A 118,000-nucleotide genomic window follows, 5' to 3' on the forward strand; every position below is an offset into this window, starting at 1 on the left:
CCAAAAACCAAAAATGACAATATTATGATGGCGCTTGAGGAAAAGTTAAGAGATATGGGGCTCTAAGCGCACGACGTGATGCGCCTGGTGCAGGTGCATTTAGGGCGTGTACAAATCCACTTTTGCTAATTTAATGGCGGAAAAAAGGGTCAGTGCACCGGGCGCATGGTTCAAAAGGGTTGTACTTAGTTGTCTTAATTAATTCATAGGTGTGTTTCAGGCGTAACATGCAATAAAACAATCAGAGATCATCTCCCATTCCCTTTAAAAGCCAGGCGCGTTTGGACCTTGGAGCATTGCTGTTATGATGGAGGATTTGCTGAGCAGGAAGGAGAGATTTTCAGGAGACAAAACTGAACTGCTTGTGCGTGAAGTGAAAGTGCATGAGCAGATCAAATATGGCACGAGCACTATGCCACCAAAACTCCAGAATACTATTTCTTAGCTGCTGCGCATCCCTGTGTGTGTAACAAGCATAGTGTGTGCGCACATTTTACTAATATGCTGTTACAATAACAATGAATTGCTGCGTTATTGATTTTAGCACAGGTATTTGGTCAATAGTGCGATCACTTTCCGCTGCCTGAAGATAGCAATGCGCCAAGAATGCACCTGAACACACCTCCCTGTAAGACCAGCATGGCCATGGGCACACAGTGCATTTGTTATTTAAATGACTTGAGCGCTGGTCGGGAAATTGACAATTTTCAGTCCGGACTAAAGTAGTGGAGCAACCAACCAACTGACATTGCGATCCCTGGAGCCACACTGTTGGCATGGCTGATAATATAATCTATTCCATGCAGCTGACCAGTGAACATGGTCTTAATACACCAAAATGCTGATTTAACTGTCATAATCCTGTGTAACAGCTGTCCACACAACATGAGTTTGTAATGTTTGGCTTAGTGGAATTGGAGAGACTTAAGTGCATTACACAGAGCAAGTTTACTAAGTTATCTGGGTAAAACCTAGAATTTTGTTTTGGTTTTTCCTCCTCATCTAGAACATCAGAAAACCAACAGCTCAAGAAGTGCATTCTCTCTCTCTGAATATGTGTGCAATCGTCCAATCGATGCTGTGCAACTGCCCATTTTATTCTTGTAAGTAGTTTTAAGGTTATATCTGTATATTACAACTTGGATGAACGGAAGTATGGCAGTGTGTATGGATGTGACTATTGTGTAAGAGAGAGAGCACTTTCACAAAGAGTACAGGCTTCGTTCACACAATTGAAAGATTGAAAGGTGGCCTTAAAAAGTGAGTTTTCAATTGATCAAGTGATGCCAAAACTTATTTTTTGCTTTTTTTATTATATATCTTGGCAGCGCATACCTGTACTACACTCCTCCATAGCTGGGAATTTAAACCCACTCAATTAGCTGAGGCTGATAACAAACACTGTTGCATGGGATAGCAGGAAACATGGCTGATGCTGGTGAGACATTACAGTATCTTAGGAGTAAACACTTGCTTTGCAATGTCCCCTTCCATTATCTGCTGGTCATTTCTACACATAATCCTAGAAGTTTTGGTTAGATGTTAAATTTGAGCAGCTGCAGATTGCTTGCTCCAATAGTGAAGACAATAAGAAATGCTACAGTTCATTATATGAAATATTTTCTGCCCCACGTTTAGCATTTTTGTGTGTTCTCTCATCAGTAACTGGAAGTCTCCTTTGAAGTCGAGACCCAGATCAGTCCTAGCCATGACACCAACAAATGGCATGTTCTAAAAAATGTCAAGACCATTATTATATTAGATTAGATTCAACTTTATTGTCATTGTGCAGAGTACAAGTACAAAGACAGTGAAATCCAGTTTGCATCCAACCAGAAGTGCAAAAAAAAGCAGAAAAGTGCAATGTGATATACAAGTATAGACAGGTGGTGCATAGACTGGACAAGAATCATATTGCAGTGTTATAAGAGCACAATATTGAAAAGACACTTAACTTTTAAACTATTCCATTGACATTTGATGCAAATGCTGGTTTGGTTAGGCAGTAACTAGACAATGGTAACACTTTCCTTTGTTCTACATGTGAATCAAAACTTCTTTGTGAATGGCAAAAGGTAAGGTGTCAATATGCCTCAACCAATTGCTTGTTGGTTGGCCAGGCATCTGGCAGAAATCAGGGGGGGCTGCATCCGACAATTTCTGTAACTTTCCGAAACAGAGAATCCAAAAAGCTTGCCTACTTCACGCAGCTTTGGCCAGGTGTGCAAAGGTGAGAGGCAAATTAGGGTTTGAACTTCTCTCTCAAGCTCTCTTAATATTTCCCTCAACTACTTCTCTTTCGTTCTAAACAACCGAATGCAACACTACAGTATGAATGCCTCAGAGGAAACATTGGGCCAAGTTTTTTCTAAAAATAGTTTTTAAGAATGTTTGGTGAATGAAGCCCAATGTCCTAAAGGGTGTGCTGTTATCCCCATTTGAACATTGATTGTCGTATATCCCCTACTCTATGGCGCTAACGAGGGTGACTGTTTTGAACACTTTTGCCTTCACACACAGTCAGACGACACGTCGTGTTAAGTGGTTCGTTTCGGGCATACTGACACCTTTATGCAAATAGAATGATTTAGGGAGACAGGCACAGAATTATTACAATATAACATTAGATATTATAATTTATTAATAGCTACTATACTATGAAAAAGTTGGTTCTTGTAGCTTTTAATCAGTCTCCCTTTAGAATTTTACCATTATTCTGAATGCATCGAGTTGAATAAAAACAAGTCCTCCAACAACCTTTAAGCTTTTATCCCATTCTGAATATAAAGCTGTTCTACACTCATAAATAATGCAGGATGTGTAAAGCAGATGCATTACGTAGAGCTCTATTGTTCAGACACTCTGTTAAATGAATAGGCGTCGCTAAGAGCCATTACCTGAAAGCAAAGTCTTCTCTTCCCCTGTGCATTAGTTGTCCAGAGTTGTTGTGTTGGGAAGGCAGGGGCTCTGGCCTGGTTCTGACAGTCTAATGTTCATGCTCAGTAAATTGTGTTGGAATTGTTCCCCTGGGAGACATGAACGTGACAATGGTCTGTGGGTTATAAGTACTTGTTCATAGACAATATTGTGAGCCTGCTTGCCCTTTTCCTTTGAATACGGAATTAATTATTCATCCGCCAATAGGAAGTAAAGAGTGTGGAGGAGGAGGTGTTTTTGTACACAATACATTCAGAAATCTTTTAAGGTGTCAGTAAAGCTGAAATGAAGGAATCAGGATAAATGGGAACAGTGGAAACAGACAAAGGAGCATCTTTATTTTAAATGAAAATGTCATTGTATTACTGACTCCGGGAACCACATTAAAGCCAGCTACGGAAATTAAAAATGCAGACTGTAAGCATTCCTGCCATCATTTTCCCAATCTTCCTTCTGTAACACTAATCAGTATCAGATCAGTCACCTGTTGGCTGTGTACCCCATCATTTATTTTACCAGAAGCCACCAGCAGTCCTCACCCAGCAGATTTTTTTGTGTTTTTTTGCTATGGCACCATGGAGCCATGTAAGTCCAGGGGTCAGACTGTAAGACCATTTATCTCTATAAATCTGTTCACTATTAAAACACACAATCACCCTGTCCTGTGACGTCAATGCTCAGAGAGGCTTGAATCACATCTTAAATCCTAAACCATCACAGCTTAATTTAAAATGTTCTTTACTTATCAAAAACCAATTCAAATGCCTATCATATGGGGTTGTAATAAGTGTGTCGGGATGGAGGAGGCAAGATTTCATTGTTTACCCACTTTGTTTCCCAAAGCGAGATGTGAGATCATTTGAGTTTATAAATGTTACCTTATGTGAGATAAGGCATTGCATGCATTGTAATCAGAAACAACCTTTTCTTTTACTGGGACCTATTTTTTCACCTAGGGCGCATTGCAACAAGCTGTAAACACAACCTTGACATTGTATAATGTTGATATGATGAACATGTTAGCAAATAGCTGTTTATTTAAACATTGAGCTGACAAGAAGCAACATTAGCATTCATTTGGAGTTGTGTTTCAGTTAGCCTGACAAACGTAAATCCAATATTCTCTTTTAGCTCCGTTTTTGGTCTCCACCAACTCCTGAGGGTAATATCTGGCATTTTAGCGGCTCAACTTTGTTCAGCAGCTAGTTGCTAACCTTTTCCTTTAGTGACTAGCCGTTTGGTGCTAGGCTGGTCGTGTACAGTGGGTTTATTGGAGCATTTTTTAAATAAAAACCGCGGTATGGTGGCCTGCGGCTGAAAACAAGGCTGATGAATGCAGTAAGACTGAACCAAAACAGTAAAGTTGGTCTGTAATACCAAAACAATTAGCTGAAACACGCTAAAGCAGACTGCAGAGTGGGGTGATTATTCTGGGTGGTGACACCTTTCACATTACACGTAGAGATTTGTTCCGGCTTTAGAGGCAGTTAATCATGACTGGCGTCAACTAGTGCTGAGATCACATGAATAAACTGATCATTAATTAATGAAATGCTCAGCAATTGTCCGTCATGCCGCAAATTTGCCAGTTACAATCTTGACTTGTTTGTCTTGGACCCCCATGACTGCTCCTTCCCTTTCATGCTCTCACTTAGTCCACCAGCATGCCAACTGCAGCGCCATCCTGGAACACTGCGGACACCAGGAACCGGTTGTAGGAAAGGAGGGGCTGTAAGATCACTGAGACCAAGGGAGGTGAAAAAGGATAGAGAAGACGAGGAGGAGGAGGAGGAGGAGGAGGAGGAGGTGATGGTGCATGCATGCGTGTGTGCGTGCGTGTGTAATGGTGGTGGTAGGGTGGCAGAGAAATTGCACAGCGAGGTGCTGGAGAGGACTATAAATACAAACCTGCTGCCAGCACGGTGGGCAACCTCCAGCCAGGTCGGAGACGTTTCCATAGCAGTAAATGCCATTTATCTAATGTATTGGCCTATTACGACCTCTCCTTTATGTGTTCCTGCTGAGGGATCCCCTGCAGTCTCCTAGCAGGGCCACCGACACACAATTGATTGGGGAGTTGTTCTATTTCTGCAAGCAGACCCTCACTCATGCTTTTGCCTCGTTCTCTTCCTTTATCCCACCCCTCCCTCTATCTGCCTATTCTCTTCCCTCCCTCCCTATATCTGTCTTCCTCTGCCTTCTCCTCTTTATCTCCCTGCCTGCCTGCCTGCCTCCCTCTGTCCCTTCGCCTTTTTTTCAGCCTCTGTCTCTTTACTCTCTGAGGACTGGCTACAGGCACATTGTCAGGCCGCTCTTGCAGAAATCAATAATATCATTCTAATTCAAACTGATATTAAAAGGCACAAGGCCAGCAAACCATTTCTCTGTAGACATATCATGAGCCCATGTTTTTCCACGCCGTTTATTTTCTGTCGTTTGGTCCCTTCGATCTCCTCTTTAAAGGGCTCCTCTGGGCTTCACTCGCCCAGCAAGTCTGAACAGAGTTTAGATGTTACATTTGACGCTGACAAATTTGGCAGAGTAGCCATGAGTACGTGAGCACCCGTTCATGAGATATCCGGTTCTCTGATAAGTACCCCAGATATTGGCATACAAAAGCACTTCTGCAACAACAAAGGCAGAAGCCTGCCTTAAAAGTAATTTTAATCTTTCATAAGCTAGGCCAAGAATAAAACAAGCAATTATGAATTCTCAGAAGCCCAATTATTTAAGAACAATGCAAGGGGGATGGGAAGCATAATGTAGGGGTGCATTAAGCACTCATGTTTATTCCATTTTAAGTCAGCCAGTATCACTTTCTTAATGTAATTATTGCAAATAACCAATCTCTATCCCCCTCTGGCTTTACCAAACCACTAATCATATTCCGCACCCCCCACAAAAATGCATATCAGCATGTTTTGTCCAATCACAAAGTCATTTGTGAAGCTTAAATGCAGTATAATGCATATGAGGAGATGTTTAAGGCCTCAAGGTCCTGTTACAGTTCAATATTAATATGATAATTTGATCAAGTTAGCGCCATTGCAGACATTTTGTGGTTGAAAAATTCACAGTGCATATGGCTTGTAGTTGGTTTACAAGAAGCCTTTTGGAAATGCAGTAAGCTGCAACTTTGTAATGGGCAACGCAGCAAAAGAGCAGCCTTAACTACGTATGTATTATTGTGTCAGATGACAAACATTCTTTCTTATAAAAGCATTTAAAATAAAATAAAAATGTGCTAATGGAGTCAGACAGTTTCATATTCCTTTGAATTTTGCCTGTTTCTCAATGCAGTTTCAGGGTGAACTAGAGGCAAAGTTTTACTCAAACCACATTACTCAACCTGTTTCAAGATATTGTCCTTTATTTCTTGAAAAGCAGGTAGAGAGCGAGAAAACTTTAAAAGACAGGAGAGACTAGTCTACTTGTATAAAGTGATTTTGAAAAAAATAAGATTAGATTTTGGCACAGACTCCATCTGGGGATACTGACCACCAGTCTGATTGTTAATGCTTGACTTCTTAATGCTGGTGTTTGGATATCAACATCCAGAGTTTGCACAGGTGCAGCTAATTTGGTTAAGTAGAGAATTGCTGATTAATTATTGCTTGCTGCCAGGCTTACTTGATATAATGTGAACCAGACTGATATTATGTAATAATATTAATAAAGGGGTGTGGGATGATAAATAAATGGATGCCACAGAATGAATGAATTTAAAAAAGAAAGAAAATAGTAATATATTGGCATGCACACAGGAATAGGTTATGCAGTTAGCTGGTTACTTTAGATTTAAAATGTACAGTAATCATTACTCTTAAAAATACATTTATCATATTTCTTGGACTAAGGCTGTCTCATTTTAAGTGAATTAGTGATGAGTGATGAGACTGCAGCCTTTTTGTTGGAACATTTGGACTGACAGTGTGCAGTGAGAGGACAGACTGTGTAGTGTGAAGCACTGTTTTTTCTTACAGTATGCACATGTCTGGATTTTACAAATGCTCCACTCTTCAACCATAGAAAATGACTCATTTTGATCGATTTATTTTAGTTTTAGTCTGACTTTGAATTATTTGTTATAAAGGGGTTATTAACAGATGTGTACCCACTCTGTTGCTCTCTGGGACATGTTTTCATGCTAATCGAATGTGTTTGTAGCTTGAAAGAAGCTAGCGCGGACCGCTGATTAGCTTACAACCCTAGTATTCGGGGCACAGGGAAAGTAAAAATAAATTGCTATTTTGTACCACTAAAAAGGCTCAAAATATTACCAAACTTAAACGGTAGCATAATGAGGGTCCCTACATGTTAACCGAAGCATTGAGAACTTTGTAAGTGTACAGACAGTTTATTGAATGAAGAGCTGCGGGAGCTCCGTGAAAGGGCTACGAGAGAGAGAGAGAGAGAGCTCTGCCGCAACAGAGCCTCGTACTTCGGAAACCAGTCATGACTTACAGCTGGCGATGCCAACTAAAATCTAAAGCAATTTGCTCAATATATCTGAAATAATCGCACTGATGTAAACTTGTCTAGTGTACTTACTCAGTGGATAACTGTCCATCTGGTCCCTCCGGTCTGGGTCGCCATCCCCAATTTATTTTCGGGACATGGAAAAAAGTTTCATGTACAGCCTTGTTTATCAGAGAGGGGAAATCTTCAGACTACAAAACACTGCGTCTCTTGGGTGTTCCCACTCCGTGCAACACAGACACTCCTGTTTGGTGGCCATAGCTTCACAATGTCCACAGGTACACCACCAGTTTCCCCAAGTACGAGGCTGTGTTGATAGCTCTCTCTCTCTCGTAGCCCTTTCACGGAGCTCCCGCAGCTCTTCATTTAATAAACTGTCTGTACACTTACAACGTTCTCAATGCTTTGGTTAACATTTAGGGACCCTCATTATGCTACCGTTGAAGTTTGGTAATATTTTGAGCCTTTTTAGTGGTATAAATAGCGATTTGTTTTTACGTTCCCTGTGCCCCGAATACTAGCATTGTAAGCTAATCAGCGGTCCGCGCTAGCATCTTTCAAGCTACAAACACATTTGATTAGCATGAAAACATGTCCCAGAGAGCAACAGAATGGGTACACATCTGTTATTAACCCCTAGGTTCGTTTTGTGCCGGAATTGTCCTTTAAGATGAAGGTTTGGTCTTATTAGAACCAATACTATAACCTCTAAAATCATTTACGGTGTGTGGGTGTTGATATTCTCACAACTGAAAACTGAAGAAACGGTTTTATTTCCTACAGTATATACACATATATGAGGATCCTGTGAGGAGGGGGAATAATCAATGACTTGTTTACTGACTAAATGCTCCCTTGCCTCCTATTTAACCTTCATTTAGCTAAATTTAAATAAAAATCATGGAGCACTTTATCTTTAAAAAGGCCTGTCAGGGTTTATACTAATGTTCTAAGTTATGCATTGAGGTACTGTATTTAACAGTATCAGTGTCCAGTATGCTGTCAATGCAGGAATATTTCTGTGTGTGTTTTGGGTGCATGCACAAAGTAGCCCCGGTCACTAACCCCTTTGTGACAAACACTTAAGAAGTCCTTCAAACTAAATTAAAAAAATGCATAATTTGTCAAAACGAAACATATGACCATTTTGTGATCTGCTAAGGTCTGGCTAAGCGAGATTTTCCTCAAAAGAAAAACAGCAGCATCAGCTGTTTATGTTTACACAAACAATGAATTTGAATTTGGTAATGATTACAATAAACAATAAACACAGTGCAGTACAATAAATATGTACAATAGAATTTATAAAAATAAAAATGCCATGATGATGATTGTTCCCTAACCTTATTACTTACTTTTGTAACATGACAACAAAGGCCCTCTAACCTTAACCAAGTCATTTTAGTGCCTAATCTAATCAGTCCTTATAGCTTTGTCAGATCAGAAAACATTTTTATTTGTTTTTGCAACAGTAATTTGGGACACTGTTAGTTTAGTTAAAACTATGATCTCCTATATCAAAGTCACACATGACTAATCTAACTCATCTGTCAGGGAACTCAATTCATGGCCACATTATTACATACACATAATTAGTTGTTTTGCTCTCCAAACAGCCACCTGTTGGTTTATCTGCTCAGTCAGTACAGGAGAAGGTGAAGGGTGTGATATTACATGAGAAAATGATGCCAACACTCTACTCCCCATCCACATACATGTTGCCTGTTGGATTACTATGCCTGCAGCCACCTCACATCCCCCTTAATACTAAGTTAAGCAAATGCATATTTCTTCCACGCAATTCTCTCAAAACAGCATTAGTTTGTCAGCATGTTGATGCTCTCTTCAGGCTGGGATTAAATTGAGGGATTAGATGTTACATTCAATTGCTGTGACTTTAACTTTGATTTACCCTCAGGTTAAAATGAAGAGCTTCATCATGTGTTTCACCAGAGCCCTATTTTTTTCCAGCTTTCCCATCTATGCTTGTATGACATGTCGTATGACATGTTAGGTAACGACAGGAGTTACTAGTGTAGAAGCCCTGTGTTTCATGGCAAGCTTCTTGCACTGCATATGAAATATTAAATACGTTTTCATTTTTTAGCCACGGAGACGTACTTTTTGTCAGGCCAAGCCTTACAGTCAGCAGTCCCCTAAGCAGTTTGCAATATTTGAGTTTAACGTTCCAAATTTGATTCAGCCTAGAAAATCTGATAAGGAACAGGGTGCAGTGATGGATATCTGTCTCTCCCAGTACTTGAGTACCCTGCCACCCCTATCAGCAACATGAAGAGCATAAACATGATAAAAGACTTCCATCTGCACAACAAAGTGTGCTGCTGTGATACCACATTATGATCTACACATAATGTCATGTCAAATACCTCCAAAATGCACCCATTAGAGTGGAACTTGAAACAGATTTGGCCCATATGGGATTAAACTATTATTTAGTATTGATTGATAGAACTGTCCCGTCTCCTAACACGTTTCTTAACCCCCTGTCTAGATCAATCACACCTGTGCTGTAACCAGCTACAGGTGTTGCTCTGGGCCAGTGAGCTATGCAGTTGCCATCTGTTTGGTTTCTTCTTAACCTTCCTGCAATTTATTCAATGAAATAAGCCAGTGCCCTTTACAGTGACAGTGTAATAACCATCCATGCAGAACTCTGCTCATACGTACAGATTAACACAGATGGCTTCAAGCAGTAAACAAAAAAGAAACAGTCTTTTCCTTTCACACTGAATAAAAAGGATGCTGCTTTAAGAACCATCTGGCTGATTGGAGGCTGCTGATGATGACTAAGGAGTAAATTATAGTAACCAATCACCCATCATTGATTGTTCGCCTGATATCATGTTTGTCAATGGAAATTGAATCGAGTACAACTTTTAAATTGGCGTGATTTTAGCCAAAACAAAAATCATCCAGAAGCGGTTTGTCAACATTTTAGCCTTTCTAATGGCCACAAATGTTTGAGGCTATTGGCCTTCCCTGTCATCTGCACACATAAGGGAATGGGTATGACCCTGCAATGTATGTGCTGCTGATGAGCTTTCTTTAATGGTCCACTAACAGCCATTTGCTGGTTCATCTATCATCTGCAACTCTACCTGAGTGTCCTGACAGCCTCCAGAGTGACACTGCTGTTTAACCTGCAGACCTGCTGTTAAAAACCTCGAGCGAACGTAATTAGAAGCCCTGATTGACTCTTCTTCTACTTCACCTGTCTTCCTCCTGATTCACCTGCAAAACCTTTGCTTCCTCTAACCTCTATTAAAGGATAAAGCTGGCAGTATTCTATATTTTTGATATTGTCAACAAACCCCAGGAATAGACCAAGGATTATTTGGGATAATTGTCCCACGCCTGCTAATTTCCACATCCAAAACATGTGACACATTGCATTGTGGGATTGTTAGCAGAAAGGAGTGTCCATGTCCAGGCTGTTCTCATGAACCATTCGTACAGTATAGCTACGTAAAGAAAAGCACTGTAATTTGTATGTATTCCACGTATTAATTGCTGCATGCACTACATTGACTGCTGCTGTATAAGAGAGCTGTGGTCTGCATAGGGAGGACATTCTCGTGGATGGGTGGGTCATACAACATATTCAAGTAGGGGTGCGGAGTTTGTGTCCCGGGGAAAACTCAAGACTTTCACCTAGGAAATGTGTGTTTGTGTCCTGGGACTACTAAGGGAACCGGTGTTTTAATCCAAACCACAATCTTTTTTCTAATCTAAACAAGTCGTTTTGGTGCCTAAACCTAACTGTCCCCTCCGCATGACGCGCACCTTTGGTCGGCTAAACTTAACAGCAATGGCCTCTGAAACAACAGGGCCCCTCACGGTGCTCTGTAGTCGGCTCACAGTAACATTTTCTCTGCTAAATTTAACTGTACAGACCGCTCAACGTAACTGTCATGACCGGTGGTCACGTGACCAGCTGGCAGTCAGTGTAGTTTCGTAGGATATCATACAAATTGTGCATAAGTTTTAGTACAATATACAAAATTCATGAGAATGCATTGCCATGTCCCTCTCCGGGAACCATCACCTTATCGTGGTGGAGAGGTTTGTGTGTCCCTATGAACCTGAAGGCTGTGTTGTCTGGAGCTTTGTGCTCCTGGTAGGGTCTCCCAAGGCAAAGTGGTCTCAGGTGAGGGGCCAGACAAAGAATGGTTCAAAAACCCTATGAGTGACCGAGGAAGAGATGGAGTGACCCTGCCCGGAGGAAGCCCAGGGCCCCCGTCTGGAGCCAGGCCCAGATGGAGGGCTCGTCAGCGAGCGTCTGGTGGCCGGGTTTGCCACGGAGCCCGGCCGGGCATAGCCCGAAAAAGCTACGTGGCATACATCTCTCCATCCCATGGGCCCACCACCTGTGGGAGGAACCGCTGGGGTCGGGTGCGCTGCCACACGGGAGGCAGTGAAGGTCAGGGGCCTCGACGGACCAGACCCGGGCAGCAGACGCTGGCTCTGGGGACATGGAATGTCACCTCTCTGTGGGGGAAGGAGCCAGAACTTGTGCGGGAGGTGGAGCACTACCGGTTAGATCTGGTGGGGCTTACCTCTATGCACAGTCGCGTTTCTGGAACCATACTCCTGGATAGGGCTTGGACTCTTTTCTTCTCCGGAGTTGCCCAGGGTGTGAGGCGCCGGGCGGGTGTGGGGATACTCGCAAGCCCCCAGCTGAGCGCCACTATGTTGGAGTTTAACCCGGTGGACGAGAGGGTCGCCTCCCTACGCCTGCGGGTTGTGGGGTGGGAAACTCTGACTGTTGTTTGTGCATATGCACCAAACAAGAGTTCGGAGTATTCGGCCTTCTTGAAGACCTTGAGTGGAGTCCTGCATGGGGCTCCAGTGGGGGACTCCATAGTTCTGCTGGGGGACTTCAACGCGCACGTGGGCAATGATGGAGACACATGGAGAGGCGTGATTGGGAGGAATGTCCTCCCTGATCTAAAAACAGAGTAGTTGTTTGTTGTTGGACTTCTGTGCTAGTCATGGATTGTCTATAACGAACACCATGTTCGAACATAGGGATGCTCATAAGTGTACTTGGTACCAGAGCACCCTAGGCCAAAGGTCAATGGTCGATTTTATAATCATTTCATCTGATCTGAGGCCGTATGTTTTGGACACTCGGGTGAAGAGAGGGGCGGAGCTGTCAACCGATCACCATCTGGTGGTGAGTTGGGTCAGGGGGTGGGGGAAGACTCTGGACAGACCTGGTAAGCCCAAACGGGTAGTGTGGGTAAATTGGGAACGTCTGGAGGAGGCCCCTGTCCGACAGACTTTCAACTCACACCTCCGGCGGAGCTTTTCGTGCATCCCTGTGGAGGCTGGGGGCATTGAACCCGAGTGGACAATGTTCAAAGTTTCCATTGCTGAAGCTGCAGCGAGGAGCTGTGGTCTTAGGGTCTTAGGTGCCTCAAGGGGCGGTAACCCATGAACACCGTGGTGGACACCGGTGGGCAGGGAAGCTGAAGAAGGAGTCTTTCCGGGATATGTTATCCCAGAGGACTCCAGAGGCAGTTGCAAGGTACCGAAGTGCCCGAAGGGCTGAAGCCTCTGCCATGAAAGAGGCAGAGCAGCGGGTGTGGGAGAAGTTCGGAGAAGACATGGAGAAGGACTTTCGGTCGGCACCAAGGTGCTTCTGGAAAACCGTTCGCCACCTCAGGAGGGGGAACTGGGGAACCATCCAAGCTGTGTACAGTAAGGATGGGACACTGTTGACCTCAACTGAGGAGGTAATAGGGCAGTGGAAGGAGCACTTTGAGGAACTCCTAAATCCAACTAATACGCCCTCTATGGTAGAGGCAGAGCTGGAGGATGATGGGGGATTGTCATCAATTTCCCTGGTGGAAGTTGCTGAGGTAGTTAAACAACTCCACAGTGGCAAAGCCCCAGGGATTGATGAGATCCGTCCAGAAATGCTTAAAGCTCTGGGTGTGGAGGGGTTGTCTTGGTTGACACGCCTCTTCAACATTGCGTGGAAGTCTGGAACGGTGCCTAAGGAGTGGCAGACCGGGGTGGTGGTTCCCCTTTTTAAAAAGGGGGACCAGAGGGTGTGTGCCAATTACAGGGGTATCACACTTCTCAGCCTCCCCGGTAAAGTCTACTCCAAGGTGCTGGAAAGGAGGGTTCGTCGATTAGATGTATTTCATGCACAAAAGATAAAAATACTAAGCAACTGTCATGTTACTATAATATGTGTATTTTCAACTCCTCTCTGCTGCATATCGAGGTAAGGTAGTGGATTAGATAATTGTTAAGATTGTTATCCAATATAACATCACCTACAGAAACATATTAAAACAAAAATATAAGGGTAAATCACCGTAACACAGAGAAAATAACATTAAGCTTGTAAAAATGAAAGAAGAAAAGTAATCGACAAAGATCAAAATAAGCCATTTAGGAGGAACAATCAAGCAAATGAATCCCTGTCCTCTGGGCTGCACAGTGGCATCATGTCGCCCCTGCTAATTCATACAATCAATTACTTTGATCTAACACTTACGTTTGTCACTTTTGATACCCATAAATGCTGAATCACTGTCGCAGCGCTCAGTGACCATGAGCCCTGACCATCTTATTGTTACTTGCTTGTATTGTTCTGGATCCACCAGTTTATTCTACATTATTTAAGGGATGTTGCTTTGGATAAGGGCATTAGCTTAATGTGAATGTAAAAATTTGGGACTGCAGTTAAGTCTTGGCACGGTGGGGCCTGATACCAAAACAAGTGACATACTCAGTGGATTTAAATGCAAGCCCCAACTTAGTGTGCATGTAATTGCTGTGATTATGTGGTGATTAAGTTATGTAGATTACACACCTGTTTTGGGCCCCCCACAGGCAATTCATATTTGACTAAGGGACAGAAATGATTGACATTCATTCCGGTTTAGTTAAGCTTTCTTTGTAAAACCCTCACGGATTGGCATTCTGAGTCTGTAGGATGTTTGATAACTACAATAATAAAACCTTCAGAGGAGGGATCAGTCGGTGCTTTCTTATCCTGATTTAAAATATTACTATTAGAGACATGAGTTGGTATTTAGATTTTATGCATTTTGCTATTACCCAGCTTTAATTCCCGTGAGTGCAAAACAGAATAAGCTTCAATTTTAAGCTCACAAATATTACAAGAAGTAAGAAACGCAGGACATTAAGTAGCCTGACAATATTCCTGGGACAGATGTTCTATGAATATATAAAGAATCAGAGCAAAGGAGAAAAGGTAGTTAGGCTGTTTCTTCAGTGATTTAGAATAAGGAGGAAGATGTGGGTGGGGGTATATGAGATGCAGTGTGGTGATTCACTGGTTTGCTGACCCAGTTTGGAAGAACTTCAGCATGTGTTTCAACAATTCACCCTGACAACCAACAATATGACCAGCTCCAAACTGGTCATACTGTAGAGTTTGGCTGTCAGGGCTGCGAGTGTAATAATGTTCTCTGTCTCTGGGTTATGATGGATGGAGCAAGGCCTGGTTTTGGCACACAAACACACAGACAAGATTAACAAGTCCTGAAAACACCAGTTTCCAGGTAGTATCAGTGGTATCAGTCCAATAAGAATTATTTTTACAGTCAAGCTGTGTGTGCTGCGGCAGCAGCAACACAGCATAACAGCACAATGTTGCTGATGGTGTATTGCCTATACTGATTATCAACTCAACCATGTACAGCTGCACACAGCAGTTAGCTGGGCCTCTAGTCCACAGCTGCAACTTTCAAGGCTAAATGATGGGGAGTATGAAGCGCTGGTCAGGCCAGAGCTGCGAGATTCATTCGCATGTCCTCATTATAATAGGCTATGCTGGAATTACTGGAATTTTGATAACACAGTGGCAACTTGCAGGGCAAGCTCAGTCTCTAAACGAACAATAGGTTGCTAGAGATGTCTCAATCAACTTTTTTGGACCCAAATACGAGTCCTTTAATGTCCAATCCAATACTTATTTACATAAATGACACAGCAGCCCAGCGCACACTAAAGCTACAACCTGAAAGATACAACTCCATAAAGCCCATCCCTCTCTCCTCCCAAACCTGTGCCTACAACCTATTAATCAAATAAGTATTCATTTCTTACACTGCACTGTAACTTTGATTCTTGTATATGTAGGCTATCCCATTTTATTTTCATGACCGTTTATAATTGCTTTACATTTAATGTTTTATGTAAAGCACTTTAAATTGCCTTGTTCCTGAAAGGTGCTATAAAAATAAAGTTGCCGAGACAACTTATAACCTCAACGAGAAATACTGTCACGTTTTAAAATTGGCAGTGCTCGTGGGACGAGAACTCGTCACACCTCTAGTATACATTAAAATACAAACATAGAAGCAGCAGAACACATGCAGTGTTTAAATATGATCAAATATGTATCTGATACCAGTGTTGTAGTCAAGTCACCAACTGTCAAGTCCAAGTCCAGGTCACCAAAGAAGAGTCCAAGTCAGGTCACAATTCAGTTCAGACAATATCGACTTGAGTCGGACTCAAGTCTTAGTCCAGGACTCGAGTACTCTATCACCGCCTTTTACACATAAAAGTATCCTATGTCCTACTTCATGAATGCTTGAATCCAATTTAATAAATCCTCAAGTCCAAGTCATTAGTGGCGAGTCCAAGTTGAGTCACGAGTCAAGAGAAAAGCGACTCAACCTCATGTCCGAGTCCAAGACTCGAGTACTCCAGCCACTGTCTGACACATTGAAGGTGTTGGTCATGGTGTGTGACTTCATCAGCTGAAGAGAAAACACATCACTGTGTTGGAGTTGTTGCAATTACAAAAATACTTGGTCTATTTGCGATTGTACAGTCGTGCTACAGAGTGAAGTTTCTTCCCTCACACATGATCTTTGGCTGAGTACAGACACCAGTTTATGGCAAGAACCAAAACCCGACAACAGCCAAGTTTCATTTTGGCCCGTCGTCAAGCTACTCACAGAATTAACATTAATCAGCAACAGTTGATAGGCCTTAACGGTCATGATAGGCCTTACAGAAAATGAAGCTGCTGCCTGAATGTTTTTTACAGCACTTTTTGCTAGTAAGAGTGGAGCAGAAATAATAGATTCAGTAACAGATTTGTTTGTGTCAGAGCTCACAAAATACATGGATTCATGTATTTTGTTAAACCCAAACAAATTTTCACAAAAAGCTTGCACTATAGAGCCTGACTGTCTAAAAGAGAGCAGCTTTGCGACAGCAGTCTGAGGGGGACAAACACATTAGAGTGCAGTAAAATGATCAACATTCATTAGGTTTATTTTAGCCAATACCAATCTTCAGAAACATCTCAGAAGATCTCTAGTTAACACAGTTCATCAATGAATATTTATTTCATAGACCCTCCCACTTTGCCATTTGTCGACAGTGAGAATGTGTGCGTTAATTTCATTGAATTTAAACTTTGTCTTGTTTTACTGATGATGGCAATTCAACTAAAGTGCAAACATTTTGTTCAGAAGTGTCAGTGTTTTAAATGCAGGTGTGACCGAGCTTTTGGGGGCAGTCTCACCTTTGTCAATTTTCAAATGATGTGAGAGAGTAGAACTAGTAAATGCAAATGAGAGAAAAAGAGGGTTTAGTCAAAACCGTTAACCAAAAGTGGAAGGTCACAGATAAAAATAAATGATTCAGGGTTAACATGTCCTAGAAGTTGAGTATTTTTTATAGGACTAAGCATTAGCTAGCATAACATGTTAGCAAGCAAGCACAGGTCTTATTAGTTTGATGATAAGTCAGTCTGGGTAAGGGGAAGGAACCACGTCTTTGGTGAGTGAGTGAGAGGATTTAGCAGAAGCCCGGCTCATAAACAACCCATATAGTTCCATTGGGCAAGCAGCTCACAATGGCCAATATTTACGTTTGCTGTAAGCCGGCAACCTTTCGTGGCTGTAGTAATTATTGTGAGCGCAAACCAGAACTTAAGGTGTCAAAGTATAAGAGGAACAAATTCCCAGTAAGGAGGCAGGAACAAATACAGGACAGTTAGGTCCCTCATTTTATTAGTTCTACGTGACTCATTTTAAAGCTATAGTGTGTATTTTCTGTCTCCCCCATGAGGAATTCTAAGTAATGACAACAACACTGTCGGTGCGTCCACATGATACAAGCCTTATGTGTTCGCTCACAGAGACACAACACGAGCTACACACTGAACGCAACTCAGACTCGTTTATTCGCCTGGCTGCCCTTGGAGCGATCCACGGAGGGAGAGAGTTCGCCTTCGTTGCAGCCGCGGAGTTGGGTAATTTCTGGCTGGAATTGGAAGTGGAGGAAGGCGTGCCACACGTACGGCCCGCCTCGCGACGCGGACCGTTGCCAACAGAGGAAGCGGAGGGCGGCGGTGGGACTTTGTGTTCGGTGCCGCGACTGGAGGACTCAGCACCGGTGGACTAACGGTATTTGGGCTACTGTACCGAGTTTGAGTGGAGGACACTGTATCTAGGTTTTGGAACCAACCTTTGAAGGTTTAACCAGACTGTAAGAAATGATGAATGCTGGCTACTCAGTCTACAGTCTATGTTTTTGTGGACATTTAACAGGGCTTAAAAAAAAACATGATAAATCTTGAGGACACGGTATGTAAGTTTTGGAGCCAAGCTTTAAAGGGACACTTAACCAGACTGAAAATACATAATAAATACTGGCTGGTCAGTTTACAATCTATGTGTGTTAACATTTAGATAACTGAAAGAACATGAGGAATGCGGTCTGTTTAACTCATAGTCTGCTTGTTGCTCCAAACTGATTGGTGTGTTTGTCACACAGCTTATTCCAGAAATTGTTTTTGCACATAGCCTACTTCAGTAGTTAATAGCTGGTTGAGACCTACTTCTAAGGTGTTTATAACATTGCTCATGTTTAACATAAGAGTTCACTAGACCTGTTTCAATTAACCTGTGACTTAAGTCAGGAGGTGCAGTTTTGAGCTGGAGTTTTGCGCAAACTGTGTTTGATGTGGTCACGCATCTTACAGATAGGGGAGGGGGTCTGCGGTCTCAGAGGGTTAGGGGATTTATTTTACTTTTTATGTTTTTGTCACACCTTGCTCAGAGCTAATAGTTCACCCTTTGCCACAGAGTTGTCAGCAAAATCCGGTAGGGTACTTGAGACATGTATGCGTGTAAATTTTGAAGATGGCTGTGCTTTCAATCCTTTCAGTCAACATCAGGGGGCTGAACAGGCAGATCAAACGAGCTAAATTCCTGGACTATTTAAGAAGGAAAAACATAGACGTGGCGCTTATACAACAGTCACACTTACGTAAAAGAGATGTAAATCGTCTACAAAATAAATACTTCAAGGTTGCTGCCTCTTCTAGTGACGACACCAAAACCAAGGGCTCCATCGTGTTGCTGTCGCGGAAATGCTCACTCACCGTAGACAAAAGACTTATCAGGCAGGATATCTTATATATGTACCATGATAAGTAGTAGGAAAATAGCCTTTGTTTCAGTACATGCACCGGCTACATATGATGAAAGTTTTTTCCCACGCCTAACCAATAAATTGCTCTCTCTCAATGAATATTCACTAATTATAGGGGGAGACATGAATGCAGTACTAGATCTAAATCCGGATAGATCAGGGGTCAATCACACGAAAGCGCAAAGAAATATATCGGACATGTTTAAAGCAATTGTGGAATCCCACCATTTTACAGATATATAGAGGATGCATAATCCTACTAGCAAGGATTACACCTTCTTTTCCATACGTCACCTCATCCACTCCCGCATTGATTATGTGTTGCTCCAGTGAGCTTAAGGCAATGTTCCACATAGCAATAGAACCTGCAACTCTGTCTGATCACAACGCACTGATAACCACATTCAGTTGTGATATGTTAGGAGAAAGGTCTAGCAGATGGCAATTTAATAATTCCCTTCTCCAGAACACAGCTTTTGATACAGAATTTAGAACCAAATTGGCTGAATTTATATCAATTAATACCGACTCATTTTCTGACCCTGCATATACATGGCAGGCGACTAAAAGATATATTAGAGATTTTACATCCTCCTTCGCGGTCAATTTGAAGAGGAAAAGAGAGGCAAGGATAGCGGAGTTGGAAGAACGCTGTAAATCGTTAGAGTAATCTCTTCAGACTTGTTTTTCTAAATCTACACATACTATTCTAGTCACAAGTCAAACAGAGCTGAATGATTTGCTAAGAAGGAGAGCTGAGTTCATAATGCACAGAGAATGGCAAAATTACTATTTTAACGGCTGTAAACCAAGCAAATTGCTTGCTCTGAAATTAAAGCAACGTGAATCCAGAGCTACTATCAACAGCATCCGCACAGACAGAGGTATCTCAACAAATCCTAAGGATATCAGCGGCACTTTTCAATCCTTCTACTCAAAGTTGTATGAGTCCTCCTACAACCCAGATCAGATGCAGTGCCCAAAGTTCCTAAAAGAACTAAACCTACCGCTTCTTGACCCAGAGGAGGCAGAAGAACTGGGTCAACCTATAACGTTAGAGGAACTTAAATCAGCATTAAAAACAGTTAAAAAAGGGAAAATGCCAGGGTGGGATGGGATTCCATCGGAACGTCTTCTACAGTATTTTGACATATTAGGACCTACCATTTTACAAGCTTTAACTTCAGCCATAGAGAAGGGTACTTTCCACCAACAAACCAACACCGCGCTGATTTCCGTTATGCCAAAGAAGGGCAAAGATCCTACGGATTGTTCAAATTACAGGCCCATCAGTCTCATCGGGACTAATATTAAGCTTTATTCCAAAGTCCTGTCTCTCCGTTTAAAGCACTTTATCGAGATATCGAGCTAGTCCACCCCATCCAATCAGGTTTTATACCCAAGCAGCATGCTGCAGACAATGTACGCAGACTATTCCATGTACCAGAAGAAGCCAAAAACCTTCGAACAACAGCAGCAGTTTTATCAGTGGATGCGGAAAAGGCTTTTGACCACCTAGAATGGAACTACTTGTGGCAAGTAATGGAGAGGCTCGGTTTGGTAGCCAAATTCATTGACATGGTGTGTACTTTATATGCGAATCCCACGGCCATAGTCTCAACCAATGGCTTGCATTCTCAGCCGTTTCCCATTAAGCGGGGCTCACGACAGGGATGTCCGCTCTCCCCCATGCTATTTGCAATCTCTCTTGAACTGTTAGCCCTAGCCGTAAGGCAACATAAAATCTGTAATATCCAGATTAAATCCAGTAGCAGCTCAATATCATTATTTGCAGACAATATTTTGTTGTACATTGCTGATCTTGAGGACTCTATTCCAAAAATTCTTAAGATCTTCAACGAATTTGGCTCAATCTCCGGCTATAAAATTAACTGGAATAAATCTAATCTTTTATTGAATAACAGACATGTGGCATCAGCCATTAGAGTTACAATACCAACCCAAAGCAAAATTACATATTTGGGCATCACCATACATGCATTGCTACAGCATGAGTTATTATTACACAATACTTTTTCTGACCTTTTTTAATCCCCCAACAAATAACCCATATTACAAAAAAAGACTAAAACTAAGTCTAAAACTAATAAAAACTAAACTAAAACTAAGCATTTTCAAAAAAATTAAAATTAAACTAAACTAGCAAACCTAATAAACAAAACTAATTAAAACTAAACTGAATTTGAAAACAAAAAGTCAAAACGAAATAAAAATAAAAACTAATGAAAAATGCAAAACTATAATAACCTTGGGATGGACCCTTCATCTACAGTCCCATGGAGAGAAATAGAGCAAAACCTCACTGGAAGTCTAAGACTGCAAGACCTTGCCTTTGCAGGTGTGTGTACAAAAAGGTGTATGCTAGCCTATGGCCCTATTATCACCAACAGATTGACCAATTTTAAACAGGTGGAGGAGCAACTATGCTAAACCAACAAGTAGCATTTGGACACCCCAATTTGGCACAATACACACTTAATGTCTGGTAACAAACCCTTTGCTTGCAAGCAGGGGCGTGACAGAGACATTTATACTGTAAACCAGTTATTCAATGAGAAAGGTATGTTGAGTTTTGAAGACCTGAGAGTTAGCTTTGAGGTCCCCATGACATCGTTCTTCTTGTATCTGCGCTTAAGATCAGCCCTAAAATGTTATGGAGTACTATGGGGAAACAGTCTTGAGCCGCACCCAGTCATTAAATGGTTTGTTGATTTTCCCGTGAGAGGATTAGCGTCTAAGATCTATGCCAAACTGATGCAATCATCCATAACTCCCAATAGCAAGGAAATGGGAGTGAGAACTGAGCCCTGAGGGGAACGCAATTAATTGGGGGACAGTTTGGGACAACATTTTCCATTATTCCAAGAACCCAAATCACCAGCAGATCCACTTCAACATATGTCATAGGACATATTGGACTCCTCAGAAGAGCTACGTCTCGAAAGCCACTCCGAATCCCTATTGTACGTTCTGTCAACCTGAACAAACTGGAACTTTCCTGCATATGGTCTGGGAGTGTGAACAGGTGCATGAGTTCTGGAATCAAACAACATCAATAATATCTGATGTGATAGGATATTGAATTCCTACTGATCCGATTGTTTGGTTACTTAATGATGACTCTAAATTACACCTGCTTGAGAGACAGAGGAAAGTTTGGCTGATAGCTCAACACTGGCTCCCCCTCCCCACTCGCTTTGTATAAAACAGTGGTTGACGTATTTTCTAGACATAGTTATGCTTGAGCTCTCTACAGCAAATATTAACAAAGCCAAATCATCAACTATTAACCTATGGAAAAGCGCAGCAGCACAAGTATCAGTCCTAATGACCTCAGCATCACAAGAACTAGAGGAGAGTGACTAGGCAAGGTGGGATTTCTGTTTTTTTTTTTGTGCTTATTTGTTTGTTTTGTTTTCCTCGAGACCGCAGAGGGTGGGGAGTGGATGAGGTTTTTTGTTCTTGTTCAATTTTATTTGATTGTTCTGTATGTTCAAAAATATAAAAATAATAATAAAAAATGTATCTATTTACGCACTAAAGCTCTGTCCAATCCCTGATGATTTTCTAACCCTAAGTATTTTTGTTGCCTAAACATATCTAGTTCTATTTCACAATACTGTGCATGTTACGTTAAATAGAAAGGTCACATGATTAAAACGGCCACTGTGCAGCAGTAAATAAAAACGGTCATTTATGTCGTTTCGGGAATCATTGGAAATCAACCTAGTCTGTCGTTTAGTTTTGAGGGCGTTTTGCAACAAATACATGTTGAGGACCTTAAAGTTGAGGTTTCAAAATAAACAATTTATCAGATTTTAAACTTTGTATTTACTGGAAAATCTCCACTTTCCAAGGACCAAAGAAAGAATTAAAAGAAAGAAAGTAAGGAAAGAAAGAAAGAAAAAAGGACAATAGAGAGATTAGAATGGACCAAATTACAGATATGTTAGCATAGAAAAAGAGATTGGAGTTCAGGGGAATTGCAGAGCGCTGTTTACTCTCTCTCTGCCGTAAGGGCGGGATGAAATATTGAACCAGATATTTTGCATGGCCAACAGGCTTTCATCAGTGCAGAATCTGTTCCCTGTAATGAGGCCAGAGCTAGTCCTCTGTGGTGCCATGAAGACAGGAACACAAGAAGGATAGAACTGTAGTCTGCTGTTGCTCTTTGCAGGTGTGTTTTTGTTGCTGATTTTGTGGATGAGGGAAAAGCAAGTGAGAGATCTCACCACAATTGCCAAGTTCAGTTTCTTTTTGTTAGCATAATTTACTCCTGATTATGATCAAACCCCCTCACTAGCTTAATTCCTTTCGTTTGACATTTCCCCGCCACAACAAAAACACAACCAAATATGCAGCTATTGTAATGGGCTGTTTGATATACTACACCTGTCCATCCCCAGCCCTCACCTCTTCCCACTCTTGAATATGAGAATGGTCATTGTGATTTTATTTGCTGAAAAAGCGTTTGCGGCCAACAGTGCATAATCACGTCTGATTACAGGCAAAGAGCAGCCAGGGCTGCTAGCGAGGGGATAGGACATTTGCATAATGTCCCAAAGCATGTAGCACAGGTGAAGAGAAGTCATTTAAAATGGACAGAGCTGCAGTTCACGCCTTTGGAGTGCTGGATACTGTGGTTGCAGGCTGCATAGCAAAGAAGATGGATGAAGCCTCATTAAGAACTTGCCTGTTATATATGCTGGCTAACACAATAAATGAACCATTTTCTTTCATAATACAGACAATAATGCTTGTCCAAATTCTCCCCCTTAAACCCTCCCCCTTGTTTCTGAGTTGGCTTTTGTTTGGAGTATCCCTTTAGAAAAAATAATGGTTATAACTGGTGGTGGGGAAAAAACTCCACTATGCAATAAGACCTTATAAGCCAACAGCAAAACAGAAACCATGTTTGATAAAGAGTGTGTGGAGGGCCATATTTGTGTTGTGATTAGCCGCAATGCCAGGTGCAATGGTAGAGGGAGACACATTTTACATCCTATGTTTCAAGTGGTTTACATAATCATAAAAGACAACACAGATTATCAGTACTAGCACAAAATTAATACTCAAATAAAAAATAGAACTTTGAAAAAGAGGAGCCTTGGAGGATACAAACAGAATAAATACTAAAATAATACCAGAATAAAACAGAACACTTTATAAATGTAGAAATAAATGTAGTTCTTAAGCAGTCAGCTGCTGGAGAAAGTCTAAAACGGGAATATGCTCTCAATCTCTTTACAGCTTGTTAAAAGCATTTTACCTTCATTTTGGAGAAGCCGCAGCTCAGAAAGCAACCTTTGATTTAGCCCAGAGTGCAGTTTGTTGCAGTAGTTTAAACAACATGGGATAAAAGTGTGGATAACATTCTCGAGATCTGCAAAAGATAAAAAAGCTCAATGCTCTTTAGCTGCAGAAAACCAGACTGAACAGCCCTATTTACTTAAAACATCAGTTAGATGCGTTTTTATCAACCAGCTTAGAAAAAGGGTTTTACTAAAAGTGTCCATATACAGCAAACAAAACATGGCTTTTTGCGTTGATAGTTTTAAAAGGTGCTTGCTATAAGTCGACACACTTGCTACAATAAAAAGAAGTTGAGAGAAAAAAAGTGTTATAAGGTAGAGAAAGAAATGGCACCAATAATTATTTCTCAGGAAATTATTAGAAGCTAAAGATGAGTAGGAGGAACTAAAACAGCTATAGTGTATAACCAAAGAAATAAGGTAAATGTCATTTTCTACAAACCTTTGATGAAAGAAATATGGTAAAGCTACAGCCTCCAATTGCAAGGAAATCTAACATTTGCAAGTTTGACAGGATGAAGAAGGGTCTACAGCCATGCTCGCAGCTCTGAGAGGTTACACTTAGGCAGTGTTGCTGTGAGCTAATGTTATCGTCCTTAGTTTTGTTTGGACAAATTCAAATGATCTTCCACATTTTTGTTTGTCTTTAAAACATGATATATGAATGTGTATACAAATATTATTTTAATAGCATAGTATTGTAGGGCAGCGAAAAAAAGGTATGTGTATATACATGTTAGCCCCAGTTTATTATGCAACTCAATTTTATACAGTATATGCAGTAGGGGGTCCCTGTTCGTCTCTCTTTCATGTTAGAGGTCCTTAGCCTAAAAATCGTTGAAGACCCCTGCTCTAGAGAATCACCAAAGTCACTCAGATATATCAGCAGGGAATCATGAATGTCTGAATCATCTAGTAGATGTTGAGATATTTCACTAGATTAGTGAAAACTTAAAGTATATAGTATAGTCTTGCGAGAGAAAACTCAGATTGGACAGATAGTCTAACTAGCTGTCTGGATTTACCCTGCAGAGATCTGAGGAGCAGTTAACCATAGTCCTCATAACTTTAAAATTCCAACACAAAGAAAGTGGAAAGAAACGGAAAATACATGCATCCAGCGGAATTTCCTGCAGCACCGGAGGAATCCCGGAAGTGGAATGCGAAGGCTATAGATTAATGTTCACACCGACCACAAAGCGAATATTCATGTTGCGTTACTCGCGCAAGTTTGATCGTGGGATGATATTGGTATGATTTGTGTTTACCAGCGCTGGTATAGAGCTGTAGGCATCACCTATGTTTCTTTTCTTCATCAATATGGCCAAAATAACCACTATTTCTGCTTTGTACCTGTTGTGGAAGTCCCAGACACATTGGAAAATCAAAAACAGTGTCATGGTTGGATCCATAACATCAGGAGGACCATCAGGAGGTGGGTGGTGATCCACCATTCGATCCAGGTTCGATTCCCACTGCGATATATCAACCAATGTGTCCCTGAGCAAGACACTTAACCCCTAGTTGCTATGTATGTGTTGTCACATATAGCAATTGTAAGTCGCTTTGGATAAAAGCATCAGATAAATGACATGTAAAGGAGGAGCTCACAGCTCGGTGAACTTCACTGCCTTCTCCAGGAAGTATAGCGTTACGTCTGGATGACAGCTGCTTCCGGCGCTACTTGAGGTACTGATTTTGCTTTTAATTGAAAATTAATAAATGGATCAAAAGTAAGCTAAAATAACTACAGCACGATGCCCATTTGTAAAAAGTCCAAATGCATGGGGTACTTTGTCTGCTCTGTCCGCAAGACGACACGCAAACAACATTTGAAAATGCTTGTTTCCTGAATGGAGTTTGGATCGATCAGGGCTATGCTAACAGTGTAGCTGCTCCATCAATTATACCAGGTAGTCCAACTTCCTCGTTTACTTCTCCTTAACACTAAGAACGACATTGCTATCCCTAGAGCAATGTCACTATGGCTAAAACATACAGTGATGCTCATAATTTTATGAAGCCATGCTAAAGTTGACTAAAAAGAGAAATAAAAAAATCATCTTTTGGAAATTCATCTTAATGCCTTAATTAAAAAAATGAGGAGAAATCCAATCTTTAAGGACACCAATTGTCTTTGTGAATGAATAATGTATCGTAAATAAATTAATGTTCTTCCTTAAAATACAGGGGGGCATACAGTATGTATATGTATGTGTGTATATATATATATATATATATATATATATATATATATATATATATATTTTTAGATCAACTTTTTATTGTGTCTTGTTTTTTTTTTTAATGCAAACATACAGAACAGAGAAATACAAACTGCACAAGAACAAAAACCCAAAATGTTGTCCCAAACTCTCCCAATTAATTGTGTTCCCCTCAGGGTTCAGCTCTCACTCCCATTTTCCCACTATTGGAAGTTCTCCTATGGGCACTTGCATCAGTTTAGCATTAATCCTGGACACTAATCCTCTCACAGGAAAATCAACAAACTATTTAATGACTGGGTGTGCTGTTTCCCCATGGCACTCCATAACATTTTAGGGCTGATCTTAAGCGAAGATGAGAAGAAGGATGTCCTGGGGACCTCAAAACTTGCTCTCAGGTCTTCAAAACTCAACATACCTTTCTCATTGAATAGCTGGTCTAAAGTATAAATACCTCCACTCACTCCACTGGTTACAAGCAAAGGGCTTGTTACCAGACATTAAGTGTGCATTGTGCCATATTGGGGTATTCAAATGCCACTTATTGGTATAGCGTAGTTGCTCCTCCACCTGTTTAAAGTTGGTCAATGTGTTGGTGATAATAGAGCCATAGGCATACAACGTTGCAGGGTAGAGTATTTTAGCCTAGGTTGTTTATTATTCCAAATATACTGCCGAATGACGGTATCAAGTTTCTTCCAGAAATGTATTGGTGGGGGTAAGGGGATCGTTGTACTTAAGAAATTCACACGAGGAACTATGTTCATTTTAACAACAGCAATCCTGGACCGTAGCGATGCTGTCAGCACAGACCAATTGGCCAGTTCCCTTTGAACATTACTTAATATAGTTTCATCGTTGTCCTGGACAACTCGCTGTAGCGATGCGTTTATGGTGATGCCCAAATATGTAATTTTGCTTTGGGTTGGTATTGTACCACTAATAGCTGATGTCACCTGTCTGTTAATCAATAGAAGAAGATTAGATTTATTCCAATTAATTGTATAGCTGGAAATTGAGCCAAATTCATTGAAGATCTTAAGAAGTTTTGGAACAGAGTCCTCAACGTCAGAGATGTACAGCAAAATATCATCTGCAAATAACGATATTGAGCTGTTATTGGATTTAATCTGGACATTACATATTTTATTTTGCCTTATGGCTTGGGCTAACGGTTCAAGAAAGATCGCAAATAGCATAGGAGAGAGCGGGCTTTATACTATGGCCGTGGGATTCGCATATAAAGTATGCACCATGTCAATGAAGTTGGCCCCCAAACCGAGCCTCTCCATTACTTGCCACAAGTAGTTCCACTCTAGGCGGTCAAAAGCTTTTTCCACGTCCACTGATAAAACTGCTGCCGTTGTTGGAAGGTTTTTGGCTTCTTCTATTACATGGAATAATCTGCGTATATTGTCTACAGCGTGACGCTTTGGTATAAAACCTGATTGGTCGGAGTGGACTAGCTTCTCAATAAAGCGTTCTAGGTGGAGTGCCAAGACTTTGGAATAGAGCTTAATATCAGTCCCAATGAGGCTGATGGGCCTGTAGTTTGAGCACTCCGTAAGATCTTTGTCCTTTTTTGGTATGACACAATTTAGTGTGGTGTTGATTTGTTGATGAAAGGTGCCCCTCTCTATGGCCGAGGTTAAAGTTTGTAAAATGGTAGGTCCTAACATGTCAATGTATGGTAGAAGAAGTTCTGATGGAATTCCATCCAACCCTGGCGTTTTCCCTTTTTAACTGTTTTTAATGCTGATTTAAGTTCCTCTAACGTTATAGGTTGACCCAGTTTTTCTGCCTCCTCTGGGTCAAGAAGAGGCAGGTTTAGCTCGTTTAGGAACTTCTGGCACTGTGTCAGATCTGGGTTGCAGGAGGACTCACAACTTTGAATAAAAGGATTTAAAAGTGATGGTGATATCTTTGGGATTTGTTGAGATACCTCGGTCTGTGCGGATGCTGTTGATAACAGCTCTGGATTCACTTCCATTCAAAAAGTGAAATTTGTATATTATATTCATTCATCACACACAGAGTGATATATTTCAAATGTTAATTTCTTTTAATTGTGATGATTATAACTGACAACTAATGAAAATCCCAAATTCAGTATCTCAGTATTAGAATATTACTTAAGACCAATACAAAAAAGGATTTTTAGAAATGTTGGCCAACTGAAAAGTATGAACATGAAAAGTATGAGCATGTACAGCACTCAATACTTAGTTGGGGCTCCTTTTGCCTGAATGACTGCAGCAATGCGGCATGGCATGGAGTGGATCAGTCTGTGGCACTGCTCAGGTGTTAGGAGAGCCCAGGTTGCTCTGATAGTGGCCTTCAGCTCTTCTGCATTGTTGGGTCTGGCGCATCGCATCATCCTCTTCACAATACCCCATAGATTTTCTATAGGGTTAAGGTCAGGCGAGTTTGCTGGCCAATTAAGAACAGGGATACCATGGTCCTTAAATCAGGTACTGGTAGCTTTGGCACTGTGTGCAGGTGCCAAGTCCTGTGGAAAATGAAATCTGCATCTCCATAAAGTTGGTCAGCAGCAGGAAGCATGAAGTGCTCTAAAACTTCCTGGTAGACGGCTGCGTTGATCCTGGACCTCAGAAAACACAGGGGACCAACACCAGCAGATGACATAGCACCCCAAACCATCACTGACTGTGGAAACTTTACACTGGACTTCAAGCAACGTGGATTATGTGCCTCTCCTCTCTTCCTCCAGACTCTGGGACCTTGATTTCCAAAGGAAATGCAAAATTTACTTTCATCAGAAAACATGACTTTGGACCACTCAGCAGCAGTCCAGTCCTTTTTGTCTTTAGCCCAGGCGAGATGCTTCTGACGCTGTGTCTTGTTCAAGAGTAGCTTGACACAAGGAATGCGACAGCTGAAACCCATGTCTTGCATCCGTCTGTGCGTGGTGGTTCTTGAAGCACTGACTCCAGCTGCAGTCCACTCTTTGTGAATCTCCCCCACATTTTTGAATGGGTTTCACAATCCTCTCCAGGATGCAGTTATCCCTATTGCTTGTATACTTTTTTCTACCACATCTTTTCCTTCCCTTCACCTCTCTATTAATGTGCTTGGACACAGAGCTCTGTGAACAGCCAGCCTCTTTAGCAATGACCTTTTGTGTCTTGCCCTCCTTGGGCGAGGTATCAATGGTCGTCTTTTGGACAGCTGTCAAGTCAGCAGTCTTCCCCATGATTGTGTAGCCTACAGAACTAGACTGAGGGACCATTTAAAGGCCTTTGCAGGTGTTTTGAGTTAATTAGCTGATTAGAGTGTGGCACCAGGTGTCTTCAATATTGAACCTATCACAATATTCTAATTTTCTGAGATATTGAACTTGGGGTTTTCATTAGTTGTCAGTTATAATCATCAAAATTAAAAGAAATAAACACTTGAAATATATCAGTCTGTGTGGAATGAATGTATACATTATACAAGTTTAACATTTTGAATGGAATTACTGAAATAAATCAACTTTTTCATGATATTCTAATTATATGACCAGCACCTGTAAACTCAGCCAGTTTGGCTCTAAACTCTGCATCAAAAGCTGTTTTCTGGAGAAAGGAGTTATTGAATTGCCACCTTCTAGATCTTTCTCTTAACATATCTGGAGCACAACACATAATCAATGCAGGAGTGGGTGAGGCGACGTGTGGAAAAAAAGGTGTAACCCTTGCTAGTAGAGTTGTGCATCCTCCATATATCTGTAAGATGGTGGGATTCCACAACTGTTTTAAACATGTCCAATATATGTTGTTGGGCATTCGTGTGATTGACCCCTGATCTTTCCTGATTTAAATCTAGTACCGCATTCATGTCTCCCCCTATAATTAGTGAATATTCATTGAGAGAGAGCAATTCATTGGTTAGGCGCAGGAAAAAACTTTCATCATCTGTAGACGGTGCATGTACCGAAACAAAGGCTATCTTCCTACTCCTTATCGTGGTACATATACAAGATATCCTGCCTGATAAGTCTTTACTACTTTTGTCTACGGTGAGTGCGCATTTCCATGACAGTAACACAATGGAGCCCTTGGTTTTGGTGTCATCACTAGATGAAGCAGCAACCTTGAAATATTTATTTTGTGTAAATGTGACTCTTGAATAAGCGCCACGTCTATGTTCTTCCTTCTTAAATAGTCCAGGAATTTAGCTCGTTTGATCGGCCCATTCAGTCCCCTGATGTTAACTGAAAGGATTGAAAGCTCAGTGTAATTACACTGGTCCAATTAAATAAGGCCACGCATCATACAGATGTCCTTTGATCATTTATCCACCTTTTCGTTGTAAGAAACCGTTCGTTACAAGAAAAATAAATACATAAAATACAATGAGTCAAATATACTTCTTTCAGTCATTTTACAGTCTCTTAAGCACGTTTCCTTAAGTAGACAGGCCCCACAATGTTGCGTCACAACAGTACAGAAAGTGCATTAAATCCAAAGAAATTACAACAAATATTAAACACAAATATGACAAGGCTGAAATACAAAAGCACAATTACCGTAAATCTTTGTTTGACGCCGTACATTTTTTCTCTGCAGCCACGTTGGCTCTCTCTCTGTATTCCTCTAACCCACAATGCAACAGGTGAGGCCTTCGCTGAACTCTGGTCATTTGACCTTTGACCTCAACATCAAAAACGGCATTTGTAATAAAGAACAACAAATTTAAACAAAAAATATTTTTAAGTATTACAATTTTAAATCCAACATCCCTTTTTAAACCCTTATTTTTACATTTTTAATGTTTTTAATTACTGTATGAATTCAAACACTGATGAAATTAGCAAAATATAGACTAAACATGAAATTCCAGTAACACTGTCCCTCAGACAGTTACACAGTTATACAATCCTCAAAATTAATTAACACGTATACATGTCTCGAGTACCCTACCAGAATTGGCTGGTAAATCTGTAGCAAAGGGTGAACTGTTAGATCTAAGCAAAGTGTCGTAGAACCATAAAAAATAAAATAAAAAGTAAAATAAATCCCCTAACCCTCTGAGACCGCAGATCCCCTTCCCTCTCTGTAAGATATGTGGCTGCATCAAACGCAGCTCACGCAAAACTCCAGCTCAAAGCTGCACCTCCTGTCTAAAGTCATAGGTTAATTGAAACAGGTCTAGTGAACTCTTATGTTAAACATGAACAATGTTACAAAAACCTAGAACTAGGTCTCAACCATCTATTAAGTTCGGAAATAGGCTATGTGAAAAACAAACCAGCCATGTAAGAGAAGTAAACATAGATTATAGGATGAATGTTCATCATGTTTCAGTCTATTTAAATGTTTCTTTACAGCGTGGTTCCCAAACTCGCATACTATGTTTTAACCAGCTGTTAAGCTCTGAAATAGGCTATATAAAAAGCACACCAGCCTAGTGAGAGTAATAAACATAGATTATAAATTGAACAGTCTGCGGTCATCATGTTTTCCAGCCTAATTAAATGTTCCTTTAAAGCTTAGCTTCAAAACTTACATACAGTGTCCTCGAGTCAAACTTGACAGTATTCCAGACGCCGCTACTCCGCAGTGGCCGGGTCCGCCAGCCTTGACTCCAGCACCAGACAAGAGGTCCCCTCGCCGTCCTCTGGGTCCGATGACAGCGCCTGGTCCGGCTGCGAAGCATCTCGCGCGGACGTCATGTCATCCTCCATATCCAGCTCCCGACAGAACATGTCCGCATCCTTGGCTGTAGTGAATGTGAGCATTCTCCCTCCGTCACTCCCAGGGTGGCCGGCTAAAGAAGAAAGTTTGGGACGCCTTTAGCATGTAACTTACGCTGTACTACTATAAATTCCTGGCTCCGCTGAACGGTGAAAGCACTGTAGTCAGGCTTAAAGCACAGCGTTGCATTGGAATCACGAATCAGGTCTTTCCGCTGTGCTTCTCTCGCCCCCTGAAGGATTGCTTGGCGGTCCTGGTATCTCAGACACCTGAAAATCTGCGTACGTGTCATTGTACCCTTGCCGTAGATTCTGTGTGCCCTGTCAATTTCGACGGGAGCCCTGTTCTGAAAGGAGGGGATACACTCCGGTAGCTGATTATGCAGGAACCCAACTGGGACATCTTTTTCACTGCCCTCTTTCAGTCCAATGATGCGTACATTGTTGGGTCTCGATCTGTCGTCCATTTTGGCTAGCTTAAACTCAAATTTCTTATGATCATCAATACAGGCTTTCACCGTGTTTCTCATCTGCCTGTTGTCTACCTGCGTCTCGTCTAGTCGCTGCACCAGGTCCCGTACCATAGCTCCCTGCCTCTCAAGCTCTGTCCTGATTGCAGCGAGGTGTCAATTTCTGCTAACGCTTCCTTCACTGCGTAGCAGACCACTGATTGAAGCATATCCTGTTGCTTTTCCAGGACCTTGGCCATAACGTTCTCCATGTGTAGGTCCGCGTTAGCATCAGTAGCCATGCTAGTCATCGCCATGTTGGTAGAGTTATGTGCTCGGCTAAATGGTAGCGAGACCTGCTTTTTTGCACCTGCAGGCATTCCACTAAGTCACCGTGGTAACAAATAAAATGATTGACGTTGAATAAGAAAGAATAAACCTGTTTTTTAATAAAAATGTGGAGGTAGGCGCGGAGCCTCAGTTCTGAGCAACCATTGCGATCGTCGGTCACATGACGTCCCCCCTAACAGTGATATTTTGAATACATTGAATGGGAATGCTGTAATTCTTTGCGCTGCTTGGTTAAAAAGATGGTCATTCATTTCTTTACTGAGTTAAAATGCACTATGATCTGTAGATCAGTAATCCATTGCTCTGACCTTTTCATGTAAAAGAGGCTTAAAAGATAAAGAGGATAAAAAGACAATTTGTTTTTAAAATGCTGTCTAAGATACCTATACGATTTTTTGGGGAAAATGCACTTGAAATGACATTTTGCAGTATTTCTTTGTTTCCTTAAGTTTCTATTTGTTTCCTGTACTAGTTGAGTTGCTAATGTGTGTTCGATTACCAATACCTTGTTCGCACTGTGTAGGGATCGAACATTTCTTTTGCAGGATGGTAGGGGAAGACTCATAAATATTCATTAGGGAAGTCATCCCTGAATGGCTAGTACCCGTTGCCTGCTCTGGTTGGGTTGGTTAGGTGTAGGCAAGAGGAGTGGGATTGGTTATGGTGAGGGTAAGAATGTCAGGGCGAGCCAATCAGGGATGAGTCTTCCCCTATCACCCTACGAAAAAAAAAAAAATTGCGTGTAGGGGAATGTGTGGATCCGCTCGTCCATTACAACATTGGATGTGAGCGAAGCAACATCATGTCCGTGTGGTTAATTCTATTTTCCCCTTTTACAGGTAAGAACAAAGGTTGTGATATGTTTGATCAATGTATATATGTTTTAATTATGTAAGGAAGTAAGGGAGTAAAATATTAGTTACTGTGATAACTCAAGCATGTGAATTTAGCGGATTGAATGTAAACGTGTTGCTCTACTGTAGCCTGCAGGCTAACTGCATCACGCGAAGCTGGGTGAAGTGTGGTACTAACGTTAATGTTAATGTTAATGTTTTCCCCTTTTACAGGAGCACAACACATAGTATCCTGGATCCATGAAATAACTGGCCTTTAAAAATCAAAATCTGCCTGCCTCTATGGGAATTTAACATAAGGGTGTGTATACTTGTGCCCCCTGTATTTTAAGGAAGAAAATGTATTTATTAACGATACATTATTCATTTACAAAGAAAATTGGTGTCCTTAAAGGTTGAATTTTTCCGACTTTTTTTAATGAAGGCATTAAGATCAATTTCCAAAAGATGAATTTGTATTCCTCTTTTCAGTCAACTTTAGCATGGGTTCATAAACTTATGAGATAAGACAATATGGCAGTGGTCAAGGAGCTGCTTGTGATTTTTGATATGTATGGTCAACTGTATAGCCTCTTCCTCGAAATGAGGATTTTATGTGAAGGATGCTCTCTGTGAGCCACACACAAAAGCAATAGTTAGCTGAATGATGAAGATGAATGCCGGAGAAATTAAAGTAGAGGTACTGTGGGGTATGTACTGAAAATTCTGACTAGAATGCAGTGTCAGCCCAATGTCAAAAAAAGTGAAAAGAAAAGTAAGTAAAACGATAGCAGGGAAGAACTTCTGGCTTAATAATACTGCTCAACGATTGATGGTTTGATATCTCAACTGAATCAAAAAAGAAACACAGGCATCATGGGGCCATTAGTATACAATCTTCCCTTCTGTTCTTCAGCCCTGTGGCACTAACAACTTTCAGGATTTGTGAGTGCAATAAAGAGACCATAGATTCAAGGTAATTTGCTCCACAATGAGGTGAGACCCAGAGCGCTCGCGGAAGGCTTGCTACAATGCCATTGCAGTTAACCTGTTCATCGGTCAAAACAAACAAGCCTCACTGTCAACTTATATCAGCCCTTTATTTCATAACCTTGGCGCAGAAATGAGAACCTCTCTGAGTGGTATATAGGGGGGGCCGCGTTGAATGCTAGGAGATGCGGTAGCCCCCCTGAGCAGCAATCGCTCTGATCTACAGCAATCTATTGATCCAGCAAGCTTGTCCAATCAATACAAGGGACGAGAAAAGGGGAAACAACATTAGAGGAGAAAATAGCCTATTTAAGGAGTCTGAGGAGTGGGAGAGGGTGCATACACATTTTGATAGGACAAGTGCTGTATGTGGATTCTGCACGCACATATAGGGCTAGATGAAAGGAAATGCAATTTTCCACAGAGACCAATAGAAAAGCTCTGTATTATTTCCTTAGGAGTGTCAGGAATGTAATGAGAAAACTAGCAGAGGGAAAAAAAAAACAATGGAAGGGCTGGTTGGGATGAGATATGAGTTTAGGCAATGAAGCATTGCAGGCATGCTGCGATTGAGTCGTCTGAGTTAGGTGGACATTCCAAGATACGTTACTGCACCAACTAGAACAAATCTGGTCTTTCAGCTCTGTGTACAGATCTCTTCATATTGGGCAACAGGTTAACCAAGTACATAAAAAGATTATAATTGTAACATCACAAGTTTGACCCACGCAACAACCAGTGTTTCCATAAACAGTGTTCTGTCAGAGTAATCCTAGTCTATATCCACGACCTTCCACTTCCGGGATTGCCCCGTTGCTGCCGGAAATTATGCTATATGCTAACTATTATGCTATATGCTAACTATTTCGGCCAGATTTCCATCACCTAACGCTTCCTTTGTGTTGGATTTCTAACCTCCGGTGGATTTGTGAGGACTATGGTTAACTGCTCCTCAGATCTCTGCAGGGTAAATCCAGACAGCTAGCTAGACTATCTGTCCAATCTGAGTTTTCTGTTGCACGACTAAAACTACTTTTGAACGTAAACGATCATCTGTTTTCTCACCATTCCCCTGCTTTAAATGTGTTTTTCAATAGCCATGCAGCACAGTAGTACAAATAACAAGTCTCAAAAGAGTTGTCCCCTTTAAATCCTGAATAATTGAAGTAGATATATAATTAACACAGCAATGCTCAAATCAAAGCAAAGAATCCTCTCTACACGTCACACCAATGCTGTTCACCCGAGAATCTGTGAAACTGGCACACTAAGGCAATGCACTATAAAATCCAATCCAACATGCTTTCTATCTAGGAGGTCATTGTCAATTCCAATTTTTCTATGTTCCTTTCTCTGTAGCGAGCAGCAGCCTGTGTAGGAAAGCGTGTTTCTCTATCTGCATCACATAAAGGAGTCTAGATCTAAGTATCAAAGTCAGACGCTAGAGAGTTCAGGGCTAGGAAATAGTTTAAAGAGTTTATTTCAAAATGAATTACATAGAAAATAAATCAACCCTCATTCAATAACAGGAAATTAACTAAACTACTTTTCTGAAGGACAGTTACTTAAGTCCTTGGTAGGCAACATTATAATAATACTATGTTTATTAGACCAATATTAATTGAACAATTAACTTATGTTGATGCTTTTATGATGCATAGTATTTTGGAGAACTATTGGCATCACTGCTAGCTTGTAAGGACACAGATGTTTACAATTATAGATTATCATTAGGATTATCAGCATTAGTCAGGTAATGCACTTTAACATTTGTGCAGTTCATTTTACTTGCCATCCTGTTAGCACCACTGTGACACACACAATAATATTCCAATTTCACCCTGCCAACAGTGTTACTCATTTTTGATAATTCATTGAATGTTTCAACTCTCTAAAACCTTCTCTATTTGACATTTTTACCCTCTTACACAAAATAATACTGAGCCTGAAAATGTCTTCCATAAAAGCTTAAAATATTACATATGACTCTACAGCAATTAGCTCTCATTCTCTGATGAGGGCCTCTTTATTTTACATTGTCTGGGACAGAGGAGCTGTAAAGCAGGCCATTGTATGAGGAGCTCATTAAGCTATTAAGAGTTTCGCTCCATCTAAATCATGCGGCTGATGCGTCTAATAGGGTCCAAATAAAGTCAGCTCATTTATGAAGCAGTTAACGTGTTCAGCAGACCTCCAGTTGTAGGCCTGTGTTATGGCCATTATGCTATTGAAGACAGTGTTTCTCATATTTCTTTTTTTTTTAAACTGTATTTTTTATTGAGCACTGATAGTACAGCATATGTACATAGATACCACATTCACAAAAGAACCATGAACCATTGCTCACATCGTCATTTTGTATGAACTATTGCCCCCTCCCAGAACACATAGGACACCTATCCAGAAAGTAGAAAGGATAATAGTAACAATAATAATAAGAATAACAATAACAATAGTGATAATACTAAAAAAGGTAATAATAAAAAAAATAAAAAAAAACACACACATACAAACATAGGCTCACCATTGTTGAAGTTGTGTACTACACACTATAGTTCTCATGGATGAATAACACAACTGTAAATGCTAGAAGGCTGCTAAGTGGGCACAGTCTTAAGTTTACCCAAGTATTTCAGCACTGGATCCCAGACCGAAAATAATTTGTCCCTGGACCCCCTGAGAGTGTATTTTATTTTCTCTAACTGTATGAACTGCATTAGGTCGTTAAACCACAGAGACACACTAAGTGGATTTTTAGATTTCCAATGTAATAAAATTCTTCTGCGTGCAAGCAGTGTTGTAAAAGCAATGATGTTTTTATATCTTTTCCTTATTGTAGAATATCTTCTGTCTGTAGTACCAAATATGGCCATTACTGCGTTGGTCTGTAGGTCAATATTAAGAGCTTCTGACACTGTTTTAAAGATTGCAGACCAATAGTATACTAGGGCTGAGCCCGACCAAAACATATGGGTTAGGTCGGCAGGAGTGTTTCGACACCTGTCGCAGCTTGCATCTGTGTTAGGGTATATTCTAGCAAGTCTGGCTTTGGAGTAGTGAATGCGATGTAAGATCTTAAATTGTATTATATTTCATTTGGCACATGAAGTGCTGTCATTCACTCTTTGTAGAGCGCTGTCCCAAATGTCTTCTTCCAAGTCCTCTCCCATCTCGTCCACCCAGTCTGACTTGATCTTTGCAAGAGTTGTATTTTTAAAAGAAGATATGCAGTTGTTGATTCTTGAAATAAGTCCTTTAAGCATGAAAGTAGTTTCTAACAGAGCGTCTAAACCAGAAAGCGATGGTATATATGGAAAGTTGGGATCATGATGCTGAAGGAAGTGGCGGACTTGGAAATATTGGAACAAGCTAGACCGAGGGAGGCCAAATTTATGTGACAAGACATCAAAGCTAGCGAAAATACTGTTTATATACATATCTTTAAATTTATAAATGCCTTGTCTTTGCCAGAGAGTAGAGTAGAGAGTCTAATCTAGCTGGGAGGAAAAGATGATTATTGTGTATGGGACTTAGATGGAGAAGATTATTAAACCCGAAGCTACGTCTAAGTTGGAACCATATTTTGAGGGTATTTATGACTACAGGATTGTCGATGAATTGAGAGATAGAGATGGGAAAGCTGGAGGTGACCAGGGCTTTAAGAGAAGTTGAAGCGCAAGATGCAGCTTCAAAATGGCACCAGTCTGTATCAGGAGTGTGGAGCCAGTGCAAGATTTTTTGAACATTTGAGGCCCAATAATAATGACACAGATTTGGAAGAGCTAAGCCACCCTGCAGTTTAGGCCTCTGTAACAGTTTTAGTCGTATTCTAGGTTTCTTCCCACCCCATATAAATGAAATAAAGACCTTATCAATAGATTTGAAGAAAGATTTGGGGAGATAAAGTGGAATACACTGAAACAGATAGAGACATTTGGGGAGCACATTCATTTTTGTACAATTCACTTTTCCTGCTAAAGATAGGTGAAGTGTCTTCCATTTGTTCAGGTCTGATTTGACTTTCTCAAATAGCAGACAGAAGTTTTCCTGATAAAGCTTCTGCATGTCCCTTGTAATGTTAATGCCCAAATATTTAAAGCCATTCCTAGACATTTGGAATGGTAGGGCATTGTCTTGTATTTGAAGAGCCAGGTCATTAACAGGGTGACATTCACTTTTACTAAAATTCAGTTTGTACCCAGAAAAAGCACCAAATCTCCTTAAAGCATGGATCACATGGGGGGCGCTTGAAACAGGGTCCGATACATACATTAATAAATCATCTGCGTACAGAGATACTCTATGCTCTTGGATTCCACTTAATGAGGGTAATGATTTGAGTGTAATAGACAAGGGCTCTATGGCCAGGGCAAATAGCAGTGGACTGATAGGGCAGCCCTGACAGGTGCCTCTTGACAGTTGAAAATACTGAGAGCACCTACCATTTGTAATTACTGAGGCTTTGGGTGAGGTATATAAGATTTTAATCCATGAGATGAAATTAGGACCATAACCAAATTTCTTTAAACATGCAAATACATATCCCCATTTTACGCTATCAAAGGCTTTCTCTGCGTCAAGCGCAATAACCACCTCGGGGACCGCACTGGGCGCAGGAGAGTGAATAATATTTAATAGCCGGCGGATATTTGTAAATGAATGACACCCCAAAATAAAACCAGTCTGGTCAGCAGAGATCACGTCATGCATTGTGGCATCTAAGCGTAAGGCAAGAACCTTGGCCAAGATCTTCACGTCACAGTTTAAGAGGGAGATGGGTTGATATGAGCCGCATTCTGTGTTATCTTTACCTGGCTTAAGCAATAGGGTAATTGATGCTTCAGTCAGTGTCTGTGGAAGGGATCCATGTGATAAAGAGTCATTAAACATATCAAGTAGAATTGTAGCTAATTTACTAGAGAACTTTTTATAGAACTCTGTATGGTACCCATCAGGGCCAGGCGCCTTGCCATTCTGCATTGCCTTAATCGCATTAATGATTTCTATACGTTTTAGTGTGAGCTCAGTCTCAGCCCTATGTCTTGCTTTTATAGAAGGAGCTTGGAGATTATTGAAAAAGTGTTCCATGTCAGAGCTGTCATTTGTTATCTCTGACGTATACAGATTTGAGTAAAATGAGGTGAATGTTTCGTTAATTTCCTCTGGGTCAATAGTTAGTTCACCATCATCTTTACGAATTTGTGGAATCTGTTGAGACACAACATGGCACTTAAGTTGGTGTGCTAACAGCCGTCCAGGTTTGTCGCCATGCTCATAGACATAACCCCGTGATTTTAATAGGAGACATTCCATATTTTCAGTTGATGACAAATCATATTGTGTTTGGAGGTCCAGCTTCTTTTTATATAATTCAGGGGAGGGAGAGATGGAGTACTGAGAATCCACCATAGCTATTGCTTTGATGAGCTCCTCTTGTTTCATTCTTTTCATCTTATTTGTTTTAGCAGAATACGATATAAAACCCTTAAGTACTGCTTTACACAGAAGAGAGGGGGAGGTGTCATCTTTTTTGTTGGAATCTATAAAGTCATCTATTTTTTGGGATATCATTTCACAAAAAGTCAGCCAAAAGATTTCTGTCTAATTTCCAAGAGGGGCATTCTAATTTGTAAGAAGAAAATGCAAGGTCTAAAATTACAGGGGCGTGATCTGATTCAGCTATAGTTGAGTATTCAGTGTTTGTGACAAAGGGGAGAAGAGTATGGTCGATAAAAAAATCTATCCTGCTATATGAGTGATGTACAAAGGAAAAAAAAGAAAAGGACTTGCTTTGTGGAAATAAAAAACGCCAGGGGTCAACACTTCCTATCTGGTCCATAAAGGCTAATAATAGCTTGGCCTTTTTAGACAGGTTTGTAGATTTAGAATTGGAACGGTCTAATACTGGATTTGTTTCACAGTCTAAATCACCACCAAATATCAATTGATGTGAATTCAAATCTGGAATTAATGAAATTATTTTCCCCATAAATTTATCATTGTCCCAATTTGGGGCATAGCTATTAATCAATACCACAGGCTTATGGTAGAGAAGCCCAGAAACCATTACAAATTGTCCTTGTGGGTCTGAGGTGACAGTGGTCGCACTAAACTGGATTCTTTTATGAATCAATATGGCTGTTCCACAAGTTTTAGAGTTGAGATTGGAATGGAATACATTCCCCACCCAACCTTTTTTTAGTCTGACTTGATCTTTAACCAGTAGATGAGTTTCCTGTAGAAATGCAACATCACATTTTAAGTATTTTAGGTGATTAAATATTCTGGCTCATTTAAACCTTTTACATTCCAGCTAATGAATCGTATAGCAGCCCTCTTTGCATCAGCACCATCTATCATGTTTAACTATAAAAAAATAAAAATGAAAAGAATAGTATGGAGAGATAAGTTAGAGCAATGATTGTGATAAAGTACACAGTTGTGTTCGTTTCTTAAGTGAACAAAAATGAACATTTGTTGCAAAAATGTGGTGGTGTCCTTTTCCCTAACCCTATACCATATCCAGAACATAAACAAAACTAGAACTAAGCCTATACTTGTCCTTCTCCCCGAGGCAGGCTGCAGGCTAAACACTATTTCCAAAGACTTCTGACGATACATTCCTTTTGACACTTCTGCCCGGGAAGGCTCCCAGTGATTATGATGTGTTAAAATAAAAATAAAAATAAGATGATTGAGCAATACAATAACTGTAGAACAACCGAGCATATATGAAAATGTGTACATAACAACAATATATAACATAAATATTGAAAGGCAACATAAGCAGTCTGTACAGTAGAAGAGTTCCAGATATGTACTCGTATATAGCATAATACCGATACGGTTCATACCTTGATTCCTAAGACCAGTGGCTGACGTAATAGGTTGAAGAGGTGATCTTACATGTCTTAAAACTCAGGTGATTAACCATCTCCAGGCTGCACAGACCAAACCGCGACATATATAGTCTTACTCCTTACCGAACTTCTGATCGAGAAACTTCTGAGCTTCATCAGGTGAGTCGAAGGTGAGCACATCTTCCTCGCACATCACGCGCATTCGGGCCGGGTATAGCAGGTGGAATCTGACGTTCCTCCAGTACAAGGTTTGTTTAACGCCATTAAACGCAGCTCTCTTTTTAGCGAGCGTTGCGCTGACATCTTGGTAAACTCTTATAGTGGTACCTTGGTAGTTGAGCTCGTGATTCCTGGCCCAGCGCAACGCAGCTTCTCTCTGTTGAAATCTGGAGAAACAGACCAGGAACGTGCGGGGGGATGATCTCCGACCGGATCTGGAGGTCGGGGTCCGGTGGGCTCTCTCCAACTCAGGCAGCGCAGGGAAAACATCGGGGCCCATCGCTTGCATCAAAACCTCGGACATGAACTTCACGGGATCTTTGCCATCTTCGCTGCCTTCAGGGATGTTTAATATACGGAGGTTAGCTCTGCGCGACCGATTCTCGAGGTTGTCGATCCGATCCAGAAGTGACTGGTTATGGTTTTGGAGCGTTTTAATGGTAGCCTCAGCTACCGTTAATCTTTCAAAGTTGTCACCAGCCACAGACTCAACGGAGGTGAGACGGCCCTGGAAAGAGGTCATTGTTGATTGTAGTGAGTCCATTGAAGTCTGCAGCGGTTTAATAGCCTCTTGGATCAGGAAAGACAAATCCTCCTTTAGCGAGGTTCTCTGTTTGGCGAATTCTTCAGACAGTTGGTCCATAACAACAACCGCGGGTGCCTCGGGAGTTGCAGACGCCTTCGTTGATGTCGGAGAGCTGTTAGCTGCAAAAGATGCTAGCTTGTCCGCCGCACTCGTACCAGCACGTGTAGCCGGAGTTTCCACTTTGTTGGTTGATTTAGTACTCTTAGATTTGTTCATCTTATGCGTAGTTGACTAAACTAGGTCGAGCAGTGTTGGTTATATCGAAATGCTCAGAGAGACATTATTTTAAAAGGAAAGTAACAAAAAGCAATCTGGGAGCCTTCGCGTCGCAACCGGAAGTCGTATTTCTCATTTTTAACAGTCTACAGGGAAAATCCTCATCACTGCAGTTGGAGTCTGTGGAAGGAGGGGGAAATATTGGCGGCAACTATTTGTTTGGAGGATAAGGCATTAAACACATTTGCATAATCTGAGCAGTGCTGCAGCTGGCCCGCCACAACATCAACTCATACGGCCCTAATTTTACTCTTATCAATTCTCTGCTGAAAGAGGAGCAGCAAAAATCATCCATTCATCCCATTTACATTTATTAGCATGACTGCATCCACTGAGTCTCTGAGCTGCCGCTGTTCATGTAGAGAGTGTGTCTTCTGGGAGAGATATCATATGTTTTTTTATGAGTGTGTTAAAAACTAGTGGCCATGAAAAACCACAGACATACTGTTAAGACAACCTTTTAGATACGGTGAGACAAGGCCCTCAGGAGTGCTTGTGTTTTCACAGAGGTGTCCTTACGTCATAGAGACATAAAACAACATCGTCCAGATATGAGACACTTACTGATGCAAGGTGTTCAAGGGCTAAAGAGAAAGGGATCTTGGTGACCACAGGACTGCATATTTTATTTGTACAGTTGTCAGGATCAATGAAAACAGCAATGATCCTGCAAAAATGTGTTGTTTTTTGTCAGAGGCGGGAGAAGTACTCACATCTTTTACTTAAGTAAAAGTAGCAATACCACAGTGTAAAAATACCCAGTTACAAGTACAATATCTGCATTCAAAGTATTAGCATTAGTATTAGCAGACTATACCTAAAGTAAAAGGAATCATTATGCAGATCAGACAATTGTATTGGATAATAACTGGATTAATGTGTGTGAACATTAATTAATTGTTGCAGCTAGTAAAGGTGAGGTTAATTGTATGTACTTTATATACTACTGGGTGGCTTAACCTATAACATTACATCATCATTTATCAGTTGATTATATTTTGTAGTAATAATTAGAAAGTAACTAGTAACTAAAGCTGTCAGATAAACGTAAGAGTTAAATTGCCTGATTGCCTTGCATATCCAGCAGACACAGAGCAGCATGAGAACCACAGTGGGATTGAAAATCTGGCTGTTGGAGCCAATATGGGTACTCCAATGATTTAGCATAAAACTGTCAGATTCACGATAGACAGATTTACAGGCGCCTACATAACCCACAATGCAACTCGACCGCCAACAGTTGAATCGGAGTATCAAGTGTGCCATGCTATTAGCTAACCAGGTTTTATTTTTTCGTCTTTCTAGCTCACTTGGTAATATCAAGAAAGTTGGGGTCAATAGATAATTGTGTGGAATTTCTATGTCACCCAGTTAAAATACATTATTGAAATGAGTTCATGTACCCTGGAGGGAAATGGAATCATCACACTCCAAGGCTTTTTTTCATTTATTTTAAGAAATAAAATATTTTCAAGACTTACAATAAGAGTCAAGTTATTCTTTAGTAATACCCCCCCCACCCCCCTGCTCTACCTCCGTGCAACTTCACACTCCATAGAGCCCCCAGCCCAGAGGGCTCAGCGCTCCATCCTCATCCATCATCCTGAAGTAGGGGAATAGGGAGATTCACGTGTCCTTAGGGCAGGAGCCACGGCAGGGGCTGTCAGCCAATGGTGATTGATAGGCGGGGTTATGACAGGGTACCTGGGCCAATGCACACAGCTCATCCAGGGAGCATGTTGGCTCCTCAACACCACCTGGGCACTGCTATTCCTTCTACAGTACTGGCAGTCTGGAGCAGAAGATGTAGCAAGGCGGTCAAGGCTCCTATAGGGACGGCCCGGGGGTGAAAGTTCTCTGTCAGAAGACTAATTCTTGTCAACAGCAGTATAGTTTCAAGGCAGCAGAAGTGGGAGAGTCATGCAGACACCCACCACTGGGAGGATGACACATACAAACACAGACACTGACGCTGCTGTTGCAATACAGTAACTAAGCAACAGGAAACCTCACACACTGACCACTGACACCACATAGTAATAGAAATATGGGTTAGAATCTCACTCCCTCTCTCTCTCTTCGTTCTCTCTGTCTCTTTTTTCTGTCAGACCAAGCACACATGACTATTTCAGACTCAAAAACAGCTGAACTGAGCCTCCGCTGCAGCTTTCTCTTCCTCCACCTACGCCTTCTCTTCAACAATATTCTGTACCTCCCTCTCTTCTATCTCTGTAGTGTTCTACATCCCATCGTCCTGTACAGAGACTAACAGCACCTCCGGCACTGTTTTCCTCCCTTCAGCTCTTCAAGTGTTTTTTTTCTACAGTGTTCACCTCCTTATAGTCTTCCTCCTCCTCCTCCTTTGGCCTCTACAACCCTCTTCTCCTTCCCTGCACCACCACCTTGTCCTCCTTCTCTACAGTGCCCTGCACCTCCTCGTCCATCTTCATAGAATTCACCTTCAACCCTCCTCCGAGACTCAGCAGGACAGGTGTGCATTTCACACGCTATTTGTTTCCCTGTTATGTCATTCTACCGAGCTCCAGCGGTCATCATTAATAACCCCAGTCCCTCTCACTGCGTGTTCCTGTGTCTCCGGGCTGATGTTTCCACCAGCCTGTTGGCAGCGCTGCCAGGCTCAGAGCCTCCGGAGCACAGAGAGATGGAGGAGTAAGATCAGTCCACACACACACACACACACACACACAAGCAAAATTAAGGCAGACAGCAGGCTGCACACAGCAACACAAAAAAAGCAAAGTGGGCTCTCCGAATACTAAAGGATATGATGATGATGATGATAATGATGATGATGATCTCACATAAAGAACACAATGAATTACTATTAAAGGTTGTTGAATTCATTATGTGAGTTATAATATGCTGCTACTCATACACCAGACTAAATGGGTCTGCAAGTATTAATAAATAAAATAATTTCATGTCAGTTTCATGCTGTCTGGAGACAAATACACCTTATGGGAATATTCAGTGACATGACTGTAATATATCATATTTCTCTAATCAAAGGTCGATTTATAACAAATAGTGGCAATCCTAGTCTTTGCTAACCACAGACTGTTATTGTTGACAGCTAAAGCTAAGTTTGCAATTCAAGTTACATCCAGTCTTGTGCCGATGCTCTGCCATGCGCAAGCCCTACTGTTTATGTCCTGATTTATATAGTCTATACTATAGATAGATAGTTTATATATTTTAACCAAACTCACAAACTGCAAGGATCAACCTCTTGTCCATTGATTTGCGCTGCGCGTTGCATAGAAGACATTTTAAGACAATTAAGCTGTCTCTTATTAAAGAGTAACTTAACACCCCCTGAAAAAATCTCAGCCAACAAAAGCTGATTACATATAATTGATTTTGTTGTATAAACTTTAGTTACTTGCAAATTAATTAGATCCAACAAGGCACTGGATATTGGATTCAATAAAATCAAACTCCAACTCGAGAGAAGACGATGTAATTCTCCCCTGGATTTGAATATGTGTGTGTGTTTATCTGTGTTAGCCCCATAATGGACTGACAGGTCATCAAGGTTGTTTCTATTTTCTCTAAACAATGTGCACTGGTATAGTCTGGAGTCAATAGTGTGGGCTAACACTGTGACTTGCTGCCAAACTTTGATTGTCTCTTTGTCTAATATAATCTCCTGCGCTGGGCAACTGTTCCCCTACGGCCTCGGCAACAAATATAATCAACAGCCCTAAATAGTCAATTTAAGGTACCATATATTCACTTGTGGCAATTCTGCACCTCCTACACAAGGACATTAGTTCAAGAGAGGCTTTTGTGATGCTCTGTTCTATTACATCACAACATTTTCTAACTTTAAAAGGAAGGAAAGTGCTTATCTGATTGATTGTGACTAAAGCCAGAGGCACAGATAATGTATTTCTCTAAATCCAACCTAATTTCCAGCTACGCTGTTTGCCTCTGGCCTCAAAATTACTAAAACTCAGCCGCCACACCCTGAGCACTCACATCCTGTGCCACTGATTCACAGAAACAGAGCCCACAGTAAGATCCTGAGGAAATGTGTTCCTCTTTTTATCATCTGTTTTATGACAGCAGCCTTTCTTCACAGTTAAACTGTGCTCAGATAAAGTAATGTGTCCTTCCTTCCTTCCTTCCTTCCTTTTTTCTTCCACTCCCTGAAATCTCCTTTTCGTCCTGCTCCTTTTACTTCATCTATCCACCTAATGCTCCACTGGAAGTCTGCTTCCCTCCTTCTTGTTCTTAGTTGTCTTTCTCCACCTCTTTATCCATTCCTTCCTTCCCTCCTCCCTATATGCTCTCAGTCTGGTTCAATGAGGTCATAAGGGGGTCTGTGTCCCTTGGCCTCTGTGAGGCAGTGTCCGGTTGGTGTAATTATGATGGATGGAGTAATTTCCAGAGGCGCCTTTTGCCAAGAGGGTAGAACCCACTATGCTTTCCCTCAGCTTTAATGACTTTTTAATAGAGCTCACTCCCAAACCTACATCACAGAGTGCCAGAGAGAGTCACCAACGAATCACTGCTGTTAAAGCAGGTAATGGCACAGCAGGACATTGGTGGTCCGGGCTCTTTAAAAGCACCTGCCCTGTACCCTTAGGGAAAAGCAGCTCTCTGTAGATGTGTGTTGGGCTTCCCTTTACTGGGTCCACATGCAGTTGGACTCCTCAACTTTAGAACAACCTGCATTTTTATATTGTACACAAGTCCTCCAAATGAAACAAAATATGTTGTTTGTCCATGCCCTCTCGAATGACACGTAGAAACATTTTTTGATCTGACGCCTCTATTGGCAGGACAACGTCATTTGCCTGTGCCTTAAAACTAACTAAACAACTAACTAACTAACTAACTAACATAACACTAACTTTTCTGTCATTAGAGTACAAATCTAGTACACACAGGTCATGTCATCCAACGCAATCACAATTCGACAATCACTAGTATCATGAAATCACAACATACACTAATATTGAGATAATATTAGATCTTGTCACTAACACTTTCTCATAGAAAGGGCAATAGATAGAGTGTTCAGGATATGAGAGCTCTTAGCTTTTGAACAGTAGAGGCAATGTCCCAGGTGGTCCCAGTGCAAATTACTGAATCTCTACCTTGTTGCTCCTGATACATTCCCTTAATATAAATGTAAAAATGTCAATGTGCTGCAGTGTTGACTAAGGTTTATACACTACAACAGTTTTTTTATAAATACAATTTATCTTGCAGAAAAACCTATATAGTATAAGGTGAGTTATTTTTAGTTATTTTAACAATGAACAATATGGCAGATGGAGGGTAAATTCTTGCCTATGACTATTCCTGCAGAGCATACAAGTGGTTCAAATGTAGAACAAATGTCCACTTGGACTTAAGGATGAACTACTCAGAATTTGGTGGTCAAAGGTCAATGTCACTGGGACCTCACAAAACGTGTTATTGGCCATAACTCAAGAATTCATACACTAATTATGTGATGTTTAAGGTAGAACACACTTAGGTATGAGTCACCAGAGAGTGAATCAGTGCATTCCAGCATTGGATTCAAGGCCTACTTCATAGTCTCAACACATCAAGCGTATGATCGTTTTGTCAACACTAAGTGAGATGACCTTGTGTTGCTTCAGCAACAGTGAGTCTGCCACCAACTTCGATACTGGCAGGTGATGTTCTTCCTGAGCAGCAGCCAGATCTCTCTTTTTCTTTTACTGGAGTAAGTAAGCTGACACACTTTTCCCCCCAGATAACAGTTTATTTCATCTTCTTGTCTTTGCCTGGTCTTTCAGAAAGAGAGGTAGGCCTAAATTAAAATGTAAAATAACATTAGGTCAATAAGTCAAATAAAACATTCCAAATGTGATCTAACTTTGAATAAAATATCCTGAATTGTATTTATCTATCAAACAATGTTACATCTTTTTTCGTACTGATTCATTCTTTCAAATTGTATTACCATTACCACAGTTACTCTGTCCAAAGCACTGCAGTGGGGTCCACTTGTTTAGTGCTGCGGAGGAAGGTCTGGTTAGTCCACACAGCATTCCTGGATGGGAGAGAAACGTGTTCTGGTTTATTGGCATTTCTTTAAACCAATCACAAATCGTCATGGGCGGTGCTAAGCTCCGAGCAGAGCCACGGTGCCAAATAGTCTCAGGAAGGACCTTGTTTTGGTGGAACATGTGGACGTTCAAAAGTATTTTTAGTCGTGCAACAGAAACCTCAGATAGGACAGATAGTCTAGCTAGCTGTCTGGATTTACCCTGCAGAGATCTGAGGAGCAGTTAACCATAGTCCTCACAAATCCACCAGAGGTTAGAATGCCAACACAAAGGAAGAGGAAGGAAATCCGGTCTAAATGAGTGAAATCAACGGAGCAATCCAGGAAGTGGAACGTCGTGGATATAGACTACCTTTTCAGTGACCTAAAACGCAGTTTGTGTGTGTACAAAAGGCCAAAACAAATACCTGTCCTGTAAGTGTGGACTAGTACCTTAGTTGCCAGCTACTGTAGTTATAGCTTGCTAGATATCTAACAGTTTCCAGCTTGTCTGCTAGTGTTCATCAGTGTTGGGCAAATTACTTCCAAAATGTAATACATTATAGATTACTACTTACCGTCATTTGAGAGTAATTACTAGTTATATTACAATATTACTGCTTTACAGTACTTTTGAGTTACTTTCACCAAAATAACCGTGCAAGTATGACTTGACAGGTAGCTTGTGGAACAACAGTCTCATCTTTATCTAATTTAATACATCACAATTTATTTATTCTTAATATTTTGTATTATTAATCTGAATCTGCAAAGTAACTAAATTTATAAAATAAGTATTGAAGTAAAACCTACAATACTTTACTCTGAATTGTAGCAAAGTAGAAGTATAAAGTAGGAGAAAATGGAAATGCTCAATCAAGTCTGGTATAATTACTCTTGTACAGTGTTGGTGAATTCTTAAAGAAACAAAACACCACTTAATTTCGGGTTAAAATGTGTTTTAACTTGCGTTACTGAGATTGTAACGGGTATAATATTATCGGAATTGTATTAGTAATGCGTTATATTACTGCCTTACAGCATGTATGTAATTGCTTTACTTTTGTAACGCGTTACTCCCAACACTGGTGTTCAATCTATTAATACCTTTGGGTATATTAAACATTTTAACTTACTTGTCAGAGGGTCATTAGTCTTCAGCAGTAAGGTTTCAAAAATAAGTGATGAAAACCGATTGTGGAAAAAATATTAATTTCAACTAGTGCTACTGCCTGAATACTTGTAGCAGCTGGTCAGCAAACTCGGCCTTCCACCTCATCTTAACATCAGCCCCTCTCCTCCTCACCACCACAGTGCTGAGCTGTGGACTTGCGTCCATAAAGAGGTTTAGGCGCAAACAAACAGCCCATTTAGTAGCATCTCCCTTCCATTTAGGCCATCATTATGGCCCTCAAGGCCCTGGCTCAGCACTGAATTATGAATTAAGTTGTCAGGAGAGCCTCTGCTTATGAGCTGAGGGGGTCATTTAAATTTAATTTGAAAAGGGATTCTGTTAAGAACGTATGCTCAGCAACCTGCTGTGGAACTTCTCCATCAGAGTGAAGAGGGGTAAGTACTGACAAGGGCAAATGAAATAAAAATGGCTGGGAGAGCATTGACTAGCTATAATAATGCATAGTGCATGATGTGATGAAAGTTACAAGACACTGACATCACCAGAAAATGTATTTGAAATCATTATCAAAGGCGGGGTAAACGCCTGGAGTTGATCTTTTTCGTAGCCAGGCTGTTTTCTGCCCGCATAGATCTCGCATGTGTTGGTTCACCTCGGAGCATATCAAGTTTTATAAAGTTTTTATAAAGAGTTGATAAATTAAAAAATTGCAATAACACTTAAAAATTGCAACTGAGATGTAAAATAGACGCAACTATTACTCATAAAATAAGTTCAAATGAATCTTTGTAATCTTGTAGGGTCTCAGCAATGTCTTTTTCCCAACAAGTCTCAGATACCCCTCTTTCTCAGCGTGTATGTGTGGGGTTTTAAACACCTGTTAAAAACTGCTGATGGACTCCAACTCCAACATTGCCATTAGACGAGTATGTATGTCTGTTTTTTTTCTTTTGGGTCACGTTCAACCTCATGAACGCACTGTGAAGTTTTAACTTTTCCTGCTACAGTTTTCCGATACAGTGCACAAAACTGCAAGCTCTGCTGTACATTCACTTGACATCTTCGCTAAACTCTCTTCTGCTCAGACTGATCGTTTTGCATTCACCGCTGAACACACACACACACACACACACACACACACACACACACACACACACACACACACACACACAAACGACGTACTGGCTCTGCTATTCTCAAAAGAGATAACGCTACTCTCACAGCATAGGGTTAGTAAACAGTAGAAAGCAACATGGAAGCCAGTGAAAATGTTACGGTTGTTAGGCTACTTCTTTTTTTACATCTATAAAAAATATATATTATATATAAATATATAATATATATATATATAAATATAAAAAATATATTATAACTTTTTCGGTATCTCTTTTTTGAAACTCGATGCCGACTAAATTCATGTTCGAGTGCTGCTTGGGTGGAGATGGATGAGATTCGTTGCCAAGATGACAGAAGTTACCGACGGAGGCGACGTGCAACACAGCACTGTACCGGAAAAGGCCAAAAAATTAGCACCAATAAATACCCGTGTCTACAGCAGAGTCATTTGTCCCGGGACTGAAAGCCCATTGTAACCTTTCCCACTGCAAACAAAAGCTAGATGTTAGTGGGTGTGAGTGGGCTTTTTTGGGTATAAAGCAACTTTAGTTCTTTATACCATGTATAGCATCATCATTAGGCTGCACAAAAAAATGGTTAGTTTAAGTTATTAAATTAGAACTGGTTCCTTTCCTCCCTTGTTTTGTCCCCACGTTGTCGGTGGTGTCAGTATCGGTGTGTGTGTGTGTGTGTGTGTGTCCACTGTGTTTGTGGTGTCTGCCGGTGTGTATGGCAGACTCGCCTGAAAGTAGATCAAGGGGCGTGGCTGGAAGATCTACCTCCGTACAGCTGCGGGCGCTTCCACTGATTCTTACCTGCGCTGCTGCATCTAATTCCACTAACACCTGGCAGTATTTATTCCTGGGCATGGCTCTCCATCGGCGCCAGATCGTTGTACCTACCAGTGCGGTAACTAGGCTCCCAAGTTGCAGTTAGCTAACTCGTTTGTTTTGTCTCCTTGTTATTATCTCTTGTTCCTGCTAACGTGCTTTATGTGTGCTCTGCTCAGACCCACACCACTCAACCTGCTGCCGTGGCGTTCAGTGTCTCCAGCTCTTTCACCTCCAGTTTTCCACCACCTCGTTTGGATTCCTGCAAAAGAAACGTCCGGATATTCCACTGCCTTCCCGCCTCAGTCCCTCTCCAGTCCGGAGCCGACCTACTTAGTATTTTCATTTTTTCGTTACTTGATGAACTTAACTTTCATTAAAATCACTTTTGTTTCTCTACACTCTGAGTCCGTGGTTGTTTTCTGTGTGTGCTGGGTTTGAACCATAGCCTAACAGTTGGCTTGACTTTTTTATTTGACTTTGGCTTCTAAAAGTACTTCTGATTTGGATTCTTTTTATACGTTAAACTGCAGTGATTGGTAAAATTGGCAAGCATTCGTTCATCAAGCGTTCATTTGTATGCAGACTGAGAGAGCTCAATGCACACACACAGTAAAGGAAGAAAAACATCATTGGCAAATGGCAAACACTATTATATTAAATTGGTTTGGTTTTGGAGTGTTGGTCGGACAAAACAAGACATTACATGACATCACATTGCTCTAAGAAAGTGCTGGGTCTCTTTCCTACTATTCTCATGTTATATAGACATGATTAGAGCCAGAATTCTGTTGTGTTGAAATGTAATTTTCGATATTATGTTCCACACTAGCAATTTTGTGTTTGCTTTTATTTCTGTTTATTCATTGTGCTTAGGGTGAGGGTGTTTATGTTGTGTATGTGTTGTCATATTGGTGAAGATCTTTTCTTTTTTTTGCTTGTGTTTTGACTATTTGTGTTATGACGCACATAAGTTGCATTTGGCTCCGGCAGCCACCACACATTTCATAATTTTGTGCAGAAAACTTGCAGGATTATGAAAAAATGGTCAAATCCAGGCCAAAAAAATTCAGGTTGGATTTGTATTTATCTTTGTGATCACATAACCTTCAGATCACTATCAACTATCAGCTGCTTTATAAAAGTCCTCTCTCATGCCATCACATTTTATTCACAACAAATCACACGTTACTTCTCATGACACTGATGACCTCACTTGGCCTTATTGACTCAGATGTGACTCTAAAGGTGGAAGCAACCCACAGAGTTTAAATACATGAAGTTCTTGACTGGTTCGAATATCTCACAGGAAAGAGAGTGCAGCAGTAGTTCAACGGGCAGGCAGTAAGGGTCTTCATCGGCTGCCACCATGCGCGCAATAAGCCACACAGTCTAACATAGTCCCTGAGGCCTTCCTCGCTGTGTCTTTTATCATTGCAGAAATGTTCAGCAGCACTTTGAAGGAAAGATACAGATGACTCCTCTGTCAGGGGAGTTGTGTGCCGTGCAGTGTTTGCAGTCTCTGTTAACGATGATAGCGCCATCTTACATGATTCTCAGTGCCACCGTCCCTACTAACAACCTTCCGGACAAGACTTTGACTTCCCTGCCTTTCTGCCAGATGTTTGGTCCTGCTGCAGCAGCTGTTGTCCCTCCGATCCCAGGGGACGTCGGACGGGAGCTGCTGCCAAAGCAGAGCCATTCAGGAATCCCTCAGGGACCGTTGATCGTCATCAGAAAGGTCTTTGGAAGGGGACTCGCCCCTTCACGGGCTGCTGCCAACAAATTATCCACACCATTCAATGAACACAATGCATGTGAAGGTTTCTTTTTTATATTTATAATTATTTAAAGGCCACTCATCTGATTGGTTTCATTTGATTTGGGGTCAGCGGTTGTTCTACGTTTGCAGCACTTTGCATTAAAATCAAACACATATGTTTCCTCTCTAAATTATACACAGTGTTGAACCAGTGAACTTGTTCCAGCCTTCCCTTCCATATGCTACCATTGACCTGGAGGTGTGATGATGCTCCAGTCCACCTCCAGTTGGTGGTGAACCGCTAACCCCAGCAGCCAATCAGACAGCCTGTAGGCAGAGAAGGAGTGCTGTGAGGGGATGACAGTAATGGAGGGAGTTGAGGTCAGTGAAGGGGTCGGCCGTCCTGACACGGTGCCATCTTACCACACAGTAGGATGTGACCTTAACCCTCCTGCTGTCCATTCACACTCTCCCCCCAACCCTCAACACCACATTTGTCATCTACCCATTCTCTCCCCGCTCCCTCCCCCCACCCGACCCACTCAACAGTCTGTTTTGGATTGACAGCTCCCAGGGAAACGGGGGAAGGATACGAAGGAGGTGGCAGATCCAGTCAGTCAGAGGAGTGGAGGAGGACTCACCCTGCAGGCCGGAGGTCTGTGTGCCAGACACAGTATGAACGGATCTGTGTGTGTGTGTGTGTGTGTGTGTGTGTGTGTGTGTGTGTGTGTGTGTGTGCGCGCGTGTGTGTGTGCGCGTGTGTGTGTGTGTGTGTGTGTCTGTGTGGGTGTGTTGGAGGGGGTGAGGCAGAGAGGGATGAAGGGGAGGATGGGTTGGATGAGTCTTTGGAGAGAAAGGGAGAAGAAATAACAATCAATAAATAAAAATAAATAAATAGAAAAAAGGAAAAAAGACAAAAAAATTACATTACACACATACTCAACCATCCATTGTAACATTATATATATATATATATATATATATATATATATATACAGTATATATACTGTATGCAGAGTTTACAAAATCACAGAAGAAGAGATGCAAGAAAAAAGAAACATGCAACAATCTATGATATATTCATAATAAAAATGACGAGACACAGCTTTGGATGGAGGGATGGAAGAAGGGATGGGAAGGAGGAAGGCGAGAAGGAAGGATAGACGGAGGTGTGGAGGACTAAAGCTTCTTCCTGCAGAGTGGAGATTGGGACAGGAGGAAGCAGGAGGAGCGTCTGCCATCTCCAACTGTTCCATCCCAACAACATCACACACAATCTCTCACTCTTTCCTAATACATGCAGATTCACTCGAGTTGGATTTACACAAAACAGGAACAGCCAAAAGTGAATTATGTAACATTTAGTTTGAAGATTGAATGCGTTGCTTCAACTAAAGATACCGCATCACAGTACAATAACTCTGTTGCATACAAATCTACCACTCATAAATTCACATTCACACATAAATTCACACATTTTTCAACATTAAGCTTACCCATTCAAAGAATATGCACTTCATGGTCCAGGAAAAAAATCACATTTATCACTGATATTAGCCTGAAAATGTTTTCTCTATGGAGCACTGCATCATGTGAGTGCTGCGGCTTCTGCCTCGGTAGATGCTAGATCGTAGTTACCGAACGTGGTTACCGAATGTAACTGGCATACTGCACAAGCATCAACACACAGATGGTTATTTGAACCCTGCTACAACTCAATGTTATAGTGATTAAATATGAGGCCAAACGCAGCAATGATCTACTTAATAAATCATTATACATGACGACCTGACTCAATGTATAAGTAATGAGCTGTTACCAAACCCTGTCTTTTAGGCCAAACCTAACTTAACCCTTCATAGCTAGCTCGTTGTTTTGACGCTTGTGCAGTATGCCAGTTACATTCTGTAACCACGTTCGCTAACTAGGATCTAGCATCTACCCTCTGCCTCTTCACCTACTTACATATAGTAGCAAAAGTGTAACTACCAGGATGTAACTTTTGCTGAACAAGTTTATGTGTGGAAGTTTATGTAGGGATGTGATTTACAATGAAGCAGGTAGAGCTTCAGTGTCTCACTCGAATATACATCAAATATTGTAGAGGCAGGTTTTGAGGATGAAACAGCTGGGACTCACCTCTAACCCAAATGAACCACAGCTTTTATATCCAGGAAAATATACTCTACTTTGACCGTCTGCTTATGATTGGAGATGAAGATCTTTATCCAGCCAGTGGAAAGACAGAAATCACATCTCTGTGAAGGGACAGACATGAGCGAGGGCAACGGGTCGGCACAAAATACAGCATTTCCTCCTCCAGTCTGCCCCCTGCCCCCTGCCTGTTAGAAAGCCCTCGGCAACGCAGCAGCTACTGCATTTGTTGCATTATCGGTTTACACTGCTACAGTTAAAGAGTCTGCTCTCATCATAGGCGTAATTTACAGGGGGGATTGTTGTAACCCCTCAATAATGCATTCTGGGATTCTTCTGAATTTTCTGTTGCGTTTTCAATGTTTTTGTTGCTTTTTCTGACATTTTTGTCGCATTTCTTCTACGTTTTTCTTTCTTTTTTCGGAGGTTTTTGTTGCTTCTTTCTGAGTTCTGTTGACTTTTCTGAGGTTTTTTTTTCCAAATGTTTCTAAAGTTTTCATGGTTTTCTGATATTTGTCGCCTTTTGACGTTGAGTTTTTCTTTCGACAATTTTTCCGATGTTTTTGTTGCTTTTCTCAATGTCCCGGGACCAGACATGTCCCGGGACCCCCTTAGATAGTTGGAGATCTCAACCCCCCCCCCTAATGTTGAACCCAAAGTTACGCCCTTGGCTATCATTGCACAAATACTGTTCTGAGGTTGTAAAATTGGCTACTGGGGAAGAAGTAGTGGGTGGTGAAGCTCCTTACCATCAAAGCAGAGGTCAATCAAACCACACCCACAGTCTAAATAAAGCAGATTACTTGAGTTTATGAGTGTTAAACTTTTAATCAATAATAGCTTAGTTTGTTGTTTTTCAAAATGTCTAACTTTGATTTATTAAGTCATGAATATTTAATGTTATAAAAAATAAAAATGTAGGGGCTTTAACTTTTAAATTGTGTTGAATCAAAATATCTATTTTCAAACACTGCTATGGAGAGTTGCTCAATTTGCTCATTAAATTGAATTTCTAAATGTTTACATTTATATATCTTTCTACTTGTTTAAAGGCCAGCTATTGTTTTGCAGTGGCTACATTTTTGTGATAGCTTTAAGTGCTCTAACCAAGTCCTTTTTCTCTCTCCACCCTGGTAGATTCTTTGTTTGATACTAGCATGCTGCTGTCAATAGCAGACTGTGTTGTTTGTAGAAAGGAATTGTTTGCAGTGTGGTTGCCAGTGTAAACTGGCTGTGTAGGGGTATATCTTACCATACTTCTGTACAATAGTTTATCTTTATATATCTCTATATACACTTTTACTGTTTGCACTCGCTGGTAAGATGTACGTAGTTGGACTTCTGTGTGATAGAACAATACGATTGAATCTAATGTTAGGTGCTTAGGAACTATCAACACTGGTAAGTGAATGCACGTGAATGGTTGTTAACAAAAAGGCAAAACTCCCTTGGCAGACTTCTGTTTCAGTGTGTGCAGCTGTGTGACGCATGATGGGGCTGAAGGTGTACGTGCTTAGCTGCCTGTCACTGAATGATTAAGGGTAAGAAATATAGTGCTGGTAGCATTGCATGCTGGGAGAGTGGAACTAAGGAGGGTGGTGGTTAAGGCGCTTAAGGTGGTCCAGCTCGGTCGGCATCCAGGGGCCTTGCTCTGAGCCGCACTACTTTACCTGTATGTTTCTGTGCATTATTGTGTTTTACATAAAGAGTCTTAATAAGCTTCTTTATCACAGGGCTTGTAAGCTGCTGTGGATGACTGGCCTGCTTACATCCCTGCCATAAAATCTCATAGATTTGCATAAAATGTCAAAGAAAGTTGCAGTGTAGACACAGTAGATGAGGCAGGGCGTGTGGGGCAGTCTTTCATTTCCACTAAAAGTCAATTGACTCCAAACAGAGCTGGCCTGTTTACTATAGCTGGTTGCTGTCTTCTGGAGGCAGGCTTTTGTTTAACACCACAGATGACACTGACAGGTCGAAGTGGAGATGTTTGACTGTGCTCTTTTGCCCTGAGCCCATTTTCACTGCCCTGCCAAAACTGCTGCCAAACTGTGTAGATTTTAGCAGTGCAGTATATTTTCATAGATATTTATATAAGAATTGTTATGCAATATATGAACATAATTAACAATTACATCCACCAACAGTGTCACTGAAGAGGAGATACATTTGGTGAAGGCTGGTACCCCTCATAGTCCCCATAAGTGAGTGTACTATTATTAGCACAGGACATCCTAATGGAGCTGAGCCCCTCAGCCTGGTAGTGCCTCACTCAATGCATTGAACTTCAAAGGATCACAAGAATAAGGTTAAAAGAAATTCAGCGGCTGCTTTAAAATCTGTTTGAAATCCCCCAGTGAGAACGAGGCCAGTGTGGATGGGACAGTGCAGCGGGGTGGTAACATCCAACATGTTTCCTGCAGCAGGGCTTGAAACGAGGCCATCAGCCACCTCAAAGCCTCATTCTCTGCATTTACTGTCTCTCTTTTACCCTTTTCAGTGGCAAAAAAACTGCAAGACCTTTCTTTTGACATTTGTTATCCTGGTGCTATCATGTGCTATCTAATTGGATGAAGTGGTAGAGTGTGGGGCCAGCCTCTGGCAGGAAGAGGAGGTGAGATACTTTACAGAAGTGAAGCTGTGATATTTTACCTCTGCCTGTCACGGCCTGTTCAGGTGTTTTGGCACTGACAGGTCTGTACCTTTGTATGGTATATGATAGCTGATGTTGACCTTATAAATAAATATCATAAAACAAACCAATAAAACTGACTGTACATGTGCAAAGGTGTCTCGCTAATGTCTGTTTGGAGACTGTTGAAAATGTATCAATTGTTCTAGAAAATTAAAATCATAATTTCAGTTTACTGCAAATTCTTGTGTGTAAAATCTTTATTTGTAAAGTAACTAGTAACTAAAGCTGTCAGATGAATGTAGTGGAGTAAAAAGTACAATATTTCTCTCTGAAATGTAGTATTAGAAGTAGAAAGTAGCATGAAAAGAAAAGACTCAAGTAAAGTACAAGTACCTCAATTTTGTACTAAAGTACGGTACTTAGTACTTACTTCAATGTACATAGTTACACTCATTCCAATAATAATGATGTCATAGTGATGCCATCAGGGTTATCTCAGCTTGGACTCGGAGACTAAAGGTTCATAATGAAGAGCCTGTATTACAAACTAGGGGATGTAGGTGGGCATTCACCAGGCAGGGGATGTCTAACACAAAATGACGTTGACTTGCATTATGGGAAATGTAGATTACAGTTTCGTTGGAGCTTGACCAACCACAGGAACTAAACATCTTGGCCTCTGCTGCTTTGTTTTTGACCATTCTTTTTTTTGTGTCACTTGCAAGTCCCTTAACTTTATGAAAGTACAATAATATTTTGCTGGACTACGCCTTTAACTGCTAGTGAGAGATCATATTAAAAGATTTGGACAAATAACTCTTTTCCTTTTTTAAAACTTGTAAAAAGTACTCAAGGGGTTTCGTATTACACTTCCATGAAGTTGGGAGGACTCACAAGAGACAAAAAAAGAGAACTTTCAAAATTAGTAAGTCATTAGTTGTGGTGGATTTGAGAGGACTATGGTTAACTGCTCCTCAGATCTCTGCAGGGTAAATCCAGACAGCTAGCTAGACTATCTGTCCAATCTGAGTTTTCTCTTGCACAACTATTTTACAGCGGCTCTGTCCGGAGCTTAGCGCCGCCCAAGACGATTGTGATTGGTTTAAAGAAATGCCAATAAACCAGAGCACATTTTTCTCCCATCCCAGAATGCTGTGTGGACTAACCAGACCTTCCTCCGCTCCATAATGCAACTCAACAGCATGTTTTAGTTAGACCCATCCTGATCAGGATCATCATTTTCTGAGACGTGACAAAGCTCCTCCAGTGACATGGAGGACATTTTATAACTGTTTCCCCAGTAAAAGTAGCTAACCCTATTACATTGATTTTGACACGTAGAATTGATGGAATGCCCCTTTAACATTTATCTATCTTGCATTTACATTTATTTCTCAATTAAAAGTCCTCAGTTAAGTGCCATACTCAAGGGTACCTTGACTGGTTTTCCATGGATGTTGGAGAGACAGTTGATCACTTACAACTCCTCGATGGTTTCAGGATTCAGACTGGCAGCCCTCTTATCCCAAGCCCATTTCTCTGTACTCTCAGGCCCTTTCACGCTTCTCATCAGACTCCCCTCAGAGATGAAAGCAGCGGCTGTTGCTCTTTTTGTACCTGTGATTACACCTTGATTTGACATCAGGTACCAGAACCGGACGGAGGGCAGCAAGAGCCCACTGTCAGCTGGCAGAACAGAAAGCTCGGGTTCTGTGAACAAACCAAATCGTCTAGCAGTTAGAAATGGCATTTATTAGCTCTGCATGACCTTCATATCTCAGCTGACAGAGAGGAGCTGCGTTGCACTCAGCCAATCTCACAACCAGTTCGGGCCACGGGCATTCAACAAACCCTGAAAATAAAGATGGAAAAATCTAATGCCAATGTCTACAACATTCATAACTCCCTGTCCCAGCAGATACAAATAGAAAGAACAGGCTGATCGCAGACGCTGGGTTGGGAACATCAGAATGCTCTTACCTAAGACGAATTATCATAGCTATTCCAGGAACATTTGCCTGCTATGATGGATATTTTCAGTATGAGTAAGAGGAAGCCAAGTTGATCAGAAAAGCTCTCTCTACAGTTCCCCTCTGAGGTCACACACAGGCAATTACACAGCTTCTCACAGTGCTCCTGTGTGACTGGTGTGCAAATACTGCCATCTACTGTTAGACTGGGATGCCATGTGGACTGGGAGAATGTGCAGGCCCACACAGTTCAGGATTAAGTGTGCACTGCAGCAACAACACTTTGGTTTTCAGTGGTCGGTGTGTACTCAGTAACTGCTGCAGTTCTAAATAAAAACAAACAGACTTTCAGTTAAAATGTTGTTTTAGCTGATAATCATTTTTCCTGGAAAACGTCCTGATATGCGCAGACTTTCTGACCGATGATAAATAATCTTGTAAGTGTGATTCTTCCTAATGTTCACATTAACCACACATACAGTGGGGAGAACAAGTATTTGATACACTGCCGATTCTGCAGGTTTTCCCACTTACAAAGCATGTAGAGGTCTGTAATTTGTATCATAGGTACTCTTCAACTGTGAGAGACGGAATCTAAAAGAAAAATACAGAAAATCACATTGTATGATTTTTAAGTAATTAATTTGCATTTTATTGCATGACATAAGTATTTGATACATCAGAAAAGCAGAACTTAATATTTGGTACAGAAACCTTTGTTTGCAATTACAGAGATCATACGTTTCCTGTAGTTCTTGACCAGGTTTGCACACACTGCAGCAGGGGATTTTGGCCCACTCCTCCATACAGACCTTCTCCAGATCCTTCAGGTTTCAGGGCTGTCGCTGGGCAATACGGACTTTCAGCTCCCTCCAAAGATTTTCTATTGGGTTCAGGTCTGGAGACTGGCTAGGCCACTCCAGGACCTTGAGATACTTCTTACGGAGCCACTCCTTAGTAGCCTAGGCTGTGTGTTTCGGGTCGTTGTCATGCTGGAAGACCCAGCCACGACCCATCTTCAGTGCTCTTACTGAGGGAAGGAGGTTGTTGGCCAAGATCTCGCGATACATGGCCCCATCCATCCTCCCCTCAATACGGTCCAGTCGTCCTGTCCCCTTTGCAGAAAAGCATCCCCAAAGAATGATGTTTCCACCTCCATGGTTCACGGTTGGGATGGTGTTCTTGGGGTTGTACTCATCCTTCTTCTTCCTCCAAACACGGTGAGTGGAGTTTAGACCAAAAAGCTCTATTTTTGTCTCATCAGACCACATGGCCTTCTCCCATTCCTCCTCTGGATCATCCAGATGGTCATTGGCAAACTTCAGACGGGCCTGGATATGCGCTGGCTTGAGCAGGGGGACCTTGCGTGCGCTGCAGGATTTTAATCCATGATGGCGTAGTGTGTTACTAATGGTTTTCTTTGAGACTGTGGTCCCAGCTCTCTTCAGGTCATTGACCAGGTCCTGCCGTGTAGTTCTGGGCTGCTACCCTCACCTTCCTCATGATCATTGATGCCCCACGAGGTGAGATCTTGCATGGAGCCCTAGACCGAGGGAGATTGACCGTCATCTTGAAGTTCTTCTATTTTCTAATAATTGCGCCAACAGTTGTTGCCTTCTCACCAAGCTGCAGGCCTATTGTCCTGTAGCCCATCCCTGCCTTGTGCAGGTCTACAATTTTATCCCTGATGTCCTTACACAGCTCTCTGGTCTTGGCCATTGTGGAGAGGTTGGAGTCTGTTTGATTGAGTGTGTGGACAGGTGTCTTTTATACAGGTAACAAGTTCAACAGGTGCAGTTAATACAGGTAATGAGTGGAGAACAGGAGGGCTTCTTAAAGAAAAACTAACAGGTCTGTGAGAGCCGGAATTCTTACTGGTTGGCAGGTGATCAAATACTTATGTCATGCAATAAAATGCAAATTAATTATTTTAAAATCATACAATGTGATTTTCTGGACTTTTGTTTTAGATTCCGTCTCTCACAGTTGAAGAGTACCTATGATAAAAATTACAGACCTCTACGAGCTTTGTAAGTGGGAAAACCTGCAAAATCTGCAGTGTATCAAATACTTGTTCTCCTCACTGTATGTATCAATAATAAAATGTTTTTAAAAAGTGTTAACAAGTGTGAGTTTAGCTAGGCTTAAAAATCACAAATTAAAACCCTGTAATGGAAATGTATAGATAACCACTCTGTTTCAGAAAATCTGAAACAATTAAACATGAATTTGATTGTGAACACACAAACATGTTAGGAGCTCCTCAGATGTTACTATATCCTTCTTTAACTCATTTAGGATTAGAGTATTATTCCAAATAGCCCATATTGACATTGTCTACATAACTGCATATATCATGAAAAAGCTTTTCTTCTCACGTTTCAGTATATTGAAGTTAGTATGTGACACAATGCATGATGGGTAGTTTTAATCACGACAAGGCATGCATGACGCTGTGATGCAGTTGGTCACCTTTTAAAGCTTGCTATTGGGTGATTCAGTGTTTGAGGCGGGGCATTGTGGGTGTATGTATTTAAGAATCAGACTTTGCTGCAAGTAACTTTTAGCTTCTTTTTACAAAACCTCTAAAGCCTACTCATAAGTCATAGTTTAGGACTAATTTTAAGATCATTTTGTTAAAGTTTTATACATACGGCCGTAGATATCATCTGGGTCATGTAAGGTGCAGGTTAAATCTGATGGTTTTACCAACTTAAAACCCACACAGTGTGGAAAAAAAACTATTTATTTATACAACACATATATTGAATGAAAGAACATTTTAGGATACAAGACGACAGATGAGCAACAAGGGTAACTTTCTGGGCCTCATAAATATTGTTCTGTACGTCGGTGTCCCTGCTCTGTTTGGGTGTCACAGGTTGAGGATGAAGCGGTCAACCTTCATCATGTATGCTGGTTTCAGGTAGCGCTGCAGTTCATCCTTCTTCACCCACAGAAAAGGAGCATTTGGGGCTGCGGGGGGGCCGCTGTCTGACAGAATGGCTTTGAAGAAGAACACCTTTGTTCCGACCGAGCTCTCCGTCCGAGCAGCTTTGGGCAGTTTGTACTTGTACACTCCGCAGGGGGCGTTGCCGAGGAAAGTCGCCTTGAAACCAGCTGCTGCAGACAGAGAACAGGGGCCAGTTCATTCAGCTGGAGACAAAAGGTGAGCTGAAGTGCAGATGTTCTGAAGTTTTATGCAGTTGCTGCAGCTTTATTTAGCTTATGCTGTATTTTAATTAAGTGTGGTCTGTTTCTCATTCTCCACTGTGACAACAACACTCTCAATTAAGTTTTAATCAAATCTCATGTCGTCTAAATCACATGCTCCCAGTTGGCCCAACAGGCAGACCAACACGGCCATGTGTTCCCACTGAGTCCGGCTGTATTAAAAATGGATTGACTCCTGCTTCTGTGAGGCACTTTACATAAAACCCTCCACCAAATGGCACAGGGTAATGTCGAGTGGAAAGTCTTAATGGGGAGTGATTGATGGAGTTGGCACATTAATAGTTCATGAGCAGTGTTGTGAAACAGTTTAACATGCTCAGTCACTGGCGTTTTATTTAAATGCTTCAGAGCTTAAAGCCTTGATTTCTATTGGATGCGGAGAGAGAAAAAGAAAAGGAAGAAGAAGAAGAAGCCAGTTTTACAGATAATGTTAAATAAGGGGTCATCACAGGGTCACTGGAACATTTGTTCCAGGTGTTGCCAGCTGTGACCTTAATTGTCCTTTTGGTCAGTTGCTGAGTCGCTGTAGGGCAAAATCCTTGTATGTCCATAACCGTTGTTTTAAATAAAAAAAAAAAGGCTAAATAGAAAACATTTTATTGAGCTATTTACCTCACACACTGTCACTGTTTAAATATTTTTAGAAACCCACAAACATTGATTTATGAAAAAAAAGACAAAATATGGAGATACAAGGTTTCTGGCCGACAGCGACGTGTTACAGCTCCATGAGCTCATGTGACAGCTTGGAACCAAATTCTGGAATATGATTGGTAAAATGCTGTGTATAGAAATGATTAGTTGGTTGGACATTTAACGTTGTTGTGGTTAATATGGCTGATTGTACTGCAAGTACCACACTTCTATTTGAGATAAGATCCCATTCAAACTGTAATGATCCTGAGGATATAACTGGGTCATACCAGCTAAAGAGATTAGGATGGAGATCCAGTAATAATGCAGCAAATGGAGCGTGTTGACGACAGTGCAACCCATAACAGCTGATATTTAGGATATGGATAGTACCTTACATCCTGCCGAAAGCAATGGCTTTGAGGTTAATTAAAATACATTATAACCAATTTCCACACACTCTCCTCGCTCTCACTATTTTGTTTCCGTTTTCTTCCCTATTTTTAATTTACAGTTAATATTCTCCTAAAAAGATTAGAATTGACCAAAAAATAAAAGTAAGGCAGTAAAGAACAGTGCTCTTGTATTAAAGCATTAAAACATTGCCTATCATAAAGTTTCAGGTCTGTATCAGTGCAATTAAATCTGATTTTAAGTAAAGTTATGTATTGCTATCATCAATGTACTTTTTTATCATAATGCACATGGATAATGTATAATCCATAATGTTTAATCCCGTTTTGTTTTGTTGACTTCATTGTGTCCTACCTACTTCTGAAAGCTATGGACTTTGGAGATAATTAGCAATACGAAAATACTTCTCTATCTCAGGAGAACAGATATATTAGATATATTTTAGGAGTAGCTGGAGATGTTTTACCTAAAATACCTCTGGGACAAAAGCATGGTGTTAATCAATACAATGCAGACCTCTGTGATTGGTTGAATAATAGACTTTATATTAGGGAAGACATTTGCTACTGTCTGGGTCTACCTGCTGTTTCTGTAAACTGTATTTAGAAAGGTAGATCAGTTAGCTGGTGTATCCATGTAAAAAAAAACGAGAGAAAGCATCAGAACAATTAGAAAGTGAAAAAAAAAGAAAATGACAAATTGAATATATTTCATAGTTAATGGATGGATGGATGGAGAGTTAATGATGGGTATCCACGAGCTGCATTAAACATTCAGCTGAAAGTGGCTTCAGTGCCCTGTGATTAAACAGAATTTAAGGGAAAACACTTAAAAGCTTATTATAAAATACTAAATACTAATTTAGAGGGTTTAAAAACAGTGGACTGAATATCAGCACAACATATCGCCAGCTTCCTTCAAACATTACTTGCATCAGCCTTTAAAACTCATGTCCATGTTACCTGGCAGGGAAGCGAGGGCTCTCTCGGCCGTCTGCCGCAGCGTTTCTCCTTCCTGCCACTGAGTCTGAGGCAGCAGCCACAGCTTCTCACCCCCGACCTGCTGCTCGGCCACAAGAAGCAGCGAGTCGGCCAGGCAGCGCTCCAACGAGGTCAAGTCCTTATCTGCATCAGCTAAACAAGAGACAGGACCGTCAACGGCACTCACAACAGCTACGTCTCTCTGTGACTGGAGAGCAAAATGTACACAAAACCTCGTAAATGTCACAGGGAATAAAATGCTATTTGGGAGTGCTGCAGCTAAAAGACTTCCTGAATGTCAAAAAAAACATTAGAATCCTGCACAGAAAGTAACATTAAGCCTCTTTCCTCCCTGGTAATTTACTTTAAACCCAGATGTCCAGATTATCTAAATTTCAGTTGATTAGTGATCGGAGCAAGACAAAAGGCTGAATACTATCATCTATTTCATCAGGCACATTTGTAATATTTAAGGAGATTTTCATATTGTGTATTTTCTGGTTTACTTGTGTACCCCACTGTTCACTTCCCATACTGACCCGTGACCCTCAGCGCTGGCTGGAAGCTCTTTAGCTTCTGCTCCCAGGAGTCTTCCAGGTCCTGGGCCAACACGATCTCCTGGTCCCCGCGCTCGTCCTCTTCATCCGAGTCATAGTCGTCTGCCTGCTTCCGACTCATCCTCTCAGCGTCCTCCAGCAGCCGCAGCTCGTGGTCCGACAGCAAGCTTTTCTCCAGCTCAAGCTGAAATTAAGTCAAAGCACGTCTCCATCTCAACCAACAGGATGCTTTGCAGACCTCTGTTTACTGACCCCATTGACAAATAGTGGCTGGCTGTCATCTGCCTTATATCAACCTTATATCCTATATTATTTTACAGCTGGAGTCACAATATGTGAAATACCAGAGCCCACAGCTGCATCAAATATGTAGAAGCACAAAGCAAGATGGACAGAATATATATCATGATAATACTAAATTACTTTTACACACGTACTTGTACACCAACACAAATCAACTGTTACTATAACGAAATTCATGGTCATGTTAAGTCTGATAAAATTGGGTTTTTTCAAATAAAATTTCTTTTAGATCTAACTTTCAGGCAAACTGCTAAAAGGGGTTTGCCTTTTAGTTATTTATTCAGGCAACAGAAGTATATATACATATTTTATTTCAGAATATGATTCTAATAAAATTAATCAAATAACTCATTACTGCTTTTTTGGGGGGCTTTTTTTGCCTTTAATTGACAGGACAGCTGTAGACTGGAAGTGGAAGAGAGAGGGACCGTGGGTTGGATTCAAACGCCGCGGTAAGGACTGAGCCTTGGTACACGGGGCGCACACTCAACCAGGGGAGCTACCAGGGCGCCCTTTGTATATCTGATTTGACTTCTTTTCTCTAGCATGACGTTTCTCTGATTGTATGTCCTTTATGGAGAGTGAGGAATCTCATTGCATACATTAGAAGTTGCCACACTGATTACTGCACATTTAATTTCAAAAATATGATTTTTTTCTATAAACTGAACATACTGTGCAATAATCTTAGGTAGACTACTTAACATTACGCCTCTGAATTAAAGAGCCTCATGATTAGAGAGAGTTTTAAAGTGCTCATATTATGCTTTTGGCTTTTTCCCTTTCCTTTATTGTGTTATATATCTTTTTTGTGCATGTTATACGCTTACAAAGTGAAGAAGCCCAAAGTCGACCCCAAAGGGACTTACCATCTCCAACAGAAAACACTGTTCACAAACTGCTCCAAACAGCTCTATTGTAGTCCAGCCTTTACTTCAGAGACAAACATGGTCACTTTGGAACACACGTTATAATGCTTGCCTAGCTGCTAGCATGGCACGCCCTCATACTCTGCTTCTGACTGGCTAGTAGTCCTTACCTAGGTACTGTCAGGGCACGCCCTCATACTCTGCTTCTGACTGGCTAGTAGTCCTTACCTAGCTACTGTCAGGGCACGCCCTCATACTCTGCTTCTGACTGGCTAGTAGTCCTTACCTAGGTACTGTCAGGGCACGCCCTCATACTCTGCTTCTGACTGGCTAGTAGTCCTTACCTAGGTACTGTCAGGGCACGCCCTCATACTCTGCTTCTGACTGGCTAGTAGTCCTTACCTAGGTACTGTCAGGGCACGCCCTCATACTCTGCTTCTGACTGGCTAGTAGTCCTTACCTAGGTACTGTCAGGGACACGCCCTCATACTCTGCTTCTGACTGGCTAGTAGTCCTTACCTAGGTACTGTCAGGGCACGCCCTCATACTCTGCTTCTGACTGGCTAGTAGTCCTTACCTAGGTACTGTCAGGGCACGCCCTCATACTCTGCTTCTGACTGGCTAGTAGTCCTTACCTAGGTACTGTCAGGGCATGCCCTCATACTCTGCTTCTGACTGGCTAGTAGTCCTTACCTAGGTACTGTCAGGGCATGCCCTCATACTCTGCTTCTGACTGGCTAGTAGTCCTTATCTAGGTACTGTCAGGGCACGCCCTCATACTCTGCTTCTGACTGGCTAGTAGTCCTTACCTAGGTACTGTCAGGGCACGCCCTCATACTCTGCTTCTGACTGGCTAGTAGTCCTTACCTAGGTACTGTCAGGGCACGCCCTCATACTCTGCTTCTGACTGGCTAGTAGTCCTTACCTAGGTACTGTCAGGGCACGCCCTCATACTCTGCTTCTGACTGGCTAGTAGTCCTTACCTAGGTACTGTCAGGGCACGCCCTCATACTCTGCTTCTGACTGGCTAGTAGTCCTTACCTAGGTACTGTCAGGGCACGCCCTCATACTCTGCTTCTGACTGGCTAGTAGTCCTTACCTAGGTACTGTCAGGGCACGCCCTCATACTCTGCTTCTGACTGGCTAGTAGTCCTTACCTAGGTACTGTCAGGGCACGCCCTCATACTCTGCTTCTGACTGGCTAGTAGTCCTTACCTAGCTACTGTCAGGACATGCCCTCATGCTCTGCTTCTGACTGGCCAGTAGTCCTTACCTAGGTACTGTCAGGGACACGCCCTCATACTCTGCTTCTGACTGGCTAGTAGTCCTTACCTAGCTACTGTCAGGGCACGCCCTCATACTCTGCTTCTGACTGGCTAGTAGTCCTTACCTAGCTACTGTCAGGGACACGCCCTCATACTCTGCTTCTGACTGGCTAGTAGTCCTTACCTAGGTACTGTCAGGACACGCCCTCATACTCTGCTTCTGACTGGCTAGTAGTCCTTACCTAGGTACTGTCAGGGCCCTCATACTCTGCTTCTGACTGGCTAGTAGTCCTTACCTAGGTACTGTCAGGGCACGCCCTCATACTCTGCTTCTGACTGGCTAGTAGTCCTTACCTAGCTACTGAGCATGTGCGACTCCCAACAAAGATGGAACAGAAGTGAGAGGTCTCACTCTGTAGCTAAAACAGAGAGCTCAACACACACACACACACACACACACACACACACACACACACACACACACACACACACACGTGTGTGTGTGTGTGTTGTGTGTGTCATGGTGAACAGACTGACCTGGAGCATCATGTCTCTGAACTTCCGCTCTATCGGGCCGCAGTCCGCTGAAATGACCGGAAGTCTTTGCAGACACACGGCTGCCATCAAAGTCCACGGAGAACTCGCTTTTTCCGTGACACTTTTGGTCTGCAAAGTCGCCCGATGAACAGATGTGCTGGAAAACTGCCGAAAGCCCGAGTTCCCGCCCGCTGTCCTGCTAAAGGACAGAAAGTGGAAGAGAGACCGAGCAGCCATCCTTCTACAGGGCGCAGCCATCTTTTCTGCTACATTCAATGTATATGCAAAAAAATCCTGACGGCGGCAAAACAGGCTGGAGGAAGGATTTTCAACCACGTTACTCCCTCGGTGATACCAGAAGACAAAAACATTAACCCCAGTTTCTGATAGGAAGTGTTCTCCTTTATCTAAAGCATGGGGCAGATTGATTGTTACTTGAGGCAAAGACGGTTTAGTATAGAAGATATTTGCTTAAGGGCTTCAAGCGAGTTTTCACCATGACAGTTTCATATCTACGAGGGTTTATGTAGTCCTTGAAGGCAGCATGTTTCTACTTCTACCCACAATCCTGTGCAGAAAAAACGAACGGTCTATTCAGCTTAAAGTGGGGGAGGCTGATATTGTTATAATCTTTTTTATTAAGAAACCATCTCATTGAACTACAGACATATATTTCCATATTTATAACAATAATGTTCGTATTATTCAATCAATTTTACAAGTGACGACTGTAGTTGTAATAGTAATAATAATGTTTTTGTGACCTTGCCACCCCTCAAAAAATAAAGATAGTACTGGTCTGGTCTGCATTTACAGCACCTTCAATGTCACATTTGTTGTGCGTAAAGAAGCTGAATGTCTGACAGCGAGTTTGTTTTTTAAACGTATCAAACATGTATAAACTAAATTGTATATTAGTTAGTTCTGTGGGAAACGTATGCCGACAGCTTGCTGCCTCCCTAAATGCAAATGGAGGTTCTCTGTAAGTGGTCTGTGGTTTACTAGCATCCTTGTTAGCTAACGGCTAGCGCTAATAAAGTCAGTCAGCCTCAGCATGCTGAGTTCTAGCAGGCTTCAAACTGTACATAATGATCGTAGAACAAACTAGTGTTTAGACAAGCCGCACTGGTTTATGACGATGGTGCTAATGCTAGTTTGTGATTCTAGGTGTGGAAGCACCGAGCTGCAGCGAACACTGTGTACCGGTGCTGTCAGGCTTCAGGAGACCGCAGCATCCAGCCCAGACTCTGGGAAGTCCTCCAGAGACTCCAGGTCAGATAATATCACATGATGTACATATCTGTCTACTAACATCATGATTCTGTTTGCTCAGTAAATAGAAACACAACTCACTGCAGTATAATACTGTTGTGATGAGATATTAACCTTATTTTGAATCCTTTAGCCATTTCCCTCCCCTGCCTGGCCAGGAAAGTTCACTGAGATGGGGAGGAAAGAAGTTTGAGGAGTTACCAATCGCTCACATTAAAGCCACATACAACAAGTAAGTGCAAACTGCAAAAGTGACAATAAAACAGTGATTCACTAAGATCATTTTGATCTTCAAATAATTTAGGTTAGGTCACTGGATCCCTAGTCTCTTATAGCCAGAATTATCTGCACAGCACTGTGGAGTTAAGTCTGGCTACACCACAGATACATTCTGGGATAGGAGAAAAACACTCTGGCTTGTTTGCATTCACAACCAGTCACAATGGTCTCGGCCACTAAGCTCCAGATGCAGCGACGCTGGCTCTGCTAAATAGTCTCAGGAAGGAACAAAAGAAAACTCCTCATCCAATATTAAATGAAGTTAACTGTTGACACAATCCAGTAACGTGAGCTATTTAAATTAGCTGATACATGGTTACACCTCATTGTCTCTTACCAGTGTCTCTCCATGTGTACTTCGTCCCAGAATGTCCCAGTTAGAGAGGAAATGCCCTAAACATATTCTTTGTAAATCTTTACAATCATTCACCTAAAGAAACAAACAGGCCTGCCTTGTTGCACCATCCAAATTTTCTTCAAAACTTGCCATGTTCAGCGTGTAGCTCACTAGCTCAAAGTTTGTTTCCCGAAGTGAAGGGATCTTGAGAACGGCGACACACAGAGGCAGAAGGTGAGGGGCAAAGCGCTTCTGTTGATCCAGACTACTGGAGCCAAAATGGGACTAGTGGGAAAAATGATGTTGGAGAGCAGATTGTAACTTCCATTTGTCACTTTGAATAACAACAATAGAACAATAGGAACAAACACAAGTAATCATTTAGAAAATATATTTTAAACTAATACGTAGTATTAAACTTAACCTGATGGTCTAGTGGAGTCTAGTGGGTGTTGAGTTGAGATTTGTAGGACAGGATTTCTGAACCAATTAAAGCAGACTCCTACAGAGTTATTAAATATTTCCTTTAGCTATGCTACTTATTAGCTTTTATGTCATGCAGTCAAACTATAGTTTAGATTCTCTGCCCAAGCCCAACCGTGATGAAGGACAGTATTAATTAGGTGATGGAGACCGTGGTGAAGGACAGTATTAATGAGGTGATGAAGGACAGTATTAATTAGGTGATGGAGACCGTGATGAAGGACAGTATTAATTAGGTGATGAAGGACAGTATTAATGAGGTGATGGACAGTATTAATGAGGTGATGAAGGACAGTATTAATGAGGTGATGGAGACCGTGATGAAGGACAGTATTAATGAGGTGATGAAGGACAGTATTAATGAGGTGATGAAGGACAGTATTAATGAGGTGATGAAGGACAGTATTAATGAGGTGATGAAGGACAGTATTAATGAGGTGATGAAGGACAGTATTAATGAGGTGATGGAGACCGTGATGAAGGACAGTATTAATGAGGTGATGAAGGACAGTATTAATTAGGTGATGGACAGTATTAATGAGGTGATGGACAGTATTAATGAGGTGATGGAGACCGTGGTGAAGGACAGTATTAATGAGGTGATGGGGACCAGAAAGTCTCCTATATGGTTCCAGGTCTTTGATTATGTTGATGTCTTGATCTGGTCCCCTCACTATTCAGCTGAGGGAGTGACGGGTCAAGGTTTTTTTTACGTTTCTTCATTCAGATCATTTGTGATCCGTTCTGAATAAACTAACAGCTGTTTACGTGCTTCGTCCTTGTTGCATTACCGGTATTTGTTAAGATAATTCTGAACAGATTTCTGTAGTTAAACAACTCTGAATTGTAGTTGAGAACGTCAGTTATAACGGCCCACATATTAAAAAGTGTCGGTTTAAATCGGGCTCGGGATCATAATTCCAGTTAATGTGTCGGGCCGGGCTCGGACGCAACGTGCACAGGCTTGGGTAGGGTCGGGCTAGATTTTTTGGGACCGATCTAAGCTCAAAGTCAAACCAGTTATGGGGAATATATATATTGTTATCAGTGCAACAGTGTATGATATACATATTTCTAACTACATAGAACAATCTGTTGTGAGTCAGTGACCCAGTAGACTTCCCTGTCCCGTACCAGCACACACATCCAGCTGACAGAGAGCACAGGACAGTCGCTGGTCAGGACGTCCTGCGGGACAGAAGGCTTCAAGAACATCAAGAAGTCGACGCCCATCGCTGCTCAGACTGCAGGCATCTCTGCTGCTGCGGTACGTTCCCCTAACTCCCCGGGAGAGATCAGGAACACATGACTGTTAGGCAAGTTATACAAGCAAATAAATGACAGGGTTCCCACAGGGTCTTAAAAGTATTAAAAAAACGTCTTATATGTAATGTTCTATGCAAAAAATATTTTATCCATTTTATTATGAGTAAAAACACACTTCAGAGATATTTTATTAAGTTCAGGTAACATTACTTGGTAAATACTTCTTTTCTCATCAAATCCCATCCTAGGTGGTATTGAAAAAGTCGTACATGTAATATGTCATTTCTAAATATGAAATGTTTGTTGCTCTCTGAGGACTGTGAGGGAGTGCAGCAGTTGGCGTCGTTTTAAACTTAATATTAGCCTGATTTCTGAAGACTTGTGGTTAACAACAAACAGGAAACACACTAGAGAAATGAAATGAAGTGTTTTTATCACATGGGCAGATATGTGAATCTCCTAGAAGTAAAGTCATGCTGGTCAAACACTATGTCAGGTTATTCTCTTCTTCAGACAATAAAATATGGCTGCTACTACCAATTATTTTCATGATCTATTGACCTGCCTATTTTCTCAATTAACCAATCAGTCGCTTAGCCTAGAAAATGTCAGACCATTGATGAAATGCCCAAGAGTCCAAAACCCAAAGATATTCAGAAAGTCCTCTGGCATGTTTGGCATTATTCCACCACTCGTTGTAGCTCTGCAGTCAACACAATAAACCATTTATTCTATTCTAAACACGTAGGTAAACCTGGAGAAAAGCCAAGTCTCCAACACATATACGTTGTCCCTGTATAGGAGTTGTAATGTAACAAAATGTTAATTGTTTTGTGGTTTTTGGCATATATAAAGGTGAAGTTAATTTCTCCTAATGCTAGGGTTCTACCAAACGAAAGGTATCTAGCTGTTGTTGTGGAGGGTAGTGGAGTCAGATGGATGGCTACAGACATCAGTCAGTCTTCTGTGTGTCTCCTCTAAACAGAAAGCCACAGCGAAGGGCGTGACGTTTGTCCGTGTCGTGGTCAAAGGTCTTGGCCCTGGACGTCAGGTGAGTAGAAGAAGAAACTATGGAACTGCCTTGTGATCTCATTACACTTTGTATGTAGACCCACAAAACGTCTCAAAGGTCCCAAAATATACTTATTGTTAGGTTCATACTTGTGTTTTGGGTTTCTACTAGAACATGTTTACATGCTTTAATGTAAAAAAAACTTTATGAATATTCACCCTCTGTCTGAAACGCTCCAGTTTAGGCCCCCCCCCTACCAGACTGATCTCATGAAGTGGTGTATGTATGACACCCCAATTTGTATGCCATTTTGGTGTGTTATCCAGACGCATATTCGCTTTTTAGCGTGTTGTTGGCATTTTGCAGTTATTTATTAGATATTAATTTCTTTGTACATGTATAAAAAGGAAAGTTGCAATGGATTCAGAAGTGTTAATGATTGTCTGGAAGGGGGGTGAAAACATTGCAATAAAGTGTTAAATAAATAATGTGTATGTGTATATATATATATATATATATATATATATATATATATATATATATATATATATATATATATATATATATATACATACACACACACATATATATACATACACATATATATATATGTGTGTATGTATATATACATACACACACACACACATATATATACATACATATATATATATATATACACACATACGTATATACACACACATCTATATAGATATGTGTATATATATATATATATATATATATATTTTATTGATCCATTAATCAATTAAACTAATAGTTTCAACTCTGCTTAATATGTATCTACTGATAATGACTGGTTATTTCATTAACAAAGCTGGCCTCATATTTTAAAGTTGCAGGATAGCACATGAAAGTTCAGAAAGTATAAAGAGGCCCAGTAGGATAACAGGATGAAAGTGTGTTCTGTGATGTGAAAGTGGGAGTGCAGCTCATATAAACCTGTCACTGCGTGAAGAAAATTCAGGGTCATTTCAGGCTGTTAAAGGAGCCACACACATCTAGATCTGTTCCTATCAGCGTCATCAATGAATGAATGGATTTTTCTCTGTTGTGCAGTCTGCGATCAAAGGCTTGACAATGGGAGGCCTGGAGGTGGTATCAATCACCGACAACACCCCCGTGCCCCACAACGGATGCCGCCCACGCAAAGCCAGAAGGACGTGATCTCCGCGAACCAGAATGCACTGCAACAGGAGGAAGCGGTTGTTGTTGTAATATGCTAATAAAGTGTTTTGTTGTTGCATAACTTCCCCCGGCTCAGAGATGACCCTGCATAATTAATTAGTGGAAATAATTACAGGTGGTGTTATTAATGAGCTGAGCACAGGTGTCTCAGTCCTCTGCTACGACACATGAATAAACCTTCACTCACTGTAAGCACTCTGATGTTCATTAGTACACTGATGTTTGATGACACTGTGTGGGAAGAGCAGCAGCACAAGGTTTCACTACGTCAATGCTGAACACAGCTGGTAGCCATGGGGACTGAACCCTTGAACCTGGCCACACGGCCACACACACACACACACACACACACACCCCCCCCCCCCTGAAGTGAACATATTAAAGCAACTTAAACAAAATTCTCTGTTACATGAAGTATATTAGACAGACAAATATATTTTAACTTAAATACATTAGTGTAAAGCTCTGAAAAAAAACGCTGGCATTTACAGATCAGTCCAGCACAAGTAGTGCTGAAATGGGAACATTAAATGAGACAAACATGCTCCAAACTTATCCAGTGGAGTGTTCCACGACCACTTCACAGCTTTTCCAGACCTTCACTGACATTTCATTTGTACCATTCACTTTTTTTTGGATGGTATACGTTATACTTAGTGCTAGAGTTTTTTTTAACTGTCGAAATACAAGAAAACTCAAATTCCCAAACACCATAGAAAGCCAATAACAAAAAAACAGCAGGCCGCTCATGTTTAGTGCAAATGTTTGGAACAATTTCCCTTCACTCATAGACTCAAACATGTAGGCTAGTCCGTTGAACTGTTCAAAAGGAAAATCACACCAGTGGATATGACCCACTAGGCCAAGTGATCCGTTTAAACAGATGAGTTTGTTTTTGCAGCAATGTGTTTCAGACGCCTTCACACACAATCCATTGCCAATTTCAACATGTTTTTCATTTATTTGGCCCAAAAACAGTGAACTGCTTGCCTTAACGTAATTCTGACTAAGAACATAGAAACAAACACTTTTTCATTGTCAAATCTTTATTAAAAGAATAGGTTTTCTAATTAGTGCAAACAAAAAAGCAGCTTTGTTATTTTTATATAAAAATGGCCAAATTATAGACTACTATAGAAGGCCATAAACAAAGTGAGGCATCAGCTCAACATAAGCTCTTAAACAGTAGATTTCTTATTTCAAATGTTCATTTTCCAATTTAAAGTGCAGTATTTTAAATACCTTGAAAGAACGGCTGGATTTTTTTTATCAAAAGGAAAAGTGCCACTGTGTTATTAAAATAAATTTGACAGAAATAAGACACGTCAAGTGCAGCAGAACCTGAACACACTGTAGACTGTTTTCAGAACAGCACTGCTCTGTTCATTCTATTTTTATTTGGGTAAGGGTTAGCTGGCGTAAGCCACACGTGTTGCACAGTGCTTGCACAGTCGTCTTTTTTTCCGTCACAACCACAAGTCTTTTGGACTGAAACTGTGAGACTAAAATGAACCAAACAATACATACATGTCCCACACCATGACTAGCGGATTCTTCACTTGAACCGTTCCATCTCTAATTCAAACTAAGCAAATATTTAAAGGATCAATATGTCATTTTCCAACCATATACATGACAGGTAGACAAAGAGTTAGACACACACTATAAATACGCCTTTTGTTACTCTGATCACCATTTTGCACTTTTTTGATTCACAAACAAAAAACACTCTTTAACAAGATTGTAAAACAGATTTAGTTGGTGTCTAGAGTTATGCGTCTATCAATCACTGGGAGTTGTAACAGTGGGTTCCCTGTCCTGCTTTCATGATCCCTTTCATTTTAACATGTGCTACCCTCCTCAAGCACACTTAATTACTAAATTCTGGACATAAGATCGAGTGAAACAATCTGCATCCAAATTTGAATATGAAATTATGAGGAAGCAGCATATCGGCGCACCAGTACTGCACAACAGAGAGGTTTTTGCTCAACCATATAGCCATTTGCACCACTGGCAGGATGAATTCAACTTTCAACTGCCGTTCTTGTGGTAACAATGTTCTTCACAACAGCACTGCTGAAGAGACTCCCTACCAGCTCCAGACCAGCTGATCTGTAGCTCTGAAAGAGGGCAACAGGGCCAAATGACTAAAGGTGTATACTAATGCAAATGTCGGAAAACATCAAGCTGTTGCTGACAAATGACTTTTACATGTACAGCAAGCATTTGAAATAATGCATCATCAGGGGGACAACTGCAAGAATGAAACAACTGACCAAAGTATCGATAATTCATACGGCTGATATGACTTAAAGCTGATTGACTAGAAAAAAGGTGCAGTACTGAAAATAGAGATTTTATACACACTACCTATACAAAAATACATCGCTTTATTTCAGATCGCAATGAAGTCCTTCCTTTAGACAAACATCGTAACTCTGGATCAGGCAAAAATCACATCGCCAATGGAAGATATTGTGGAGTCCAACCAACATGTTTGGAATACGACAGCCCCAGCGTTCCCATCCTGACCTCACCTAAACATCAGCCACACATTCAACAACACACATCAATCAAACAAAACGAGGAACGCTGCTTCAAAATGACCAGGGTGATACATAAAACATAAATAACATTACCGTAAATACATTACCACAAGCTTGACAAAGCAGAATAAAGACAGCAGATTATAAAGATACAATCAATGGGGAAAAGGTCATTTTGCTTTACTTTTATGCATTAAGGAGAGCCTGGGAAGCCTTTTAAACAGGACCGGAAGAGGTGTAAACAATGGTTTATTAATGATTATATCAGGCTTCCTGATTATTCCCCCTGACTGGGGAGGATAATGTTGTGACAATGATAGTAGTGGACAGTATAATGTATCTGAATTAGACCACATTGCTCTCTACATCACACTGCGCGTATTCTTTACAGCAGCACTTTAATTTGTAAAATGACATCGACGTCAACAACTGCGTTGACTGTGTAGGCATTTTGCACATTAGCATTGAATGACATTTCTTTCAAACTCTTCCAGACTGTGCGGTGTCAAAACTGGAACACTACTGGAGAAGATAGTCACTCTAAATCCCTTCTGGGTGGGTTACAGTGAACTAAGCTAAAGAGTCCTCAACACATTGTTGATGTTGCCTTGACCAAGGCACTTAGCCATAGACCGCTCCAGTTAACCGTGGAACGTGTTTGAGTGTGAAGCCGGGCAGGGCTAAAAAACAAGGACAGAATTTGATTTGACACAGGTGTATTGTTGTATTGCTGTATTTGATACAGCTCAAGCATCTGGTGCCTCCTAAATATTGCACTTTCAAAAGAGGGAGATGCAGCGTGGAAGTTAAATACTAGATAGACAAATAGTGATTGTGCATACAGCCCTCATGATTAGGAACTAGAAAGGGGACGATAGATTGGCGCTGCCAGGTAATTGCAGGAGTGGATTGGAAAAACTGAAGGAGTGTCACAGAAGCCCCTTCTGAGGCAAAAGCGAGGCCTTCCATTTTCTATTAGTTTGCATCACTTCGCCTGGAGGTTGCTTAACTCCATGTCTTCCTTGCGGCGTTTTTGCTGGGCGAAGAGGGAGCTGAAGGGGTAGAGTTTGGCTTTGGCTGGGTAGCGCTGGCCAGCAATGTCCACCTCATAGTCCCCACGGTTGATGAAGTCTGGGGTGATGGGTGTGGGGAGCCCCTCTGGGCCTGGCGGCGGAGATACGAAGCCAAGGCAGACGTGGCGTTCCAGAGTGTAGCTGTAGGCGCTGCTAGTGGTCGTCCCAGCTAGCTGACCGTTACGGTAGATGGGCTCGCCCCACCACGGCCACAGGTCCAGTTCAGTGTCGTGGTCCTCTAGAACCAGCATGACAAATCGCCGAGATGGACCGTCCTGACGCTGCTGCAGCAAGGCCTCACGACCAAGGAAGTCTGTGTCCTGATGGAGGCATAGAGACAAGACAAGCCAGAAGGAAGACGTGGCAGAAAATATAGGTGAAGAAAGACGAATGTGGGAAATTGAAAAAAGTGGGGGTGAAAGAGAAGAAAAAGGGCAAAGTAGCAAAGAGAAGAGGAGAAAGTAGGAAGATAAAGGAAGGAGCACTGTTAAAGGTGTTTCGGGACATGGTCTACAAACAATTAAAAATCTACAAACACTGCACAGGAAAGAACTTTTCATTTCATACATTTCTTCGATAAACTGTACAGTAAAGACATCGACTCATCTGAAAGCAATCTGTGAAACCAATTTTACACTGTGAGGTCCAGTCATTGATACTGTGTTGACATTATTACTGTATATGTGCAGCAGACAGCACACCTGTTGTTACCACTGCTGGTGTAAAGTGCCACCTGTTGTGTCTGCAAGTGCAGCTTGGTGACAATCGTATCTCTACGTCCTAGCAAAGATTATAACACTGATGTTTTAGGTTTTAGCAAGGCAGATGGCATAGTACCTTTTAATATTCTCTCTCCGTTATGAAGTAAAAAATAAAGTGCAAAATTTAAGCAAGAGCTCAATTGTAAATCTGTTTGGCTAAGTCATAGTGTAACAATGTAATAAACAGAAATGCAATGCATCAACACTCTATTTTTGCTGAATAGCTATTCATTACCAAGTTACCTTGGTAACAGCAAGGACTGCTGTTACCAAATAAAAGGCTTTTTGTAACCCAAAACCAGAAAGCAGCAGTCAGAACCCCCACTGGCTGACATCATACAGTTTGATGTGTTTACATGCTGAAATGGCAACAGACCTTGTCAAATTTAACCCTGAACTCCCGTCCACACTCCAGCGGGGTGGTGAAAGCGTCAAGGTCCTGACCCCAGAAGGCAAAGAATTTCTCTATGCGTAGGCTGCGAAGCGCGTAGTACCCGGAGTTACGAATCCCGTACTTCTGACCCACTGACATCACTTCGTTGTACACATGCAGTGCATACTGTGGAGAGCAGAGGGAAACACTAATGTTAGATTTGATGTACTGTTCAGAGGTTGATGCATAGACTGTATGACTGAAGACAAAACATCTGGATCGCCCCCTGCTGGCTGGCTGCAGTATAGGTCATAACTCCACCCCCTCCATGTTAGCTGATGGGACATGGGCCAAACTAAAAGATCAAAGTACACGTCAAATACCTTTTTCCCAAAGATGGTTTCCGTAATTTAGGTAGTTTTTATCATGCTGATGTTTGTTCAAGTGTTAATTTTTCTGATAAGTTTGGTTTTTATTAATTATTTGATGCTATAAAACTGGGGTAAAACGTCATGATTGACAGCTGTGACTGAATCGCGAATGGTTGGGCAGGTGTATGGGCGGGACTTTGACACCGCTGCTCCACCGCCCGATCACTACTGCCCAGGATCTGGTCCAAAACTACAAGATGGCAGTGCCCGTATCCGGGATATTTTGGCTTCACTTTTGTACAGTGAGAGGAAGTGGAGACGCGTCCTCCATCTTTACATACAGTCTATGGTAGTGAAAACTACTTTACTACCACTTCACCAACCATCCTGTGGAATGGTGACTGGATACATATTTGTTTTTTAACAGAACCCGTAAGCATGGACCGTTCCTGCCTCATCTCCGCACATTACAGGGCAGGCCAATAGAACTAGTTCCCTCGTACAAATACCTGGGATTTATATTGGAGAAAGACATGTCTTTTAAATTGTGTATTGAGCAGTTAATCACTAAATCGAAATTAAAGTTGGGCTTTTACTTCAGAAACAGTTCCTGCTTCACACTGAAAGTCAAGAAAAAGTTGGTTGAATCTACCTTCTTGCCAATTTTAGACTATGGAGATGTGTTTGACACTCCACAACGTTGAAATCTTTGGATTCTGTGTATCATTCAGCACTGAGATTTATAACCCATGCTAAGTACTCTACCCATCACTGTGTGTTATATAAAATGGTAGGTTGGCCCTTACTCAACACAAGAAGGCTCAAACATTGGTTTTCCTTTGTGTACAAATCAATAACTGGACATACTCCTTCATATTTACCTACACTCTTAGCACCTAGTAGATCTGAACATAATCTAAGATCAAGTAGATACATACTGTATGATGTTCCACAAACTAAAACAGAGTTTGGAAAAACTGCTTTTTGTTACAGTGCTCCAACTTCATGGAATGAGTTACAGAATCAGCTAAAACTGCAGGTTTTTATTTCACATACTGAATTCAAGTCCTGCCTACATCAAATATATCAACATGTTTGCGCTTGTTTTAAAATGTGATTTTCTGTTTTTATTTCTTATTTATTTTTGCTGTCCATCCCTGTCTGTCTGTTATTTGTTGTATGTTAAAGTGTATTTTTATGTGCTGCTTTCTTGGCCAGGGCTCACTTGTAAAAGAGATTTTAATCTCAATGTGATTTTTTCCCTGGTAAAATAAAGGTAAAATAAAATACATATTTGTTTTGTGTGTGCAGATGTGAGCAGGACGCACCTCTATAGGCATGTAGAGCATGAAACCTGGTTCTCCAGTGTGAGTCATACTCATCACTCTGATCCCATTGGCATAGCCAACACTCATCTCCTGTAAACACACACACACACACACATACCATTCTTGTCAATGTAGGGTAAATAACCATGTATAAACAGGTACTTGTGCTCTATTAATGTCCATTTAAACTAGATTTTGTTTCCTACCTTACAGAACATGGAGGGGAAATGGTCAGGTGTCATGGAAACATAGGACAGTTCAGCCAGAACATCCATTGCACGAGGTCCAATCAGATTTAAAGCTGTGGGTCAAGAATCAAAATGAAAGACCATCTGGCTAACAACGTTCAGCTTGAGTTTGGTACTTTCATCCTACGGCTTCCCTGACTCAGTTCACAATTAATGTTAATACAATAACTCATAATAATAGTATCCGTTTAAAGTAGGGGTGCACGATATGAGAGAAATATGCGATATGCGAAAACGTTGTTGAATATGGCGATAACGATATTACTTGCTATAAATAAACAGATATTGAAGTGTACTCATTTCTGCTGCTTTCAGTATTCTGCTAAAACACAACAATTGCTTGTTGAATTTAACAATTGCTTTTGGAATTTAAAACAAATAAAAAGGAAATCACTTCCAACATTCTTTTATAGAACAAATTGAACATTGAATTGAACATAATACCACTGAAAAAAGTGCAGTTTTCTAATGATAAAAAAAATCTCAGTGTCCTTTGCAATATGTCGCAGCCTTATGCGATATGTGTATTGAGCCAGTTAATATAGGAATGACGATTAAAAAAAACAATAGATTGGACAGCCCTAGTTTAAAGCATCATTTCCTTTGCATTTACTAGCTATTCCTCTAGAACATGGCCAGGAGTAGTTAAGGAGTTAAATCTTAAAATATAGAAAAGATAGTGTGTCTTCATAATTCTTTATCAAAACTTGAGCTCATTCTATCTGTAACTTTTTAGGAAATGAATATCAGCATCAATGAATATTTTGATCATTAGCGTAGGGCCATACTGTACGATGCCATGATAGAGCTCCTCAGTTGGTGTTTTTAACTTGCATATAAAAGATAGCAAGTAGAACTATTGTTCACATTTCAGGACAGTAAAGGTAGTTACATCACACATATACAAATTAGATTTTGGACATTTAATTAACCACCTCCTTGGTCCCCCTAGTGTCTGATTTTAACGCTGAACCCAATATCAGGCTACTTAAATAACTGGGTGAAGAGCAGAAAGTGGATGTAGGATACTGCTGGCCTTTTATACTGGTGCATTGCTTCCACCCTTTAATATTATTGTGTGGGCACTAGATGGCGACATCACTGCAAGACCTCAACAATGGTGCTGTGTGCTTACCAGTGTACTTCCAGCTGACATCCTCTAGGTGCAGGTCTGGGTCATTGGGCATGTGTTTCTTTATCCAGGACCAACAGTGGACCTGCTGGTCTGTCGGAGAGACGATGAAGAAGCTGGAGAAGGGAGAGAAATGTGAGTTGTTTTAAATGGTCAACTGCATGTCTGCAGTATTATTTGCCTAGGTGTTACAAACCTGTTCTTGCTGAGGCGGGCCACGCTGCAGTCGTTCTCATAGCCTCCCCTCTCATTCAGCATGCCGGTGTGGACGATATGTCCAACAGGAACATCCAGGTCGTTGGCACACAGATGTTGCAGCAGGTCCAGAGCCTGGTCCTTTGTTGACTGGGACATCAGGACAAACCACAAGGTTCAACTTAAATTGCTTCATCACAGTGGGTGCAGTACTCATGGACTGAATACATAACTGCTGCATCACTGGCTCCCAGTTGGAAGAAAGAAAGAATTGCATAATCTGCCATTTAAACGACAATTTGCTACAATGATGGAAAACACATGTTGACATCACTCACTAGGTGTGACCAAATAAGCAATGTATGGTTAGAGGCCTGAACCTACAAAGTGCAGCAACAGTTTTCCGCCTTATGTGATTCAGTGTTTATTAACCACTACAAGTTGTCCATAGTGCACCATGACTTACAGTCAGTTCAAACTTGGTGAAGGAGGACATGTCGATGACACAGACGGCTTCTTTGCAGCATTTCACTTCTTCTCCAACGATGTCAAACCAGTCTGGCTTGTAGAAGGTCTTACTCTGGTCCAGAGACAGCAAATCTACACACACACACACACACACACACACACACCAGTTTTTTTTTTTTTTTAAATCACTTGGATTCTCGAGGTTTACTGAAGACTTCAGGATAAAGAGAATGTAGCGTGTTGCTGGTGAGTAATCTGTACCTTTTCCTGGAGGAACAAAGTATTTGGGCCTTTCAAACCCATGTTTCTCCATCCAGCGAGCTCCCTGGGTGTCCAGGCGGTCATACAGAGGGCTGGTGCGCAGCTGACGCCCAGTCTGAAAGTCCCAGCGAGGAACTTTTAGTTCGTACAGCAGGGCTGGACACAAACACACACAGACATATTAGAAGCACAGACATAATCATAACGAAGCAAAACTGAAAAAAAAACCTTGATATCACCATAATACTTGACTACCTTTAAAGGTGGTGGAAACTATTATTATGAATTTGTGACTTACAGTATAGGGTGTTAATTGTGCAGGTGGTGCTGCTCATCTTGAGAAAACAGCTCAACCGTACAGTGAATAACTTTTTTACTACCTTCACCACTGTATGCTGTTGTTAACCAATCACAATAGAAATGAAGGCTGTAGTTTTGTTGGCCTCGTGTGTCTGAACCTTTAGGGCGCTGACACACCAACTCGTCAGACAGTCTGACGAGGTCAGTGACTCGAGTCTGTTCGGTGTGTTCCCTGCCGTCGTCCGTTGGAGGAGCCTTTATTTTGGCCGACCTGACATGCTCAGTCAGAGACAGGGCAGTCGGGACTCACCTGGAAATGGCGAGCGGATGAGCCTCTCAAAATTTGACGAAAATCTTTTAAACTGACCTTCTGAAATGAAGACAGATTCAGCAACTGCACGGCCTATTTCTCGCTTAAAATGTTTTCAGAAACACGTTTCGGTGAACTATTTTAGTACAATATGAGATCGTATTCTGAACAAGCCGCCATGACAGTCTGGCTGAGAATTTCCGGAGAAAAAAGAACCACATGACGCGTTTGTCCAATCAGCTGCCGGTTTTCATTTTCTGGGAAACAATACAGAGAAGCGTTCTCTTAATACATCCATGGAAGCGCCGCCTGCTGCTATGGAGACATATTACGTCTCGCGCAAGCGCAGAGCGCACGCTCAAGTCGGCGTCGCCTCAGTGTGTTTTGAGGCTTTTTTTTTTTTTTTTACCTCAGGGACCCGACTGATCAGTCTGACTGGCTTTTCTGCCGACGGTCGGCCGTCTGGTTGGTGTGTAACAGCAGAGAGAGCAACAAGTTAAACGGACTGCAGAGTCGCCCTCTCTGCTCTCTGTCTGCTAAGACCGCTTTGCTGGCTCGATGGTGTTTTAAGCCCCCAACCAAGCCTTCAAGGCAGCGCTGCGACTGTCGTCTTCAAGGCACCTAACCCTAACCATTGTCTAATCCTAGTGCCTTCCAGGCACAACAGTGGGGGCTTAAAACACCAAACACCTGCTGCGAAGCGTCTGCCCTCAGCATTTTCGGCAAACTTTTTTTTTTCTTTTTACTTTATTGACAAATTAAGTCAAGTTTCAAATGACTGAAGATATACATAGTAAGTTATTGTTACATTATGTTGTTAATAAATGTTTTAAATTTGACAATGTAGTGTGGTACATTGCGAACAAAGGTCAGATATTATATTGAATACAAGTCTAGTCTAAAAATGGCATAGCAACCTGTGCTTTAAAAAAAATGTATGCAAAAATCGAGAATCGAATCGAACCATGACCTTAGAATCGAAAATGTAATCGAATCGAAGATTTGGAGAATTGTGACACCCCTACTAAAAAAAGACCATAACTTTGGAAGGTACCCACTAGTTTTTTCTGACCGAGACATATTTTCTTCAACTGAACTTTAGCGTGCATTTTTGCACAGAACGAGGAATGTGGGTTTTATCTCCCATCACTTACATTGGAATCTTGCTAGGATTGGATCTCTTCATTGCCAGTATGAACAAGAGGAACAATTTGTGATCAATACCTCTTGAAATGTACATATGGCCATGTGAGTGGTGTTTTAAGATGCACCACACATATAAACTGTAACAAGAGCTCACTACTCACGCATGACCTCCATTACTCTGTGTCGCAGGAAGGTTCGGCTGCTCTGCAGGTTGCCAAAGCGCTTGATGTCCAGTGGCCACACATTGGCAGTGGGGTAACCATAGGTCATCCACTCTGCCAAGTACCTGAATACCAAACCACAAAACATGCCATTTGTGCTTTATTGTATTGCAATCACAGCATATTCAGATCAAATAGCTGATCACTGAAATTACTAAACTGAGGCTGAATTATTTTCAAAGTAAAATACATTTCAGACACCCTCCTAAATAATGTATCCACGTGCCGAATACAGTGCAGTCTAGTCTTCAAGTACATTTGCTAATGTTTGTCCTCACAAATACCGTAGGCTATGTTCTAGCAAATACAGTTTTACCCATGCTTACTTGCCAGCTCCTCCAGCAAAGGACAAGCCAGAAGAGTTCATCCCTGCCAGCACGTAGTAGCCAGAGATACCCGGTGTCTCCCCCATCAGGCAGCGCATATCAGGGGTGAAGGACTCCGGACAGTTGACCAGCTGATGGATCTCAGCTGATTCAAGACTCGGCATTCTCCTCAGCAAAGCACTGAGCATTGGCTCTGGAGGTAGAAGTCAAAAGGTTTATATACAATCTCTTTCAAGACCTTCTTTAAAAAAAGGTGTTATGTACACATCAATATATTCAGTGTTTCCCGCAGCACTTTCCAGTTTGGGCGGCCTGCCTTAACAACACGCGCCTGCCGCCTTAATTAAGTCTTCAAAAAAAAAAAAATTGAATATCCGCCATGTTACTCTGTCCTGTTTGAGTGGCTGTAATGTACAAGTCGCATCAACACAATCACAGGAAACAAGGTAACTGTCGTTTATTCACATTTAAAGGGATACATCGCCATTTCACCGTCGCGTGCGCGTCGGAGTTTGTCAACAAATGTGCGGTAGCTGGGGCATGCCCGGGCAGAGACGGGGTGATGGACTTACCAGAGCGTTGGCATATGGCAGGTAGAGAGTATTTCTATATGTATCTCTGTCCTGTTCTTCACATCAGTGAGGCTTTCTTCTCTTGTTTCAACAAAGTGAATACATGACAAAGTGACTGGAACTATCATCACCTCTCGCGCGTGGATTCTCAACGTCCCGGCTGCTGTTGCCCCGTCTTTGAGACACAGCTGTTGTCAGTTTTTTTTTTTTTTTTTAATCACTACACGCGGTTCACAATACACGGTTAGTTACGTAGTTACACACAGTGAAATTACATGTCCTGTTTTTATTTCACGCATACTATCTGCTTTGAGTGAGTGAATCTATGGGCTGAGCTCTGTTATCTCAGAGCTGGTTGTTTTGGAGAAGAGATGTCAGGCGAAGTGAAAAAGAGCATGTCACGGAGGATAATGGGAGCCATGCCAGTAAAACTGTTATAGCACTTTTTTTTTATATAGTTTAATGAGCTTAAAATTGCACATTTTTGAAAAGCTGGTTATTTATTAATTATAAATTATTATTGAAATGTAATACTTAGTGTATTAGTGTAGTGTGTAGTAACACCCCCAACCCTACCACCTTAACTAACAAATTTTCTGTGGGAAACACTGATATTGCATTGTCAAATCAGTAATCCTTTTCTATAATTATCATTAACAAATTACACTATGATCAAGACAACTGTTGAACTAAAGCAAGCCAGTCAGTCTTATTATTTGTCAGCATTTAAAGCCACATTTCCCATAAACCCAACTGCTTCCTCCCACATAAATTAGGCTTCTACTTGTTTCCCTGAACCCTCTGTATATTTTTTCATTTCAAATAACTGGAAAACCAAACACTCTAATCGCTGTAATTGCCTTTTCCCAACCACCACCTGAGGTTTTCCAACACGAAAGCTGACCCAGTGGGTCAAATGTCACAGTACTATGTAAAACCACACTGCCAATAGAAAGTGAAAGATGTGAGGGACTCTTATTGATACCAAAATGCAGCACTAAGATCATAAACTTGTTTTCGTGTTTTTAATCACAAAATTGTGAGCCAACATGATAAAAGGGCAAACTCTAAAGACTTTTTTCCATTCATGCCTTCAAGTATCAAAATCATTATTGACAGGAGGTGAGCTGGTGTCCAGTCCAATATACTGTATTTCATTCATATATATTCTTGCGACACATTCTAAACAAATGTTAGGTCATGTGAAAAAGAACTATAATTACAACACCCAGTGACAGATTAGTTTGACTCTCTGCCTTGCTTCACTTCAAGCCTGGGTGGTGATATGGGGATGTCTTTACAACAACAGTCAAGATGTATGAGGGATCTCAGGTTACAGATCACAAGGCCAAGGCCAAAAGACAGGTGTGTGTGTGTGTGTGTTTACATGTCTGAGATGTACTTTGAAATGACATTGCTTACAGCTAAATTAACAAAGACACTATGACTTTAAACTTGCAAAAAAATATCCGAAATGCAATGGAAAGAAATCTGGGGTCATCAGTACAGGAATTACATTGGGCCAGAAATAGAATAGCCTAAAATAGAGATACTCAGTCGGGGGCCATCCACACGGAGACGCTTTTTGGTGTAAACGCACATGTTTTTGCATCGTTTTGGCCGTCGTTTAAACGTACTGCCTTTTTAAAACCTGGTCCCAGGGTGAAAAAATTTGAAAACGGCGCCCTTGTGTCTTCGTTTGGATGGCGAAGTGGCATACATGTGTATCGATGATGTCATCGCCACACCCCTCAACCTCTAGCCTTCGACCTCTTACCCCGCGACGACGTCTCATAACAACAATGGCGGACTACATGCTTGTGTTCCTGCTGGAGAAGATATTGAGCCTGTTAGGGTTACTAGGGCTGTTTGGTTTCTTCTTCTACTGTCTGTCTGTATACAGCGTGCAAGCTTTACGCGCATGCTCCACCTCTTCTTCTCCGTTTTTGGTGAATTTCTGTAGCTGTAACGGTGCCACCTATAGGACTTGAATATGAAAGAGCGTGTTGAGTCAATTACAAATGCATCCGTTTGGACACAAACATTCTTGGAACGACCAGGCCCATGGCCAGGGAAGACGGGGAAACAATCAAACAATGACCTGATTCTTCAAACATTTAAGAAGTACTCTGCAACTACATTGTTCTTTGGACTCTTTAGGAAACAACTATAAATGTTTGAGGAAATGACTTCACTCACAACAGTAAAGTACAACTCAGACACCCTACCGTTATGCAAAACAAAACACACCTTGTGTCTGTGCTACATTACTGACAGATGAGTGGATCAACTGATGTGTCTGCCTTTTGATAACTTGAATTTAATTTATGATTTAAAGCTATCTTCCTCCCTCCCAACTCAGCCTCCCATCCCTCCATCCCTCCATTACCAAAGTGGTCCCAGTCCTCCTGCATGTTCTGAATCTCCAGCTGGTTGCGGCCCTCAGTAAAGATGGGTTTGGGGTTCTTCTCGAAGCCCCCTGACAGAAGGCCTCCCTGCCATGGTCGTGCATATAACCTGCCGTCCATATCCATCACCACTGGAGACAAGACACAGGCTCAGTAAGATCACCTCCTCTGGGCTTGTAACCTCATGTAACAGGCATGAACATGCAGAAAAATTTACTTTGACCGTAAATAATGACTTTGATTTCACATGTATATTATCAATCAATACAAGGAGCCAAGCGGCTAAATTATTTCACAGTAAGGAAGACATTCAAGTCAATACATTTAACTATAGGCACACCTTCTATCCTCTCTCTCACAAACACACACTTATTCAACATGCAGTCACAAGAATCAAGGGAAGTTAAGTTTTATGGTGTATTTCAAGAAGTTTTCCTTCTCCAGTCTATAAATGCAACATTACTGGCACTGACATACACTCCACTGTAATGATGATAAAACTACTCGTTAAACTGAGATGTTGGCTATAAAAAATAATGTGCAAACTATAAAGGCTTTCAACCACAGAGTAGATCTTGTGTCCCTGGGTGTTAACTAGGAACTTCATCTTTAAAGAGAAAACTAGGGGACAGGCTGGGAGATGCTTGTTGCAGTAATATACTGGCATTATATTTAGCTGACAAAACTGTAAAAGTGACTGCAATTTGCTGGTGCAGAGGTCTAAAAAGTTAATTTTCTAGTGTGAGACCTGGCGTGTTGGGTGGAAGTGGCTCCTGGAGAGGTTTGGTGAGGAGGTAGAAGTGTTCACAGCCATGAAGAGGAACTGACACCTTCGTCTCACTAGCCTGGCCCAGCTCGTAAGCCCACTAGAGACAGACAGAACAAATATGTATATCTGCTGCTCTGAACGCAGGTATATTGTGTATATTGTGCCAAGTGCCAAACATACCAAATAACATTAGCTATTTAGAGTAGGGACTCAAACTCAAAACTATTGACTAAAATTGTCCCCTCAGCCACCCCCATTAAACTGGCACTGATTCCACTAACGTTGTAAGAAATAATACACAACTAATTCCCTGTGGGAGACTCTGCATTCTGGTCTGTAAATCCTCTCAATTTGTTTAGTCATACTGTGTTTATCTATTAGCACAATGTAGGCAAGAATCAGACAAAGATTTTTGTTCAACTAAGGCAGGAATAAAGAATACATTCCTAAATGCTTACAAAGGATTTCCCTCATTAATTCATCGATCTAAGTTAGCACTGATATTGCTAATACTCCCAGATTTGTATCCCACTCCGAGGTTTACCTGTCCAGCACAGTTGACAAAATATTCACACTCGATGGAGCCACGATCAGTCTCGACCGCCGTCACTTGACCCTTCTCCACCAGAACCTGCTGAACAGTGGTTCGCTCCAGGATCTGAACCCCTGGATAGGATGACAAAGACAAGGAGATGTCGGAGGAGGCAAACACAGAAAGACATTAGTTCTAATTGTCCATTAATGCTCAATCAAAGGCAAGTTGTGAGTTACCTCTTCCAGCCGCAGCCACAGCCAGGGCGTGGTTAACATCAGGTGGAGACACCACAGCGTCTGCAGGGAGGTGGAGTGCCCCCACCAGGTCATGAATGTTAACAAGAGGGTGAAGTTTGGCCACCTCTTTGGGCTTAATGATGTTACAGCTGATCCCCATAACCCTAGGAATAGAGATAAAGATGAAGGACTTATACTAATACAGATGTTAAACTATAAAAGTCCATACATATCTAAACTTGTTCCAGAGCTCTGACTCATTTGAATATTTGATCAGATCGGTGATGTGGGCTGTGTAACATAAACATACAATATAATTTTTTTAAATGACAGCTGCCATTATTTCACATTTTGATGTGAAGACAGGATTATTCAGCTCGGTGTGTAGATGTGTCTTTGTGTGTGTTTTTCTACCAGCAATAAAATAGTCCAGTCAAAGAAAAAAAGTAATCTTGCAGCATTATGCCACCACCAGGCAAAACGTTTGTATGTCCTGGAGTGGCCAAGTCAGAGTCAAGACCTTAATTAAGTCAAGCATTTGTGGCTAGACTTGAGAAATGGTGTTCACTCAAAGTCCTTTTGCAACAGAACAGAGCTTGAGCAGTTTTGTAAAGAAGTGTGAGAAAAGTTTCTGCGTGCCCATGTGCAAAGCTGTCTCATCCACAAGCAGTTAATACTGCCAAAGGTAACTCTACTAAATATTGACTTGAGGTTTTAGGGTCTTACTTTAGTCGGGATGCCAGGCGCTTCAGAGAGAGGAAGCGATCCTGATTTTGGGCCAGACACAGAGATCCAGTGTTCACATAACCTGAAACACACATACAAATAGGGCTGGGCGATATAGAGCAAACAAAAAAATCAAACATCAAAATATTTTTGACTAAATACCTCGATATCGATTCCGCAACGATATTGTAGTGTTGATACTATTACTATATTTACACAATGAGATTTTTGATAAATAATCATCAGTAATGTGGATATAATGACTAAGTGGGTAAAGGCAAATAATAGAACAGTTACAACAGTCTGGTATGTTCAGAAAATGACATCACTTTACTGTAATGCAGCCTTTAAAACGAGGAAAAGACAACACTTATGTCATATTACAATATCCAAAATCTAAGACGATATTTAGTCTCATATCACAATATCGATATAATATCAATATATTGCCCAGCTCTACATACAAACACACCAAACCACATATTATGTGACTCAGCAGGTCCCAAACTACTCAAGGCTCTTCCCTACTCAAATACTCTACTTAAAAAAAGTAAAGCCAAAATGATAATAAACCTCAAACTAAAGGGAATTATCATTCTAGCTTTGGAAAAGGCCAAAACATACGGTAAGTTGTGACAAGGAACAACAAAAGATGTCTTGGACTTCTATAAGAAATGGCTAGTAGCGCATGCCTCATGCAAATGTTTTAACTGCATTACTGTAAAAATGACTGTAATGAAAAACAAAGCTATGAGTAGCTTGCTTCATTGTCTGAAAATGATAAGGGATGAGGATGATGAGGGATAAAGGTTCAAATGGTAGTAAAATAGATTAACAAATAGTTAAATTAGATAATTAACAGGTAGTTATATGCATCTGGAAAATGTTTAGGCAATTTATTTGCAGCAAGGATAATAATATGAATTTCCCCTTGGGGATCAATAAAGTATCTATCTATCTATCTATCTATCTATCTAATATGAGTCATATAGTTCATCATAGATCATATAGATAAGTTAAATATGAGTGAAAGCGGAACATGTCAAAGTGGCTGACCTGTTTTGATCCCAGTCTCTTCCTCCAGCTGCAGATAAAGACTATTGGAGTAGTTTGCCATTTGACACTCTATGGAAATAGGCTTGGCCACGCTGACAATGCCAGCACACAGTCTGGTTGTTCCTGCACCAAGCCTGCCAACAAGATAACAGGACAGGCAATACAGCATTTGCAGAACATTATCCAATCAACAACTCTTTTTACTAATCCTCTATTGCCTCTGAATGTAGAAACTGTCTATATTCCATATCCCTGCCCTATCTTTTAAATAAACATGTTAAACACAGGAAGGTAAGAAACTGTAATGTTAGTAGGCCTAATTAAAGTAGATATGAGAAATGGTAAATGAATGCCACCCCCATGTGTGTGTGCACATGCATATTTACTTACTATACCAACCCTACAGAAGTGAGTGTCCCACTTGGGCCTCCCCACCCACGAAAGTCTAAACACGCCACTCACGCCAGTGACCCCCCCCCCCCCCTCCCCTTAAACTTCAAACATCCCCAACAAATTAAACTACATGCATGCATCTCACCTGCCCTGCTCCAGCAGCACTATATCTGTCCAGCCCAGTTTGGCAAGGTGGAAAGCTACTGATGTTCCCATAATACCTCCTCCACAGATCACCACGCGGGCCTGGCTGGGCAGTGGGAGCAGCTGGGAGTCTCCACTGACAGCCATACAGTGCGGGGAGGTCCAGAGTCCCCTGCCGGCCAATTTGTACCCCGTCTGAGGAAGCAGCAGCCGGGGGAGCAGAACAGGGGACAGAGCCCTGGAGCTCCGCACACAGCTGCACATAGCTGTGCTTTCTTCAATCACAAACACACAAACACATGTCTCACATACGGGTCATGTATTCAAGAATCTAAGGTTATAATAAGGTAGCTAGCTAGGTTAAATTGTCGACACTCAGTTACGTATGCTGTATGTCAAGTTGTTGTTTTTAACGTTAGCTCGCAGGTTAAATACAGCATTTAACACTTTGCAACGAAGACGGGGCCTGGCAAGCCAGCATGGTTAACTTAGCTAGTCCTTGAGATGTCACAATTATATTACATGTTAGCTCGAAGTTAATCATGTAACGTTAACGTTAGTTAGCTAGCTACCACTTTAGCAGCAACTGTACGTACTACAGTACGTTATCTCTGTAAATTATCCTGAACTTTATCTTAGAGGTAAAACGTCTTGAGCTAGTGTTAGCGAGTTAGCTAACCTGTACATTCGTTAAGTTTTGTAAAATTTCTTGACATGTTTTTTGAGCTCCTATGATTAAAGTTAGCGTTAGCGTTAACGTTACTGGTAGCTAAATTAGCGTACATAGCTTAGGCTATCGAAAAGCTAGCTAGCCACAGATGTTGATTATTTACCTCAGTAACGTTAGCTAAACGTCAACCGTGTTAAGAAACATTTTCCCTGACGCTTCCTTCATTGTTTAAAGCGACATTAAACTCACCGAATCAGCCAAGTCCAGACACTGTGATAATCTAAGGAATTAAGTCAATACTTATATACTGTTTGGGTACAGCAGTCAGTACCAATGTCAAAGTAGCTACAATCACAACTGGCACTTCCGGTCTAAAAAATAAAATCCACCTGCCTGTGGAAACGTTTTATTGTTTTATTATTTACTGACCTAGCTAGTTAGAGGGACTCGTTAGTTGACTAGCCCGATTTAACTTAGATAGGTTACGGTCATGAATTTCCACAATACTATGTTTCTGCATTTGGGGAAGCTGAAATAATTGTGTTGGGATTCAAAATAACTGTGTCCTAACATTAGGTTGGGAAGGCTCTGAAGCTTACCCCCTTGGTTGGAAATAGCAAGCAATATACACAAAATGTATGTGCAGCTGGGCCATAGAGGAATGACCACTAAGGGGCGCCAGAAGCCCTCTGGAGCACCAGTGTATTTGACCTGGACACAATAGAATATTTTACAGGGATTTAAAAAAAATGAGCCCAGGCATTCTCTGCCAATTTGTAATTTAACGTTATCAGCTTTAACGTTAACATGCCACACACACGTGTGCCCTTACAACAGAAGAGAGAAGCAACACATATTGACAAAGGTTTGAATTTTTTACATCATGGCATATTTCTCTTGACATTATATTTGTATGTCAGTAACACATTTTTAGTGGTTTTAATTAATTTCCAAAAATTGTAGCATTTTCCAATAAATCTTAAAGTTTTTATAAAGCGGTTGTAAGTTGTAACTAATGGCTTCATACTTAACTGGTGGTTTATAGATGCAGTTCTACGCCATTAATAAAAACACACTGTGGTGCTACCTGGTTGTGAAAATAGCTCTTTAGTTTATCAGGTGGCCCCTCCAACAGACCATTTGACCTCTGACCTCCTGGAAAAGAGCAAGGCATTAATATATGTGCAAACTAAATGGATCCGTGTGAGAACCCATTGTTAAAGATTTACAGATTACCAACATTCATTACTGCTTTATTACCTATAAGGAAGGACAAACACAAGCCATAGGAGTATTACACCACATGGCAATGTTGTTCTTATCAATGGCTTATAACTGATCTACAAAAGCATAGTTGTTCCAAAAAATCTAAAAGTAAATAAGAGAAGTAAAGAGATAAAAAGTGCAACCCACCCCCATTACTGGCCGTCCTGTAAATACTAAGAACAAAACACCTCAAGACACAGAATCAGTTGCTGCATAACAAGCCACGAAGGAAATAGTAAACTATTTTTATTGACATGTTTAAATGTAGCTATTTACAAGTTCTCATAGTGGGCAACTTTTCACACCATTACAGTTTGAAGAAAGAAAAAATATCTAATAGTTTGTACATACAGGAATCTGGCATCTGGACACAAGAGACAATCAGAGATTAAGCTCACTTGTACATAACATCAGTTTGGCAGACAGATCAGTAGCATATAAATGTATATGCATGAATATTGAGTGCTGTGCAGTCTGTGACTTCACCATTGCACCAAAATGAAGGAGAGATCTTTTCATTAAACCTGCCTCAGTAGCCCTGTCTCAGGTGTGTTCTGGCACAGTGATATATCAATTACTTTTAGCTTTCTTTTTGCATGTTTTCATTTATTTACCACAAATCACATATAATTTACTTTACATTACTGCAGACATTACCCTAACCATAATGACAAAACATGAAAAACACTGGTATTGTCCTTTGAAAGAGACAGAGTTCTGCATTTTGCCACAAGATGTGAATAAAGAAAGCGGTCATGCTAGACTTCTTACACACTTTTAACAGTAATGTAACCAACCAAAGCTAGAGGCCTCAATCTAAGAAGATTTAGCACTTTTTACAAATGACCCAGCGCAGTAATTCATTGGTAAAATATACTATATAATACATGGAATCTGAAAAGCAATATTTATGCCAACGTTAATCTTGCAGATTCCATTAAACAGTGAAATAAAGCCTATATTTTACTGCATACCACTGCAGGACTACTAAGAATTCCCAAAGTGAGAGCTTACTTCAAAGCTCATGAGGATAAGGGCTTGGGCAGCTCAAATGAAACATGATCGTTCAACTGTTACATCCCACAAGGGGCACCGAATGGGAGGTCTGATGGACTCAGGGTGCCCAGAGCTGGACAGGGGCCCTGGATGATGCAAGGAATTATAGTCTCACAGCTCAGAAGGAGCAGTTTTTAGGGGGCCCAAAATTTCTACTGGAGGGTTCAGCTACTTGAGAATGTATAGACCCAATCACGATGTTTGTTTCCAATAACTTCCAGGTAGAAAACTTCTGCATCCCGTTTAATATACAATTTAACGGCGCTGAGCAAACGGGGACGAGGAACAACTGGATATACTCTCATCTCATTCATCTAAAATGCATGTTTGATGCTTTCATGAGACCTAATTTACGTGTTGGCCACAGACTAAAGAAAAGGATACCACCCAAAAGCAGCACTTAATCCGACCAGCTGTGAGATGTTGCTGTTTGTAATGCTAGATTTGGTTTATCAAAGATACTAGCAAAGCAACACAGTACAGAAAATAAGCACAAATAAGCAGAAACGTCAGATAGCTAGGTCAGATCAATGTGGTTAACTATAAATCTTCAAACGTTACAGTAACGGCTGAAAATAACAACAGAAATAAAAAAAAGTTCACTGATTTCACATAGGTCTAGCTATGCAATTCAAATAAATTGCCATTTGTCTACCCGGAAGTGATTGTGGTGTTGGTACGACATCACTGTGAGTCGGTCTATAGAAGAAGTTCTCATAATTACAGGAAAATTGTTTGCATCATATTTAAAAGGGATGGAAAACAAAAACGGCAATTCTTGTGTCCTGAGACAAAGAGGCCTGCAATAGGAGTTATAGAATACAGGCTTAGTTTTCACTTTTTGGTAAATTACTTATTATTATTAGATTCAATAGGTCAACTTTGGTGACACCAGTTAAGTTTTGACATGTCGATGAAATACAAAACATGATCAGTGAAAATACATCAGGAAATAGTTTGATGTCAGTGGCGTAAAGGTGCACTCTGTTAGACTTCATTTTGTCGGGTGAGGTCCTCTGACATGCTGTTAAACTCAGTGGCCTTAGTGCTCATCCCCAGATACTGTTTCAGCAACTCGCTGAAACGTTTTTGGTTGTTCCACTTGCGGGCGGACTTCCGAATGCCAATGAATCCGCCATACCTCTTCTGGTATGATCTTCCTGGATACATCTGCTTCCTGTAGCCGTGCCTGCCTTTGACGAAGCCGCCGAACCTCTTGGAGACACTTAGCCCTACATCACTCTGTCCTCTTGCTGCCATGTCAGCAGCCCCTTCTTCCTGCCCTGCCTCCTCATCATACTCATCCTCAAGAGAAAGGGCCTGCTGGGAATTGTAGGCAGTGTTCAGCTCACTACCCTTGCCACCCAGATCCCTCTCGTCCACCCCGAGTGCCCGAGCCACGTGATCGAACCTCTGCATTGCAAAGGGCAGCAGTAGTCCTCCTTCCACTTGCTCCTCCTCAGGAAACAGGGCCTCCACCTCCTCCTGAGATCTTTTCCGCAGGGAACCAGTGAGAGAGAAGATTGGCGATGACAGCAGCTTACGACAGAAGTCCCAGGAGAAGGCTGGGGAGACTTTAGCTTCGCACTCAGTGAGACACACCTGACAGAGACAAAGACAAGAGATTGTCTTCATTTTCTTTCTGAAGTCAGTTCATTCATATCATCAAATAGACAGACTTCACTGTGGACAGTTTTAGCCTAGCTCTGGGGATGGTAGTGTAGGTCTGTTGGCGGTTAGTTGGTCAGTCCATTGCATAGATCAGAATGCATGGTTAACCAACAAATCTTGTAAACACATTCATGTTGTTCTTAGGATAAATTGTAGTTACTTGGTGAAACTTTAACTCTTCATCTAGTATCACAATCAGGTCAAATTTCCTTTTTTCTAATCCTTTGGTTTGTGACCAAATACCTGCAAAACTCATGATATTTCCATCAGCCTCAAACCCGTTTACACATACAGTGGGGCAAAAAAGTATTTAGTCAGCCAACAATTGTGCAAGTTCTCCCACTTAAAAAGATGAGAGAGGCCTGTAATTTTCATCATAGGTACACTTCAACTATGAGAGACAAAATGAGAAAAAAAATCCAGAAAATCACATTGTAGGATTTTTAATGAATTTATTTGCAAATTCCTCTGGAAAATAAGTATTTGGTCACCTACAAACAAGCAAGATTTCTGGCTCTCACAAACCTGTAACTTCTTCTTTAAGAGGCTCCTCTGTCCTCCACTCGTTACCTGTATTAATGACACCTGTTTGAACTTGTTATCAGTATAAAAGACACCTGTCCACAACCTCAAACGGTCACACTCCAAACTCCACTATGGCCAAGACCAAAGAGCTGTCAAAGAACACCAGAAACAAAATTGTAGACCTGCACCAGGCTGCGAAGACTGAATCTGCAATAGGTAAGCAGCTTGGTGTGAAGAAATCAACTGTGGGAGCAATCATAAGAAAATGGAAGACATACAAGACCACTAATAATTTCCCTCGATCTGGGGCTCCACGCAGATCTCACCCCGTGGGGGTCAAAATGATCACAAGAACGGTGAGCAAAAATCCCAGAACCACACGGGGGGACCTAGCGAATGACCTGCAGAGAGCCGGGACCAAACTAACAAAGGCTACCATCAGTAACACACTACGCTGCCAGGCACTCAAATCCTGTAGTGCCAGACGTGTCCCCCTGCTTAAGCCGGTACATGTCCAGGCCCGTCTGGAGTTTGCTAGAGAGCATTTGGATGATCCAGAAGAGGATTGGGAGAATGTCATATGGTCAGATGAAACCAAAATAGAACTTTTTGGTAAAAACTCAACTCGTCATGTTTGGAGGGGAAAGAATGCTGAGTTGCATCCAAAGAACACCATACCTACTGTGAAGCATGGGGGTGGAAACATCATGCTTTGGGGCTGTTTTTCTGCAAAGGACCAGGATGACTGATCCGTGTAAAGGAAAGAATGAATGGGGCCATGTATCGTGAGATTTTGAGTGAAAACCTCCTTCCATCAGCAAGGGCATTGAAGATGAAAACGTGGCTGGGTCTTTCAGCATGACAATGATCCCAAACACACCGCCCGGGCAACGAAGGAGTGGCTTCATAAGAAGCATTTCAAGGCCCTGGAGTGGCCTAGCCAGTCTCCAGATCTCAACCCCATAGGAAATCTTTGGAGGGAGTTGAAAGTCCGTGTTGCCCAGCGACAGACCCAAAACATCACTGATCTAGAGTAGATCTGCATGGAGGAATGGGCCAAAATACCAGCAACAGTGTGTGAAAACCTTGTGAAGACTTACAGAAAACGTTTGACCTCTGTCATTGCCAACAAAGGGTATATAACAAAGTATTGAGATGAACTTTTGTTATTGACCAAATACTTATTTTCCACCATAATTTGCAAATAAATTCATTAAAAATCCTACAATGTGATTTTCTGGATTTCTTTTTCTCATTTTGTCTCTCATAGTTGAAGTGTACCTATGACGAAAATTACAGGCCTCTCTCATCTTTTTAAGTGGGAGAACTTGCACAATTGGTGGCTGACTAAATACTTTTTTGCCCCACTGTACATGGTTATTTTGAAAAACTGAGACATTTCCCTTTGTTTGTGCCCTGCGTTTACACGCAAACGGAGAATACGCCTCTGAAAACGATTCTTTCTAAAAACTCCGGCCAGAGAGGACATTTTGGAAAACTTTGTTTGCACGTTTGCATGTAAACTGAGACAAACGGAGGTTTAGGCAGCCGAGGAAGTGAGGGAGAGAAGAGAGAGGAAGTGATTCGTTGCTGTTGTTGCTGTTATTTTCTGGATTCTGATTGGCTAACGTGGGCTTGAGCTTCTTGTTACACTGCCACCTACAGGTTTGGCGTGCTCTTGACGGCATATATACACGGGGACGTGTAAACGAACACTTTTCTGAAAACTGACCGCTGTGCACGATGTTATTTTAGAAAACGGAGAGGTTGAAATGTCCGTTTATGAAAATAGCCAGCCACGTGTAAACGTAGCATCAGATGTCCTTTATGCTGAATGCCAACTAGCAAATGGTGAACATTATACCTGCTGGACATTAGCATGTTAACAATTTCATTGTGACAACGCCGATGTTAACATTTAGCTCAAAGCACATAGTCACTAGCATGGCTGTAGACTCTTAAGACTTGATTTACGTTTGGAAGGTGAAATCGGTGAAAACTTGGTGTTTGAATCAGTCTGAATAATCTGGATGTTGTTGTTTTTATGCTTTGGGGGTCCACAAATGAAACTGTATTGGCATAGTGTCTGATGTGGATATTTCAAAACCTTGGCAAATACAATAGAAGCTACCTGCATAGGTAGATATACAGTAGCTACCACTGGGGGATGAAGAAAAACAAATGTGTGATTTGGCTGAACTGGCCCTTTAAAACAAACACCTAAAGCTCATCATTCAGCGTTCAGTATATTAAATAAAAATACAACGTTCTTAACCAAGCACATATGGTTTATTTTGTTGTTTAAAAACATAATTCAGTGGTGGTATAAATTATTTTTAGGAACAATGTGTCACATAATATTGCTTACAACTCATAGTTGCTTCTGCGCCTTAAAATGTACACATTTCCACTGATACAAATATACAACTGATATACAATAATAACTTTAATTAATGCACAAGAGCCAGGCCTTGGTACACCCAAATAGACTGCTGTAATTATCAATTACACCTGTGTTTCAAATATGTCTGTTATGAGAAAGAAAAACATCTATATTGTGTTTAAAATAGTAAAATAAACATGGTACAGTATCAACTGATTTTCTTTGGTTGTTTGAGTGGAAAGCCCTTAGTCTTAACTCAGAAGAGAAAAAATCAATGTGACAGAAGAAGATTGATTGTATTATTAACTTGTTTATCACCTATGTCTTCTACTTCAATGGTTCAGTGGGTGTGTATGTAATTATGTGAGGGAATGTTTCTGTCAGAATAAGACCGAGGATTGATATGCATGAAATACCTTTGCTTTGAAAATAAAATTTCTTTTGAGCATCATCAAGTGTTTCCATTAAGCAGAGTAATCATGGAGGCTTTGGTCCCTTATTGATTTACAAGTAAAGTGCCTTTCAATCAGGAAGGAGAGATGGGGATAAAGGAGAAGAGACAATTAGAATAAGCAGAAGAAAACTGGGATTATAAAAAATAGGGGCAGTGAGTCAGTAGATGGCATGTGGTAAGTTGCCCTAAGACAACTGTCTTAGAAGTCATGTCTTACAAAGCATCACATGTCCAATTCAATAGGCTCACTTAAGATCCTTTTGAACATGAATGTAAACACTAACAGTTCAAAGTTTCATGTTGTATTCCATGTGCTGTTAAATGTCTTCTTGTGTTCTCCATACTACAGTAAAATGTCTGAGACGCAGACATGTCATTATCAGAGAGAAACAACCACCAGGCATTTGCACTAAGAGAAGAAACACATCCCCAGGAATCAATTAACCACAACAAATTAAAACTCAAATGCCAAAAGGGTAATTTGTTGAGTCAGGACGGGAGGACGGGAGGATTACAGGAAGGTGGGGTGAAAACTACAGGAAGGTGGGTTAAAAGAGCCAAGTGGAGGGATTTTGTTTGTGTGTGTGTGTGTGTGTGTGTGTGTGTGTGTGTGTGTGTGTGTGTGTGTGTGTGCATGTGTGTGTGTGTGTGTGTGTGTGTGTGTGTGTGTGTGTGTCCTCACCATTGTGTTGAAACTGAGCTGTTTGGGCAGGATGTTGCTGCAGGACATGCAGTCTGCCTGGCAGTCACCCTGTCCAGGATCACACAGACAGAGCAGCAGCAGAGCCACCACAGTCTTCATGGTCCCACCTTCTGCTGCACGACAACGGACAGCAAAAACTGTAAAAAAAAAAATAATAAAAAAAAGTCACAGAAAGTACACACAGGTAACACAAAAGTAGTAACAGCTGTCCTAGCTGGTTATTGATTGATTCAAATTAGGAATAGTCAAAGATGCGTTTAGAGCTAGCTTAGCGCTAAACTAGATGAAACAAGAACCTTTCACTGACAGAGGAAAAATATGACTTCCAACAGCTCTAATATTGTTTCATTTACATGTTGTATATTCTTAGTTAGCAAGCTAACACCGCCAAGAATACACATTCTAACTGAACACAAACTGGAATAGACTTTTTTCACAGCAAACATTTTTGTGTGTGTAATTGATAACATTAAAAACTGCTGCATTCCCTATGTGAGCGACTGGTAGTGGGCATGCTGGCTCACTGTCATGGGTCACTGGGACACTTGATGGAACTGAGCCATTGTTAATAGAGCTTTTATTCTCTGTCCTAACCCGATTGGGCTGTAATGTCTCAAAATTCCCCTGAGCTTGAATCGGGTCGCGTTTGCTCAAATTACCCTGTTTTTTTTTAATGCAGACTATGTAATGTCATCAATAATGTATGGGCTGTGTACCGCTATGTGTGGCCATCAATTTCTGGATATCTATTCAACTTACACGCATGGATACATTTATTTCATTTTTTACAGTGGAATGTCAGGTTTTAAATCAGACTCTGGCCCAAAACTGCTGCCATGGTTCAGGCTTGGGTCAGGCTTGGACAGAGACGATGCTGTTCATGTAGAGTCAGGCCTTATTAATAAAAGGCCTTTTCAATCATATCTCTAATTGCAAGTCAAAATGTCTGCCGTGAAAAGGTCTATTGATTCCAATCTATTTATCAAACTCATATACTATGCAGGCACATTTCCCAGAATGCTGGAGTATTCTTTTATCCAAGTGTGGTGCCTCTGAAACAGCAATGGGAAGAGGAGGGACATAGCAGACAATAAGAGAGTAAACACATCATAGGGGACAGGAAGTGACAATAAGGGGCAGACAGAAGGACAGAGAGCACAGCAGACATACAATGTGAAAAAGAAACATTTGGAGAAAGAAAAAAGAGCAAAAGAAAAAATGTTTGACTTTATGCTGGTTGGAACAGCCCAGCCTGGTGGGTCTGACGTCAGAAACACAACCAGAGTTTTCATCTCATTAAACAAACTCATTAACTCTTTTAATTGATGCCTCAATTAATGCCTCTGGGCAACAAACTGAGTCATTGTTTGTTGCAGACAAACACACACACTTGTACTCACATGCACAAAGAATACACAACAACACACATGCATACAAACACTTGCATTCTGCACACTCTGTATGCCCACTACAGTACATTGGCAGACCCACTAAATATAAATTCACACATACACTGCAACCCTGATCTTTTAGCTGTAGGTTGTCATTATCTATTAAACAGACATGGCTGAAAGTAAAACTGATTTGTCTTCAATCAAACACTACTTTATGTCTTAGAAATTTAGAATTCACTCAGAGTAATTAAAAACTGATAGAAGTGTAATTACACTAATCTCTAACTACCCATAAAACTGGCAGCTCTGCAAAATTAATCAAAATTAATCAGTCTTCTAGTGTGCAAACAATACAAGTGTGTGTTGAGTCTCTAGTCTGATAGGAAAGAGGATAGGTTTGTCACTGAAGGACAAAAGAGCAGCACAGGCATTTTAGGCAGGATGGAGGACAGCTAAGGGCGGGATGAGATTGGCAGATGGCAGTGGATTTAGACAAACAGCTTGGGTGTGTTCATTTGGCCAAAATGCATCTCATTCTCCAACCTCCTGTCACTGACGTGGTGCGGACTTGGCTTCAAAACATTAGCTGCCATCATTAAGGCTAAGGCATGAAGGAGACTTCACTTCTTCTCTCTGTTATCTACTGAGGTGTGGCCAGAGGATGCATACAGATGCTGTATTATTTATTTAGAAATGAGTGAGGACAATAAAAGTGGAATACATGCTTACCGTCATACTATCAAACCATAATGTCACATGTACTCTAGAGGCTGGTGGGAATGATATTAGTTTTGTAAGTATTTGGTCATAAACCAAAGTATTAAAAATGTTGATGATGTGCTATGTAGAAAGTTAAGGGATCAACCAAGTCATTGGGATTCATCATTTGGGAACCATGAACGTGTGTACCAAAACTAATGGCAATCCATCTAATAGTTGTTGAGACATTTCAGTCTGGACCAAAGTGGTAGATTGACAAAATAGGATTTTAAGCTAAGATTAAGTTTTGTTAAGTGTCACATTAGATCAGGGGTCGGCAACTTTGCGAAGTGCCATTTTAAAATATTCTTGTTAATCAATGTGCCATCAGCATTAAGACTGCTATGATCTACCGAGCCCGCTCCATTCGGGTTACCACCACTACTTTCCTTCGCGCCACCTTCTGTGAAGAAGGCGACGAATATACTAGGCAATCAGAGGCAGAGTAGGGTGAGTCTCTGCGGAATGGGGATGGGGAAAGAGTCAATCAAACTACAGTAAATAACAGGCTGTGCTCCTGCCAATGGCTGTCAAAGAGGTCATTTGGCATGCGGATTGTAACATGTCCAAAAACCTCTCTTGCACACGTATTGCTAGTGTGCCGTTGGTTGAGCGTGCCAATGGTGGTACACATGTCTAAATTTGCTGACCCCTGGATTAGATATTTGTATGCTTACTGCAAGGGTTTAGACAGGGCAGGATCATTCTCTTCCCCTGTGAGGATGGTCTTTTCATAATAATCTCTGTGAAACATGAATACATATGAATCACAGAATATGTTTTGACAGCTGTCGTTGGAGGTTTAAGGAGCAGTCAAAATCTTACTTGAGGGCGAATGCAGGGAACTATTGTGGCAAAGCTAAGCCCTGGCTTTCATGCCGAAAACATTCTTTTCCATTTTTGATTTCCTATCAAGTACATATCAAGACAGAATTTATACAGCCTGACTGCAGTCAGGATAATACAGATATGACATTCACACAGGGACGCACTCCATTGACTGTAGTCTTTATCTGTTTTTCTGTCCTTTTGTCTGTAAAGTACTCTGTGCTATTAAAAGCTCTGTAAAAAAATAAATTGGACTTCTTAATGACTGATCTTTTCTGTGGTCTTCTACTGACGTCTGCCAGGTTCTCTCGAGAGCAAACCCAATCACTCCACTTTTAATTAACTGATTAACCAATAAATAAACCAGTTAATTAAGTCATTACTGTTTGGTGCTGCGCTGAGGCGCTGCTGATGGAGGTCTTACAGTCCAGTAGATGATATAATATCATAATAAAGAACATCTTTCAGATGAAAGGAAGCCCTGTCCATAGAATATCTCTCAGTTCTATCTCTCATCCAGCCTCAACCTGTTACCTGCTGATGTTGTGCCATTTGAGCTGTTTTGCCACCTGACAAACATCTAATCCAAAGCCCCTTTTAAATGCCACGCAGTATATCCCTGATATGTTCAGGAACATTTTCTGCATGGAGTTATGTGTGAATGGGAGCAGGAATCGATATTCAGGGAAATCTGTTCTGCCAATTTCCCACCTCAAGACCAGAAACATGTCAGGGAAAATGCAGCTATGGCTGTGTTGTGAATGGAAGCAGTAACATTGCAGGGACAAGCACATATAGGGTAATGTCCGTCTGACGAAAGACGCTTTCACACAAAGCAAGCAAAACAATCACAAGACTCCGATGATGATGTATTTCAATTGGATTCAAGTACATCACAAAAAATTGTCCCATAAACTTGTTAAATTTAATATGCATTACGAATATTGGCAGCAGGACAAAAACAGCTCCATGCCTGCCATGTTCCTAAAAATAAAAAGTGTCTTCTTCTTCTGTTGATAGTGATGGTCAAATGAAGCTTCGTGAGCCATTTTATTTTTTTTCTGAGCCCATTAGATGGCGCTCTTGGTTTAAAGAAAAAGGTTCAAGGAATGGCATTTCACTGTGCTTTCAACCCTTTGTTGAACAGAGAGCGCCATCTAATGGGCTCAGAAAATAAAGAAAATGGTTCCTGAAGCTTCATGAGGCTTCATTTGGCCATCACTCTCTGTTGAATTGTATGCCGGTTTGCATCCTAAAGTGGTGCGTTAACGTTGCACCGTCTATTCTGGTATTGCCATGGCATGTGTGAAAAGGCAGAAGACAGAAAGGTTCCTGATAGGGCTGTCAATCGATTAAAAAATGTAATCTAATTAATGACATACTCTGTGATTAATTAATCGAAATTAATCGCATACATAATTAACGGTGCCTGAACTGATACTTTTTAAGAAAGTAAAAAAAGAAAAAAAAAAAAAAGGGTACTAAACAACAGTTGGTGACATTAAAGAACGGCTTGTTTATTGCTAAGGCCATATGGTCAAAATGAAATGATTTAATAATAATGTATAACAATAACAATAACTTATTTCAGTAGTAAATTGCTGTTGAACCATCAGATGGGAAAAGGACATTTACAATAACTTCAAATGCACCACGAGGCTTTAGTTTACCAGTTTCATTGAACACACCGTCTGTGTTGTTTCTCCGACGGCAGCTGCAGATTGTTACATCCCGGTGTTGAATCCTCTACAGTAAAACACAGTCACACTTTACACCGTTTAGTGTTAGCTGTCAGCATTTAACCCTGTTTAATCCAGCTACTAGCTAGTGGTAGGCTAACGTTAGCTGCTGTCGAGTATAGTGTTAACTAGCTAGCGGTAGGCTAACGTTAGCTGCTGTCGAGTATAGTGTTAACTACCTAGCGGTAGGCTAACGTTAGCCGCTGTCGAGTATAGTGTTAACTAGCTAGTGGTAGGCTAACGTTAGCTGCTGTCGAGTATAGTGTTAACTAGCTAGCGGTAGGCTAACGTTAGCTGCTGTCGAGTATAGTGTTAACTAGCGTCACGTGCAGCCGTGTTTGTGTTGCCTGTATCGCCTTCAGAGCATCAGAGAGAAGAGCAGACATATCAGTGGAACCAGATTTCGGTAGCCAGGGTTGGCAGGAAGAAGATTTTTACAAGTAAATGTTCCAATTAATAATCCAGGCAGAACATTCTTGTCTCCCTCCTTCATTTTACAGTCCAATGGTGCTAGAACGGCTCCGGGTCAAACCTCAATATGGAATGGATTAATCTGTGTTATTTTTTTTAACGTGTTATTTGTTCTCAGATTAATTAATCAAAATTAACGCGTTATTTTGACAGCCCTAGTTCCTGAATGTAGTGCACGTGTGAATAGTGAAAATGCCTGAAAGGTTATACCAGTAATCTACTGGAAAACTATGTGTGAAAGAGGCTCAAGTTGCAATTCAAGGTTACCAAAGTAGCAGCTATTCTGAGGGCATACGGTGGTTTGTGATTCAATTGGATCAAATACAACAATTTAATTACTGATTTATATCACTTACAAAATTAGTCATATGTATTTATAGGATAAATCCATTTATTGTCATCATTAAAACACATTTCAACTTGTGATGTGATACCCCAACCCCCACACAGTTATTGTGAAAATGGTGCTGTCAACCGAACCATTTTCACAATAACTGTGGGGGTCAGAAGTGCAGAACACATTTTGTGCAGGTGCCCGGTATGTAGAGGTTTACTCCTCGACGCAGCCCTTTGCTGCATGTCGGGGAACGACATGCAGCATGTTTACATGTTCAAAATAAACTAACGAACTAACATATAGTAAGTATAGTAAAATGGCAGGGTGGTCATTGGTGTGACACATTTCAGGACAGTAGATCTATATTACCAATGAGGTTGATGACACTTATTGACTAAGTGGGAACATCAGCACACAGTCTGTAGTCTGTCTCCTGTAAGTACGTTCAACAAGTTGTTAAATGGAAAAAGTACTCACATCATGACCATCTTCAAGTTGTTGATTAAAAAACTAGTCAACCATGAATATGTACTGTTAAAATTACAGGAACATTCAAATGCAGGACAACTCACACTGTGTTATCAACTGTTTCCACCACCGTTTTTCTCCATTATTGCCATTTTCTCATCATGAAAAAAAAAATTACTCTCGGCCGAAGAGAGACTTAAAGCCGGATTATTCACGCGTGGGTGAACGAAGGTGCAGTGTACATCCATCTTGCAGCTCTTCTTTATTTTTAAAAGCCAGACTGCAGATTATTATGTAACTTAAATGTAAGAACCACAATATTGGCAAATTCACGTCAGTACACCATGTACCTTGGCTGTAACTTTTCTGGTTGTTTCTATATAATGTTTTTCCGAACATTTGGACACACTGTGGTTACGAACAAAACAAAAAAAAGTATTTTTATCTAAATTCTATGCTATGGTGTTTGCATTAAATAATTAGTTGGGGTCTTTAATGACTCAAGTTAAATCTAATTTAAAAGTTCAATGTAGTTCAAACCCAGCCTATCAATATGCAAATGAGATTTTCTTTTATTGACTTTTCATATATAAAAAGTGAATGCATCTAAAAAACGAGGGCGATGAAATAGTAACTGATATAAGATGTTCTCAAGTACTAACACTAAAGTTATTGTGTATACTGGCCTGATAAACTGCAGCTTTAAATTTGATAGCTTTAAATTAAACTGAAGAACAATACATTCCAACTCTTAAAGGAGAGATAACCAGCATATTAATGAAAACAAGTAAAATATTAAATAATTAGAGCATATTCATGATGTTGGCTTTGTTCGTTGATGAGTCATTTTGACAGGTAATTAAATGTTATTTAGTCTTCTGCCTGGAGCCAGATGGCAGACTACTTTAACTGTCAGAAAAGTCACTTTGATTGACAGCTTGTCTTGGGCCCACTTAAAATACATTGTGCTCTTTGTTTTAATATTGATAGCTATCTGGCAAAATGGCAGGGTGGTCATTGGTGTGACACATTTCAGGACAGTAGATCTATATTACCAATGAGGTTGATCATAAATATCTAATCTAGTATATATTAATAGTGTCTGTCACTTCCCACATACACTACCTACCTATACTAGTTTATCTGTCATTACGTCTCTCTTCCTCTATTTGATTTCTGCCTCTTTAAGTCTCATTCTCACCCACTCATTCTCTTTCTCTCCCTCTTCCTTCGTCATACACTTTCGCACTCTTTGTCTTTCGCATACATACAAAACATGACAAAACTACTACTACCTTTGACATAAAAGTTTACAAGGGACTTCACTATTCGCCACGATTCATGAATTCAAAAACACTGAATGCTGCACAGAATCAACTAAATTCTATTTCATGAAAAATAAAAGCCCTTTCCCTCACTAATTAGCCTTATTCTTGTATCAACATGATTAGTGTATTGCAGAGATTATTGTAAGAAAGCACAAATAATAATAGTACAACAGCACTTCCACTACTATTGGCAAAAGGCATTGTTTCTTCTGATTCTTTCTCCTGGTTAAAGGTCAGGTCAGCTCACAGACGTGTCTGCAGAGTGGGCGTTTTGACATATAGAAGAAACCTTTAGTGCTTTTACAAGATGTTCCCTGTCAGTCCGACTGTGTGTGACGTGGCAGTAGATTAGATGCTGACGCCATTACAGGCCGACACGCTAAGATAAATCAATTTCCCTTCTCAATGCACCTAATCACTAAAGGTTAGATTAATAGTTGGGAGGTGTGCTCACACGCACGGTGATGCCCTGTAATTGTTTTTGTTGCTTTTTTATCCCACCTTCACAATTTATTTGTCGTCGGTCCCCCCCACATGTCTGTATTATGAGTTATTGCTATTAATTACTTCATATTACTTTATCGGACACAGGTGCAACTGTAACTGTAACAATACAAATGGCTGCATTCCATTCAGGTGTGGCTGGCTCACTAAGCCCTTTGTCACTTGCTAGCCTTGGTAGTGTGCACTATATTTTATTCTAATTATACGCATTTGGACACCTCCAAAACAGGGTTATATTTTTAACTGTTCTATTAGCTTTATTTTTATAAAAACGCTCAATCCATAGAGAAATGCTCACAACCCATATTCAGAAACTGTGCCTTTTAACGAGCCGTCAGGACTTCTGTGCAGTTGTGATGTCACAACTATACTAGGTAGAAAGTCCCGCTTCAGTGTCGTTACAGTCATTCCCCGGCTGCAATGACGGTGCAGAGACTCAGAGAGCGCAGATGCGCAAGACACGGAAAGACTGAGCTTTTTCGGGAGGGGATTTAACGGACTAAAACTTTCAGTTATTCTGACTTTGGTTTTGTTACGCATTATTTCAAGATGGTTACCCTTGTAGCCACAACATTTAAATCATCGCCTAAATTAGCTACTTTTGTGTTGTATTTGGTACAGTTTAACATGTACAAGGGGTAACTACCGTTTTTTTCAAGCTGGATTGCTCTATGTTTCTGTGTCTCAGTGACTGATGGGACAACAATCTTTGACATTGGTCCAGCATTAAGAGAGATCGCTGCAGTCGGCAGCGGCGAAACAAGCTACAGTGTAAGTTAATAGGACAAATTGTCCAGCTTGTATTTACCTTCACAAAAGTGCTTATTTTGCCGCTGACAGACTCAGATTAATATTCTAAGTGTCTGACAACATTATGGAAAGGATTTCTACACAGATAGACCTTTAAAACCTCTTTGAGATCTTTCGGTTTAATCAGAAACAGCTCTGAAGTCACTAGCACTAAACCTGCCAGACTTCATTTAAAAAAGCAATACTTTTAGTGTGTATAGAGCCAACGTATTCTCACATGTAAATCGGTGCTAGAATCACAGTTTTTTTCATATAGTCTGGTGGGTTGGGACAGCCGAAGAAATGAAAGGGGAAAGAGAGGGGGAACGACATGCAGCAAAGGGCTGCAGGTCGGAGCCGAACCCAGGTCCGCTGTGTCGAGGAGCAAACCTCCACACTGTATATGGGCGCCTGCTCTACCAACTGAGCTATCCGGGTGCCCAGGATCTTACTCTTTAACAGAAAGCTCGACCTCCTTAGAAATCCTTTCCATAATGTTGTCAGACACTTAGAATATTAATCTGAGCCTGTCAGTAGCAAAACGAGCACTTTTGTGAAGGTAAATTGGACAATTGGACAACTGGACAATAAGTCAAGTCTGTATTTTACTCAAATTTACTGACATTGTCTCCCACAAATGATCACAAGGCTCTGTCAAAATTTTACTTTATAATTGATGATGCTGATTTGCACGGGACTAATATTATCACACAACCTCTGTGTTTGGAGAAATATAGTCAGTAATTTTGACAAATTACTGACATTACAAAATACTAGAGGTCCCTAGGTAATACTAGTCCTGTGCGAAAAGGGCTTTGATAATGCACATATTTCATTAGATGTTGTTGTCTTCAAAGGTGGTTTTACAGCCATTTTGTGGTTAGTTCTGTAGTTCTTTTCACCAAGCGGGCAATATCACAGCTCTCAGATATTCCTTATATCTCAGACTCGGAATGAAAACAGCTAATTAGCTTCGTGGGTACTGTCTTTTTCCCTGAGCCCATGCATAGCTAGGCTCCAGGAAAGTTATACAAACATTTCTTTTCTGGGTTTAGAATTTCATAATAAGAGATAAATCATTCATTCTGACAGCCACCAATGGGGAAAATGCTTTTTGAGCTGCAGGGGATTTCTTTGTTACAGGACAACTGACAGCAAAACATATCCAGCTTTCATAATACATCCTTGCATCAACTGCATCTGACAAGAGTCTGTTCTTCTTTGATATGGAAATAGGCAGGGTAAGGAGTAAGAAGAACACACCGGGGGCAGCAAGGAGACATAAAGAAGGATCTGTGAAATCCTGCCAGTACAAAAGGATGGACAGGAAGCCTGCTGTGTTAGGAAAATTGTATCATAGATTAAGTCCACTCCACATTCACAGAGCTGTACACACCCGCGCGATGCCGTGTGACCTGTGATCCAGCACTACTTATCCTCTCTCCATTTTCTCCGTCCAGCCTTCGAATGAGAATGGTTTCCTGAAGTTTATATTAATGTACTGTGTTGTGGAGGAAACCCGCAAATTCACTGCTACTGAGATGAGACACGTGGCTATGGAAATGGGGCTGCAACCCAATACAGTGGTCCTTATGTTTTGTGCAGTCAGTGTGTTTTTTGGTTAAAGTTAATCAACACCACCTACTCTGTGGATCTGTCTTTATTCTTGGTTTGTCTGTCGATGGATTTTTCGATTTTTGCAAGTGGATGCTTTTTTTTTTCTGCTCGTCTCACTATCTACACTGACTACCGGTTCTTCATCGATTTACCCCAAACAAACTGCCATCACTGTCGCTTGACTCGTAAAACATATGTGTGGCAGTGCTTCTTTACCAGATGAGTTTTGACAAACCTCACCCAAAGTGCTTGAACTCGATGCATTCAACTGTTTCGTGTTAGTAGGTGGACAGAATGATGGCAATTGGAGTATTTAAAGTCTAGGACAAATGTGAGAAATGGCACTTTTTCCACAAAACACAACTTTATCTGGGCTTCTTCTCCAAGTCTGATGGTGAAATGGAATAACAACCTTGCCCTTTGTCTCTGAGGGACTTGCACCAAAAGTTTCATATGTCATTGTCACCTCATCTATGTTTGGCCATCTATCCACAGGAACACAGAATGTTCATCACCAGCAGCTGGTGTGTCTGACATATCTATCTCTGAATACTACTGATGTGTATTTACCTTAAATTAGCTATATCTCACAGCTTTTCATTTCAGCAGAAATCTGTTGCAGTCAAAGCAATACTTTGAGTATCTGCCCTAAGGTATAAGAAAGCAGCCTCTAGTTTTCTCTGAATCAGTTCAGAATGTTTTTTTCAGCCCGAGCGCTATCTGCAGATCTGCATCAGCTTCTTTCTGATAATGCAAGAAGCTTTTGTTATTACTCAGATAAGTAGAACCAGATACGTGCACTTTTTAAAATCTCTTATCACAAGCGGTTGTTGAAAGCAGCTTTTAGTCTAAAACCTTACTTAAAGTAACCACTTTTGAGCAGTGTCTTTGTTTATGGAGTTTATTTTTAAGGTCAAATGAAATGTGAGCCCCAGGCTGAACAAAAACACGATGTTAATTATTCAACATAGAAAAAGGTGACACCCAATCTTAAAGTTCATTAACTCATAATCGTTTCCTGACAGTTTAAAACACTTAATAATGGGTTTTACACATAAATGCCTGAAGGCATCAGGAAAATAATATTAGAAGGTTATTATTACAGAAATAGAAATGTTTCTACTACTAATGAACATAAGTTAAAATATTAAATCTATTTATCATGTCCAAATCATTGCACAGAAGCAATTTATACTGTTCATCAAGAATACAAAAGGGTTTTGGCTCATAAAGAGCAACGGGGTCTGCGATGTCGCTATGGGCCAGATGTGGCCAGATGCTTTATATATGACCAATAAAATCCATAAACACTACTGTCTTTAACCTTTTACCTCCCTTGTTGTATTGAACTACTTTTTTTTAGTTTGGGTGACATGGTTCTAAATGTCAACAACTAAACCAACATCAGATTTATTCAAAATGACTGTCAGTATTTCCACACCACTGCATTTACTCATTACAACATCAATATTTAAAAGCAAAGTGGAATGAGTCAATCTCTACCCATTGCTCTGTAATATTTCAGATTTTCTCCCATAAATTAAACCTTTTAAAATAAAGATAACTTTCATCATTTAATAATTTGGTCAATTTATTGCCTTAAAAAACAAAGTATATGAAAATATTGACTCAGTTACCTTCAGGCAAATGCCTTTGAAAACCTAAAAATAATCCTCTAATGAAGTGAGAAAATTTGACCCTGATTAGTCAACATGCACTCACCCAAATTACCTTTCATTACTCCGGTCTTAACCTACAGCGTAAACACATACACACATAAGCTTTGTGCGAAGACTCCCCGTTCATTCATGAAACGCACCAGAGCGCGGCAGTAAATCAGGCCTTAACGATTAATGATTAATCAGGACTAACTATTTATGACCTTTCCCTCTGAAGACAAACTGCACGTGTAGTCCTCAGATGGAGCATCTACACCTCCTGCTCTAAGTAGTGTGTTCATCCTGGCTGCCTTGTGCTTTTAAACCACTCAAACACATAGTATTTAACCTTTGGGGAGTAGTTATAGGACTTAATAGTCTGTAGTTGTTTCTTTAGAGGCGCTGCATCGATTCTGTGAAACACAGAATCAGTGATTTGTTAATGAGAACCAACTCAGACATTATCCTGACCCACTCTGTCTGTCAACAATACGTAAAGACTAAATTGTTTGATCAGCATCATTACAAGCACTCAGCCGCAAGAAACTCAAGGGTCAGAGGGTCACTGCACCGGGACAATAGCTGCAACAGTTAGCCTGGGACCCTTCAGCAGGTGTGGATGATAGACGAGTGATGGAGGCAAATACTGAAATGGGAAAAAATAAATTGTGACTCTTAACAGTGCTGAAAAATTCTTACAAAGATGTCCTTTTCCCTTCCTTGTGTCCAGTTGTTTCAGTTGAATTAATGGAATTCACATTCAGATTGTAGTCATTTTTTGGGCTCTCCAAACCTGCTACATTACCAGCATTAGAAGAAACTAGTAAGGAGGTGAAGGGACGTGAAATTCTATCCTCACTTTCTGTAAAGTGTGACTCCAGTAGGGCTTTTTGTACAATGTAAAATCCTGCCTGTCAATCTGTTAACAAATGAAACAAACTGCCTTTACTTACACGACAAATATGCAAAATGCAAAAAAAGACTCTGTATCAAAGGTCAGAGGTCAAGCCAATTCTTTTCATCCTCCATCTCCTTCCTTCTCCACCGGGTCTTCTTACCTGTGTTGGGCTGAGATTGTGGGTGCCTATAGGGGTCCCTTGGGTGCAAGTTGAGGTTCGTCAGCGTATATGTTTCCTTCCCTCAGTGTCAGCGTGGGTTTTCTGGCTGCGTGGAGGCTGGAGGCAGCTGCTCTTATAGGGACCCACCCCTCCCCTTCAATCTCCTCCTCTGGTTCTCTCTCTCTCACTCTCTCTCTCTCTCTCTCTCTCTCTCTCTTTCAAAACTCTTTCATTACAGAGAGAAACAGAGGGAGGGAGAGAGGGATGGAAATCAGAGAGAAGGGAAGAGAAAGAAGATGGGGAAGAGCAGGGGCAGTGTGTTAGGGAAGGGAGAGAGAGAGGAGTTAGGATAGAAAGAAAAGTAAATGCCAAAGGAAGGAGGTAAAAAAAGAGGGAGGCAAGAAAGAAAATGGCAAGAGAAAAATAAGTAGAAGGGGACAAAATGACTGAATGAGAGAGGAAGAGGGAGGAGAAGAAAGGAGAAGGAAGGAATCTACCTATTCATCTATCAATCTTTAATGCTGGAGGTTTCTAACTTTTTCTGGTTGAGTTTCATGATGAAAATAATAATACATTAAATACAGAAAAAAACACAATTTAATGACATTTTAGAAATAAAAAAAAATTGTTTTGAAGTATAATTTAAAGATCCTGTTCAGACATGTTTTAGGACATCAAAATACTCCAAATACATTTTATATATAAATACAAATTATTTGCATTAAATCTACTCTTTTCCACACTGTTCAAAAGTTTAACTGCTGGACACAAAGTTGCATATTGGACCACGTCACAAAATCCTGCTTGTATCTACATGTCTTAAAGGGTGGGCATAGAGTAACTTTACCTCTTACACCGTTTATGTCACACTCTGAACATCCATCATTCTTCAGAGTGAAGCTCAAACATCCAACTAAAGTAATAAGCAAAACACATTTGTAAGTGTAGGGGACTTAAATGCTGGCATGTTACAGTAATGTACTCAGACTGCATACTGTTACATCCTTGTAAAAAACAAAGAAAATGTTGTATTTATGTGTAGCGTTCTTTTAAGGAGAGGTGGAGGATGTCTGACTGTCACTCCCACAACATGGTGGAGGAGTGACAGCCAGATATGTCCTCCAACATCTCTCTTCAGGCAGTGGCAGGACTGTATTACTGTCATTCTGCTCACAAACGACAAGCAGCGCTGCAAACAAAAGAACCACGACAAGCGTGTGAGATGAGTTGCAGAGTTTGTTATTATGCATCTGTCCGGCCTTCATTATCAGGAGGATGCGCTCTGTTACTCTCTGATTAGGGTTACTTTACTTTAGCCATGCATTTGCTGTGATGCAGGATGGAACTGAAAATTAAACACACAGGGGTCTGTAACAATAAATAAAAAACTTTGAGGAAACAGGGATGTGTGGCTGAAATATAATGAATCAATTAACATCTCATTATGTTTACAGTAAAGTGTGGTATCTCTTTGCATAAGAGAGGAGAATAGAAAATATTTTTCTCTCTAATAAAGTTGAAGCTGACACCAAGGTTATTAAGAGGACTTTGCAGCAAGTCCTTGTACCTAAATGTCAAAACTGGTCATTTGTCATATTTTATGAATATTTTCATCAATTAGATATTTGGTTTTCTGCAGAACTAGCCAGATAATCAAGTAATTACTTTTATTTTTTTCAATAAAGCATTTGAATCCAGCAAGACACTAAGACATATTAACAGAGTTGTGTCAGAGAAATCTTGATCAAGATCCTGTCTATAGTATTTTAACTAGTCACTATTACTTCTTATTACCTGGTGAATGGATAGCTGGTGTGTGTGTGTGTGTGTGTGTGTGTGTGTGTGTGTGTGTGTGTGTGTGTGTGTGTGTGTGTGTGTGTGCGTGTGTGCGTGTGTGCGCAAGTGCGTGCGTGTGTGTAGTGTGCGTGTGTGCGTGTGTGCACAAGTGCGTGCGTGCGTGCGTGCGTGCTAAGCATAAATGCGTCAGACTATGTGCACTTCTAATTGTGTAAGAGTGGCTTTTATTTGTGTAATTGGAGATCGGGTGACTGTGAAGGCCATAGAAAATGAATCATAAATTATGTTTCTCCAATCATTTATTTAGGTGTTCCCTTTCATTTGTCATTAATCTGCATTTTAAAGATTAAGATCCGTAATCTCGGCTTTTTCTATCAGTCCTATAATCGATCCTATCTTCTGATTCTACAGTGTGTCGTATTTTTGTACGATAAGTCAGTCACAAAAGGCAGAATTAATTATTGACGGGGGTATTATTCAATTTTAGAAGAGCTGAATTGAAGCAACCTAAAATAGGTTTCTGTCCTGTAAACCTGGTGAGTTAGTTTACTATTTCTGGAGTATTTCCTGTCTTAGGTTTTGTGTGTCACAACAAAACACAACAACATTTCACAAAGCACAACATGAAATTGTATTGCAACGGCTAAACAGCAATTTCTCTCAGGATAAATGAAGTTTCATCCTGACCTGTGTGAGGCAGCAATGTGAAAATGAATGTGAAGTAGGACTTCCTTTTGTCACAGACTGACAGAGCATGCATCCAATCAGTGGTAAGTAATTATTCATACGTACCTACCTTTTCAGGTATGAGTCCGACCAAATGCCATTGTGTCTTCTACTTTTGCTGGCGAGTTTTCTGAAAAGTTGTTGTGTTTGTCCTTCAGGGCCACCGTCCAAACTGCTGGAGGCTCTGCCTCACACACACACTCACAACAAACCTTTTTTATTGGCACCTTCAGACATACAAAACAAATTACACAACGTGTGACCGGTAATAGCAGATGGTGCACAGAACAGATAAACACAAATTGAACAAGAACAAAAACCCTCTCCCACCCCCCACCCTCTGCGGTCTTGAGGAAAACAAAACAAAGAAACAAACAGAAATCCCACCTTGCCTAGTCACTCTCCTCTAGTTCTTGTGATGCTGAGGTCATTAGGACTGATACTTGTGCTGCTGAGCTTTTCCATAGGTTGATAGTTGATGATTTAGCTTTGTTAATATTTGCTGCAGAGAGCTCAAGCATAACTATGTAAATACGCCAACCACTGTTTTAGACAAAGCGAGTGGGGAGCCAGCGCTGAGCTATCATTTTCTTGGTTGCAGTTGAGCCGGCTAGCCAAATTTTCTCTCCCAAGCAGGTGTAATTTAGAGTCATCATTAAGTAACAAAACAATCGGATCAGTAGGAATTCAACATCATATCACATCAGATATTACTGATGTTGTTTGATTCCAGAACTCATGCACCTGTTCACATTCCCAGACCATATGCAGGAAAGTTCCAGTTTGTTCAGGGTGACAGAACATGCAATAGGGAGTGGGAATGGCTTTCGAGACGTATCTCTTCTGAGGAGTCCAATATGTCCTATGACATATGTTGAAGTGGATCTGCTGGTGATTTGGGTTC

The 118,000-nt window shown here is 40.9% G+C and overlaps 4 protein-coding genes across 5 annotated transcripts; 1 reads left to right on the forward strand and 3 right to left on the reverse strand.

Moving 5' to 3' along the window:
- Positions 1 to 63,075: 63,075 nt before the first annotated feature.
- Positions 63,076 to 69,426, reverse strand: mrpl46 (mitochondrial ribosomal protein L46). 2 transcript variants are annotated; one of them, XM_078262795.1, is made up of 4 exons: positions 69,143 to 69,426; positions 66,151 to 66,352; positions 65,594 to 65,764; positions 63,076 to 63,470 (listed from the first exon to the last, which is right to left on the reverse strand). In XM_078262795.1, the coding sequence occupies exons 1-4, from the start codon at positions 69,398 to 69,400 to the stop codon at positions 63,226 to 63,228; spliced, it is 876 nt and encodes a 291-aa protein (XP_078118921.1). In that variant the 5' UTR covers positions 69,401 to 69,426; the 3' UTR covers positions 63,076 to 63,225. The 2 variants fall into 2 exon arrangements, with proteins under 2 accessions (XP_078118921.1, XP_078118065.1); XM_078261939.1 differs by having other exon boundaries at positions 63,076 to 63,473; positions 69,143 to 69,425.
- Positions 69,427 to 69,934: 508 nt separating this feature from the next.
- mrps11 (mitochondrial ribosomal protein S11) lies at positions 69,935 to 75,059 on the forward strand. Its single transcript, XM_078264020.1, has 6 exons — positions 69,935 to 70,124; positions 70,310 to 70,414; positions 70,548 to 70,646; positions 72,651 to 72,780; positions 73,765 to 73,830; positions 74,866 to 75,059. Exons 1-6 carry the CDS (start codon positions 70,036 to 70,038, stop codon positions 74,971 to 74,973), a joined length of 597 nt encoding a protein of 198 aa, XP_078120146.1. The 5' UTR covers positions 69,935 to 70,035; the 3' UTR covers positions 74,974 to 75,059.
- Positions 75,060 to 77,368: 2,309 nt separating this feature from the next.
- On the reverse strand, positions 77,369 to 93,924 carry pdpr (pyruvate dehydrogenase phosphatase regulatory subunit). Its single transcript, XM_078265208.1, has 18 exons — positions 93,815 to 93,924; positions 92,897 to 93,170; positions 92,359 to 92,492; positions 91,303 to 91,384; positions 90,577 to 90,740; positions 90,350 to 90,471; positions 89,785 to 89,902; positions 89,018 to 89,167; positions 86,057 to 86,249; positions 85,671 to 85,795; positions 83,754 to 83,909; positions 83,491 to 83,624; positions 83,026 to 83,174; positions 82,833 to 82,945; positions 81,656 to 81,750; positions 81,450 to 81,539; positions 79,754 to 79,936; positions 77,369 to 78,936 (listed from the first exon to the last, which is right to left on the reverse strand). The coding sequence occupies exons 2-18, from the start codon at positions 93,157 to 93,159 to the stop codon at positions 78,529 to 78,531; spliced, it is 2,679 nt and encodes an 892-aa protein (XP_078121334.1). The 5' UTR covers positions 93,160 to 93,170; positions 93,815 to 93,924; the 3' UTR covers positions 77,369 to 78,528.
- A 1,109-nt stretch (positions 93,925 to 95,033) lies between these two features.
- Positions 95,034 to 114,669, reverse strand: pnoca (prepronociceptin a). The gene is made up of 3 exons (XM_078266455.1): positions 114,574 to 114,669; positions 101,603 to 101,760; positions 95,034 to 97,489 (listed from the first exon to the last, which is right to left on the reverse strand). Exons 2-3 carry the CDS (start codon positions 101,720 to 101,722, stop codon positions 96,875 to 96,877), a joined length of 735 nt encoding a protein of 244 aa, XP_078122581.1. The 5' UTR covers positions 101,723 to 101,760; positions 114,574 to 114,669; the 3' UTR covers positions 95,034 to 96,874.
- Between the last annotated feature and the right edge of the window lie 3,331 nt (positions 114,670 to 118,000).

The sequence above is a fragment of the Sander vitreus genome, chromosome 1, assembly GCF_031162955.1.
Source record: "Sander vitreus isolate 19-12246 chromosome 1, sanVit1, whole genome shotgun sequence".
Lineage (NCBI taxonomy): Eukaryota > Metazoa > Chordata > Actinopteri > Perciformes > Percidae > Sander > Sander vitreus.

Coding starts and splice junctions, on each gene's coding strand:
- mrpl46 (XM_078261939.1), bottom strand. CDS start 69,400: ATGGCTGCGCCCTGTAGAAGGATGGCTGCTCGGTCTCTCTTCCACTTT. Junction 66,353..69,142: donor TCAGAGACATGATGCTCCAG/GTCAGTCTGTTC, acceptor ACTTAATTTCAG/CTTGAGCTGGAGAAAAGCTT. Junction 65,765..66,150: donor GCCAGCGCTGAGGGTCACGG/GTCAGTATGGGA, acceptor TCTCTTGTTTAG/CTGATGCAGATAAGGACTTG.
- mrps11 (XM_078264020.1), top strand. CDS start 70,036: ATGTATAAACTAAATTGTATATTAGTTAGTTCTGTGGGAAACGTATGC. Junction 72,781..73,764: donor CAGGCATCTCTGCTGCTGCG/GTACGTTCCCCT, acceptor TCCTCTAAACAG/AAAGCCACAGCGAAGGGCGT. Junction 73,831..74,865: donor GTCTTGGCCCTGGACGTCAG/GTGAGTAGAAGA, acceptor TCTGTTGTGCAG/TCTGCGATCAAAGGCTTGAC.
- pdpr (XM_078265208.1), bottom strand. CDS start 93,159: ATGTGCAGCTGTGTGCGGAGCTCCAGGGCTCTGTCCCCTGTTCTGCTC. Junction 92,493..92,896: donor GTGCTGCTGGAGCAGGGCAG/GTGAGATGCATG, acceptor TCTTGTTGGCAG/GCTTGGTGCAGGAACAACCA. Junction 81,540..81,655: donor TCCCCTCCATGTTCTGTAAG/GTAGGAAACAAA, acceptor GTGTGTTTACAG/GAGATGAGTGTTGGCTATGC.
- pnoca (XM_078266455.1), bottom strand. CDS start 101,722: ATGAAGACTGTGGTGGCTCTGCTGCTGCTCTGTCTGTGTGATCCTGGA. Junction 97,490..101,602: donor AGCTCAGTTTCAACACAATG/GTGAGGACACAC, acceptor TGTCTCTGTCAG/GTGTGTCTCACTGAGTGCGA.